The 144179-nt window shown below is 44.4% G+C and overlaps 1 protein-coding gene and 1 non-coding gene across 3 annotated transcripts; one reads left to right on the forward strand and one right to left on the reverse strand.

Annotated features, from left to right (window-relative positions):
• Positions 1 to 4476: 4476 nt before the first annotated feature.
• On the reverse strand, positions 4477 to 4547 carry trnag-gcc (transfer RNA glycine (anticodon GCC)). Its single transcript has one exon. It is a non-coding gene; the product is annotated as a tRNA-Gly (tRNA).
• A 13311-nt stretch (positions 4548 to 17858) lies between these two features.
• Positions 17859 to 86890, forward strand: ppp1r3ab (protein phosphatase 1, regulatory subunit 3Ab). Of its 2 annotated transcripts, XM_078219888.1 has the most exons (5): positions 17861 to 20557; positions 69646 to 69704; positions 69795 to 69916; positions 82171 to 82374; positions 82795 to 86890. In XM_078219888.1, exons 1-5 carry the CDS (start codon positions 19767 to 19769, stop codon positions 85270 to 85272), a joined length of 3654 nt encoding a protein of 1217 aa, XP_078076014.1. In that variant the 5' UTR covers positions 17861 to 19766; the 3' UTR covers positions 85273 to 86890. The 2 variants fall into 2 exon arrangements, with proteins under 2 accessions (XP_078076013.1, XP_078076014.1); XM_078219887.1 differs by having other exon boundaries at positions 17859 to 20557; positions 82171 to 86890.
• The last annotated feature ends 57289 nt before the right edge of the window (positions 86891 to 144179 follow it).

A 144179-nucleotide genomic window follows, 5' to 3' on the forward strand; every position in this document is an offset into this window, starting at 1 on the left:
AAAAAGAAGACCAATGGTGTTAATGAGGATGGTGGTGATAAGAACGGTTGGTGCATTGAAGATGGGAAGGATGGTTGTGATTAAATACTTTTCAGTCAGTTGCTCTTTAAGAGTGTTGGTAGCCTGGGGGTGGGGGCACTAATGTTTGATGCTGCTTTTCCTTCTCCTCCACGTCTTCCAGGTGATGGTAAGGGCTGGTCCCTCTGTACAGTGGCCATGCAGCACTAAATAATAAGTTCCGAAACATGGTTAGGGCTGTAGTGTAGAGCTCCCCTTGAATGGCCCACGCATCAGAAGTGTTGCTCAATTACATTTCTGGTGGTGATCTGACTCTCATTGGAGGCCAGCTCTCTGTGACCAGGCTCCTGACAGGAGTCATGAGCAATGTCCGGAGGGGATATCTCTTGTTACCAAGTAGCCAACCCTTGACCTGATTGCCTGTTGGAATAAAGACAGCGCAGAGGACGAGTGCAGTATGAATAAATCGTGGTCGCTGCTAGGAAACCAGGCAATGATGTGCACGATGTTATACCTGTGGTCACAAACACATTGCACATTCAGGGAACAGTATAATTTTCTATTGATAAAGATTCTGGGCTGGTGGTAGGGAACATACAGGATAATATGGGGATACATCATTTCACTTTGGAGACTGGGGAAGCCTGCAAAAAAATATTCTTTCATTTTACATTATCCTGTCCATGAGAGTTGTGGGCCGGAGTTTTACCGCCACGTCTATCCCGGAATCGGGGTGGGCGCGGCTCACAGAACAGCATTCTCCATTGGCCTCGGGCGAATTGAGAGCATAATTGAATCAACCACGCTTTATGAACGCATCCTGGTCATTTCAGTAGGTGGAACATGGTGAATCAGGTTTTCATCAAACTTGACATACTCTATTATTTACTTTTGCTCTGTGCTACTTCGCTTTTCTGCGATCATTTATTTATCAAGTCAGTCATGTGATATATGACAGGTGCTGGAGTGTGGCGACTCGGGGATTTTCACAGTAACTTCATTGCAGTGTTAATGTAAGCCTACTTGTGACTAATAAAAAAAAACTTTAACTTTATATTGACTTATTTAGAGTAAGCACACCATCATAGCAAATGGTTCCGAGATTTATTTCACACATGAATATTGACGTCTACATCAATTTTCTTTAACACGTTCGTTACCTTTAATTTCTTCATTTTGTTAGAGGGCGCTCTCTGATCATTAATACATTTCAGCGATGATTCTCAACTGGTGCTAGAAGATAATTGTACAAAGTGATTTAGTTTTCTATGATTTCTGCACTGTTCCTTCCCCTCTCTGAGATCTTAGCGATTCTTACTTTGTCACAAATAAAGTTTTCATAACTAAATTATCAGCAAGTTCCAGTAGATATGGTAGAGTTTAACAGGATTAAACAAACAGTTCAATGTGCTCCTGTGACAGATAGATGCTTTCACAGAGCCAGCACCATGTCAGCATTCTTGCAATCTGCTTCTTTTAATTATTTATCTGTTGCCCTGAGTCATGACTACTTATCTATGTTTCACTATCTCTTAATATCTTTCTTCAAAGAAGACCAATAATTGTTTCTGAGCCAACACACCTGATGAGATCTACATACTAATGACTCCACTTCAGACCCGCAAAATGCATCAGTTAAAGTAATTTAAACATGGCTACATGAAAGGAACTCTCAACATGTTACACCTCTTCTCTCTCTCTCTCAACAGAGCTGTAGAAAGGAAGCATCAATAATTTGCATTACTGTTGAGTCTAAAGAAACCCTTTGCCAATGATGTAATGAAATGTATTTAAATAAAGACAAGTGTCAACTGAAAGAATATCAAAGATAAATTATTGCATTATAATGCCATCTCAATTCCTGTCTTAGCATTTCTGTTACTAGATGATTAGAATGCAGATGATTAGAATACTAGATGATTAGAATCCCAAGGCAGGGTAACTTTAGATACCAACACATATACCAGGAGGATTGTTTTTAAAACAAAGAACAAAGAAAAGTACAGCACAGGAACAGGCCCTTTGGCCCTCCGAGCCTGTGCCAATCATGATGCCCAAACTAAACCAAAAAAGAACCTCCTGCCCTTACTCGGTCTGTATCCCTATTCATGTACCCATCTAGATGCCTTTTAAATATTGCTAATCTGCCTGCTTCCACCACCTCCTCTGGCAGCATGTTCCAGACACCCACCACTCTCTGCGTGAAAAACATCCACCACACATCTCCCTTAAACTTTCTCCCTCTCACCTTGAATCTGTGCCCCCTTGTAATTGACACTTCCACCCTTGGAAATAGCCTCTGATAATCCATCCTGCCTATGCCTCTCATAATTTTGTCGACCTCTATCAGGTCTCTCCTCAGCCTCTGTCTTTCCAGTGAAAACAATCCTAGTTTATTCAACCTCTCCTCATCGCCAACACCCTTGAGACCAGCCAACATTCTAGTGAACCTTCTTTGCACTCTCTACAAAGCTTCCACGTCATTCTGGTAGTGTGGTGACCAGAACTGCATGCAATACCCCAAGTGCGGCCAAACCAAGGTTTTATATAGCTGCAAAATGATTTCCCAACTCTTGTACTCAATGCCCTGGCTGATGAAGGCAAGCATGCTAAGGCGTCAACCATAGCTCAGCATTCTCACTTCTGAGTTAGAAAGGTGTGAGTTCAAGCGCCATTCTAGTGCTTTGAGCAAGTAATCTAGATTGACACTCTGTTGTGGGGTATCGAGGTGAACAGTACTTTCAAGAAAACTCAGACAATACAAGACTCACAAAGTCACTGTTTCTCTGTATAAAGACACAACTTTGTTAAACCAGCAGCCATCAGGAGATCATCAAAGGGTTAAGTAGCTCTGGCATAGAGCAACAGACCCTCTCCAATGAATCTAACAATTCAATCGACAAACAGATCAGTTATAGATTTTTCTTATCAATTATTTCCGCCCTACAATAACTTTAAATTAATCATCTTCAAGATACACAAATCAACAATAATACCTGTCAAATACTCTGGCCAATTGCATTCCACTCCTCAACATAATGGTATTTTATGAGTCCTTGAAATCCAGAAGCTAACTCCTGTCATGGCTGACCCCCAAACCCTGGTTGCCTAGAAACCTAAGACGCTCAACCCAGAGTTCAAATTCACGTTCTCATGGGTTCCCTTAAAGTTCCCTGTCTTACCAAACAAACTCGTGACACCACATTTGGGCACCAGTCCATCTCGTCAGGATTGTGAATAAGCCCTATTCATCTTACGTGATTAAGTGTTCTAACTGTTCTCCCATCCTAAACTTCAGCTGATAAGACTTGCATATTTCCAATGTTCAAATATTCTCTTGAAATATAGCTTTGCCCTAATGACATTTACCATGATGCCTTGTGGTCAAATGCTTTGACCAAAGTGAACAATATTCCTTAAAATCAATAATAATACATTTAATATATCAGCATTTATGTTTTACAATCATAGTCACATATTTGAATCAATCACTGCATCTCATATGTGTAAATTGCTTCTTGTTAGCTTATTTTAAAGTCATTTAACTGAATACTGCTAGTTCTGTCAGCGCCTTAATGTGTACTGATTTTAAAAATCTCACTGCTTTTTGATCAGTTGATCTGATTTGATTTATTGCCACCTGTATCTGTATTGTTTCTTGCACGCTATTCAGACAAAAAATACAGCTCATGAAGTACATAGTGGAAAAGGAAATGGATAGGGTGCAGAATATAGTGTTGCAGCTACAGGGAGGGTGAAGAGAAAGATCAACTTAATATATGATAGGACCGTTCTAAAATCTGATGACAGCAAGGAAGAAGCTGTTCTTGAGTCTGTGGGTACGTGTTTCAGACTTTTATTTTATCTTAATAAAATCTTGGACCAGACTTTTCACACATAGGTGTGAATTATGTTCTTACCTCTTCACTTTGAACTCACCTCTTCCACAGTTTCAACATGCATTTCTATACACCTTTGTTTAACACCTTAGTCACTTAGGTCAACATTAGTTTTCCTGCTGCTAAGCTAATTCGCATCCCAAAAATACTTTTAAACAGATGCGCCCTTCAAGGTTTCCCTTTTATTCAATTCTTTATTTTCATAGAATCATAGAATCCCTACAGTGCAGAAGGAAGCCATTCAGCCCATCGAGCATGCACCAAAAACAATCCCACCCAGGCCCTATCTCCGTAACCCCACCTATTTACCCTGCTAATCCCCCTAACCTATACATCTTGGGGCACTAAGGGGCAATTTAGCACAGCCAATCAACCTAACCCATACATCTTTGGACTGTGGGAGGAAACCGGAGCACCCTGGAGGAAAGCCACACAGATGCGGGGAGAATGTGCAAACTCCACACAGACAGTGACCCAAGCTGGGAATCGAACCCGGGTCCCTGGCGCTGTGGGGCAGCAGTGCTGACCACTGTGCCACCATGCTGCCCAAAATTGAGACTGCATTGGCCGGGAATCAAACCTGGGCCTCCCGCGTGGCAGGCGAGAATTCTACCACTGAACCACCAATGCAACTGATCCCGATTTTATTTTTTAATCTTGATTTTACTCAATTCTTGAATCCTCCTTTTTACTCCAGTATCTTGACAATCTGTCTACTCTGCACCAGAAGAGTACAGGCACCCTACATTTGTGAACTTGGATCTGAAATGGCACACGTACTGCCAGTGTTACTTCACTGAATTTTGTGGCCTTGGCATTCTTTACAAAACATATCCCAGAGTACTGTATTGTGGAAACCATTGCATCGTGTTGATACTTCGCCATGAGTCACAATTGTTTAATTCTCATTTCACCAGAATAAGAAAACATTTTATTTAATTCTGTTAAGAAGTTGTGATAAAATGAAAATTAAGGAATCTAATGAATAGGAATTGGTTAGGGAGACAGAGGGCTGAGGTTTATTGAAATGTGAATTAGCCTGGCAAAACTGTAAACTGATATTTACCCAAGCAAAGTGGACTACAAAAGGACATAGAATTAAAGTATAGATGGTAAAAGTTTAAAAGAGTCAATTTCAAATTTACATTCCAAATAGGTGAAGTCATGTAAGAAATGTCATTAAGAGGAATCTCTAAGATAAGTAATTCAAACAAGAAAAGATCAAAAGAAAAAGCAGCATATCAGTGGCAAGGTTCATCCTATAAAATGAGGTGAGTTGAGCTGAGGTGAGCTGAGCTGGGCGAGTCCCAAGATCAAAGCCACACACAGCGGGAAACTGTGCTCACTCCAAACAAGCAACTGCCAATTGTTGCTATTCTAAACCAGAAGCAATTCCCAAAAGAGATTTAGGTGCTGAGTCTGGTAACTATTGCTGGATTTTGCTTATGGGAACTTGTTTGGAAAGATTTATTTCTGAGCTGAGGAAAATAGAGGGGTTTGGATCTGGGTCAATTGAATGATATTGTGTGCAGCCATTATTGTAGTTAAGTGTATGTTTTTAGTTGCCTTTCTTGCTATGTGTTTTACTGTTAAACAAACATCTATTTTGATTAATTAATACAACAAGACTGGAACCATCCTCACTGGTCTTTATATTTTTCCTCACATTATTCCAATTTGAAAAATAAGTTAAGAACCGGTATTCCAAGCTTTCCTTCTGGGATTTGGAATACCCTAGTATTTAACATCAGCAGGGTTCTTAATTCACTAACATACCTAGGAATATAGATGCAAACACAAGTCTAACCATACTAGTTCTTTACAATAATGCTAGTAACCAAGTTTTTGTTTTAATAGTAGGCTTTCAAATATGTAAAGTATATGCATTTAAATATTTGATTAGGTGAATAATTAAATTATTGCAGGTAATGATGTAGCATTACATGATGTAGCAGCCATCGTAGTTAGTCAATGAGCAGCATATATAGCAGAAATAGAAGATGAACCTTCCACTAAAGATCAGTGTTCAACATCCAAGCCTGCCTTCTCCTTCAACAGCACCTTTTATTCCTTCAACAGCGCCTTCCAAACCCACAACCATTCCCACATAGAAAGACATGGCTAACAGATGCATGGGAATCGCACCTCCTGAAAGTTCCCCTCCAAGACATACGCCATATATAGCTCCTTCACTGTTATGTGTCAAAATCCTGGAACTCCCTTCCTAACAGCACTATGGGGATTTCTACAACACATGGGCTGCAGCAGTTAAATAAAATCTCACCACGTCCTTCTCAATTAGGAATGGGCAAAAATGTTGGGTCTACTAGCAATGTTGACAGCCTTTAAACAAACAAAAAAGCTGGAAAGAGATAATACAGCTTTTTTTATTGAAATAATGATGAAACTGTCAATATTTTCTATCAATACGCTATGAAACAACAAGTACTGCACAACAAGTACTCCTACTTGAGTACTGCTGGGGGGGACAGCCTGCCTGGGGGAAGCAGCAGTGGCCGTGTCTCCGCAGTGGAGTCCAGCCCTGTAACCCAGAGGGCTAAGGAAAAGAGGAGGAAGGCGGTATTAATCGGGGACTCGATGGTGAAGGGGACAGACAGGCGTTTCTGCGGAGGTAGGCGAGATTCTCGCATGGTGGTCTGCCTCCCTGGGGCCGGGATCCAGGATGTCGCTAGTCGCGTCCCGGAAATCCTGAGGTGGGAGGGAGAGGAGCCTGAGGTAGCGGTACATATTGGTACCGCTGATGTGGGTAGGAAGGGAGAAGGGGTCATGAAAAGGGAGTACAGGGAATTAGGGAGACAGCTGAGAAAGAGGAAAGCAAAGGTAGTAATCTCAGGATTACTGCCTGTGCGACGGGAAGGTGAGGGCAGGAATGGAGTGAGGTGGAGGATGAATGTGTGGCTGAGGGACTGGTGCAGGGGGCAGGGATTCAGGTTCCTGGACCATTGGGACCTCTTTAGGGGCAGGGGTGATCTGTATACAAAAAACGGGTGGAACTTGAATCACACGGGGACCAATATCCTGGCCGGTAGGTTGGCTAAGGCTACTGGGGAGAATTTAAACTAGATAGGTTGGGGGGAGGGGAGCTAGAAGAGTTGACTAGGATCAAGGAACTAATTGATGGGGGGGAGGATGCGGGGTAAGGGGAAGTACAAAATTAATGGTAGAGGAGAGGGTGCAAGTGAATGAAGGCGGTAATTTAGATAAGGGAGTAGAGGGAGAGGGTGTTCGCGACTCATCAAAGCGGGTCCAGATAAAAGCTGGAATAAGGACACTTTGCCTGAATGCACGAAGCATTCGGAACAAGGTAAATGAGTTGATGGTGCAAATCAGCACAAGTGGGTACGATCTGGTGGCCATTACAGAAACGTGGCTGAAAGGTGACCAGGACTGGGAGATGAATATCCAGGGGTATCAGGCGTTTAGGAAGAATAGACAGGAAGGAAAAGGTGGTGGGGTCGCGCTATTAATAAGAGATAATATCAGGGTAGTACTGAGGGATGACATAGGCTCTGAGGAACAAAACGTGGAATCATTATGGGTAGAGATGAGGAATAGTAGAGGGAGAAAGACACTAGTAGGTGTGGTATATAGGCCCCCAAATAATAATGTTGAGGTAGGGAGGGCTATAAACAAGCAGATAAGGGATGCGTGTAAAAACGGAACGGCAATAATCATGGGGGACTTCAACATGCACATTGACTGGCAGACTCAAGTCGGTAAGGGTGGAATGGAGGAAGAGTTCTTAGAATGCTGTCGGGATAGTTTCCTTGAACAGCATGTTACGGAACCGACGAGGGAACGAGCTATTTTGGATCTGGTATTGTGTAACGAGGTAGGTAGAATTAAGGATCTTATTGTGAAGGACCCTCTTGGGTCTAGTGACCACAATATGGTCGAATTTCTGATTCAGATGGAAGAGGAGAAAGTTTGGTCCCAAACCAGTGTCCTCTGTTTGAACAGAGGGAAATATGATAGGATGAGGGATGAATTGGCTAAGGTAGACTGGGAGAGCAGGCTGGCAGGTAGGATAGCTGAGGAACAGTGGAGGATTTTTAAGGAGATCCTTTTCAGTTCTCAGCAAAAATATATTCCAGCAAAAAACAAGGATTGTAAGAAAAGGGAGAACCAGCCGTGGATAACGAAGGAAATAAAGGAGAGTATTAAAATAAAAACAGCTGCGTACAGAGTGGCCAAAAATAGTGGAGAAACAAGTGATTGGGAAAAATTTAAGAAACAACAAAGAGAGACTAAGAAAGCGATAAAGAAAGGAAGGATAGACTATGAAGCTAGGCTAGCAATTAATATAAAAAATGATAGTAAAAGTTTTTATAAATATATAAAAAGGAATAGAGTGGCTAGAGTGAATGTTGGACCCTTGGAGGACGAGAGGGGGGAGTTAATAGTGGGAAATGAGGATATGGCTGAGTCTTTAAATAAGTTTTTTGTGTCGGTCTTCACGGTGGAGGACACAAATAGTTTGCCAAATATTAACGATAGAGGGTTGGCAGCAGGAGAAATACTTAATACAATTAATGTTACCAGAGAGGCAGTGCTGGGTAGACTAATGGGACTGAAGGTGGACAAGTCCCCGGGTCCGGATGGAATGCATCCCAGGGTATTGAAAGAAATGTCAGAGGTAATAGTGGATGCGTTAGTGATTATTTATCAAAACTCGTTGCATTCTGGGGTAGTGCCGGTTGATTGGAAAACGGCTAATGTTACGCCGCTGTTTAAAAAAGGAAGGAGACAAAAGGCGGGTAACTATAGGCCGGTCAGCTTAACGTCTGTAGTAGGGAAAATGCTGGAATCCATTATTAAAGAGGAGATAGCAGGGCATCTGGATAGAAATGGTTCGATCAATCAGACGCAGCATGGATTCATGAGGGGAAAGTCGTGCTTGACGAACATTTTGGATTTTTATGAAGATGTGACTAGGGCGGTTGATGGAGGAGAACCGGTGGATGCGGTGTTTTTGGATTTCCAAAAGGCGTTTGATAAGGTGCCCCATAAAAGGCTGCTGAAGAAGATTAGGGCACACGGAGTTGGGGGTAGTGTGTTAAAGTGGATTGGGGACTGGCTATCCGACAGGAAGCAAAGAGCCAGAATAAATGGGTGTTTTTCCGGTCGGAGGAAGGTAACTAGTGGCGTGCCGCAGGGATCGGTACTCGGGCCGCAACTGTTTACCATTTATATAGATGATCTGGAGGAGGGGACGGAGTGTAGGGTAACGAAATTTGCAGACGACACAAAGATAAGTGGAAAAGTGAATCGTGTGGAGGACGGAGAAGATCTGCAGAGAGATTTGGACAGGCTGAGTGAGTGGGCGAGGATATGGCAAATGGAGTATAACGTTGAGAAATGCGAGGTTATACACTTTGGAGGAAATAATAACAAATGGGATTATTATCTCAATGGAAACAAATTAAAACATGCTACCGTGCAAAGGGACCTGGGGGTCCTTGTGCATGAGACGCAAAAGCCCAGTCTGCAGGTACAACAGGTGATCAAGAAGGCAAATGGGATGTTGGCCTATATTGCGAAGGGGATAGAATATAAAAGCAGGGATGTCTTGATGCACCTGTACAGGGCATTGGTGAGGCCGCAGCTGGAATACTGTGTGCAGTATTGGTCCCCTTATATGAGGAAGGATATATTGGCATTGGAGGGAGTGCAGAGAAGGTTCACCAGGTTGATACCGGAGATGAGGGGTTTGGATTATGAGGAGAGGCTGAGGAGATTGGGTTTGTACTCGTTGGAGTTTAGAAGGATGAGGGGGGATCTTATGGAGACTTATAAGATAATGCGGGGGCTGGATAGGGTGGAGGCGGAGAGATTCTTTCCACGTAGTAAGGAAGATAAAACTAGAGGACACAGCCTCAAAATAAAGGGGGGTCGGTTTAAGACAGAGTTGAGGAGGAACTTCTTCTCCCAGAGGGTGGTGAATCTCTGGAATTCTCTGCCCACTGAGGTGGTGGAGGCTACCTCGCTGAATATGTTTAAAGCGCGGATGGATGGATTCCTGATCGGTAAGGGAATTAAGGGTTATGGGGATCAGGCGGGTAAGTGGTACTGATCCACGTCAGATCAGCCATGATCTTATTGAATGGCGGGGCAGGCTCGAGGGGCTAGATGGCCTACTCCTGCTCCTATTTCTTATGTTCTTATGTTCTTATGAAACTGAGAACAAATTCTGCCATATGCAAATACATAGTTAACTACAAAAGTCCAAAAGTCGCTGTCATTGATTTCCTGCATTTCCACAGGGTCTGCTACTATAGTCTCTGCAAACAGCAATATTTAGAAATCACAGAAATGATGAAAATGTCCTTCTTTATTCTTGTGATATCACTCTTTAAAGCCCCCTAAACAGTTACAGCTTGTTAATGAGATGTAACTGGATTTTTAATGTTATTTTCTCCATCTTCAGTTTTCTACCCAAAGGCAGGTCTGACCTACAGCACCATGACCTCCACCATGGCTGGGAAAAGGAGGCAGGTCCTAAAACCACCGCAGGAGAAATGGGGATTGAACTCTGAACTGTTGGCACCAATCTGTCAGCACATCGGCTGCCCAGCCAATCCAGGGGGACCAACTGTCCTGGATTTTATCAGACCATCCTGTAATTAATATAATGTAAATCCTGTGTCCTGAGTCATTTGACACTGTTTGTCCCACATGTTTGAATCCTCATTTTGGAGACTGCATCTGACTCTTGACTTCCTGTTTTCCTGAGTTGATTTGCGCACATGTACAGCACCTTCGCATAATCTACTCCCCTTGGTGACCCCAGACTGGAGAGCATCCACTGACCCGCCAACTGTCTGGACAAAAACAGCCTTGAAATCCCCCCACCCACCCCCAGGTTTCCCAATCTGGACAGTACTCACCATCCCCCTGCTCGCCCTAGTCTGCAGCACACCCACAGTATGGATAACAGCCCCATCCTCCAACATCCACCCATGGTCCTATGTTTCGCCATGCCAATGTCTCTTACATTTTTCCCCAAAAGTTGGTCACCCTGAGCAAACTGGCCACCCAAGAACATAGAACAGTACAGCACAGAACAGGCCCTTCGACCCACGATGTTGTGCCGAGCTTTGTCTGAAACCCAGATCAAGCTATTTCCTCCCTATCATCCCGAAGTACTCCATGTGCCTATCCAATAGCTTCTTAAATGTTCCTAAAGTTTCTGACCCCACTATCCCTGCAGGCAGTCCATTCCACACCCCAACCACTCTCTGAGTAAAAAACCTACCTCGGACATCCTTCCTATATCTCCCACCATGAACCCTATAGCTATGCCCCCTAGTTACCGCTCCATTCACCCGAGGAAATAGTCTTTGAACGTTCACTCTATCTATCCCCCTCATCATCTTATAAACCTCTATCAAGTTTCCTCTCAACCTCCTCCGCTCGAAAGAGAAAAGCCCAAGTTCCCTCAACCTTTCCTCATAAGACCTACCCTCCAAACCAGGCAGCATCCTGGTAAATCTCCTTTGCACTCTTTCCAGTGTCTCCACATCCTTCTTGTAGTGAGGTGACCAGAACTGCACACAATATTCCAAATGTGGTCTCACCAAGGTCCTGTACAGTTGCAGCATAACCCCACGGCTCTTAAACTCAAACCCCCTGTTAATGAACGCCAACACACTATAGGCCTTCTTCACGGCTCTATCCACTTGAGTGGCAACCTTCAGAGATCTATGGATATGAACCCCAAGATCTCTCTGTTCCTCCACATTCTTCAGAACCCTACCTTTGACCCTGTAATCCACATTTAAATTTGTCCTACCAAAATGAATCACCTTGCATTTGTCAGGGTTAAACTCCATTTGCCATTTTTCAGCCCAGCTCTGCATCCTATCTATATCTCTTTGCAGCCTACAGCAGCCCTCCACCTCATCCACTACTCCACCAACCTTGGTGTCATCCGCAAATTTACTGATCCACCCTTCAGCCCCCTCCTCCAAGTCATTTATAAAAATTACAAATAGCAGAGGACCAAGCACTGATCCCTGTGGCACTCCGCTGGTAACCGGTTTCCAGTCCGAAAATTTTCCATCCACCACCACCCTCTGTCTTCTGTAAGATAGCCAGTTACCTATCCAATCGGCCAAACTTCCCTCTATCCCACACATCCTTACTTTCTTCATAAGCCGACCGTGGGGGACTTTATCAAACACCTTACTAAAATCCATGTCTCTGACATCAACTGCACTATCTTCATCTACACACTTAGTTACCTCCTCAAAAAATTCTATCAAATTTGTGAGGCAAGACTTGCCCTTCACAAATCCGTGCTGACTATCCCGGATTAAGCTGCATCTTTCTAAATGGTCGTAAATCCTATCCCTAAGGACCTTTTCCATCAACTTACCGACCACCGAAGTAAGACTAACTGGCCTATAATTACCAGGGTCATTTCTATTCCCTTTCTTAAACAGAGGAACCACATTCGCCAGTCTCCAGTCCTCTGGCACCACCCCCGTGGACAGTGAGGACGCAAAGATCAAAGCCAAAAGCTCTGCTATCTCATCCCTTGCCTCCCAAAGAATCCTAGGATATATTTCATCAGGCCCAGGGGACTTATCAACTTTCAGTTTATTCAAAATTGCTAGTACATCTTCCCTCCGAACATCTACTTCCTCCAGCCTATCAGCCTGTGACACCCTCTCTTCCTCAAAAACATGGCCCCTCTCCTTGGTGAACACCGAAGAAAAGTATTCATTCATCACCTCTCCTATCTCTTCTGACTCCATGCACAAATTCCCACTGCCGTCCTTGACCGGCCCCAGCCTCACCCTGGTCATTCTTTTATTCCTCACATAAGAGTAAAAAGCCTTGGGGTTTTCCTTGATCCGACCCGCCAAGGACTTCTCATGCCCCCTCCTAGCTCTCCTAAGCTCCTTTTTCAGCTCATTTCTTGCTAACTTGTGACCCTCTATCGAGCCAACTGAACCTTGTTTTCTCAACCTAACATACGCTTCCTTCTTCCTCTTGACAAGACATTCCACCTCTTTTGTGAACCATGGTTCCCTCACTCGGCCATTTCCTCCCTGCCTGGCAGGGACATACCTATCAAGGACACGCAGTATTTGTTCCTTGAAAAAGTTCCACTTATCATTAGTGCCTTTGCCTGACAATTTCTGTTCCCATCCTATGCTTCCTAATTCCCGCCTGATTGCATCATAATTACCTCTCCCCCAATTGTAAACTATGCCCTGCCGTATGGCCCTCTCCCTCTCCATTGCAATAACAAATGACACCGAATTGTGGTCACAATCTCCAAAGTGCTCTCCCACAACCAAATCCAACACTTGGCCCGGTTCATTTCCCATTACCAAAGCCAATGTGGCCCCACCTCTTGTCGGCTTATCCACATATTGTGTCAGGAACCCCTCCTGCACACACTGCACAAAAACTGCCCCATCCGAACTATTCGACCTATAAAGGTTCCAATCAATATTTGGAAGGTTAAAGTCCCCCATGACAACTACCCTGTGACCTCCACACCTATCCATAATCTGCTTAGCAATTTCTTGCTCCACATCTCTATTACTATTTGGGGGCCTATAGTAAACTCCTAACAACGTGACCGCTCCTTTCCTATTCCTAACCTCAGCCCATATTACCTCTGTAGGCAGATCCCCTTCGAAATGCCTTTCCGCAGCCGTTACACTCTCCTTGATTAACAGTGCCACTCCTCCACCTCTTTTACCAGCTACCCTACACTTACTGAAACATCTATACCCCGGAACTTCCAACAACCATTCCTGTCCTTGTTCTACCCATGTCTCCGTAATGGCCACAACATCGTAGTCCCAAGTGCCAATCCACGCCCCAAGTTCACCTACCTTATTTCGGATGCTCCTTGCATTGAAGTAGACACACTTCAACTCACCTTCTTGTCTGCTGGTACCCACCTTTGACCATGATACCCAGGTTCAGAAGTCCAGGTTGTTGTCGCAACATGCACACATGTTGTAGTTTGGAGACATGAATAGCGACGGTAGAGATCCAACATTCTTTCCATCACATTGCTGACCAGAAATCTCTCCCGCTCTTACTGCCTGCCATTGATGAATGTTGGAAGGATTTACAAGTTGATACTCAATATCTGGCTGAATTATGAGCACACATTCCTTGGACATTATGTTCTAGAGTGAGACTTGAACCCAGGGCTTCTGGCTCAAAGGCAGGGTCATTCCTTTTAATGATATACAAAATAATAATTACTGCTGAACACACACACCCCGCCCCCCCCCCACCCCTGGAAAATTAATTTTATATTTGCGCATTGTCAATGTTTTCCATTATGATAAAAATACAGTTTTCCAATATAATAAAACCATTTTTTAAATGTTAGTCATTGATATTTCAGCTTCTAAAGTGTTTGTTCCAAACTTTGGTTCACTACCTCTAAAATTTCTAATACCTGAAAGATAGTATAGTTTATTTCCTGATTTGCTGTCTGTGAGAATTTTTCTATGTGATTGGCTGCTCAACCATCACTGTTGCTGTATGCCTGGCGATCCTATTGACTTGTTGACTGATTCAAATTAATGTTTGGCATTTGAAAATCTGTGCCATAGAAATTGCTAAAGCTTTGAGGCCAACTTTCTTCAAGGTCAACAGCAAGCACCATCGTTTTGCTGTTTTGCCACTTACCACATAACCTGGGCCATTAAGATCAACACATTTATTTAAATTCCATATTGGTTTAAGCTGGCTTTGTTGGTATTTATTGAAGAAGTGTGCAACAATGCTAAACTTGATAAAATCAATTTCTGTATGGTAAGGTTTCAAAAAAACACTTGGGATGGTGGCATAGTGGTTAGCAGTGCTGCCTCACAGCGCCAGGGACCCAGGTTCAATTCTGGCCTTGGGTCACTGTCTGTGTGGAGTTTGCATGTTCTCCCTGTGCCTGCGTGGGTTTCCCCTGGGTGCTCCCATTTTCTCCCACAGTCCAAAGATGTGCAGGTTAGGTCGGTTGGCCATGTTAAACTGCCCCTTAGTGTGCCAAGATATGTAGGTTAGGGGGATTAGCAGGGTAAATACGTGGAGTTGTCAGGATAGGGGCTGGGTAGATTGCTCAGAGAACCGGTGCAGACTCTTCTTTTTCCCAGGTCAGAAATGACAAACACAAGGGGTCACAAGTTCAAGGTAAGGGGGGCAAGGTTCAATACAGATATGCGGGGGACGTATTTTATACAGAGGGTGGTGGGAGCCTGGAATGCACTACCAAGCAAGGTGGTTGAGGCAGACACGCTCGGATCATTTAAGACTTATCTAGATAGCCACATGAACAGACTGGGAATAGAGGGATACAAACGGATGGCCTAGTTAGGAACACATGATCGGTGCAGGGTTGGAGGGCCGAAGGGCCTGTTCTTGTGCTGTATTGTTCTTTGTTCTTTGACTCATTGAGCTGAACAGCCTCCTTCTGTACTGTAGAGATTCTATGATTCTATGAAAAGATTACAATGTGAGAAATGTTGAGTGGCTCCAAACATGGAAACGTAGAACTGGAGGAGGCCATTTAGCTTCTTGAGCTTGTTCTGCCACTCAATGAGATCACAGCTTAGCTGGCTTTACTGCATATCTACCAATATCTTTTGGAAAATAAAAATCCACCAATTTCAGATTTAAAATTTACCATTAATCTAGCATCGTTGCTATTTGCAAAAAAAGAGTTTTTAACTTTTATCACCTTTTGTGTGTAGAAATGTTTCCTAATTTCACTCCTGAAAGGTCTCGTTCTAATGTTTTGACTATAACCCCTAGTCCTGAACTCTCCAACCAGCAAGACTAGTTTCTCTCTATCTACTCAATCTGTTTCCCTTAATGTCTTTAATGTTTCCCTTAATGTCTTTAAAATTTTGATCAAATAACTCATTATTCTTCTAAATTGCAGAGAATGCAACCATAGTTTGTGTAATCTCTCTTTATGATTTATCCCTTGGAGCCCAGGTATCATTCTGTAAATTTATACTGCATTTCCTCCAAAGCCAACATATTCTTCCTAAGATGAGGTGTCAGGAACTATTCACAGTGTAAAGATATTTATTGATTGGTTATGACTTCACGCTCTTTAAAACTCTCTTGTGCGTGCAGGAACTGAACAGTTGATTTGTTTTAATTCATTTGATTTAGTTATAATTACTTCAAATTACATTTCATTTACTTTGTAGTTTGCAGTTGCCAGTTTAAGTAACAATTTGAACATTGGGTGCTGAGACAGCATTGCATTATATCACTGTGGTATCTTGCTAATCTGTTAACTGGCCTTTATAAAGTTGTTGCAAATGTTAAGTTGAAAACAATTGCACTGTTATGGAATGCAGCTGTGGCATGGGGGTTAGCACTATGTACTTGCAACAAAATAGTTGGATTTGAATTTGTACCCAGAATTCTTCAAACATTGAACTCATGGACACTGTAAGGTGATAACAAGAAGAGGTGGGATGGAATATTTCAGAGAGAATGATCTATGATTACCGTCACACAAATCCCAGTTGCTATTGCTGGAACACTGACAACGGTTTTGAACTGATCAGTTGTTTGTTGTCTCTCTCAGTCAGGATATGATGGTAAATGGGCAAGATATTTAAAAGGGAAAAGAAAATGTGTAGAATAATTTGATAATTAAAAACTGTAGTAACGGAGTGTCCTTTCCTGTCAGGGTTGTGTTACAAAAACGGTCAATCTTTCCATACCAGTCTCTCGTGAATCTTTGTAAACAGATGAACAAGTGCAAATTAACTTGAGCAACTTAGTGCAATCATTGAATTCCGCATGTCACTTACAAACTGACCCATGAATGATTTCAGATATAAATAGTTACCATAAAAATACATGAAACTAATGAATGCAATCAATTTACATGAAGTATTTTATTGGATAGAAAAATTGTTTATTTTCTGTTCCAGATATTTGTTTTAAAAACGTTTTTTTTGTCTCACGATTTCTCAAAATACAATAATGTCTGGAGATCAGGTCATCGAGTTCTGTACTAAAATGAATAGTTAATTTTAGCCAAAGAAGCTGGATAAACAAATGACTGCAGGGTTGCTGGAATTAAGCATTCTGACAAATGTGGGGGACAATATTCCTCCAGGGACTAATTGTTTGACTTGTCCAGATGTCCAATATTTTGTGTTTTCTGCAGTAACTATGTATCTGTGTCATTTTCAGTGTGGGCTGATGAAATATTGCCTTGGCATTTCTGAATCAAAATAATTAATTATTTGTATAGATGTTTTGTAGTATGGGAATATTCGAGTGACAAAACCTGACTTAAAAAGGCACAGTAAATACAAAAGTGAAGTACAATAACTAAAGCCAGTAAATGTTACTAGATCTTTTCTTCATAGAATCTCTACAGTGCAGAAGGAGGCCATTCAGCCCATTGTATCTGCACTGACTCTCCAACAGAGCATCTTACCCAGACCCAATTCCTGTAACCTCGCATATGTACACTGCTAATCCCCCTAACCTATACACCTAGGGACACTAAGAGGCAATTTTGCATGGCCAATCCACCTAACCTGCTCATCTTTGGAGTGTGGGAGGAAACCGGAGCACCCAGAGCAAACCCACGCAGACCATAGAATCTATAGAATCCCTACAGCGCAGAAGGAGGCCATTCAGCCCATCGAGTCTGCACCGACCACAATCCCATCCAGGCCCTATTCCCGAAACCCACATATGTACCCTGCTAACGCCCAACACTAAGGGGCAATTTAGCATGGCCAATCAGCCTAGCCTGCACATCTTTGGACTATGGGAGGAAACCGGAGCACCCAAAGAAAACCCACACAGTCACAGGGAGAACGTGCAAACTCGGCACAGACAGTGACCTAAGCCGTGAATCGAACCCGGATCTCTGGCGCTGTGAGGTCATGATGTGGAGATGCCGGCGTTGGACTGGGGTAAACACAGTAAGAAGTCTCACAACACCAGGTTAAAGTCCAACAGGTTTATTTGGTAGCAAAAGCTGTGAGGCAGCAGTGCTAACCACTGTGCCACTGTACTGTTCTAGTGGAGTAACAGCAAGAAGGTCATGATGATGGAGACATAGCATAGGCACCAGCTCACTGGAGGGAAAAGTCATGCATGGGTTGTGTAATGGAGGACAAGATGGGGACTTTGATGCTGTAACCGACAGAAGAAGGCAGATGGGTGTGCACAAGAAAATGGTAGGTCCATTGGGGAGCCTGCCAGGAAAGATGTGATCAATGTCCAGGTTGACTGAGGTGTTCAGTGTCAACTTAGCATAGAGCTTTGTGCAGAACTGGGAGCTCATACCTTCCAGCAAGCAGTGGTGGCCAACTCCCTTCACACACTTGTGGATCCAACCATGATGGCAGGATCTGATGGTCGATGTTGCAGCTTCCGTTGCAGAAGTAACAGCAGCTACCCAATTTCTGAGTCCTGTAGTGGAAACTCAGACTGCTGTCATCATGGCTTGGGGATTACAGTTTGTATAATATTGATGCAAACCTAAAATCTCAGCACACTGATTGTAAAGGTGCAGTGTAAATGGAAACCTTTCTCTCACATTACTCAGCAATAACATTTTTGAAACACTTAATTTCCTTATTATTTAGTTGAAGCATTGCCACAACTTATGTCCCTGCAATTGGGATTAATGCAGACCCAATTCTGATCATACATCAGCAACCATAGACTCCCTACAGTGCAGAAGGAGGCCATTCGACCCATCGAGTCAGTATCGACTCTCTGATAGAGTATCTTATCCAGGCCCTCTCCCCATAACCCCACACATTCACCATGGCCAATCTATCTAACCAATGCATTTTGGGACACAAAGGGGCAATTTAGCAGGACCAATCCACCTAACTTGCACTCTTTGGAGTGTGGGAGGAAATTGGAGCACCCAGAGGAAACCCACACAGACACGGGGCTAGTGTGCAAACTCCACACACACACACACACACTAAGCCAAGGCTGGAATCGAACCCAGGTCCTTGGTGCTGTGAGGCAGCAATGGTGAGCACTGTACCACCATGCCGCCTCGTAGCGGTTAACTCTGTTTCTTACTCCACAGATGCTGTCTGACCTGCTCAGCATTTCCAGTTTTTTTTTTGTTTTGCTTTTACTTATTTGAGTCCTAATTCATGTCAATACATGTAATCGACAAAAACATTTCAAAAAGGATTTGTCTGAATTGAGAATTGCTTACTTCCCCATTAACCGGTGGCACAGTGGTTAGCACTGCTGCCTCACAGGCCAGGGACCTAGGTTCGATCCTCGGCTTGGGTCACTGTCTGTGTGGAGTCTGCACCTTCTCCCCATGTCTGTGTGGGTTTCCTCCATGTACTCCAGTTTCCTCCCACAGTCTGAAAGATATGCTGTTTAAGTGTGTTGGCCATGCTAAATTCTCCCTCAGTGTACCCGAACAGGTGCCAGAGTGTGCCAACTAGGGGATTTTCACAATAACTTCATTGCAGCATTAATGTAAACCTACTTGTAACTAATAAATAAACTTTACTTCAAAGTGGCAAAACAATTATTAAGTCCTAATTTCCTGACTCGCTTTACTTCACTGCTTTTGTGTTATCTGGGAAACGTGGTCTGACCCAGCTCCCTGCACTGTGTGGAGCCAGAACACAACATTGATGTTAGCAGGAGCGAATCTGGGCGAAGGCAGACGAGCATAGTTTACAAGTCAGTGGCGCTATTAATAGGCCTGAGTTCTCTTACAATGTCAACTGTAACCAAAGACCTTGTGCTAAAGCCCGTCTGTCTGAAATATCTGCAGCCACTAGTTGAGAGGTCTTGCTTCGGTAAACTTTCCACACACTAATGGAGTCGGCGGAGAAAGTCCCAAACCAACATTTTGCGGTCAGTTTGCTGGGTCTGCCCGCTGAAGATGATGTGTTCGCTGAGGATGAAGACTCGAATGAAATTTTGATAAAGCCAAAATCCTCCCCGCTCCCGCGGAGACGGAGCTCTTCTTCAGACGAGGGGTCTGAGCCTCCCCTCACTCCCAATCGAAAAGTGTCCTTTGCTGATGCGTTTGGCCTGGAACTGGTGTCTGTCAGGGAATATGACAAATGGGATATGCTTACTGGTGGGGCTCTGGGCAGTGAACCGCAGGGTGAGCGGCCACTCCTGGAAGAATGTCTCCTATTGCCACTTTTTGAGTTACCATCCACCCACGAGGACTTGATGCAGAAACTTTACGCCCAGAAAGTGGAACTGGAATCAACGGAGTTTCCCCCGGGCACAACCTGCATGAAAGGGGTCATTCGCGCGTTGAACATATCGTACGAAAAGCTGGTGTACATCCGGATGACATTAAACAACTGGAGCAGTTACTATGACATTCTGGCCGATTATGTGGCCGATTCCTGTGACGGTGAAACTGACCAGTTCAGGTTTAAGATCTCACTCGTCCCCCCTTACCTTAAAAACGGAGCCAAAGTCGAATTTGCCATTCGATATGAAACTCCGGGCGCTGTTTACTGGGCAAACAACCAACACAAAAATTACGTGATTTCATGTCACAAGAAAGACGACCCGAACGCGAGCGACAAATCTCTGGAAGAACTGGACGATCGAAACTTAAAAAGCTGCCTCAAGACTTCATCTAGGTGAGCAGTCCCGAGCGGGCACTGGCAAAGTTTTTACAATGTTTCACCTCCTTTACAATCCCTGGCATTGCATTCCTGATGTGGAGATGCCTGATGTGGACATTGCATTCCTGATGTGGAGATGCCTGATGTGGACATTGCATTCCTGGTCAGGAACTCCAAGGTTAATCGCGTTCACTATATTCAGTGCCAAACTTGTCGATAATAGGTGTACAATTCCCCTGTAATCACCATCTTCTTTCTATCTCTTTGCCACGAACGCTGCTTTCTGTAGTGTTTCTGGTTGGGGGGAGGGGGGGGGGTGCACAGATAATGCAGATGAAACCAAATGAATTATTTCTTCAATATGCAACAATAGGCACTGTATATATCTTACTTCCTGTATTGTGACAGCAACCCCTTACTGCGATAGCATTCATATGATGAAAAATGATGTGGAGATGCCAGCGTTGGATTGGGGTGGGCACAGTAAGAAGTCTCACAACATCAGGTTAAAGTTCAACAGGTTTATTTGGGATCAGCATTGCTCCTTTAATGTCATAAGCAAATATCAGAGTAACGCTCACCTGATGAAGGAACAGCGCTCCAAAAGCTTGTGATTCCAAATAAACCTGTTGGACTTTGACCTGGTGTGAGACTTCTTATGATGACAAATGTCCTCAGTTCTTATTTCATTCGGGTCTTATCCTTTTTTTAAATCCAGATCACACCATCTCTCTAATGTTAGTGACTTTGGGGTGGCACGGTGGCACAGTGGTTAGCACTGCTGCCTCACAACGCCAGGCACCCGGGTTCAGTTCTCAGCTTGGGTCACTGTCTGCACTGTCTTGGGTGCGGAGTCTGCACGTTCTCCCCGTGTCTACGTGGGTTTCCTCCAGGTACTCCGGTTTCCTCCCACAGTCCAAAAGTCGTGCTGTTTAGGTGCATTGGCCGTGCTACATTCTTCCTCAGTGTACCTGAGCAGGTGCCGGAGTGTGGCTACTGGGGGATTTTCACCGTAACTTCATTGCAGTGTTAATGTAAGCCTACTTGTGATGAATAAATAAACTTTAACTTAACTTTAACTTTTCTCTCAGGTAAATATACCACGTGGTGTGTCACTGACCTAAGATCATAGAAACCCTACAGTGCAGAAGGAGGCCATTCGGCCCATCGAGTCTGCCCCGACCACAATTCCACCCAGGCCCTACCCCATATCCCTACATATTTTACCCGCTAATCCCTCTAATTTACGCATCCCAGGACACTAAGGGGCAATTTTAGCATGGCCAATCAACCTAACCCTCACATCTTTGGACTGGATGACTGGAGGAAGTCCACACTTAGCCTTTGGTTAAGTCTGTGGCTGTGTTATTTAACTCAATGTTGATGGCAGTGTGACAGTATTAAAACTGAATTGAGTTGGCAGAAATTCTGCCTTTGGTCACTGTCAGTAAGTAATTCTGCCAGGCATGAATCCAAACAGAAATTTTGGCACAGAATGTTTGGGCTTCGCCATTGTATCCAAATCCAGTCATAATCTATGTTCAACCAACATCACGAAAAACAGGTTGACTGGGTCAATGATCTCATTTGCAGGTTTGTAGGATCTCACTGTGCACAGATTAGAATCTGCTCCATGCCTCCAACATTGACCGCCCTTCAAAAGTAATTCACTGATTGTGAAGTGATTTGGGCAATTCTAGCAATGTGAAAGATTCCTCCCTAACAGCACTGTGGGTGTTCTTACAATGTGGAGATGCCAGCGTTGGACTGGGGTAAACACAGTAAGAAGTTTAACAACACCAGGTTAAAGTCCAACAGGTTTATTTGGTAGCAAAAGCCACACAAGCTTTCGGAGCCTGAAGACCCTTCTTCAGGTGAGTGGGAATTCTGTTCACAAACAGGGCATCTAAAGACACAAACTCAATTTACATGAATAATGGTTGGAATGCGAATGCTTACAGCTAATCAAGTCTTTAAGATACAAACAATTTACATTATTCATGTAAATTGAGTCTGTGTCTTTATATGCCCACTCACCTGAAGAAGGGGCTTGGAGTTCAGAAAACTTGTGTGGCTTTTGCTACCAAATAAACCTGTTGGACTTTAACCTGATGTTGTTAAACTTCTTACGGTGTTCCTACAACACATGGACTGCAGCAGTTCAAGAAGGCAGCTCACCACTATCTTCTCAAGAGGTGGGCAACATATGCTGGTCTAGCCAGTAATGCCCACATCCCATGAACAAACTTTTTAAAAGATCAATACAGTTCATTATTTCTTCCTTTCAGAATGGAAGTTATAGAGAATAAAATTGTAAGGACAATTGGTAATAATAGGTTCACAGTGTGTTCAAGGCAGCACAGTTGTTAGCACTGCTGCCTCACAGCTCCAGGGACCCAGGTTCAATTCCGGCCTTGTGTGACTGTGCAGAGTGTGTACATCCTCTTGGTGTCTGTGTCAGTTTCCTCCTGGGGTGCTCCGGTTTCCTTCCACAGTCCAAAGACATGCGAGTTAGTTGATTGGCCATGCTAAATTGCCCCTTAGTGTGCCAAGATGTGCAGGTTAGATGGATTAGCCATGGTAAATGTTTGGGGTCATGATGTGGAGATGCCGGCGTTGGACTAGGGTAAACACAGTAAGAAGTCTCACAACACCAGGTTAAAGTCCAATGGGTTTATTTGGTAGCAAAAGCCACTAGCTTTCGGAGCGCTGCCCTTCATCAGGTAAGTGGGAGTTCTGTTCACAAACAGGGCATATAAAGACACAAACTCAATTTACAAAATAATGGTTGGAATGCGAGTCTTTACAGGTAATCAAGTCTTAAAGGTACAGACAATGTGAGTGGAGAGAGGGTTAAACATAGGTTAAAGAGATGTGTATTGTCTCCAACCAGGACAGTTAGTGAGATTTTGCCACCTCAGGCAAGTCGAGGGGGTTACAGATAGTGCGACAATTACCCAAGATCCCGGTTGAGGGCATCCTCATGTGTGCGGAACTTGGCTATCAGTCTCTGCTCAGTGACTCTGCGCTGTTGTGTGTCATGAAGGCCGCCTTGGAGAACACTTACCCGAAGATCAGACGCCGAATGCCCGTGACCGCTGAAGAGTTCCCCAACAGGAAGAGAACACTCTTGCCTGGTGATTGTCGAGTTGTGTTCATTCATCCGTTGTCGTAGCGTCTGCATGGTCTCCCCAATGTACCACGCCTCGGGACATCCTTTCCTGCAGTGTATCAGGTAGACAACGTTGGCCGAGTTGCAAGAGTATGTACTGTGTACCTGGTGGATGGTGTTCTCATGTGAGATTATGGCATCCGTGTCGATGATCCGGCACGTTTTGCAGAGGTTGCTGTGGCAGGGTTGTGTGGTGTCGTGGTCACTGTTCTCCTGAAGGCTGGGTAGTTTGCTGCGGACAATGGTCTGTTTGAGGTTGTGCGGTTGTTTGAAGGCAAGAAATGGGGGTGTGGGGATGACCTTGGCGAGGTGTTCGTCTTCATCAATGACATGTTGAAGGCTCCGGAGAAGATGTTGTAGCTTCTCCGCTCTGGGGAAGTACTGGACGTCGAAGGGTACTCTGTCCGCCGTGTCCCATGTTTGTCTTCTGAGGAGGTTGGTGCGGTTTTTCGCTGTGGCACGTCGGAACTGTCGATTGATGAGTCGAGCGCTATATCCTGTTCTTATGAGGGCATCTTTCAGCGTCTGGAGGTGTCTGTTGCAATCCTCTTCATCTGAGCAGATCCTGTGTATATGGAGAGCTTGTCCGTAGGGGATGGCTTCTTTAACATGTTTAGGGTGGAAGCTGGAGAAGTGGAGCATTGTGAGGTTATGCGTGGGCTTGCGGTACAGTGAAGTGCTGAGGTGATCGTCCTTGATGGAGATGGTGTGTCCAAGAATGCAACCGATTCTGGAGAGTAGTCCATGGTGAGTCTGATGGTGGGATGGAACTTGTTGATGTCATCATATAGTTGTTTCAGTAATTGTTGATCATGAGTCCAAAGGAAGAAAATGTCATCGATGTATCTAGTGTATAGCATCGGTTGAAGGTCCTGTGCGGTGAAGAGGTCTTGTTCGAACCTGTGCATGAAGATGTTGGCATATTGAAGTGCGAATTTGGTCCCATGGCTGTTCCGTGTGTCTGGATGAAGAACTGGTTGTTGAAGGCGAAGACATTGTGGTCCAGGATGAAGCGGATGAGATGTAAAATTGCATCTGGAGACTGGCAGTTGTCGGCGTTGAGTATTGAGGCAGTTGCAGCAATGCCATCGTCGTGGGGGATGCTGGTGTAGAGTGCCGAGACATCCATTGTGACGAGGAGTGCTCCTGGTTCAACTGCTCCATGTTTTTGTTTTACAACTGCTCCATTCTCCATGTCCCAGCTTTTGTTGTGACACTGTGGACTTCCTACAGAGACTCAGCACACATGGAGCAGTTGAACCAGGAGCACTCCTCATCACAATGGATGTCTCGGCACGCTACACCAGCATCCCCCACGACAATGGCATTGCTGCAACTGCCTCAATACTCAACGCCGACAACTGTCAGTCTCCAGATACAATTTTACAACTCATCCGCTTCATCCTGGACCACAATGTCTTCACCTTCAACAACCAGTTCTTCATCCAGACACACGGAACAGCCATGGGTCCAAATTCGCACCTCAATATGCCAACATCTTCATGCACAGGTTCGAACAAGACCTCTTCGCCGCACAGGACCTTCAACCGATGCTATACACTAGATACATCGATGACATTTCTTCCTTTGGACTCATGGTGAACAATGACTGAAACAACTATATGATTACATCAACAAGTTCCATCCCACCATCAGACTCACCATGGACTACTCTTCATAATTGGTTGCATTCTTGGACACACACATCTCCATCAAGGATGGTCACCTCAGCACTTCACTGTACCGCAAGCACACGGGTAACCACACGATGCTCCACTTCTCCAGCTTCCACCCTAAACACGTTAAAGAAGCCATCCCCTACGGACAAGCCCTCCATATACACAGGATCTGCTCAGATGAGGAGGATTGCAACAGACACCTCCAGATGCTGAAAGATGCCCTCATAAGAACAGGATATAGCGCTCGACTCATCGATCGACATTTCCGACGCGCCACAGCGAAAAACCGCACCGACCTCCTCAGAAGACAAACATGGGACATGGCAGACAGAGTACCCTTCGTCGTCCAGTACTTCCCCGGAGCGGAGAAGCTATGACATCTTCTCCGGAGCCTTCAACATGTCATTGATGAAGACGAACATCTTGCCAAGGCCATCCCCACACCCCCATTTCTTGCCTTCAAACAACCGCACAACCTCAAACAGACCATTGTCCGCAGCAAATTACCCAGCCTTCAGGAGAACAGTGACCACGACACCACACAACCCTGCCACAGCAACCTCTGCAAGATGTGCCGGATCATTGACGTGGATGCCATCATCTCATGTGAGAACACCATCCACCAGGTACACGGTACATACTCTTGCAACTCGGCCAACGTTGTCTACCTGATACGCTGCAGGGAAGGATGTCCCGAGGCATGGTACATTGGGGAGACCACGCAGACGCTACGACAACGGATGAATGAACACCGCTCGACAATCACCAGGCAAGAGTGCTCTCTTCCTGTTGGGGAACACTTCAGCGGTCACGGGCATTCGGCCTCTGATCTTCGGGGCAGCGTTCTCCAAGGCGGCCTTCATGACACATGACAACGCAGAGTCGCTGAGCAGAGACTGATAGCCAAGTTCCGCACACATGGGGACGGCCTCAACCGGGATCTTAGGTTCATGTCACACTATCTGTAACCCCCACAACTTGCCTGGGCTTGTAAAATCTCACTAACCGTCCTGACTGGAGACAATACACATCTCTTTAACCTGTGCTTAACCCTCTCTCCACTCACATTGTCTGTACCTTTAAGACTTGATTACCTGTAAAGACTCGCATTCCAACCATTATTTTGTAAATTGAGTTTGTGTCTTTATATGCCCTGTTTGTGAACAGAACTCCCACTCACCTGACGAAGGGGCAGCGCTCCGAAAGCTAGTGGCTTGTGCTACCAAATAAACCTGTTGGACCTTAACCTGGTGTTGTGAGATTTTTTAAAATGTTTGTGGTTACAGGGATATAGCTGGGATGTGGGTGAGATGCTCAGTCGGAGAGTTGGTGCAGACATTTTGGGCCGAATGGCCTCTTCTGCACTGTATGAATTCTATGATTCTAAGGTAGGAATTCAATTTTTGGTGTTTTCTGGCAATCACAAATTGGTTTAACTTCATTCTCAACTACATAACTGCTTTACTGAATTATTGCTTTCTAAGTTACTACCAGCCATCTATACTCTCTGCAGCACTGGATAGAGAATAGTTGCCTGCTCCAGTAATAATTCATGCTGACAAAAACTATTCATAGATTCCCTACAGTGCAGAAAGAGGCTATTCAGCCCATCAAGCCTGCACTGACAGCAATCCCACCAGGCCTTATCCCCGTAAACCCATTTATTTACCCCACAAATCTCCCTGACACTCAGGGGCAATTGAACATGGCCAATCAACCTAACCCACACATCTTTGGACTGTGAGAGGAAACCGGAGCAACCAAAGGAAACCCACACAGACACAGGGAGAACGTGCAAACTCCACACAGTCACCCGAGGCCAGAATTGAACCCAGGTCCCCGACACTGTGAGGCAGAAGTGCTAACCACATGCCACCCTTAATAAGAAAACATAAAGCCCACAATACTAATTGTACCTTTCTTTATGGTTAGTATTTTAGTTGTATTTAGGCTACTGTCTAGAGCACATGACATCAGTCAAACGACATAATCAATATACAGGATATCAAAGGTATGGATAAGATAGGAGGAGAACTGGGATAACTGGTAACCGTTGAGTTAGTCATGAGGATGTGTTCTAAGTGTTAGGCTTATTTATTTTAGAGAAGCATGGGCTTATTAGGGATATGAGGTTTTAAAATATTGGGCTTGGTATGGTTAGTTTAGTCATTTAAGATGGAGAGAGGTGTCAGGACAAGAAGTCAGACATATTAGCTAAGAGGTGGGGAGGGGTGGGGAGACTTTGGTCCAAGAACTGGGAAGAACGAGTTCCCTGCATATCCTGTAATTTTTAACTATAGTTTTCCCATCACAGCCAGTCTGATCAGGGGAATCCCAAAACACAACAAATTGGTCTAATTGTGGGGAGGGGGTGGTTGGAAGAGATTCTGGTGGGATGGGTTTTAGTTGAACGGGACACTGAGTGTGGGAGGGGGAACCAATTATGGGGAAGTGGTCCAAATGCAGGGGAGGGGGATGTTATGATCGAAGATGGCTCAATTGTGGAGAGAGGGAAGAGTGGCTGGTAATTGGGGAGGGTCCAATCGCAGGGTAGGGCTCTAATTGTAGCGGGGGGAGGGTGAAGGAACACAATTAGTTGCGGCATCCAATCATGGTGGGAGATTCCAATTGCAGAATGGGGGAGAGGGGGCAGTTTGTGGGTATCTTGTTAAGCCTGGGGAAAACACTCCTTCTCCTTCTGGCCCACAAGCAGTGCTGCAAAGACCTTATGAACTCAGCTCTGTTTGGTTTATATTGCCTCTCCCCATTGTTCCTCCCAAATGTAGCACTTCACACCTACCTGCATTAAATTTATCCTGTCTCCTGCCTATTCCACAAGACTATGTCCAATTGAAGTCAGTCACTGCCCTCCTCACAGCTCACAATACTTCAATGTTTCGTTTAACCTGAAAATTTGATATTGGGCCCTGTAACACCAAGTTTAAATAACCAATATATATATATCAGGAAACACTGGTAGTTGTTCAAATACCAAGGCATGAAAGATCCCACTGTATACCTTCCTCCATCTCTGGAACCAATTTCAGAAATATGTGTTGGGTGAAAAGTTATTACAGTGTTTTAAAAGGGAAAGTGACATATTTAAGCAAAGATAACATTTTTAGCTATAGAGGGAAAATTGCTGGTTGGTTGAGGAGTTGTAGGCTACCATTGTCTGAGAGAGATTGCCTTAGACTGTGGCAAAATTATTGTTGAAAGACATGGGGATGGTGGTGGTGGGTGGGTTGGGGGGAAGGAGGGTGCGGTTGTAGGGAATATGCAAACAGGGATTAGGAGTACTGTTTGTGTGGAGTATAAACACCAGTACAGTCTGCTTGGGCCGAATGCCAATTTCCATGTTGTAATTACTATATAATTCTGTGATTCGGACATACCTTCCCACAATTCTTCCTCAGCTGGCCATCAGCTGTTTTTTCTTTACTTATCAGATGCTAGCGTGAGTGGGGGAGGGTTATATCTGAGATATACACAGAGGAAAGGAAAAGTGTATTATGCTTTACCTGTGATCCCCAAGGTTCCAGAGCATGCAAAAATGCAATGACTGATTAAGACAAATGTTTAGTAGTGAACTTCAGGTATGTCGAAGATAAAAACTCTTTTTAAATGTAAGTAAAGGATATTTTCAATGTTTAAGGAGGTAACAAAAACATTTGGACTATTTGTAGCGGCAAAATATATTATATATTTACATACAAGAGTAAAACAAGAAAAACGATCAGTAAAGTGATAAAAGCATTTTCAGTATGACAATGTATATCTTTTCAAGCCAGGGATTTAACAGTCCAGCTCTTTGAAATTTGAAACAACTTGCTTTAATTCTTCCAACGCCTGCATTTCATCTTCACATTTTGATTGCTGTGTAACTTCTCCTGTGCAAAATTAAAATGAGAAATTTGTACATCAACATTAAAGTTACACCAGAAGTGTAATAAACAGCTGAGGCTAGTTAGTATTGTTAGTAACCAAAAGTTAGTATTGACTCAGTTAAATGTAAATAAGTGAATTTCTTTTAATAATTAAGATTTTAGGATACAATATATAAGTAATAGCATGACAAAACAAACAGGGTAGCATGCTTGTGAGGAACAAGTGAAATTTAAGGGTGGAACGTTGGCACAGTGGTTAGCACTGCTGCCTCACAGCGCCAGGGACCTGCGTTCGATTCCCGGCTTTGATCACTGTCTGTGCGGAGTTTGCACTGTTTGCGTGGGTTTCCTCCGGATATTCCAGTTTCCACCCACTGTCCGAAAGATGTGCTGGTTAGGTGCATTGGCTATGCTAAATTCTCCCTCAGTGTACCTGAACAGTGGCTGGGTGTGGCGACTAGGGGATTTTCACAATAACTTCATTGCAGTGTTAATGTAAGCCTACTTGTGACACCAATTTAAAAAAACCTCTCCACCAGTGGGGTTTTCTTTATGTCATGTTGGGGTGTATCGGAGACTAATTGATAGAGCTGGTTATTATGATTAGTAACTTCAGTACCATTATATCATGCAACTAACAGGATGGTAGAAGGTAGACTAGATTATCCATTGTCCTTCTTCATTTAACAATTGCTGTTCTAATGTTCTTAAAAAATACCTCATTGTTCAAAAAAATGCGTCATTGTTAGTTGTAGAAATAAGTGTCTTTGTGGAATGTATTAAAGATTTTTCATACAAAGCAGACTTTCAGCAGGTGTAGTGCTTTCTTCAAATCATGAGGCGGCACGGTGGCACAGTGGTTAGCACTGCTGCCTCACAGTGCCAGGGACCCAGGTTCAATTCATGGCTTGAGTCACTGTGCAGAGTTTGCACATTCTCCCCGTGTCTGCATGGGTTTCTTCCAGGTGCTCCGGTTTCCTCCCACATTCAAAGATGTGCGGGTTAGGTTGATTGGCCATGATAAGTTGACCCTAGTGTCAGGGGATTAGCAGGGTAAATATGTGGGGTTACGGAAATAGGGCCTGGATGGAATTGTGGTCAGTGTAAACTTGATGGGCTGAATGGCCTCCTTCTGCATTGTAGGGATTCTGTGATTCGATGAAAAATTCTTTCTTCTATCATATATTTTGCATCACATTGCTCTGTTATAATTTATTAGTATTTTTAGCTCTATTTCTTCGATGCATCTATGACTGACCCTTTCTGTCCATCAAATGGATTGACCTGGAAGTTCATACTAGCCAATTTACAATATATTCACACTTCTTTCATTTGATTGCTTGATATACAAATGAAATGCTCCTCAAGCAAATTTCTGTCAGTTATTTGGGTGATATGCAAATTTATTCACTGGGATTGGCTAATATCTTATCGAGCAGGAAGGTTAACCAAGCAAATTATTCAAACTGTTTAAAAAAGTTTCCAAGCCCTATCCTTTCCACTGTCACTGTTTTCTTAATTACGAACATTTATAATATCCAATATCATAACCTGGTTTTAATGGAGCCATCATAGCCTCAAAATGTCAACATCGCCAGTGCATCAAGCTCCAATTTAAAAGGACACCTGCGTGTCAAAACACCTGCGTGTTTCAGGAGCTAGGTCGTATTTAACATGGAAACTGAGGCATAATGGTGTAAATAGATCGCTTCTCGGCCTTTTGGCTAGGATCGGGTGTGTGGTCGGCACCCCATTGTCGGCCGCGCTTGGTCCAGGTCATTGGGTTACGCTGAGGCTTCATATGAAGCAATTTTTTAAAGTGGCATCTCGGCCTTTTGGCTAAGATGCAAATGAGCTCAAGTCTTGGAGGAGGAACCTCCCCCTTCTCCAATCAGCTTGGCTCATGTAGATCAAGCCCAGGACAGGGTGGTTTGGTCGCTCGCCCTGTCTTGTCAGCCTGGATCTGAAATGTCTCAACTTGTTGAGACTCTGAATTGGACTTGATTTGATTGAATTGGAAAAGTATATTTAAAAAAATAGATCCTAACAATGCTTCTCGGCCTTTTGGCTAAGATCAAGTGTAGTATGGTCGGCAGCCCATGGTCGGCCGCACTTGGTTGAGGTCATTAGGTTACACTGAAGCTTCATATGTTTCATATGAAGCTATTTTTAAAAGCGGCATCTCGGCCTTTTGGCTAAGATGCAAATGAGCTCAAGTCTTGGAGGAGGAACCTCCCCCTTCTCCAATCAGCTTGGCTCATGTAGATCGGGCCCAGGACAGGGTGGTTTGGTCGCTCGCCCTGTCTTGTCAGCCTGGATCTGAAATGTCTCAACTTGTTGAGACTCTGAATTGGATTTGATTTGATTGAATTGGAAAAGTAAAATTTTTAAAAAAATAGATCCTAACAACTTGTCAGAGCCTGAAAATAGTAGAATGGCCTTCGGCTCCCTGATGTTCAGTTGGAGGAACTTTTGATTCATCAATGTCTTGATATCAGGTCAAGTTGGTGAAGGGAGATGGTGAAGAGGTAGAGCTGGGTATAGTATTACTTTTGGTGCATAAGTGGGTGCAAGTAACAACATTGGCAATGTGGGTAAAATGAAAATTGTTTCTATAAGTTATTAAAATAAAGAATTTCTGTTTAAAGAAAGTTGGATACCATCTGAATTCTATTGGCAAACATTAATTCAAATAAGCATTTTCCTTCATAATGTAACAAATAAGATTTTTGTTTATTAACTTGACAGAATATTTGTCAAGGAACATGGAGTGTAGTCACTTTATGTGGAGAATGTGGGGTGAATTTTCCCGTTCCACCCGCCACGAGAATCGTAGCAGGTGAGGGATAGAACATAGAACATTACAGCGCAGTACAGGCCCTTCGGCCCTCGATGTTGCGCCGACCAGTGAAACCAATCTCAAGCCCATCTAACCTACACTATTCCAATATCATCCATATGTTTATCCAATGACCATTTAAATGCCCTTAATGTTGGCGAGTCCCCTACTGCTGCAGGCAGGGCATTCCACGCCCTTACTACTCTCTGAGTGAAGAACCTACCTCTGACATCTGTCCTATATCTCTTACCCCTCAATTTAAAGCTATGTCCCCTCATGCTAGCTATCACCATCTGAGGAAAAAGACTCTCACTATCCACCCTATCTAATCCTCTGATCATCTAGTATGCCTCTATGAAGTCACTTCTTAACCTTCTTCTCGCTAATGAAAACAACCTCAAGTCCCTCAGCCTTTCCTCATAAGACCTTCCCACCATACCAGGCAACATCCTAGTAAATCTCCTCTGCACCCTTTCCAATGCTTCCACATCCTTCCTATAATGCGGTGACCAGAACTGTACGCAATACTCCAAGTGCGGCCGCACCAGAGTTTTATACAGCTGCAACATGACCTCCTCGCTCCGAAACTCAATCCCGCTACCAATAAAAGCTAACACTCCGTAAACCTTCTTAACAACCCTATCAACCTGGGTGCCAACTTTCAGGGATCTATGCACATGGACACCGAGATCTCTCTGTTCATCCACACTACCAAGTATCTTACCATTAGCCCAGTACTCTGTAATCCTGTTACTCCTTCCAAAGTGAATCACCTCACACTTTTCCGCATTGAACTCCATTTGCCACCTCTCAGCCCAGCTCTGCAGCTTATCTATGTCCCTCTGTAACCTGCAACAACCTTCCGCACTGTCCACAACTCCACCGACTTCAGTGTCATCTGCAAATTTACTGACCCATCCTTCTACGCCCTCATCCAGGCCATTTATAAAAATGACAAACAGCAGTGGCCCCAAAACAGATCCTTGCGGTACACCACTAGTAACTGAACTCCCGGATGAACATTTCCCATCAACCACCACCCTCTGTCTTCTTACAGCTAGCCAATTCCTGATCCAAACCGCTAAATCACCCTCAATCCCATGCCTCCGTATCTTCTGCAATAGCTTACCGTGGGGAACCTTGTCAAACGCTTTACTGAAATCCATATACACCACATCAGCTGCTTTACCCTCATCCACCTCTTTGGTCACCTTCTCAAAGAACTCAATAAGGTTTGTGAGGCACGACCTACCCTTCACAAAACCGTGTTGACTATCCCTAATCAAATTATTCCTTTCTAAATGATTATAAATCCTATCTCTTATAATCCTTTCCAAAACTTTGCCCACCACAGAAGTAAGGTTCACTGGTCTATAATTACCAGGGTTGGCTCTACTTCCCTTCTTGAACAAGGGGACAACATTTGCTATCCTCCAGTCTTCTGACTCTATTCCTGTAGACAATGACGACATAAAGATCAAAGCCAAAGGCTCTGCAATCTCCTCCCTAGCCTCCCAGAGAATCCTGGGATAAATTCCATCTGGCCCAGGGGACTTATCTATTTTCACACTATCCAGAATTGCTAACACCTCCTCCTTATTAACCTCAATCCCGTCTCGTCCAATAGCCTGTATCTCAGTATTCTCCTCGACAACATTGTCTTTTTCCTGCGTGAATACTGACGAAAAATGTTCATTTAGTGCCTCTCCTATCTCTTCAGGCTCCACGCACAACTTCCCACTACGGTCCTTGACCGGCCCTAATCTCTCCCTCGTCATTCTTTTATTCCTGACGTACCTATAGAAAGCTTTCGGATTTTCCTTGATCCTACCTGCCAAAGATTTCTCATGTCCCCTTCTGGCTCTTCTAAGCTCTCTCTTTAGGTCCTTCCTGGCTAACTTGTAACTCTCAAGTGCCCTAACTGAGCCTTCACATCTCATCTTTACATAAGTCTCCTTCTTCCTCTTCACAAGAGATTCAACTTCTTTAGTAAACCACGGTCCCCTCACTCGACCACTTCCTCCCTGCCTGACAGGTACATACTTATCAAGGACACCCAGTAGCTGTTCCTTGAACAAGCTCCACATTTCAATTGTGCCCATCCCCTGCAGTTTCCTTCCCCAACCTATGCATCCTAAATCTCGCCTAATCGCATCATAATTTCCTTTCCCCCAGCTATAACTCTTGCCCTTCGGTATATACCTATTCCTTTCCATCGCTAAAGTAAACGTAACCGAATTGTGGATGGACCATGGAACAGTCTGTTGACCTTGGGCAGGATTTTCCAGTTTCTGGGCAAACACTGTTGGAAAATCCCACCCTATATGTTTATTTTAGAGACTTAGATGGCTTTCATTAAGTATAGAAAGATTGAATACGGTCAATATAATTTTTTGTTATCTTGTAGCTTGCATCAACTTAAAATTTGCCAATGCTGATTTAATGTTTTGTTGCATGTTTTGCATCTGGTTGGGGTTCTTCAGGGTTTGACCATTTTCTCTAAGTACGATAGCTAAGACTACAAGTCATTGTTATTTATTTATAGCTCTATATGCATCTTAGAAACTATGCAGAAGGTTGGCCTTCCCCTCCTTCTAGGTCTCTGTGTCATGTGTCATTACATCATAGTTACATCAATTCAAATAATCAGGTGCTGCTGGTAACCCTTTACATCTCCTCCCAAGTCGTTATCCCAACTATATACAGCCTCCTACATCTCACCTCAAAGTCTCAGACTTCAAAGGATTTGTTTGCCTGATCTTTATCTGATCTTTCTGAAGCGGAGGACATTCTGTACTCTCTTTTTGTTTGATATGAGTGTCCTTCTCCTGGGTGGTTGTAGAACTTTATCTTGTTTCTTGTTCCCTTTCTCCTTTTGGATCTGGATAGTAAGCCCAAGTTCCAATGGTTTCCTTTTCCAAGGATATTAATGCACTGCAGTTTCTCTTTATATTTCTCTGGCCTGTCTTGGTTGTGGAGCTCTTTCTGTTACTGTACCTTCTTTCTGTTGGTCTCTTTCTCTCTGTCTCTTTGCAGTGCCACTGATATGTCTTATGCTCTGTGCCCGAGGTTGACGTTATGTGCTGTGTCGCTGTACCTCCTCACTTTTTTAACTTTCTCATGGTTATTTGAGGTGATATGTGGTTCTAGTTTCTGTTGCAGAGCTGGAAGTTGTGTTTTCAATCCTCTTCCCATTAACAACCTCTGATGGTGAAACCCCATTTTGTAATGGTGAGGTTTGATAAACAAGAAGGGTTAAGTTGAGATTGTCATTCTTTTTCTTCAAATCTTTGATGGTTCAAACACCTCTCTTAGCTTCTCCACTTGCTTCAGGATACTGAGCTCAGCTAGTCATGTGAATTAATCTACATTCCATCACAAAGTTGCAGAGTGATTCTTTCGCATATTGTGAACCATTGTCTGACACTGCAATTTCCAGGATTGCGTTGCATAGGTTATTATCAATGAGCAAATGACTGCTTCTGCTGAGATTCTGTGCAATCTGTTCACTTCAATCCATCTACAGTAGTCATCAATGACAATAAGATATACCTAACCTTTAAAATCATATAAATACATTCCGAACTGTTCCCGCAGCCTTGATGGAAAAGTGGAGGGTGACAATGGTTATCTTGCTCTTGGCTGATCACTGCACATTTAAGGCCGTTTGAAATTAGTTTGTCAGTAGAATGAGCAATGCCTGACTTCCAGACTGATTGCTGGGCTCTTGCTTAATATTTTGCTATCCTAAGTAACCTTGCTGATTTTGTTTTGGAGAATATCAAAACATATTGTTTTTGAAATGATTATTATGTCACTAAAACCAATGATTGTGAGATGTTTCCTCTGTTCAAAGTGCTGCTGTAGTACTGGATTGTTAGGCGGATAATCTGGCGATCCTTCCTGACAGTATACCTTTATTTGGACATATTCATCATCTTGTTGCCATACTTGTTTTATCTCCTGCAGCATATTTCCAGCACCTGGTAGGTGTTTAATATTGAGTGATGTGTGTGCTTCAACCTCCTCACTGAAATTCAAATCCTCTATTTTGATTCCTTCAACTGGCATTCTTGATAGTGCATCTGGCAGTTCCCTTGAACATGCTCAGGTACTGAATCATATCTCATTAGTCTCAGTCTGAAGTACTGAATTTGAGGAGGCAGCTTTGCAATCTCCTTCATATTCAGAAGAACGGCTTACGGTCAGTTTCAATTTTGAAACAAAATCCCATCACTTAATCGGAGAACTTCATGCACACCCATGTTGCTGTCAGTTCTTCCTTCTCAATTGTTGCACATCTTCTCTCTGTGTCTGTGATTAATAAACTGGTGTACATTTAGCATCCCTTTGTACTTGGAATAAAACTGCACCCAGACCTGTGCACAATGCATTGGCCTCTACTATGATTGGCAATTCTGGATCATCATGCACTAAAAGTGAGCTAACATTTCAGGAGAAATTGAAATGAAAAGATTATTGTTCTTCTAAAAAGCTGGTCCACCACCAGCACCACTTTAACTCTGTCCCAATAATTCATTGGTTTCTGCCAAATTTGGTAGGAACTTGCCTACTTGGTTGACCATTCCGAGGAATCTCTGTGGTTCTGTAATGCACAGTAAGAAGTCTCACAACACCAGGTTAAAGTCCAACAGGTTGGACTTTAACCTGGTGTTGTGAGACTTCTTACTGTGTTTACCCCAGTCCAACGCCGGCATCTCCACATCATGGCTGCCATCGACTCTGTTATGCACTGGGTAAATTGTTATCTCTGCATGGTGCACCCTGAACATTTAATCATAGGTTTTGCAAATACATATTCCTTGCTCAATGTCAAACCTCATCCTGTAGAACTTTCAGGGCAGGACTCAATTTATGGTCATGCTTGTACCCTCATGGAGCTGTGTACGAGTATGTCATCCATATGGCATATTACTCTTTCCATGCCTTCTAGGGTTTGAGACTTTGTTCTCTGGAATATTTCTGAAGACACAGTTCCAGAGGGTAAGCTATTGAAGTGATAATCACTGAATATTGCAGTCTGGACTCTTTCTCTAGAGGTAATTGCCAAGACTGTTGTTTGCATTTAATTAGGTAAATAGGTTACTTTGTTACATTTTGGCAAGAGTCTTGCCATCAGGTGGATCTCATGTTTCACTAATTTGTTTAGTTGAGTCGAATCCATGTGGTTTTTAATTGCGCTACTTGGCTTAGGGACCGTGACCTTTCCATAACACCATTTTGTCAGTATAGTTACTAGAGGGGTAGCCCTGACCTATAGCTTGTGCCCAATCTCACCCCTGACTTTGTCCAGGAATGGGTGAGGGAACTTCCTCAGTGTGAAAGAGACAAATTGGTTTTGCATCAGCTCTTAGGGTAACATGATATTAAGTCTTCCGTTTTCCCAAACCTGTAAATAATCTTGGAAGTTCATTCCTAAATGTACCACCATTATGCACATCAGCAACTTGATCAACTTTGTAAATCAGCCTCCAATGTAAGCGTGCCTTCCTGCTTAGTAACAATGATTCTTGGTTCTGCATGATGTACAGAGGTTCAATGGTTTCTCTGTCCATGTATTTTAATTTTACCAGGTGCTTTCCTATGACTTCGAGTGTTATCTCACGTAGACTTTGACTTCGAATGTTATCTCACGTAGATTTTGGGCCTGATTTTACCATCACGTTCCGCCCGTTTTCGGGCACGAAAACTTGGTAATTTTGGGCGTGAGGCCAGTAGCGCGATCCGTGCCCGCCTTCGCGCTGGTTCCCCCTTTACCAAGGCCTGAAAATGGCCGCGATTGGGACCGTGCCCGAAATGGGCACGATGGCCATTTAAATGCATTTACATGCAATTAAATTGACTTAATGGGCTGCACGCCCAACCTTACCAGCACTTCCCCCTTTACCATCGCGTTTGCCCATCCAGATTTGGTGTGAAACAGATATGCTCTACAAAAGTCAATTTCGGGCGCTCCAGCTAGTGAGGAGGTAAGTGCCAAGCGTCAGACGGCTCTCTGCCACTCTGCTTTGAGATCGGCGGTGGGGGGGGGGGGGGGGGGGGTCTGCTGCCACTCTGCCTGAGATCAGTGAGGGGGAAGGGGAGTCTACTGCCACTCTGCCTGAGATCAGTGAGGGGGAAAGGGTGGTCTGCTGCCACCCTGCCTGTGAACAGTGAGGGGGAGGGGCCCACAATCGTTCTGGGTGGCGGAGGGGGTGGGGAGATAAAGGGGTCAGTAATGTTGTGGGGGTGGGGCAATGTCTGTGGAGGCCAGAGGGAGGCATTATCCAGCCGGGAAGCAATGTGGCAGGGGAGCAGCATTCTATCATTTTTCTGTGCATGCGCAGTTGGAAGCGTCGATCGGAGCTGCAGGATTTCGGGCACGTTAAGCCCCGTCTATGGGCCTCTGCAGCGAAATTCAGAATCGCGGATATTTTCTCAGGCAGAGTGTGTATGGGGGCGTCTGAGAATGGGTCTAAAAGTCAGATCTGAAACACTCCCAGTTTCAAGTCCGCCCAGCACTTCGAATCAAAATGGTAAAATAGGGCCCTTTATATCTGGAGGGATGATGGCTGCAATGTAGTGTATGTAAGCCACTTTACTTTGTCAGATAAGACTGAAACACCTGACAGTGTCTAATTTTTAAACTCTGGGGTGTCGACCACTTCAAGTTTCGTGCTCCAGTATTTATTACCTGCTTCATAACTTTCCTTGGAGAAGTACATTTCTTTTCGCCCTGAATAAACAATCTATTTTGTTTCCTGCGTTTAGTTTGCCTCGCAATTTGTACTGCCTTAATTAGAATTAGGTTTTCTCTTGTTTGCAAGATATCTGATAAAGCTTCATTTAGGACACAATTACTATGTGATCACGAATCAATTTGCCCCTCAATGTAGCAGCAATTTTCTGCCAACCTGTGCACATCATTAATGCACAAATCCATGCTTTTATTTTGTCTTTGTTTTCACCTGTTAAATGTTTCCCATTCTATAAGTTGATTCTTGCAAACTGCAATATGAATCAAATGCCTAGAGGACCTCATCATAAGAACTTGAAGTCTCAACGTCTCGCTATTATATCATCAGCAATAGCTCTAACTGCATAGAATAAAGTGCTGACTGTTCCTTTTGTTTCCTCTTGTGCAAACCAGAAGTGGTTCTGTACCTGGAAAACCTCTTTCTCCTGTTGTTCCAGTGCTGATCTTGTTGCGAGTCGTCAGTTCTTCGGACATGTTTCTAGCAGTGACATTGTAGATTTCATGCATGTACCATGTTCTGGACTTGTTGCTGCTTCAGTGTGTTGCTTGTTGATTTTCGTCTGTGCTTGCTGTTGTCCAGACTCCAGGTCTGTGTCTCAGCTTGCATCTGCTGCATTCACAATGCTCCAACCTTTTTGGTGAGTCTTCAGTCTGCTCCTTTCGAAGATGTGTAGGCTTTTCAGGTTTGGATTCTTTGATTGCAGTTTTTCTGGGTCTGTTACTGATGTGGAAATGCTGGCGTTGGACTGGGGTAAACACAGTAAGGAGTCTAACAACACCAGGTTAAAGTCTTTAACCTGGTGTTGTTAGACTCCTTACTCTGTTACTTACTAGCAGCTGCCACCTTGTTTCATTGTGTTTTCAGGGTCTTAATGGGGTTTGTCTACTTTCCCTCAGTATGTTACTTAAGACTGTAGTTTGTAGTATTTGCAGCTCCATGTACATCTTAGAAACTGCATAAGGTTGAACTCTTTCCTCCAGGTCATCTCTGTTACTTAATCATGTGTCAACATATCATAGTTTCATCAGGAGCTTCTGATGTGAGCTCTTTATAGATAATAGAGTATTAAACACTTTACATCCAATGTTAGCTTTAAGAATTTCTTGTTTAGAAGAAACACAGGTAAGACGCAGATTAAAATTTCCAGTTCATTGCTCCAGTGAACCAATATATCTTCAACTTCTGAAGGACACTGATGCGATGGTTATTTTTCTTGTAGAATCATAGAAACCTACAGCAGAGAAGGAGGCCATTTGGCACATTGAAATGCTTAGTCATGCATCTCCACTTTATGTCTGTAACCCTGTCAGTTCCGAGCGCTCAAATGTCTGTCATAAAATCATAGAATGCCTACAGTGCAGAAGGACGCCATTTGGCCCATCGAGCCTGCACTGACAACTATCCCAACCAGGCCCCATCCCCGTAACCCTACGTATTCACTCTGCTAATCCCCCTGACATTAAGGGACAATTTATCATGGCCATTCAACCCAATCCATATATCTTTGAAGTGTGGAAGGAAACCGGAGCAGCTGGAGGAAACCCACGCAGACATAGGGAGAATGTGCAAACTCCACACAGACAGTCACCTGAGGCCGGAATTGAACCCGGATCCTGGTGGTGTGAGGCAGCAGTGCTAACCACTGTGCCACCGTGCCGTCCAACTCCCTTTTAAAATTATCTGTGGAACCAAATTCCATCACCTTTTCCAGTCGAGTATTTTAGATCCTGACAACTGTGAGTGAAAACACATTCTGATTCCCCCACTAAAACTCTTTCCAATGATTTTGTATCTATAACCCACCCGCCAGTGGGAATATTTATTCCCTATTTATTTTTATCAATATCTCTCATCTTGAAAACCCTCTCGTGTTTTCCAGCCTCTGCACATTACTGAAATCCTTCACCCTATTTCATTAGGAGAAAAAATAGAAAGTAGGAATACACGGATCATTTTTAGGATTGACAATCTGTAACCAGCGGGATATCACAAGGATCAGTGCTTGGGCCTCAGCTATTTACAATTTATATCCATGACTTGAATGAGAGGGCCAGGTGTAACCTATCCAAGTTTGCTGACTATAAAAAGTTAAGTGGGAAAGTATGCTGACAGGAGGACGCAAAGAGGCTGCAAAAGTATATAGACAGGTTAAATGAATGGACAAGAACATGGCAGATGGAATGTCATTTGGAGAATTGTGTAGTAATCCATTTTGGAAGGAAAAATAAAAGCAGAATTTTAGGTTGGCCTTTGTTATAAAGGGATTGGGACACAGGAGTGAAGAAATCTTGTAACAGTTAGAGCCATGGTGAGACCACAGCAGGGTACTGTGTACAGTTTTGATTTCCTCACCCAAGGAAGGATAGGGTGGCAGGATGGCACAGTGGTTACCACTGCTGCCTCACCACGCCAGGGACCTGGGTTCAATTCCATTCTCGGGTGACTGCTTGTGTGGAGTTTGCACGTTCTCCTTGTGTCTACATGGCTTTCCTCCAGGTGCTCCAGTTTCTTCCCTTGGGTGAATTGGCCATGCTAAAATTGCCTTTTTTCTATGTTTCTATGTCTGAGTTCAAGAAGAAATTATATATAGCTCTTGGGATTAAAGAGATCAAGGGATATGGGGAGGGGGGATCAGGATATTGAATTCGATGATCAGCCCTGATCAAATGAATGGTGGAGCAGGCTCAAAGGGCTGACTGGGCTACTCCTGCTTCTAGTTTCTATGACATACTTACTTGTCTTCGAGGGAGTGCACAACAGTTCACCAGACTGGGATGAAGAGTTTGCCATATTTGGAAAGATTGAGTAGATTTGATCTAGAATTTGTGAGAGATGATCTCATTAAAACTAATAAAAATCTTAAAGGACTTGGTCAACAGGGTAAATTGGAGGAGGATGTTTTCCCCCAGCCTGTGAGTCAAGAACTAAAGACCACAGTGTCAGAATAAGGAGCAGTCATTTTGGACTGACATGAGGAGAAATTTCTTCATTCAATCTGTGGTTATTTGTAATTTGCTATCACAGAAAGCTGTGGAATTGCTCAGTATACTCACAACAGAGATTGATAGATTTTTGACACTAAGGGAATAAGGAGGTTGGTGCAAGAAGGTAGAGTTGAAGTACAAGATCAGCCATGACTTTCTGAGTGGTGGAGCCACATGGCTGATTCCTGCATTTTATTTTGCTTTTATCCCTGGTAACATCTTTGTAAACCTCCTCTGAATTCTTCCTGTTGCCTTTACATTTTTCCTGAAGTGAGATGCTCAGAATTGTCCACAATACTCCAACTAAGCCCGAACCAATGATTTATAAAGTTCCAGCATGACCTCGTTACTTTTATATCGTATTTCTTTATTTATAAACCCAAATACCCATATGGTTTTTAAACGACACCTTTAAGAATTGTGTATATGGTTAACAAGGTCCCTTTGCTCAAAAACATGCCATTTACAGTATGCTGACTTTTCATTTTCTTCCTCCAAAGTTCATCACGTTGTTCTCCACATTGAACTCCATCTGCCATACATTTGCCCATTTCATTTTTTTTATTCATTCGTGGGACATGGGCGTCGCTGGCTGGGCCAGCATTTATTGCCCTTCCCTAGTTGCCTGAGGGCAGTTGAGAGTCAACCACATTGGCTGTGGCTCTGGAGTCACATGTAGTCCAGACCAGGTAAGGACGGCAATTTTCCTTTCCTAAAGGACATTAGTGAACCAGATGGGTTTTTTCGACAATTGACAATGGTTTCATGGTCATCAGTAGATTCTTAATTCCAGATATTTTTTATTGAATTCAAATTCCACCATCTGCTATGGCGGGATTCGAACCCGGGTCCCCTGAACATTAGCTGCGTTTCTGGATTAATAGTCTAATGATTCTACCACTCGGCCATTGCAATTTTACATGTCATCGTGAAGCCTATAACTTTCCTCATTATAATCCATTACAGTCAAGTATTGTATTATCTGAAAACTCTAAAATGCTGCTCCTGATATCCAAGTCTAAGTTGTTTCCAAAAATTGCTGAGAGTAATGGACCCAAAACTGACCTTTAGGGAACACCACTGCAAACCTCCTCTGAAAAATATCCATCTACTAATACCCTTTGCTTCCAATCAATTGGATTTTGTTGTATCAATACCCTGATTTTCCTCTTAATTCCATGTGTTTCCATCTTCTTAATGAACCTCCTGTGTGGCACTTTGTTAAATGTGTTCCAAATATCCATTTATCGAATATCTATTAAAGAGATGCCTACTGCATCGTCATCATGAACATTCTCTGTCACCTCATCAAATAATTCAATCAAGTTAATCAAACAGAGGGATAAATGTTACAGCTGATTTTGAAGGCAGTGGGGGCACGTAAAACAAAGCTGGTTAATAAAGTAGGTGGCCAGCTCGCTGTCTTCGGGCCCACACCCAACTTGTCTCCCTTTATTACAGTAGGTGGATAAGGCGCCAGACAGCTCGCCTGTCCATAGGCCTATTGTGGCCCTCAAGTGGACAATTAACTGTGACTTTCGGGCCTCACTCTGCCCCTGGTGCAAATCTTTCCTCTGTGAGGAAAGGTTTAAAGTTTATTTATCAATGTCACAAGTAGGCTTGCATTAACACTGCAATGAAGTTACTGTGAAAATCCCTTAGTTGCCACATACCGGTGTCTATTTGGGTACACTGATGGATAATTTAGCATGGCCAATGCAACTAACCAGCACGTCTTTCGGACTATGGGAGGAAACCAGAGCACCCGGAGAAAACTCAAGCACATATGGGCAAAACATGCAGACTCTGCACAGACATTCACCGAGGCCAGAATTGAACCTGGATCCCTGGCACTGTGAGGCAGCAATGCTAACCACTGTGCCACCATGCCGCCCAGAAGCGGCATGATGGGACAGTGGTTAGCACTACTGCCTCACAGCGCCAGAGATCCAGGTTTGATTCCCGGCTTGGTCACTGTCTGTGTGGAGTTTGCATGTTCTCCCCATGTCTGCATGAGTTTCCTCCGGGTGCTCCGGTTTCCTCCTACAGTCTGAAAGACGTGCTGGTTAGATGCATTGACCCAAACAGGTGTCAGAGTGTGGCGACTCGAGACATTTCACAGTAATTTCATTGCAGTGTTAATGTAAGCCTTACTTGTGAATAAATAAACTTCAACTTAACTTTTAAGCAAGACAGGCAATCAGGCAGCTGTGACAGTGTGGGATGCTGCTCGGCAGATGTGGGGTACCTCTTTTGGAAGTGCACTCCCCTACCTTTAACAAATCTATGCTCGCTCCCCTTGATTAACTCATGCCCTCCCAAATGGAAGTTCATTCTGTCTCTGACCTTAGTTTCCAATAGCTTTTGCACCACTGATTGTTAGGCTGACTGGCTTGTAGTTTCCTTGTTTATCCCTCTTTCCTTTCTTCAATAGTGGCATAACATCAGCAAACCTCCAGTCCTCCGGCACTACTCTTGGATCCAATGTTGATTGAAAATTTGTCACCAATTCCTCTGCTACTTTTATCTTTGCTTCACTCAGCAATTTAGCACAGGGATGCATTCCATCTAGACCAGGTGAATTACCAACTTTCAGCAAAGATTGTCCTTTCAGTATGCCCTCTCTATTAGTATAACTTCCCTCTCCTCCTTTCGTGTAACCTTATCATCAGCTTCTTTTGTGAAGACAGATGCAAATTCATTTAATACCCTGCCTTCTACCTCTACATTAAGATTTCATTTTGGGCCCTTAATCGGCTCAACATTTGCCCTGGCAAATCACTTAAACATTACGGGTGTGATTTCCCATGCACCTGACACCCCACGCCATCCTGCACGACTTTTATGGCAGTGGAGGCATTCCATCATTCGCTGGTGGCAATATCTTCCAGTCCGGCTGCTGTCAACGGGTTTTCCTGTTGTTTGCACCCTCCATACTGGGGAACCCATGGCCGGGGGCCACCATCGGTAGGACTGGAAAATCCCGCCAGCAGGAACGGCTGGAAAAATTTGACGTATATATTTATATAAAAATGTTTTGGGGTTCCATTTAACATTGCCTTCTAATTATTTCTCCTAACCTCTCCTTGTCTCCTGAGTGAACTTTTTAAATTCCCTCCTGCACTTTTCATCATCTCATTGGTTATTAACTGAAACTTGCTCTTGCCATTCGTAACACGCCTCCTTTTCCCAGAAACATAGAAACATAGAAAACTACAGCACAAAACAGGCCCTTCGGCCCCACAAGTTGTGCCAAACATATCCCTACCTTTTAGGCCTACCTATAACCCTCCATCCTATTAAGTCCCATGTACTCATCCAGGAGTCTCTTAAAAGACCCTATTGAGTTTCCTGTTCTGTTTTAACTTTTATTTCGTTTTCATTTCGGGCACATTAGCTTTGGGTTGGCTGCTCTGTCTCTTTCCTTCAAAGGAAAACGCCTTGTGCCTGAATTATCTCTTTCCTGAATGCTTTCCACCGTTCTGTTACTGCTTTACCCTGACATCGCCCTTTTTCAATCTCAATCGCATTTTAAATCGCCTCTTCCAATCCTTTTCTTAAATGACTAGAAATAGTTCTTGCCCAGTTGAGCACTTTTACGTGGGACAGATCAGAAAGTATCTATAATTACTTTCAATCAGATTATGTTATGGTCACTGCAAGCTGAATGCTCTCTCACACTCCACTTCCCCGATTTGATTTCCCCAGGACCACATCCAAAACTGCGTTTCCCTTGTTGGACTGGAGACATAAAGATCAAGAAAGCTTTCCTAAACAAATATCAGAAATTATTCTCCTCGTCTCCCCATAGTATAATGCTTTTCTCACTCTATATTAGAGTAATTAAAGACTACTAATATTACCGCTCTATTTTTGTTACATGTCTTTGAAATTTGCCAACAAATTTCCTCATCCATGTCCTCACTGTTTGGAGCTCTATAAAAATAACTCCCAATGAAGTAACAGTTTCCCCCACTGTTCCTCAACACAAGTCCGGCAGATTTAGTCTTCGGAACCATTTAGTACATTCTTTTTATTTGGAACTGTAACACCATCCTCACTACAGTCCCTCCTTGTTTCTGCCTTCCCCATCATTCCTGAATACTTTGTAATGAGCAGGGATATTAAGAACCCATTCCTGATCTTCATCTCAGCCACTATTCCACATTACATCCCTGCCCACCAACCACATCCACCAAGGTGAATAGCGAAAGGTATTGCATCTTGAACGAAGAAAGTCACGAAAGTTGTCAAGCCTTATTCTCAGTTTCAGCCTCTGTAACACTAATCCTTAGCCCAAGAAGCAGCGGGAGACATTACTGCGACTCCTGACAAGGCCTTGCATATGCATTTCACCCTGAACTTTTTCTGATCTGATGCTTTAATACCTCACCCCAACATCTTCTCTGTCATTGTCTTAATTTTCATCATCACACTGTCAGCCACTGTTCATTTTAGTCCTGACCTTCCAATATCTCCCCACATCCATGATTCCAGAAATCTCCTAGGCCACATGTTTGTCCATATTTCTTTGTTCTTTTGTTTCTACATTATTCCACTGACTTGATATATTCATTGCTTTCTTTATGCTATAACATTGTCTCTCATGAAGTGGCCAGCTCCACCACAATTATACACATTCCTGCTCTGATTTTGTGCAATTTATGCCATCTCTTCCCACTCTATTTCAACATCAAGGATCTATACGGGCGGCATGGTGGCACAGTGGTTAGCACTGCTGCCTCACAGCGCCAGGGAACTGGGTTCGATTCCTGGCCTGGGTCACTGTCTGGGCGGAGTCTGCATGTTCTCCCCATGTCTGCATGGGTTTCCTCTGGGTTCTCTGGTTTCCCCCCACAGTCCAAAAGACCGTGCTGGTTAGGTGCATTAGCCATGCTAAATTCTCCCTCGGTGTACCCGAACAGGCGTCGGAGTGTGGTGACTAGGGGATTTTCACAGTAACTTCATTGCAGTGTTAATGTAAGTCTACTTGTGACTCATAAATAAACTTTACTTTATTCTCCCCACTGCCCCAACCCTGTCTCTCATCTAAATACTGTTCCTCTGATATCATCCTTAGGCACTGCATCACTTTCCACACCTAGCTGAAAATACCCAGACCTACCTCACCACTACGTCTTTTGACCCCTCTGCCAAATTGCCAGGCTGTTTGTCTTGCATCCAGTACTGGATAAGCAGAAAATCCCTCCAAGTAAATGTTAGAAATTCTGAAGCCACTGTCTTTGGTCCCCGCCAGAAATTCTGTTTCCTACCTCCATTCCTCTTCCTGTCAACTGCCTGAAGCTGAACCAGACTGTTCACAACTTGGTGCCATATCCGAGCACAAGATGAGTTTCAAATCCACATCATCACTCACACACTCTCTCTCTCAATTCCCTTCCTGCATCGAGACGTACATGAAGCACATACTTATGCCTTTTTCCATTGTTAGTTTTTCCTGGAACTCGTCACTAGCCTGTCATTGGAGGCTACAGCTCAAGAGGCACCACTCCACATTAAACCTGGCTCTCCAGGAGATTTTCCTGATCTTACTGCCTGCCATAGGTGTATTGAAGGATTTGCAGGTTGACAATCAAACCCTTTCACCATGTTATGAATGCATCTCCCACGGTCAAGTCCCGGGACTCACACCCAGAGCTACTGGCTCAGAGGCAGAACTGCTACCCAATGCACCACAAGACTTCCTACACCACTGCTAGGACTACCTATTTCCACCACTAACATTATTTGGCCTTCTCCCATCTCAGCTCATCTGCAGCTGAAACTCTCATCTATGCCTTTGTTACATCTAGACTTGACAATTCTAGTGCACTCCTATCTGGCCTCCCGTGTTCCTTTCTTCAGAAGCTTGAGGTTATCTAAACTCTGCTGGTCACCCATCAACCCTGTGCTTGCAGGTCAACACTGGCTCCCAGTTATTGACTCAATTTTAAAATTCTCATCCTTGTTTACATGTTCCTCAGTGGCCTTATCCATTCCTATCTCTGTACTCTTCTCCAGCTTTGGAATGCTCCCAGATACCTGCAATCCTCCAATGCCCTCTTGAGCGTTCACAATTTTAACCACTCCCCCATTAGTGGCCATACCTTCATCTGTCTAGGTCCTAATATCTAGAATTCCCTCCCTAAACCTTTCTACCTCTCTTCTGCTTTTTCCTCCTTTAAAGGTATTTATTGAAACCCACTTCTTAGATCACTTAGATTGTCCTTATGCGGTTCAATGACATTGTGTTTGATATTTCATCTGTGAAGCACTTTCACACTTTATATTTGTTAAAATGTTGTATAAATTCAATTTTTTTTTTAAAACATTCATACGTGGCAACCTGAAAGTCAGAAAAGCTGACATTCAAAGAAAGCTAACAACTGAAAAGACATTGGGTGGGATTCTATATTCTGGGTCAGACAGTCTCAGGTGCCCCGCCCTTATACTATTTCAGTGCCAGTCTATATTCCTTCAAACCCACACAACACTGTGATGCCACGTGCTGCCTTAATAGTCTCCAACAGACACTCTTTCCTGAAGTTGACTTAAATTAGTGGCCGAGGACAGTGAAAGGAACACCCCCAGCACAACTGCATGTAGCCAGAAGAACCTAATACAATTGGGGTATGTAGGAAAGCTTAAATCCTGCATTGATTTTTTTATCTGCTAACTTTGGCAAAGTGGAAGGGGCTCAACGTGTTTCAATCTAATGATTTGCATGGATGCAACAGTGCACTCAAGATAATGTCCTTGCTCCAAACCATTACCCTCTACTTGTTGCCACTTTGCCTGCTTGCTGCTGAGAGCATTCTGGCATGACACAGATATATGGACTGCTGCAAGAATAAAAGCAGATATTTGTGCGCAAGTACTGACATGCAAACAGCACCTTCGAAATGATACAAAATTTGAACCATTGACACTTCGGCTTCTTTTATATCAGCAGCCATTCCTTAATCAGGAAGATTGGCAAATGACCTTTTGTCAGGACTTTATTGATGCCACGCAATAAAAATTCCAACATTTCTGAGATCAAGAACTTATAACACTAGAATTAAACTCCATATCTAGAAAATGTCTCCCCCAACACATACACACACACACTGAACCATGTAAGATTGGTATATTTTGGGGCTTTAGCTTTAAATTTAGGGTAAAGGAAGGGGGCCATATGATCTGTCTGACAGTAAGGCTTGGAGGTCTGGATTGTTTTGTTGAGAAGGCACAGAAAAATTGTTGATCGGCTTTGTGTGCTACTACAATAGGTGCAGCAAGGAGAGTCTCTAGTTGAAGGGAAGCAACCCCCTACAAAGACTTTTAGATTTAGTCGGGCATGGCATAGGTGAAGAAGAATCAACGTAATCAGTTAACTGTTAGCGGTGGATTTAAGAAACTGAAAACAGAGGAAAGTTGCCTGGAGGCTGTCACTTAAAGTTATCACTCCGTGAAGTGGGGACAAGGGAATTGGAAGCTGAGAGCAACTGTGGATTGCTTGTGGAAAGGAATATAATAATGTGACTTTCCCTGTGTAATACACATTCCTTGCTCTGACTCCCATGAGCCCTTGTAGGTCCACCATGACCAACCCTCTCTCAATCAGCCATGCTCCAAACCCCTTGCAGAACCAGCACCCTACCTTCTTCCCTCTCTCCATAGTCAGCCATGTACTCATCCCTTTGCATTGCCAGCATACAATCTCAATGCATCAGTACCTCCTCTCCTATTTGTGGGTGGCATAGTGGCTAACACTGCTGGCTCACAGCGCCAGGGACCCGGGCTCAATTCCCTGCTTGGGTCACTGACTGTGTGGAGTATGCACATTCTCCCCTTGTGTGCATAGGTTTCCTCTGGGTGCTCTGGTTTCCTCCCACAATCCAAAGATGTGTGGGTTAGGTTGATTGGCCATGCTATATTGTCCCTTAATGTCAGAGGAATTATCAGGGTAAATACGTGGGGTTAAGGGGATAGGGCCTGGGTGGAATTGTTGCCAGTGCAGGTTTGATGGGCTGAATGGCCTCCTTCTGCAGTATAGTGAATCTATGATTCTATGGTCCAAAAAAGCTCCCCATGAAAGGAAATCGGTTCCTACTCAGTCCAAATGCACCTCATCTGCTACAGTCTTTAACCAATCATGGATTTGAAGGCACATACTTGTTTGTTCCAGAGTTAGTTGCAAATGTACCATTTACTCATGCTTTAATGAGCATGCATGATATGCAAATGCATTAAAAATAAGCTCCCACTGCTTGCTGTCAGGCAGCTCATCAATCTGCCTTTAATCTGCTGCAAACTAAATTCCCTACTTTCATCCCACTATCGCTAACCTGACATTCCACCTCCTGCACAATTAAGTGCATCCACCCACTTTGATTTCCACTGCCGGTTGAATATTATAGCAAACCTTGTTTCAATGCAAAAGCAATTACAAGCCATTAAGCTGCAACTATGTGTTTTTCATTGTTGCCCTCATGCTAGTAAATCTGAATTTAGTTGGGAAGGAAGTTTTCATTCTAAAACCACTGGCAAATAATCCCTTAATGTGGACCTGTTTCTTACGAAATATCTCTTAAAGATGGTCATTATTGCCGTTTGTTAAAACCAGTTCAAAGTGATTTTTCCCATTAACTAATATCTTAAATTAATTATCTTGATGTCATCATAAGCAGCCTGTTGGTAAAAAGTTATACATTTTCATTAAATAAGATTTCTCATCACTTCTAGTTACCCTGCTTCAGTTTCATTGCAAATTTAAAAATTAACTTTACCTTTAATTCGATGCATTATCATAGAAAGAAAGAAAATCATAGAAACCCTACAGTGCAGAAGGCGGCCATTCGGCCCATCGAGTCTGCACCGACCACAATCCCACCCAGGCCCTTTCGGCCCATCGAGTCTGCACCGGCCACAATCCCACCCAGGCTCTTTCCTTTAAATCTGTAATCATCACTGTCGCTCAATAAAATAACCTTTGACCCCCATCCTTGCAAAGTAGCATCCCATCTCCAAATTCCTTGAACAAGCTGTTGCCTCCCAAATGTGTTCCTAGTTTTGCTGGAACTCCCATGTTTTAATGTCTCCAATCGGGTTTCCATCCTTCTCATAGCCTGGTCAACTCTGATCAAAGTCACAAATGACTGTGCACAGTGATTAGGACTGCTGCCTCACAGTGTCAGGGACCCAGGTTCGATTCCTGGCTTGGGTCACTCTCTGTGCAAACTCCACACTTTCTCCCCGTGTCTGCGTGGGGTTTCCTCCAGGTACTCGGTTTCCTCCCACAGTCCAAAAATGTGCGAGTTAGGTTGATTGGCCATGCTAAATTGCTCCTTAGTGTCGGGAGATTAGTAGGGTAAATATGTGGGGTTATGGGGATCGGGCCTGGTTGGGATTGTTGTTGGCTCGATGGGCCGAATGGCCTCCGTCTGAACTGTAGGTGATTTATGATTCTATGATGATTCTGTGACAAAGGTAAGCTTTCCCCCTCCTCATCCTTCCCAACCTGTCTGCAGCCTTTGACATGGCTCATCACACCATCCTCCTCCAACACATCGACACCATCATCCAGCTGGCTAGGACTGCTCTCACTTGGTTCAATTCTTAGCTATTTAATCAGCGACAGGGAATCACTTGCAATGGTTTCTCTTCCTGCAAGGTTACCTCTGGTGTTTTCTGAGGATCAGTCCTTTCCCCCATCTATTCCTCACCCACATGCTGCAAATCAGCAATATTATCGAAAGGCACAGCACTCATTTTCACATGTTTATTTATTAGTGTCACAAGTAGGCTTACATTAACATTGTAATGAAGTTACTGTGAAAATCTGCGTACACTGACAACACCCAGCTGTACCTCACCACCACCTTTCTCGACTCCTTCACTGTTGCTAAAGGCCGCTTATCTGACATTTAATATTGGATGGCCAGAAATTCCCTCCTATTAACTATTGGGAGGACTGGTGCCATTGTTTTTGGTCTCTGGTCCAAACTCTGTTACCCAGCTAAAAATCCATCCCTCTCCCAACAGTCTGAGGTTAAGCCAGTCTCTTCGCAACCTTGTGTCACGTTTGATCTTGCGGTGAGCTTCTAACCTCATTCTTGCCATCACTAAAACTGCCTATTTCAACTTTGGTAGCATCACCCATCTTTACCCCGAATCGAGGCAGGCTTAGCTCGCAGAACAGCACTCTCCATTGGCTTCGGGTGGGATCTTACGAGCCTTGGGCAGTAAAATTCCAGCACCCGTCTCAGTTCAGCTGCTGCTGAAATCCTTACTCATGTCTTTGTTACCTCTAGATCACCTATTCCAATGCACTCCTGGTTAGTCTCCCACATTCGACCCTCCGTAAACTTGAAGCCATCCAAAACTCTGCTGCTCATGTCTTAACTTGCAGCACGTTCTGTTCCCCTATCATCCCTGTGTCCACTGATCTATATCAGTGAACGTGACCTTGACTTTAAAATTCTCCTCGTTTGCAAATCCCTCCGTGGCCCACTCCATAATCTCCTCCAACCCCACGTTCTCATTTATGTGTCAGAAATTTCCCATAATTTGTCAGAGTGTCGGGCTTTGACTGAAAACCGGCACGTAGCACTCCAGATTCACAGCCGAGTTTTCAGACCAGATCTTCAACCACTCTGACAAACAAAGCTCTGAGGCCGGCTGCACAGAGATTGGGTGCCATATTTAGAGGGTACCCCATCAACGTTGAGTTTAAACTCCTCCCCCCCCCCCCCCCCCCCCACCCAGCCCCATGGACATAGAGGACCACCCCCCCCCCCTTCACAGGCATTGGGTGACCACAAAGGTATCGGGAATTCTCCCTTCCCCTCCCCCACCACTGCAGCTGTATCGCTGGCCACTCTCCCCTTCACTGTCAAGTCCTCCCCATGCCCCAAGAAGCATTAGCTCTTTCCCCTTCCCCTGCACCACACATGGGAAACCTCCCCGCACAATGGGGCTTCTCAGAAGGCCCACTCTGGCACTGCCCCTGACACAGGTTGGCACTGCCAGATTGGCTCTGACAACCTATGCTGGGGGGGGGGGGGGGGAGCAGTAACTGGGCATTGCCTGGGCATGTCCCTCTCCTCCAAGTGCTATACTTACCTTGATGCCCCTGCAGGATCCCCTCAACTGAATCACATTCTTATAAATCTGTTGTAGACCTCGCCAACGTGACTATTCAATGAGGGGGATATCAAGTCGCGGAGAGGCCCATTAATAATATGAACATTTATTAAAATGTATTTAAATGAGGGGTGGGAACATTGTTCTGTCACCGGCAAGCGGTGAGGAAATCGAGAAATGAGACCTCGCCTGCGAGAATCTCATTTTCTGACTCCCGCGGGATTTTGTGCCTGCATTTCTGTTTACTCTCGTGTGGGCACAAAATTGCCTCATAATTTCTGCATTATTGATGACCATGTTTTCAGTTGCCTAAGCCTCAAGCTCTGAAACTCCCTCCACGCTCTCCTCTGCTTCTCTACTTCACTTTCCTCCTTTTAAGACACTCTTTAAAACCTACCTCTTCAACTCACAATTTAGTCATGTATTTAATATCTCCTTCTGTGGCTCAGAGTTGTTCTTCATTTAATAATGTTCCCGTGGAACGCCTTGGAAGGTTTCATTGTGTTAAAGCTGCTGTGTAAATACTCTTGTTGTTTTAGATAGTAGTTGCTGAAAAGTCATGTTCCTTTGGAAGCTCAAGTGAGGCTCAGCGTAAAATATTGATGGCATTGCAGCTAAGTATCAAATTTCATAACCTCAGTTTTCCAACGTAGATCTAAAAATGTGTTAGTCAGATTTCACAAGCTTCTTCTTTAAAAGAAAATGGCTTGTATGGAAAGTATCTCGAAACTCATCTGTCAATTTTTTTTGCAGGAATAGCTCAGATAAGCCTTGAGTTTCAATAACTAAAAGAAATCTATTTTGAGACTGAACACAAGAGCCTACTTGGAGTTCTATGATGACTGTTCTAAGTATGGGTTGCTGATACTGGATGTGCCTGTCAAATTGTGTGGGCCTAGGATTAATTTCATGGCAGATGTTTTACATGAGACTTTTGGGAAATGGGGGAGGGGAAAGGATACTTGAGGAAAGCGAGCAGTAGAAAGATGACAGAAATATTAAATAATTATTTTGCTTCTGTAATATCTCAGAGTGGCAACCACCAAGCGATGTAACTAAAGAACTATTTATTAACTATATACAGAGAATGAAAAAGATGCTACCAATAACCTTGACTCCAGACTGCCTGGGAGAGCCCACGCTCAGCCCCAGGATTCGCGTACTTTGAACTGATTGGCCAAACGGATCACATGACCCTCTGAAGCCTCTCCTCTTGAAGGGGCTGGCTGCTATGTTCCTCTCCCTTTTTAGGTCCCTTTTCCACTGTTGCAAAATAAATCATTGGGCAGGATTTTACGGCTTCGCTCGTCCCAAAACGGTAAAATCTTGCCCGACGTCAACAGATCTCTCCATGGTCCGCCCCTCACCCGCTCCAATTCCTGTGGCGGGTGGGACGGTAAAATTCCGGCCATGGACTTCATTTCGTAGATGCCATTTTGAGTGTGCATCCACTATAAATAGGAACATTTGTGCCCAAGAATGAGCCTGAAAAAAATCAATGTGGAGTCTCACCCACGGCCGGCCTGGCCACTGCCAAAGGTGAATTGGGGCTGCTGCTGGTAATGTTTGTTGTACCTGGCGTTGGTTGCACTGTTTAAGCATGCTTTCTATGCCTGTGTCTAATCCGGGCCGCCACACATAGCTGCAAGCCAACATTTTCAGCTTGGACTCCCTGGGTGGGCGCTGTGTAGTTCCTCCAATCATAATCTCTTGCCAGGCGTGGGGACAATTCCCTCATTCCTCACATAAGGACACAGTCTTTGAATTTCAATTCACCCTTCCTTGATTGAAAAGGTTTTAGTTGTTCATCATAACACAATCATGAAGAACCACATGCTTAATTCCAGACAATCTTGGATCCTTCTGAGGCCAGTATTTGAGCTGTTGTGACAACGTGGGATAGCTTTATTTTCCCTAAATATACCTAGCAGGGATTTATGATCAGTAATTACAGTGAAATGCTGCCCATGAATATAATGGTGGAATTGCTTTATCTCAAACATGATGGCCAACCTCTCTTTCTCAATCTGAGAGTATGCTTTTTCTGCATCAGTTAGGATCCTTGAAGCACAGCCAATGGGCCTTTCTAACCCGTCCTTCATTTTATGTGACAAAATAGTTCCAATTCCATAAGGAGATGCATCACAAGTGAGAATGATTTGTCCTGAAGGGTCAAAATGGACTAAAAGGCAGGACGACTACAAGGCTTGTTTCACTTGTCTGAAGACTTTGTTTTGCTGTGTCTTCCAGTATCATCTCTGGTGTGTTTTATTAATAATGCATGTAGAGTTGCCAATATTGGAATGATCCTTCTGTAGTAATTCACCAGGTGCTTCTTTATTGGCCCTAACTTTATCTTCCATTGGGTGCAACCCTTGTGCATCTACTCCAAACCCCAAGTAAGTCACATCGTTTGCCTTAAAGATGTATTTCTCTCTCTTTAATCATATTGTAGCTTTCTGGAACTTTTTAAAAACCTCATCCAGGTTGGTTAGGTGCTCTTCTCCTGTGGCTCCTATGATTAACGCATCATCCAAGTGAACAACTACCTTAAGTAAATCTTGTAATTGGTTTTTCATTGTACATTGAAAGAGTGCACAAGCTGATAAGACTGCAAATTGCAGTCTGGTGTAATGGCAAAGGCCCTTATGTGTGTTAATAGTAACAAACCCCTGGATGCATCATCCAGTTCCAGTTGCTGGTATGCGTCGGTCATGTCTAACTTAGTGTCGGTTAGACCTTCAGCAAGCTTAAGATACAGGTCCTCCATTTTAGGTATGGGATACTTGTCCAGTTTTGCCACCTGTTTAATTTGTAGTCCCCCCCATATTTGTACAGTCTTATCTGGCTTAAGCGTTGGCACAATGGGAGCTGCCCACTCAGTGCCGGATTTAGGCATAAGCTAAACAGGCTACAGCTTAGGGCCTCACAATCTGCAGGGGCCTCACAAAATTTCAGAAGGTTTACAATGAAGGGAACATTTCAGAGCAGATACCAGAAAAGAAAAAGAAAGCACCAGCTTGAAGAGCAACTCAAAAAATTACCAAAAGTTGACAGTTACTTTACTCCAGAAACAGATAAGGATCCACAAACCCAAGGTGATCAGCAAAGTCCAAAACAACCACAGCCTAGTGCCTCTGCTACTGAGACAACAGAGTCTGGAATCTCAGCTGAGGAAAACACTGGAAGTGATGCAAATGTGAGCGTGGCAGAGCCGACATCCACAGTTGAAACAACAAATTGTAGCGACCCAAGGTCCTGTTTTGATATGCACCTTTGTGAGACCTTTTGGTGTAACTTTTTAACAAGGGGCCTCCAAGCTTTATATAGCTTAGGGCCTCACCAAGTCTAAATCCGGCACTGTGTCCACTCCACGAATTGCACAGGCTTGATATTGCCCAAATCTTCTAACCGTTTAAGTTCAGTCTCCACCTTCTCATATAGTGAATAGGGCATTGCTCTGTAAAATTTTGATGTAGCCTCTGGATGCATCTAAATGTTGGCTTTCAAGTGCCGTATTTTGCCTAGTTATTCTTAAAATACCTCCTAGTATCTCAGCAGGAGGGGATGTAGGTCCCATCCATTAATATTATGGTTAGGTGCATTGGCCATGCTAAATTTCTCTCTCAGTATACCCGAACAGGCACCGGAGTGTGGCAACTACGGGATTTTCAGTCACTTTATTGCAGTGTTAATGTAAGTCTATTTGTGACACTAATAAATCAATAAATAGAATATTGAAAATTTCTAGCCAATTCAATCTCATTTCTTGAAACCAATCTTGTCCCTTCAAGCTTGGTCCTTGGCCCTCAACTACAATTAAAGGCAGTTGGGTGGAACTGTTGTCTGTAACTTACAGGTGCTGTTCTGGTTCCCAAATAGCCTCCCCATGTATGTCGCCAGCCTAGTTGCATTGTTTTTTAATCTCAAGGGTTGGACCACTCCCTGTAGGTATCGATAAGTTTGTTCTCCCACAACTGTGGCAGAGGCTCCTGTGTCTACCTCCATTTTGAGCAGACGACCATTAACCATCAGTACGATTGTGTTGGAAGCCACTTTGCCCACCTTAATATTATCCAACCTATATATAGCTGATTCTTCCTCAGAATTATTCCCTACTTTTTCTCTAGCACCAGGCAGGTCCTGTTTAGTCTCGTTCTTGCTTTTTATCTGCCCCTTTCCGCTGTGGGCATAACACACACCTTCCCTAAGCCTACACTTCTCCTGAGGGGGTGGGCTCCCCCACATCGATAGCATTCTTCACAGTTCTTGGTTTGTAGACCGGATCTCCTATATCTCTGCACTCTGTCTGGTTCTGGACTTCTTTGTTAAAATCTGCGCCCACATCCCTGGCACGACTGCCTTTAGCAGATTCCATCCAAACTTGGTGGACCTCACCGGCTTGCACACTTTGAAGTTCCACCTCACCTTTTTCTGCACTTTCCATAGCAAGGGCAATTTCTAATGCGTTCTTTAGGATTTTTTTTTTTCTGTTTCTGCCTACAGTTTCTTCTGTCTGACAGTATTATTCATCCCACACACTAGCCGGTCTCTCCACATCTCATTAAGGGCAGACTTTAATTCACACTGTGGCACAATGGGTAACACTGCTTCCTCCCACTGCGAGGGGCATTCTCCTTTGGTTTGCATGGGTTTCCTCCGGATGCTCTGGTTTACTCCCACAGTCCAAAGATGTGCGGGTTAGGTTAATTGGCCATGCTAAACTGCCCTCTTAACCAAGATGTATAGGTTAGCTGTAATAGCCATAGTAAAATATGTGGGGTAATAGAGATAGGGTGGGGATGGGGCCATTGTAAGGTACTCTGTCAGAGAGCGTCGGTGCAGACTCTAATTAGGGTTGAATGGTTCAAGAAGATTTATTTTAACTCACTGACTGCTGAATAGAAGTGCTTCCAATGACTTATACACAAGGTCTGCTCTGTCATTCTCTGTTGCAAATGGAAGTGCTCCGTTGATCCTCATTGCCAAATGTAATATCTTGGAAAGAGTGGTGGCCGCCAAGTGGAGTAACTAAAGAACTGGTTATTAACAGGAATAAGAGTGAGAAAAGTGCTCCCCATTACTTCGACTCCAGTCTCCAAACTGCTGGGAGAGGCCGCACTCAGCCCCAGGATTCGCATACTTAGGTCCAATTGGCCGAACGGGTCTCATGGCCCTCTGAAACCTCACCCCTTAAAGGGGCCCGCTACTACAGCTTGAGTATTTACCAGGCAGGTAGAGCAGTTGGACATGACATTGGATGATGAGTAATGCATTTAAAATATAATACACAATTCTGCAACTGCTTCATGATGATACGGCTGCAACTGTCTTGAGATGCTGAGTCAAATGCTTTGGTCAGGTCGCTAAGTGCAACGAAGAGTTCCTAGTGTTGTTGAATGATTGGTAGTAAGCTCTTCAATACTGCCATGCTTCAAGTAGAACTTAAAGTGTCTTTGAAGCATTTTCTTTGTTCCCCCCCCAGGAGTTGAGAAAACAGGACCTGGTGGAGTAGATGCTTTTCAGCTATCAAGGCACAATGTCCAGTCCATTGTAGTTGATTGAATTTTGCCTGAATGTTTGTGGAACTAGATTCAAGAAGAACATGAGTCTGTTTGATGAACTTCACATTTAATCTGGAGGATGTGGCAGAGGCAATGCTTATGGAATTTCTCTGGCGCTGTTATGTGTCGCTGATATACAGTTCAAGTCTCACTGCAGTCCAGGAGTGCGGTGACAACAACTGCTCAGTGCTGTAGGATTTCTGTTGACTGGTGGAGGTCTGTGTTGTCAAACATTTGCTGCCTTACTTTATAGAAAGCTTAGCTGGCTCAACTGATCCGGTGTTGGATCTCCTCATCAATGGTAACCTTTTGACAGAGGTGGCTATCAAGATATAAGGAGTCCTCATCACATGCCAGAGTCTCTCCTTCAACATATATGGCAGGTGGAATATTGAGTTGACCAGGTGTGGGTTGGTATACGAGTTTTGCTTTGGCAACTTTCAAGGTCAGGCTGAGTGTCTTGTATGCAGAATTGAAGAGATTGAAAGTGGTTTGCAAATCTGGTGCAGAGTGGGTAATGACAGTGCAGTCAATTGTAAACTATAGATTGTGTATGTTAATGATGGTCACTTTAATTTTTCCATGAAAGGAGACTAAAGGTTCATGTGTTTTCTATCTGGGTGGCATTCAATACTCACACCAGATGGCAGATGATCGTTGATGACTGATAGGCAATTCACCTCATCAATGTAATTTATCTGGATTTTTCAAAAGGTGTTAGGTAAGGTGTGCCGTAATAGACGAATGATAAATTAGAGTGCAGAGCTAGGAAGAAGTTGTAGAATGGATTGCTAGCTGGCTTCAAGACAATGCAAAGAGTGTGAGTAAAGTATTGTTAATCACAGTGACGGAGGGTTGGTGGTGGTGTTGGGGTCATTGCAATTTACAATTTACATTAACGATTTGGATTTAGGAATCAGAAATACAATTTCTATATTTACTGACGACACCAAATTATGAGGGGGGGGGGAGGTGGGTGGTGGGTAATAGATATGGAGGACTGCAATAAATTACAGGATGTTAATAACCTCGCAGAATGGGCAAATAGCTAACAAAAGTGAGAGTCTCGGTGCGGTAGAGGAAATAGGTCTCAAACTACAAACACACCAGTCACTAAAATTGCACCACAAAATTGCTGGGCATTTTTAAAAAAAACAAATCAGAAACTAAAGCTTATTTCGAGAGGGATGGAATTGAAAAGAAAGGAAGTTATGCTAAATCTGTATCAAACCTTGGTTAGACTACACTTAGAGTACCGTGGACACGTCTACAGTTCTGATCACCATATTATTAAGAAGATTTAGAAACATCAAAGAAGTTGCAAAGAGATTTACAAGGCTGATAGAATAATTGTGAGGATTTGATATCATTTCAAGAAAGGATGAACAGACTTAAGGGGGTCCTAAAGGCGATCTTTAAAATTAGGAAAGGTTTTGATAAAGTGGACACAAAAAGAGTGTTTTCTTTTGTGGGAAAGGCATTACTATCAATTTAAGATAGTCACCAAGAAATCCAATAGGAAATTCAGAAGAAACGTCTTTGCCGAAAGGGAACCAAGAATATAGAACTCACTACCACAAAGAATGGTCGAAGCAAATCGTATAGTTATACTTAAGGCGAAGCTAGAGAAGTGCATGATGGAGAAGGAAATAGAAGATTATGCCAAGAGATTGAGATGAAAAGGAGGATGCTGGATTGAAATAAAAACTTTGGCAGGGATTGTTAGGGTCGAATGTCCTATTTCTGTACCATATATTCTGTGTGATCCTATTTATGATAGATGGAAGAATTGAGAGACTTCATTGTGCTGATTTTAACACAGGGTGGGATTTGGGAAGATGGAGCTAATAGAGCACTAAATCTTCTTCCTGCTGACTTTGATGTGTCTGGGTGACTGTAACTCCTGTGCCTCTGGTTAACTGACTGCCCAAAACAAACAGGAAATGACAGTTTCCTGTCGGTGGGCATGGACGTTTGCATGGCAGCAAGCCACTGCCATCACCAAGGTGAGGTTGGCAAGTGGGTAGATCGTGAATCACAGAATCACACCATGCAAAAGCAGCCGTTCCACCCATTGAGTCACCCATTGACACATAAGAAACACCTGACCAACCTACTTAATCCCATTTACCAGGACTTGGCCCATTGCCTTGAATGTTAAGATGTGCCAAGTGCTCATCCAGGTACCCAGGCAATGCATTCCAGGCCGTCACCACTGTCTGGGTAAAAATGTTTATCTTCACATCCTCCTGCCCATCACCTTCAACTAAGGGGAACAGCTGCTTCTTATCCACCCTGTCCATGCCTCTCCTAATCTTGTACACTTCGATCAGGTCAGCCCTCAGTCTTTCCTGCTCCAAAGAAACAAGTTCCCTACAGCTTCAACATGATCTCCCTGCTTTTGTAATCTATGCCTCGATTGAAAAAGGCAAGTGTCCATATGCTTTTTCACCACCCCACTAACATGCCCTTCCGCCTTCAGAGATCTATGGACAAACACGCCAAGGTCCCTTTGTTCCTCAGAACTTCCTAGTGCCCAGACATTCATTGAATATTTTTGTGTCAAATTACTCCTTTCAAAGTGTATCACCTCACACTTTTCAGGGTGAAATTCCATCTGCCATTCATCTGCCTATTTGACTATCCTGTCTATATCTTCCTGTAGCCCAAGACACTCAACCTCACCATTAACCACCTAGCCAATCTTTGTGCAATCCGCAAACATACTCATTCTACTCCTCACATAGTCATCATTTATATAAATGATGAATAAAATGGAACTCTATGGTACGCCACTGGACACTGGCTTCCAGTCACTAAAGTAGCTTTCTGTCATCACCCTCTGTCTCCTACGTCTAAGCCAAATTGAATCCAATTTATCAAATTACCCTGTATTTCATGTGCATTTACTTTCTTTATAAGCCTCCCATGTGGGACCTTGTCAAAGGGTTTGCGGAAATCCATATGAATGACATCAACCACACTACCCTCATCTACACACTTGGTCACCTCCTCAAAAAATTCAATCAATCTTGTTAGGCATGATCTCCCTCTGACAAAGGCATGCTAACTATTCCTGATCAAACCTTGCCTCTCTAAGTGGAGATAGATTCTCTCCTTCAGAATTTTCTCCAATAGTTTCCCTACCACTGATGTGAGACTCACTGGTCTGTAGTTCCCTGGTTTATCTCTACAACCCTTCTTAAATAGTGGAACCACATTAGCTGTTCTGAAAAAGAGTTTACAGAGTGTCTTATGGAAGATAAAGAATTGGGTGAGGGGCAGGGGAGCACTGAGAGGTCCGGGCTAGATGAAGTTTCATCTTTCCTGTGGGACCCCTGGAAGCACTCCTGGCCCGACAAGGAAAGTAAAATAAAAAATAATCTAAAATGTTCCTAGATCCATTTCTGTCTTCATATGTCTTCCCTGCTCAGGCCACAATTAAAATTATAGCCATGGACAACTGGTGTTAATGGAATCTGATCCACTTAATTATAAAGATTCTACTGGTTTTAGATGGTTGTAAATTGAATACAGTAAAATTCATGGGTTTTTTTTTAGTTTATTTATTAGTGTAGGCATACATTCACACTGCAATGAAGTTACAGTGAAAATCCCCTAGTCGCCACACTCCAGCGCCTGTTCCCCAGGTACACTGAGGGAGAATTCAGCATGGCCAATGCACCTAACCAGATCATCTTTTGGACTGTGGGACGAAAATTGAGCATCTGGAGGAAACCCACGCAGACTTGGGGAGAACATGCAAACTCCACACAGACAGTGACCCAAGCCAGGAATTGAACCTGGGTCCCTGACACTCTGAGGCAGCAGTGCTAAATACTGTGCCAACTCAACTTACGATTTTATTGTCCATGTGTTTGGTTTCCACTTAGAAAGTGAGATTAAAATTAGCCCAGTGTTCCAGTATCATTAATATAGCAACATTTTAAGCCTCACATATATATGTTTTTTGCTCTAAGATATTTTAGCTATGGTGGAGAATTATCAGAAATCTGATGCCATTGTTCTTGATGAATTGGAAGATGCACCACTTTATATAAAGTAACAGTGACTGGAATTCTCTGATCTTGTAGCCCGTCCGCCACTGCCAGCGAGAATGGAAAATTTGGCGCTCAGCCAAATCTCCATTCACAGCAGGGGACCGGAGTATCCCAGCCATGGACGAAGTTGGGGAATCCCGGTCAGTGTCCGTGCTGTGAGGGATAACATGCCAAATTCTAATTTTGTTAAGTTATATTCCAGGATTTTTATTACCATTTCACAGATTAAATTTTGAATCTACAACTTTGTCTAACTCATTGAAGTTAATGGAAAAAAACATGGGAAGGTGGACAAAACATATTGTGGATTCACTAGCATCCATTTTGCATTGCTGCCCAAGATAAATTCATATCCCAGTTAAGCATGGCATTGAGGATATCCCTTGTGGAATAAATGATCATGCTTCAACTAATCAGTCCTGACTTTGTACAACTGGCAACATACTGGACAGAATTCTTGTCCTGGAATTGGAAAACTGTCATCCAGAGAACTGTCAGCTCACCACTTTGCATCATGTCGTAAACAGCCATTCAACCCGATCCTCAAAGGAATGAACAATTCCTGCATGAGCTCACCATCCAATTAAGGATGATGGATGTGCTGGAGGGCCAGTTGGAGGCTCTCCAACATGAGCCTGGAATTCTCCCATCCTGCCCACATCTGATGGCCGGCAGCAGTGGAGAATCCAGTGGGAGCGGAAACGTTGAAAACCCGCTGGCGTTTGAAACTGTATAGTATTCTCCCAATGGCAGGTTAATGGTGGATCGGTTCTCCCACTGTATGGTGGTGTGAACGCTATTTGCATCTCATGAATTCTCATCAAAACAGCTGCTCACTGGAATTTCATCAGGCCTTCTGATCTCGCGTCAGGCCTTCCAGTGAGAAATCATGCCAGCCTCAATCCCATTTGAAAATAAGTGGCATTCATGAAGCAGACCTCATTTCGCTCGAGACTCTGAGGTGAGTGCAACATAAATAGCCTAACTGCCATACGCTGCATCACTCCTGTTGTGCTGAGTACCACTCCACTGGGGCAGACCAGTTCCTGCTCAGCTGCCTGCCAAGTTGGTCTTTCTGGACAGGACTGTGCTGCAGGACTCTTGGACTTTCTACTCCAACAGACCAACATGGCGGGGGGGGGGGGGGGGGGGGGGGGTGGCTGACATTGACTAGGGGGAGCGATGTGGAAGGAGGTCTGTGCTTGGTGGGGGCGGGGGGGGCACGATAGCTGGCAGAGGTGCAAGGAGGTGGTTGAGGAACAATGGAAGGCGGGGGAAGACCAAGGGGAGGAAAACTGGACCCTGACAAGGCAACATGAAATGCTCACAAACAAGAGGGTCAAAGCTACACCAAATTGTTTACTGGAAGGGGATGCATGAGGACTCTAGATGAGGTCGGTAGAGGTCCACATGGGGCATGGGTGCCTCGCAGGTGATGGGTTTGGTGGGGAGGAGGGTGGGTGAAGGGGGGATGGTGGAATGTCCTCAACAGCAATAACTGGGTACAGAATGTCTGCAGGGATGATTGCTGGAGGATAAGGACTTCCCACTTACAGTGGTTGATGATTCCAGTGCTCCATCCTCAGACTCATGGCAAGGAGATATACAACACAACTCATGCTACCATACACACTCGTGTAGAGCAGACCATAGGACATCTCAAAATTTGATTCTGGACCGCTCAGGTGGCTCTCTGAAATGCACCCCAGACTGGGGTGATCATTCCACATGATCACAGTTTGCTGTGTCCTTCACAATCCAAAGATGGGTAGGTTAGGTGGATTGGCCATATTAAATTGCCCCTTGGAGTCTCTAGTGGTAGGGGGAGTAGCAGGGTAAATGCATGGGGTTATGGGGATAGGATGGGGAGTGGGTGGGCCTGTATAAGGTGCTCTGTCGGAGAATCAATGCAAATTTGATGGGCCGAATTACCTGCTTCTGCACTGTAGGGATTCTATGAATTTGGCTATGCAAAGAGGTGAGCCCTCCCCAGAAGGACAAGAGGATGGAGTATGTGCAACATGACAGATAGGATGGTAGTGGTGTGGAAGTGTCTGTGAGAGAATGAATCTTGATATGGACGAAAAGAAATTGGTTTAGGTTGGAGGGTCACAGTTTTTTTTTTAACTGGTCGGTGCAACATCGTGGGCCGAAGGGCCTGTTCTGCGCTGTAATGTTCTATGTTCTATGTTCTATGTTCTATGTCCACTGCTAATGCATCTATCATATCTGTGAAGAGAGTTATTGTACATGATGCCACACTGAGAGTTGATCGTGGTGGGAGCTGAGAGAGGTGAGAGAGATCTTACCCTGGCTGAGTGGATGAAATCATTCACCCACTTCCTGCGCTGCATGGTGCATCTGGCACAGTTGCCACTCACGATGACCTTCTGGGCAATGGCTTCCCAGGCCAGAGAGGTGAGGTTGGTGTGCTTTCTGGAGCCTTCATTTGTGTAGCGGACATGCTTCCAGGCTCCTTGAATTAAGACCTCGAGAGCATGGTGGTTGAATCAGGGTGCAGACTTCTTCTGAGGTTTCTGACATTTTGCCTCTGGATTCTGGACATCTTGCATGGTCTTGTGAAGACCGGTGGACTGGAGAGAGTAACATGAGTTTGCTGGGCCTGCTTTTAAGATGGCGCCTGGACCTTCGAACCCACTAGCTGACAGCAGGCAGACGAATGAGCTCCTGAACCACCAGGTGATTTGGAGAGATGCTCGTGCATAACTAGAGGCTCCAAGTACAGAATCGGCTGCAAGTTGACACCATTCAGACCAGTGGGAAGAGTGCTGCCAGGATCACCTGCCACTGCATTTCGAACAATAAATGGAGAATTCCGCTCAGAGTGGCAGTCTATCAGCATAGGTAAAGGAGAGATAGGATACGTCAAGATGGAGGTGCCCACACAGCAACTTAAAAATTCAGCTGCCAGAACATTATCATGGAGGGGGTGCCCTTACATAGGGCAGAATCATCCACAGCTGTGGCAATCTTTCCATATTGGCACCGGGGCGGGTGGTTTCTAAATATCTCTGGAAGCCTGGCTGCCCGTTCTTCTGCCGGGAAACTGCCTTCCGTCATCGGTCGTGTTTCAGCCATTACAGTGGGTCTGCCATTCCGCACTGGAGAAGGTCCTTAATAAGTCCCTTAGTTCCCTTTATAAGTTACCCATCACTACCGTGGCCCAGGTTGGACCACTTTTGAATGCTGCAGAAGGCTGCAGAGTACAAAGCAGTACTCTTGATTGAAATTTTCAATTCATTTGGGGCAACAGATGGATAGCTATTTAAGGTGAGGCAGTGGCGTAGTGGTATTGTCACCGGATTAGTAACCCAGAGACCGCAGGTAAGATCTAGGGACCTGGATTCAAATCCCACCACAGCAGATGGTGATATTTGAATTCAATAAACAATCTGGAATTTTAAAAAGTCTAATGATCACCATTGTTGATTGTCGTAAAAACCCACCTGGTTCACTTAGGGAAGGAAATCTGCCGTCCTTACCTGGTCTGGTTCACTTAGGGAAAGAAATCTGCCGTCCTTACCTGGTCTGGCCTACATGTGACTCCAGTGCAGTTGACTCTCAAATGCCTTCTGAAATGGAGGGCAGTTAGGGATCGGCAATAAATGCTGGCCCAGCCAGCAATGCCCACATCCCGTAAATGAATGTTTAAAAAAAGCTGGAGAGAAACTATTTCCTCTGATTGGAGAGATGTGGAGGACTTTGGAGGGGGTGGGAAGATCTAAAAATGAGAGCCGTGCCTTTCGGGAATCAAACTCCCTTCGACAAATGGCAATTGATGCCCGATCAATGTTCGATTTTAAAACTGAGATTGCTAAGATTTTGTGAAACAGAAAGGTAATAATGGACATGGAGATATATTGGACAGGGTTTTACGACTAGTGGGCCTGAATTATAGGGAGAGATTGGTCAGGCTCGGACTTTATTTCTTGGAACGTAGGAGAATGCGGGGTGACCTCATTGAGGTGAATAAAATCATGAGGGCCATAGATAGGATGAACACACATAGTCTTTTTCCTGAGGGAAGCGGAATTGAAAACTAGAGGGTATATGTGTAAGGTGAGAGGGGAAAGATTTAAAAGGGCCCTGAGGGGCAACTTCTTCATCAGAGGGTGGTGCGTATATGGAATGAACTGCCAGAGAAAATGGTTGAGGCAGATTCAACAGCAACATTTAAAAAGCATTTGGATAAGTACATGGATGGGAAAGGATTACAGGGATATGGGCCAAACGTAGGCAATTGGGACTAGCTGAGAGGACTCCATGATCAGCATGGCCTGGTTGGGCCGAAGAGCCTGTTTCCAGGCTGTATAGCTCTATGACTATGCCTCCATGACTCTAATTGGGAATCCATCTGTGTGGTCACGTCGGGGTACAACCCCACACAATATCCCAGCAAGTTTTCCCTGAATTGGCCAGTTAGTGGTCACTCGCTGTCCAATTAACAATTCTCGAAGCTGGAAGACCAATAAGAAGCCCTCTGGCTCAGAAAAATCTGCGGCCTGCAGTTCAGGTAAGAAAGAGAGATGGTGTCTCCATCCTGTGCTGTCATCTCAGCAACATTTGAACCTTTTAAAATTTCAAAATGGTTACAGCTGCCAGGCAACCATTGTGGAGGGAGAACCCCTTTAGAGGGCAGCCTAGCTGTGGCCACGTACCACAATGGTCTGGTGGGTACAGAGGGTCTCCAAGCCTGATTGGAGTGTTGCACTCTCGCACAGCCCAGTCTGCCAAAAAATTCAGTCAGCCTTTGTTAGTTGGCCTTAATTGGTCATTTAATTACCTTAACTAGCTGCTTGTGAGTGGGTGGCCTTAAGAACACTTTTCAACTCCAGAGTTCCGCAGCCAAATATAAGTTAACATTATTCCACGATGAATTCTGTCAACTTTATCAGGTAGGGTTTACGACCCTGAGTCCTGACCTCAGGAAAATGGCTTTGATGCAGGATGGTGTTGGCAATCCAGGTTGTCAGCACACAACATGAATCCTTGCTTGTGCCCACCTCTGTACCTGCCCTCAAATGGGGGCAGAAACTCCTCCACCAGGTAAATCACAGATCAGGCCATTTTAACACATCAACGGTAATATAAGGGAAGAAGAATAAATCTGTTCATATTATCCGGCACTGCGCGTGAATAAGTTCCTTGTAAGCAGCCTGTCTACGATCTAGGCTGATATTGTGTCTCCCCCATGATTTGGCTAATTGAAAGTCCATTATATTTTGACAAGCTGACTTTTAGGAAGCTTTATAGTTAATGCTGTCTCACCTGACACTTGGCAACAGAATGTTGAAGAGACAATTGAGACTTGAACAGTGGAAGGGGTTTAACTGAGACTCACAGAGCTGCAGATGACAAGTTTATCTCCTTGCTGGATATATTTCATGTTAATATCATCAGCATCGATTGCAGTACTCTGCTTGGTATTCATGAGAGGTGGAAATCAATTTTCAGTACTAGAGGGAGTTTGTCACATTGAACCTGGAGCCAATTAGACCTCAACTACTCGACGTATGGTTTAAACTGCACTGAGACTATCAAGCCAGGAATGTGTTTAGATTTGTGGCAAATTGTACCTTGGGTTTAAACGTATTCTTAGACATGATGATGCTATTTTCCTCTTTGTGAAGCAAAGCAGAAGCAGGACCAGAATTCTGCCTGCTGCTTTGGCCCATCGTAAATTTAACCCATTTTCCTGGATGCAAGGTCAATTGGTATGCAAGGCAGATTCTATGGTGCCACAGTGGTGAGCACTGCTGCCTCACGGCACCAGCGACCTGGGTTTGATTCCCGGCTTGGGTCACTGTCTAGGTGGAGTCTGCACGTTCTCCCCATGTCTGCGTGGGTTTCCTCCAGATACTCCGGTTTCCTCCCACAGTATGAAAGACGTGCTGGTTCGGTGCATTGGCGATGTTAAATTCTCCCTCAATGTACCCGAACAGGCGCCAGCATGTGGCGGCTAGGGGATTTTCACAGTAACTGCATTGCAGTGTTAATGTAAGCCTACTTGTGACAGTAATAAATAAACTTTAAACTTCTTGTCAGGAGCCTTGCCACCAAGAATGAGCTTGCATTGCAAGTCATAGAAACTGAGGAGGGAGGTGTGTGGGTTGGTGGCAGGGTGGAGCCGTGCTGTAATATCAAAAGTAATGGCCAGGGGAAGCAGAGCAGCCTTAAAGATAGAGAAACATAGTCACTTTATAGGCCTCATCCTCCATTGAATTGGGGCCTTACCACTCGTAAAGCTAGTCGACAGCCATTTTCTACCAAGTGGTTCTGGGGAGCAATGGGAATAATGGTAGTTGGAAGTAAAATGGACCAGGAAGCTGCGGTCTGTCCTGTTTACTGAGTTGACAAGGAAGGGGCAGTCTGCAGTGATCCTAGAGGAATGCAATATGGGTCTCCTGCATGGACAGCACAGTGGCACAATTGTTAGCACTGCTGTCTCATTGCACCAGGGACACGGGTTCAATTCCAGCCTCAGGTTACTGTGTGGAGTTTGCCCGTTCTTCCCATGTCTGCATGGGTTTTATCCGGGTGCTCCGGTTTCCTCCCACTCTCCAAAGATGTCTGGGTTAGATTGATTGGCCATGCTAAATTGACACTTAGGTAGGCTTTTCCGGCCGCGCTCGCCCCAAGGCTGGAAATTCTCACCCAAGATCAACGGACCTTGGAATGGTCTGCCCCCATCCACTATGATTCCCATGGTGGACGGGATGGGAAAATTCCACCTTTAGTGTCAGGGGGATTAGCAGGGTAATACGTGAGGTTATGGGGATAGGGCCTGGGTGGGGTTGTTGTTGGTGCAGTCCTGATGGACAGAATGACCTCCTTCTGCATATAGAAATTCTATGATACTATGTAGGATTACAGCAAGGAATCCAGATCACAACATATTTGGGAAACTCTAGTTAAATAACATCCTTAGACTGAAGCCTGCTTTGGTTCAATTTTATTCAAGACATTTTGTGATATTGTTCTTATAAATTATGTCATATGTTTTCTTTAAAGCAAAGAGATCCTGGAAACCTTCTCTGATGATGGCTCTACAATGCTACCACATAGTGAAGGTATAACTTTCTCCATTTTAAACTGCATCGACCTTTGACATAACATTGCTGCTGATGGTAAGTTACTGATATTGTTCTGGATTTACCCAGACACAGATCAACAGGCAACCAGAGAGGCCATTTTGGAAACCAACACATTTTCGCAATGGAATACGAAAAACCTGTTTGACAAGAATACAGGAGAAAGAAGTAAACAAGAATCAGACATGCAGGTATGGAATTTTCATTCATTGGTCATTGTAAATTGTGCTTTATGTTTACATTTTGACCCAGTTTGATCTTATTTGTTGTCTTCAGTTGGGATAGTTAGCAAAGGAGTATTAACTTCCTCAACGACTTCGACACTCGCCTGCAGACTTTCGCAGAGTTGGGTTGATTCCGAAACCATTAAAAAATGGTGGATGGGACCCGATTCCAGAACTCCTGCCCCTCCCCCCACTCCCGGCACCAGCTGCATTCACCAGTGCAGGAAAAGGATGCGGGTAACAAGCCCTCACCCTACACATCCGACCTGGCCAGTATCAGGGACCAGGAGTGGGGGGATAGACATCCCATAGCCCAGCACAGTTTTCGTGGAGTCCTAATTTTTGTGGAGTCGGGCCTGCTTCTCCATGTGTTGTGGTTCACAGCCCCTCAGAGGAGCCTTGATTCAGGAACATTTTGAAAGGTAAGATTAAAAGGTCTTACATATACCCCATATGCCCCTTCCATGCCATCCCATGCTACCCATGATGTGGAGATGCCGGCGTTGGACTGGGGTAAACACAGTAAGAAGTTTAACAACACCAGGTTAAAGTCCAACAGGTTTATTTGGTAGCAAAAGCCACACAAGCTTTCGAGGCTCTGAGCCCCTTCTTCAGGTGAGTGGGAATTCTGTTCACAAACAGAACTTATAAGACACAGACTCAATTTACATGAATAATGGTTGGAATGCGAATACTTACAACTAATCCAGTCTTTAAGAAACAAAACAATGGGAGTGGAGAGAGCATCAAGACAGGCTAAAAAGATGTGTATTGTCTCCAGACAAGACAGCCAGTGAAACTCTGCAGGTCCACGCAACTGTGGGAGTTACAAATAGTGTGACATAAATTCTGATTCTAGGATCGCATGATAAAGACTCAGGAGGAAAAAAGCAGAAATATTTATGTGAAATAGTGTGACATAAACCCAATATCCCGGTTGAGGCCGTCCTTGTGTGTGCGGAACCTGGCTATCAGTTTCTGCTCCGCGACTCTGCGCTGTCGTGTGTCGCGAAGGCCGCCTTGGAGAACGCTTACCCGAATATCAGAGGCCGAATGCCCGTGACCGCTGAAGTGCTCCCCAACAGGAAGAGAACAGTCTTGCCTGGTGATTGTCGAGCGGTGTTCATTCATCCGTTGTCGCAGCGTCTGCATAGTTTCCCCAATGTACCATGCCTCGGGACATCCTTTCTTGCAGCGTATCAGGTAGACAACGTTGGCCGAGTTGCAAGAGTATGTACCGTGTACCTGGTGGATGGTGTTCTCACGTGAGATGATGGCATCTGTGTCGATGATCCGGCACGTCTTGCAGAGGTTGCTGTGGCAGGGTTGTGTGGTGTCTTGGTCACTGTTCTCCTGAAGGCTGGGTAGTTTGCTGCGGACAATGGTCTGTTTGAGGTTGTGCGGTTGTTTGAAGGCAAGAAGTGGGGGTGTGGGGATGGCCTTGGCGAGATGTTCGTCTTCATCAATGACATGTTGAAGGCTCCGGAGGAGATGCCGTAGCTTCTCCGCTCCGGGGAAGTACTGGACAACGAAGGGTACTCTGTCCACTGTGTCCCGTGTTTGTCTTCTGAGGAGGTCGGTGCGGTTTTTCGCTGTGGCGCGTCGGAACTGTTGATCAATGAGTCTAGCGCCATATCCTGTTCTTATGAGGGCATCTTTCAGCGTCTGGAGGTGTCTGTTGCGATCCTCCTCATCCGAGCAGATCCTGTGTATACGGAGGGCTTGTCCGTAGGGGATGGCTTCTTTAACGTGTTTAGGGTGGAAGCTGGAGAAGTGGAGCATCGTGAGGTTATCCGTGGGCTTGCGGTACAGTGAGGTGCTGAGGTGACCGTCCTTAATGGAGATGCGCGTGTCCAAGAATGCAACCGATTCCGGAGAGTAGTCTATGGTGAGCCTGATGGTGGGATGGAACTTGTTGATGTCATCATAGAGTTGTTTCAGTGATTGTTCACCATGAGTCCAAAGGAAGAAAATGTCATCGATGTATCTAGTGTATAGCACCGGTTGAAGGTCCCGTGCGGTGAAGAAGTCTTGTTCGAACCTGTGCATGAAGATGTTGGCATATTGAGGTGCAAATTTGGTCCCCATGGCTGTTCCGTGTGTCTGGATGAAGAACTGGTTGTTGAAGGTGAAGATATTGTGGTCCAGGATGAAGCGGATGAGATGTAAAATTGCATCTGGAAACTGGCAGTTGTTGGCGCTGAGCACTGAGGCCGTTGCAGCAATGCCATCGTCATGGGGGATGCTGGTGTAGAGTGCTGAGACATCCATTGTGACGAGGAGCGCTCCTGGTTCAACTGCTCCATGTGTGCCGAGTTTCTGTAGGAAGTCCGTCGTGTCGCGACAAAAGCTGGGGGTTCTTTGTACAATGGGTTTCAGGATGCCCTCGACATAGCCGGAGAGGTTCTCGCACAGGGTCCCATTGCCCGATACGATGGGACAGCCGGGTGTGTTTGCCTTGTGTATCTTCGGGAGGCAGTAGAGATCTCCAACGCGGGGAGTACGTGGGATGAGAGCACGGAGCAAGGAGCTACCTACAGGCCATGCCACCTTCATATCTTCCATGTTCATTCGTCCAGTATGCACTATGTCCAGAACAAGTGAGACATATAACAATGGCAAGTGTTGAAATGCTGAGAAAAAACTACTTTCAGAAATCTTTGAAAAAATTGCTGTTCCTACAGTCCTATAAGAGGTGTTAATCAGACAGGGCAATTATAATGTCAGTAAGTTTTGAACACTGCACACTTCAAGTAAACATTCAGACATTGATAAAAGGCCTCAGAAAAATGAACTTCTTATAACCGCATAAAGTTGTCAATCAAGCAAAGTAAAGACTCCACTCTGTTGCCAAAATGGAACCCTGTTGAGTTTGTAAATCTTGGAACTTGGCCAAACTTTCATAATGATCAATATGTCTAACCATCTGTTACTGCTAAAACAATTTATCAGATGATCTTATTATGAATGTTTAGGTGAGTTCCAAGATTCACAAATACAGCATGGGGGTTCTTTTTTGACAAATTGTGGAGTGTTTACTCTGTTTGATTGCCATCTTTATGTTGTCATAATAAGTTATTTTTTCTGTGATCCTTTTTATCAATGTCTAACTGTTTATTTGCAGAATGTTAAGAAGTGTAAAGTGCTTAAAGCTTATGTTACTGATGCTAAAATTGCCCTATCTGATTGACACTTTTATAGATTATAGTAACAGTAGTTTTTTTTCAAATTTTTTGAATGGGTATTTTGTCTCAGTATTTTAATACTTTGTACAGAATCAATGAGCCATATAATAACATTGTTTGTATTGGATGAATGGGCAGAGAACAGCCATGGAAAGGGCAAGGTGAGTGGTGGAGGGGGTGTGAGAAGTTTAGAGCTGAAGGGCTTGGCTACTTTAAATACAAATACAACAAGTTCCAAATAACCAAGGCGGGCTTTCTAATCAACTTCCCTTCACAATTGACTGTCCCCCCCATGGCTACCAATGACTTACTTCTGGAGTTAACGAACTCAACAAGAGTGAAAATTGGACATAATGGGACATTTTAAATCAAGAGGCGTCTGCAAAGTCAAAAAATCCAGGCCTTAGTTTCTCCATAACAAAGTATAATGTTTCTTCCTCACACCTAGTCGGCAACTCATTATACCTCGAAACTTACTGATGAAATAATCGTACAGTAGCATAGATGGTAAATCCTAGCTGTAGAAGTCTTTAATTAATGAATTAACTGATGTATTCCTGAGTTGGAATCTAAGGTTAAGTGTTTCAGTTTTGAATTGAAAAGGTATATGTGAAGAGTGGATATACCTTTGTTTAAATCCATTCCAGTTAGATGCGGCAAAATCATCAGTCTCTGTCAACTGTACTGCCTGCAAGTAAAATGATTTTGATCATCTGTAACCCAATTTCTAACAAAAATGAGTCTTTTGCAGAGAACTGTGAGACATGAAGCAGGTACTCCAAGACCAATTTGCTGAATGTGGACTCCTACCGGGAGCAACATCTGGAAAATTGGTCTTTTTCAATTCAAAAAGAATTGGTTAATGCGGAAAGTAGAAGTATCAGGCTGGCACAGTAAGCATATGCTTCTCAAGCTGTTTTAAGGTTTAATGATGACACAGAATAAAGAGAATTTTGCCATGTAGATGAACCATGTTGAGGGAATGTTTGGCGCTGACACTATGTGGAACAAATTAAAATTCTCCATTCCGTAGAATCAGGATCGCTCTCTTTTATATTACAGTCCTTTACCCAAAATCATTTTCTTAAAAGTGCAGGCTGTTTTTGTTATTAGGTTTTTTAATGTAATTTTTTTTATTCATTCGTGGGATGTGGGCGTCATTGACTGGCCAGCATTTATTGCCCATCTTTTGTTGCCCAAGGGCAGTTGAGAATCAACCCCATTGCTGTGGCTCTGGAGTCACATGTAGGCCAGACCAGGTAAAGACAGCAGATTTCCTTCCCTGAAGGGCATTAGTGAACCAGATGGGCTTTTTTTCCTGACAATCGACAATGGTTTCATGATCATCAGTAGATTCTAAATTCCAGATATTTTTTATTGAATCCAAATTCCACCTCTGCCGTGGCGGGATTTGAATCAGGGTCTCCAGAACATTAGCTGAGTTTCTGGATTGATAGTCTGGCGATAATATCACGAGGCCATCACCTCCCCATGGCTTTGATCATTTATAGTGACACTTCTTCAGTTCTATGTCTGAAGGCAGGTTCGACCCACAGCACCATGACCTCCACCATGGATTTGGAAATCGAACCCCATGATGTTGGCACCAATCTTATCAGCAATAGCCATCCAGCAAACTCCTCCAACCCTACCCACCTGCCCCCTTCATCTTTGCCCACCTGCCCCCCTTCGCCCCTGCCCACCTGATTCCCACCCCCCTGCCCCATAGTGCAAGTTGCTGAGACAACATGTATTCTTACAAGCATCTTGCAGTCCAGAAGTATAAATGGTGATGGTGGAGGCTCCAATTTTCTTACCATCATGCAGCTGATCAAGAATCTCTGCCTTCCTGACCACCTGCCATTAGCATTCGTTGGAAGGATTTACAAGTTAATACTCAGTCTGTTGGCCAGCAAGTCCTGGAATGGGCCTTGAACCCAGTGCTTCTGGCTCAGGGGAGGTGACCCCACCCACTGCATCACAGGATCTCTGATTGTGACATTACACTCTTAGAAATTTGTTGAGACCTCAGATAAATCATACCAATACGTTAGAGTTTCTTCGACATATTTCTTTGGTAAAATTACCACAGTGGCAAGCATCGCTGCTTCACAGGACTGGGGACCCGGTTTCAATTCCGGCCTCAGGTCACTGTCTGTATGGTGTTTGCACATTCCCCTCCCGTGTCTACATGGGCTTCCTTCAGGTGCTCCCACACTCCAAAGATGTGAAGGTTAGGTGGATTGGCAATGGTAAATTGACCCTAGTGTCAGGGGGATTAGCAGGGTAAATATGTGGAGTTATGGGAATAGGGCCTGGGTGGGTTCGTGGTCGGTACACACTTGATGGGCCGAATAGACTCCTTCTGCACTGTAGGGATTCTGTGGATTCTACGAAAGTGGCCATTGACAGGAGCTCAATATTTTAAATAATTTACAGTCATAAATATCCAAGATTTCTACATATGGAACTTTGTGTTTGATTTTAAGGTTTCAGATGATATCTGACAATAATCAGGTTCCATTTACTTAATGTATCTTTTGAAGTACTGGTAAACAAACAAACAACTCCTTTAAAGTGGCATTTTGTTCTTGCAAATAAAACCAAAAATGTTAAAGGAAACTTACCTAATTAAAATGACATTGTCGGGAGTGATGATGCAGTCCAGCTCCTGTGGTGGAAGCCCTCAAGTGTTCTATTAACTTAATAATAGCACAGGGAATATGGAGTCAGCATTCCTGTCAATTATCATTATAAAATATAATCAAACTTTCAACTTATGGTGATCCCAATCACCTGACATGGATTGACCAGCAGCACCTTAGTAACAAAGCATCCTTTATATTTGTAATCATCTATTTGTATTTTTGGAGCCATATGGATAATCTCCTGTTTCTTGTTATGAACTGTTATTTGGCATTTGTCTGCTGAAATTGTTAAATGTTTATAGATTTTTCCTACACTCGAGTGTATTGTTTAGCTAGAAATGTTGTCATCCTTAAATCTAGATGGTTTGTTACAAGAATCTCATCAAAATTTTAACAAGCAGGTTGTAAGGCCTTCTCACGGGGTGGGGGGGTGTCTTTACTAGTCACTGCTTACCAATTAGAACAATTATCATTGATAACTACCCTCTGTTTCCTATTATCTGGTCAATTAAATCCTGGATTGCTTGAATTAAAACAAGCCTTATAATAACAGGCAATGACCCATTTGGGGCCCAGTGGGTAATAACAGCATGTGACAAGATGCAAGAAATTGCTGTGACTAATTACATTATGGTTAAAATAAACAAAGATAAAATAGAAAAGGATGAGAAGTATTTTATAATGAAACATAAAATACCTCATTTTAGTTTTTGATACACGTTCCGTGAAATGAAACTTCATCATTTTAAAATAAGGAAATAATCCTGCTAATCTTGTTATGGACTGGAACTTGGCCTAGTTTATTAACTTGAAACTTCTTAATTTGCAATGTAGAAAATTGGGGGTGGGGAATATGAAATTGCAAGTCAAGCCGCCCACAATTTAAGATGCAAAAACGGGCAACTGTATGTAAGCAGGGAGTTCAGATATTTCTAGAATCCTGACCAAAAATACTGGACGTAATTTGACATAGACTCATTTCTATTGATGCATTCTCCTATTGCAAGACAGGGCAACACACATTTATATCTTCTTCCTCTCACTGCTTACCACAGGATTGGCAAATGACTTTTACCGTGTAAGCTTTTTCCCACAATTGTATCTTGTCATGTCTAGATGGCACCTTCCATAACAAGTTGATGGATCAGCATGCCTAGATTTCACAATTAACATATACTGGGAGTAAATTGTTTCCTGAAGAATATGTAGAATGTCCATTCCTTTTAAAATAATCACTGTCATGCTATTGACTAATGTGCCTGGGTTAAAGCTACATTACCCACCTTTATTTATAAATTAAGTAACATATAGAAACTAATGGGGAGCTGGTTAGTTCTGTTGGCTGGATATAGTTTAGAATAACACCAACAACACAGGTTTAATTCCCACTCCAGGTGAGGTTGACTTGCAACCTGCCTCAGAGAGGAGAAAGTAATAATAAAGCAACATTGACGGAATCTGCCAAGAAATTAATTCAGGATGAAACATCAGCAGACAATGAGCCAAAGACCTACCTTGAGGCAAAACGCACAGGAATAGAAGCTAAAGACATAGATGTTGAACAACAAAAATAAATGCGAAAAGAGATTCAGGTGCTAACTCTTTATTTTAGAAATTGTGAGGCCTAAATGTGCTAACGCCCAAATCAGGTGCAATTCCAATGACATGTGGTAATGGTGTGCCGGAATTGAGAAGACCTAAACAAATACATTCTCGGGTCTTAAAATAATAAGTTGGGTGAGTGATGGCTCCAATCAGGCACCCCAGTGCAGCCCACTTGTCAGGGCCTCACCAATTTTGGCCTATGTTGAGGTCCACAAATAAGCCTGGGTGCAGGGAAGGCGATTGGGATGGGTTGAGGACAACAGTTAGTGCTGTCAGTTTTGTTGAGGCAACTCCACAAACACTGTATTCCTAAACGTCTTGTTGCATATTTCTGAGTAACCTCCCAAGAGTCCCCTTAAAGGTTGTTAGGCTTAAAAGACCCAGAAATACCAATCTGACCTTTTGCATTACTGCCTGAAAGGCCCTGACTAATTGAGCAGTGGCTGATGTTGGTCAGATGCAGGCCTCTGCTCTACTAAATTGATTATTGCTGAGCCCATTTTAAGCTCATAAAGTGTACACATTAATGTTAAATTTAGATCCTAGTAGACCTTGCATGAACTCATCAGCAACAAAATGTTTGGATAAAATGGTTAGGTTTATCTCCTGGTAAACTTTCATTGACAAATGTTGCATGTGACTGACCCAAATTTCAGTTGTTTTGGCCAGAACTAACACTCAAATTGTGATTTAGCCAGGTTTTTTTTCCCAAGTAAGCAAGCAAAGATTTTAATCAATCTTACACCTTGTGAGCTGAGATATTAAAGTTTGGATGTTTGCCGTGCCCCCATATCTTTCTCCCCAATGGCATTTTGCCCCATATGCCTTCCTCAATTGCTCTATTTTAAGGAGGAGCAGAATTATCCACTCCATTGTCAATTCATATTCACTTCTAGGGCGGCACGGTGGCACAGTGGTTAGCACTGCTGCCTCATAGCACCAGGGACCTAGGTTCCCGGCTTGGGTCATTGTCTGTGCGGAGTTGGCACGTTCTCCCTGTATCTCGGTGGTTTCCTCTGCGTGCACCGGTTTCCTCCCACAGTCCAAAAGATGCGTTGATTTGGTGCATTGGCCATGCTAAATTCTCCCCTGGTGTACCCAAACAGGCGCCAGAGTACGGCGACTAGGGGACTTTCACAGTAACTTCATTGCAGTGTTAATATAAGCCTACTTGTGACATTTATTGGTAATTTCTGTAAAACGGTCATTGTTTCCTCTGAATCAAACCTTGTCTACCACATTGCCTACCACAATCAACTGTTTATATACAAAACACTTAATTGTACTCATTTTGTTATAAGATGGTAAGCACTGTTTGTCAAAGGTAAGCTATTCAATGGAAAATAGAATACAGTCAAATTTCTATAACATGGTAATTTAGCATCTTCACTAGTTAGTGTCTGTGAAGGTTTGATTCCAAATAAAGATGAACACTGTGTGTTGATTAAAGGGTTTTACTCTTATGAGCCTGTCAAATAAATGGTACATCTTGGGCAAAATGACCTTTTAAATCCTCTTTTCATATTGAAATTATAAATAATATATTAGCTATGCAAATTTCTGTCTGTTTTAAATGTGACTTTCAGCTAATACTAAATAATGCAGTAAGCTTATGCTTTGTTTTCATCACATCTTTCGAATATCAGCTGCAAAACAATAGATTAACTTGGGTTTACTGAAATCACTGACTCTGATGAACATTCCAAATTTGAAAGTGTTTTAATATTTATTAATCATCAATTTATGTACCAGGAAAGCACATTTACCATTTGCACGGTAGCAGAATTCTCACCTCTGAGTCAGAATGTAGTTGGTTCAAGTACCATTCCAGGACCTGAACACTTAATCACAGCCGACACTCCAGTGCAGCACTATGGGAGTGCTTTACTGTCAGATGTGCCCTCTATGAGGTGAGACATTAAACAGTAGTCACCGCTGCCCTCATTGGTAGATATAAAAGATCCCCATGGCAGCATGTAAAGAATAGCAGGTGAGTTTTCCCATTTTTGTTGCCCTATGTTGATCCCTCATCTGATCTCACTAAAATCCATCTCATCTCATTTCTGTTTATAGAATCATAGAAACCCTACAGTGCAGAAAGAGGCCATTCAGCCCATCGAGCCTGCACCGACAACAATCCCACCCAGGCCCTATCCCTGCACGTATTTACCCTGCTAATCTCCCTGTGGGGGCAATTGAGCAAGGCCAATCAACTTAAACATCTTTGGACTGTGGGAGAAAACTAGAGCCCCCAGAGGAAACCCACGCAGACACAGAGATAACATGCAAACTCCACACAGACAGAGACCCAAGGCCAGAATTGAACCCAGGTTCCTGGAGCTGGAGGCAGCAGTGCTAACCACTGTGCCACCGTGCTGTCCTAAATGGGGCCCTGTAGTGCATAAATTAACTGCCTACATTCTGACAGTGATCAAACTTCAACAGGACTTCATTGTGGTTGCTCTGTGGTCATTAAGAGAACAACCAGAGCCATTGAATCTAAAACCAGGAAAAATCAAAATAACTTATAAATTCCTTCATACATTCCTTTATATCACACATTATAAAAAAGAGGAAGAATAAGGTTTGAAACATTAGTTTGCTCCATAGAATGTATTCATTGTGATTCAAAACCAAGAGGTTGAATTTAATCCCAGGCAGGTTTCAGCTGGGTGGGAATGCAGGTTCTCTTTTCTTGTAGAATGTTGAGCTGGGAAAGTCTACATGAAAATTGCTTCATTTAACAATTATGATAAACATTCAGTAATTTTAACATGTATCGGATTCTTTACATTATCCTGTTTGACAAGTTATAAAATCAGATTTTTCAACATGTAACAAAGAAAATGGTTTGATGATCTATGAGTTAACACTTAGCTGGATAATTTAGTTCAATTTACTTGAGAGACAGATGACTGATCAATGAACTTGATTATATACGATCATGTCTAATTGGTTATCTAATCATCTATTCAATCTTTCCACTGTTGAAATATATCTGGAGGTCAATTTTAACCCCTCCCCACCAAGCAGAAATGGGAAGATAAAAATAATTAGTTTATTTAAGCTTGCCAGCCCATTTTGTCTTGTATCCTTCTGTAGGCCAAAGGGGCACCTTATGAATCTGTACAAACAAGGATGCCATTGCATCAATGATACTTGATTGCATTTTAATTTTGGTGTGGGTGGGGTAGTCGCTGTGGCTTTCCCATCAAAAGAGACAGATTGGTAGCTGGGCTGCAGACAAAAGAGGCTCTCTCCAGATCAACTTTTATTCTGCGGAGGGATGTTTCTCTGGGCCACAGCCTGGCCTGCCCCAGACACCATTACCGCACCACCTCGTCTCCCATGACGTCATCCCGCATCGTAGTTGATCACTATCTCATTCCAACCACCTGAACTTCTCCCCTAACTACCGGCCAACTGCTGCTTTCCACCCATGACAACAAGCAGCAGATAGGTGGCATGTAGTTGATGCCAGGGTCAGTAGGTGCATTTCACACTCACTGCATTCCCACCCAACTGAAACCTGCCTGGGATTAAATTCAACCTCTTGGTTTTGAATCACAATGAATACATTCTGTGGAGCAAACTAATGTTTCAAACCTTATTCTTCCTCTTTTTTATAATGTGTGATATAAAAGAATGTATGAAGGAATTTATAAGTTATTTTGATTTTTCTTGGTGCACCTTGCCAAAATGTTCCTTTTAGATCCAATGGCCAAGTTGATTTTTTTTTCACTGAGGTGCAGTTATATTAGACATCATTGTGAGGGAACTTTCTCTTTGTGTAACTCTTCCCAGATGAAGAAGTTATTCTGTTACTAGAGGGCTAGAATACAAGAGCAGGGCTGTACTGCTGAGGCTATATAAGGCTCTGGTTAGACCCCATTTGGAGTATTGTCAGCAGTTTTGGGCCCCATACCTAAGGAGGGATGTGCGGGCCTTGGAGGGGGTCCAGAGGAAGTTCACAAGAATAACCCCAGGAAAGAAGGGTTTGTCATATGAGCAGCGGTTGAGGAGTCTGGATCTGTACTTGATGGAGTTTAAAAGGATGACGGGGGGATCTAATTGAAACTTACAGAATACTGAGAGGCCTAGATACAGTAGATGTGGAGAGGATGTTTCCACTAGTGGGAGAGACTAGAACTCGAGGACACAGCCTCAGAGTGAAGGGACACTCCTTTAAAACTGAGATGAGGAGGAATTTCTTCAACTAGAGGGTGGTGAATCTCTGGAACTCATTGCCACAGAGGGCTGTGGAGGCCAGGTCATTGAGTGTATTTAAGATAGAGATAGATAGGTTCTTGATCAATAAGGGGATCAAGGGTTAAGGGGAGAAGGCAGGAAAATGGGGATGAGAATCAAAGCAGCCAGGGTTGAATGGCGGAGCAGGCTTGATGGACGGAATGGCCTAATTCTACTCCTATATCTTATGGTCTTATCATTTAAATAACTCTTTGGATGGGTTCTGATTAATAACTTATGTCTGGTATGGACCACAGGACTATTTGTTTTATGCTGTTGGTTGTGTATTGAACATATTTTGTTTGTGACTGCACATTTAAAACTCTCAAATCTATTACTTTTCTGGGGTAGGAAGAGGCTTAAAATCGCATAGTAAGTTGATTCAGCAACGAGATTCTATTTCACGAGATTTTTATTTTCATGGTTGTCTGTGGGTGTTCACAAGTGTTAAGTGTTATTAAATGTGTGAAAATGGTTTTGATGAAGGCATAACTGTGTGCAAGTAAATTTGTTACTGACTAATTTATTTTCACAGATAAATCCTCCATGGCGCATTTCATTGGCCACCACAAGAGATCAGGAAACTAATTTAACACTTATTGAAGGATCGGACTATCAAGTTAAAGAAGAAAATGAGAAGAATGCCACTGCAGCCAGTGAATCACCAATTAGTCAACTGAATGATACAGAAGTTGAACATAACAAGTTTGCAAGTGTAAATAACTACGCAGAGAATGAGGTAAAGCAAGAGCAAGAAACTATGTGGGTTGAATTCCTATTAGACAGTAACAAAAACACTTCCAATCTGTCAACTCAGATTCACGAGGGAAGTATAAATACAACAGTACAAACAGATAGTGCTAATGATGTAGCAAGCAATGACAACATAATGACCCAATCTTCTCATTTGTTTTGGGATGAAGCACATATACTACATGAAGGCAGCCTTCTTCTCTCTCAGGAAAGGGGTGAAACTGTTGCATCACATGTAATTGATACACCAGCTAAACTTGAACTAGAATGGGATAGTTTCTCAGGAAGCAACACAGACAGTCTCATTGCTAATGATATGCAAGATAACTTGGTAATTGTTCAGGATGCTATAGATAAATGTGATAAGCTCCCTAATAATACACAAAATCCCATAAAATTTCTGCAGGAGACCGCTAAGGCTGCAAGTGGAAGTGGCGAATGTGCTTATTTAACTGGCAATACATTAACGAACAACGAATCTGAATCCATCGCTGGTTCTGCAGCACGCACCAATGCTGATGTGGAAGTTCAGTCAGATCGAGGCAATTCTTCAGTCCACAGCCCGACCTCGTCAAAGCAAGGAAAGGTTTCCGATGCAAATATAAGTGACGCACAAGAACCCCTCAAATATTACAGTAAAGCTGAGAATTTGGAGGGTTTAAAGCAAGAAAATGATTTTTCTGAGAAACCTAACTTGACAAAGAAAGAGCAAAGTGCAATTAAACGAGCTCCCAAGGTCAGTTCAAAAGAGAGATTCAGCGATCATTCAGAAATTGGAGAAGAAGTGGACATTACACTTCAAGCAAAAGAGGAAACTTCTTGTGATACGTATTCAAATAACAGAAGAATTGCAACAGACACCACAGGTGTCATAGAATTTACCCACTATATAAATATGCACAGTGCTTTAGATAAGGCAGATTATCACAATCTCGGAAAGGAGTTTGGGACTTGTCCCCAAACCACATCTAGTGAACAGCTGGAAGTTACAAATATGCCAAATATTGAGACTACAGCGATGACAACAGAAATGCCTGTGCTGCAGGGATCTTTAGAAGAAAAGTACCAAGACCCTTGTGAAATGAATAAGACTCTGACACAAATTCCTGAGATTCATTTCACAAACAAGGACATTGCTAATGAACAAAATGGAAATGAAGTAGCAGCCACACAAATTTCAGGGCAACCCATTAGTGCTCCACCGTGTGTGTTAGCCGACACAGTAGTAAAGGAAGCAATAGAAGCGGCTTTGTTTGAAATTACCAGAGATGAAGGAAGGCCTACCACATCCATATCACGAAAAGGGAAATCCATGCAGCGCTTGCCAAGTGGAGAACAATTTTCAAAGCCCATTCAGAAGGGGACCACTGCTTTCCACTTAACATCAAAACATGAGCGGCCTTTAAAAATCCATATTAATCATGAACAAAATGCAAAAGGTGATTATGTACCTGAAGCCAATGTAGCAATGGGACAAGATGTATCTGATACTCCTCAGAGAAACAGAGAAGAAGGAGCTTCGATGATAGATCTACATGCAAAGAAATCTGCATCAATTTCAGAGGATATAAAACATCCAGGTGCACCTTGTAGTTCTGGACAATCTTTAGAAGTCGCACAGAATTTGACTGATCTTCAATTGGTTGTGGAGAATCAAAGTGAAGCTAGAATTACAGCAGACATGAGGGAAGATGTTGCCAATTCAATGAAGAAGATTTCTGATCGTCAAGAAGCAGCAGAAGGGAACCTCTCTTGTGAAATTGCCGATACAGATGAGAGCATTCCAGAAAATATTCTTGAATCCGTGGAACTTAAAATAACAGAAAATGGTGAAGTTAAAGAACCACAATCAGAGATTGCAAAGCAATGGGCTATTAACCTTACTCAGCTCCCAGCAGAAAAAGCACATTACAGTGAGAATGAAAGAGACGTCGACTTTGCACAGAGTAGTAATGTTTCGGAAATGGACCTTAAACAAAATTACAGTGTGCCAGACGTTGACGAATTTATAGAGATGGGAAAAGTAGAACTTGAGGGAGAAGAAGCATTGAGCACTAAAAACATTTTGCAACACTACGGTGGAACGGATGAATCCAGATCAATGGGTTTTAGCCAGTTACATAAAGTTACTGGTACATCTCAAACAATACAGGAAGTTCTATCTGCTCCTGAGCAGATAGCGGAAGAAGACGCAGACTATGAAACCAGCAGAGGGTATGAGGCAGTTCATATGCAGGAGTGTAGGAATGAAAATGGTATGGACGGTGACAGAGAAAGAGCTGATATATTTTCTCAACCAATAGGTGCCCAGAGTCTCAAAATGGCAGAAATGTGTCATGACGCTCAACAAGGGCAAATAAATGAGAGCACAAATCAAAATGCAGTAAGGCCTAAAAATATTACAAAAATAAGCTCGACCCCATACACATCAAGAGAGAAGCAATGTAGAATTACCACTTTACCACAGAATTCTGAATCATGTAGTCGTGACAAACACTTAGGTCCAGCCATATTAATTAGCACACCCATTGAAGAGGATGAGAAAAGGGAAACAAGCAGTAATGTATCTTGTAATATGCACCCATATTCAGAAGGGTTAGAATCCGGGGAATGTAATGAGAAAATACTTGAGAATGAGCAGGCAAGTGAAGCTTGTGATAGTAACGTTAAGAGTGAGGAATCATGGTCACAGGGTGAGCCATTTGCAGATGAAATTACTTTGAAAAACACAGTATGGAAAGTTTGCTGTTTTATTTCGTTCATTGTGTTTCTAGTTACTGTTTATCATTACGACTTTATAGGGTGTTTTGCACTTTACCTGATTTCATTGTATTGGTTGTATTGTGAAGGAGAGACAAACACTGATTCCGTCAAAAAGGAGTGATGCTGGGTGTTAGCATTTTATTGAATGATGTAAGGAAAGGCAATGATTGCATTTTATGAAGAACTGAATTGGTTTTTGGAATTGTTAACCATTTGAGTACTGAAATAGCCGTTGTTTTTCAGAATGCGTACGTTGTTTGTTTCCCGCATTAACAAAATGATCACCTACATTTCTACCAATATTAAAAGGTAGAATTAATCACATTTTCACGACATGTAATGTTTTATAATTCATAACATTCTCGGAATAAACCAAAACAATTATAACCTTGTTTTGTGATATTAATCAAGAATAAATCAATATTGCAAGTCCTCAAAATGTTTAACAGTGAACAGTAACAACAATACTAGCAAAATGCCTTTTTCATAAAAGAGTTTTTTTTTAAAGTGCCTAGGAGTGAAAACTTTACAGAAAATTGACCTCATAGCCTATTGTCTTTGTATAAAGTAATGTGATTGACATTTACTTTTTAAAGAAACTTGGCTTAAAAATTTCCTAATATGACCATTTTTCTCTCACTTGAGTGCAGTTCAGACAATAATTTCAGACCAAATTTTTTGTGCTGTCCTAAATTTGTGTTATTAGCTAGCCCAACAATTACTGAATATTTCAAGTCATATAACTTTGCCTGTTATATAGTCTGAGTGGAAATCTGATTTGGTTTTCTAAGTGGCTGATGGCATTAAAGTTGTTACGAATTATTTAAAAACGCATCTTTTGTTTCCTGTTCCTGATATCTATACATTGTGTCTTCCAGTTAACATTTAGAGCTGCCTTTGTGCCTGGTGCTACTGAATTGGCTTTCAGTTGTTTGTAGAGATATGAAGTAGAAGATATCCTGGGGGAGGAGGAGAAGCAGGTCATAAATACAGTATTTTTCCACGTGGATAGATAGGTTCAGGAGTGGAACGGTGATAAAAGATTAGCCCTACCTCACAGCGCCAGGGACCTGTGGCCAGGGACCTGTGTTCAATTCCCGACTTGGGTCACTGTGCGGAGTCTACACATTCTCCCTGTGTCTGTGTGGGTTTCCTCCGGGTGCGCTGGTTACCTCCCACAGTCCGAAAGACGTGCTGGTTAGGTGCATTGGCCATGCTAAATTCTGCCTCAGTGTACCCAAACAGGCGCCAGAGTGTGGCAACTAGGGGATTTTCACAGTAACTTCGTTGTAGCGTTAGGGTAAACCGACTGGTGGCACTAATAAATACATTTTAAGTGCACCTTCAAAAATGTCCCCATTAAGGGAAAGTGTTTGGGACAGTGTGATTTTGCTTGCTGAGACATGTTTCTCATTTGTTTAGCCTCCTCACAGAATTAGAAATTTTCTTCATCCAGGAGAAGTTAGTCATAACTTTCTCTGTCTTTAAGACGTTTGAGTTATTGGCTGCTGTACTTTGCTGTATACAAGGTGTTATTTGGAGGTACTCCTTTTAGTTTTACTTTCCTCTTCGCAGATTGTCTAAGCCTTGTCTGCACCCTGTAGAGAAGGTTTGTCTGGTGCTATGTAGTATTTTTCTTCACTGTATCTTCTGTATAATTTTGTTAATAAATGTAGTTTTTGCTGCACCATCAGCAACTGTTTCCTTAGGCTCTATAAAATTCAATTTTTCATCATCGTCACCATTTCAGTTCTGTCCTTAATGCTTTCCCACATTTTTGCTCCTAGTATTTAAACATTTGTGAATGATATAGAGCATGGTGTCAAGCATTATTACCTTTGCTAATAACATGGGAGAGATAGTGGTAATGTCAACTGAGGCCCAAGCTAGTGTTCTGGGGGTGCAGGTTCAAATCCCACCACTGCATTTGGTGGAATTCAAATCCAATGAATGAAATCTGGAATTGAATAATGGCGAACATGAACACTATCGTCGGTTGTTGTAAAAACCCATCTAGTCCATTAATGAGGTCTGGCTTACATGTCATTCTAGACCCTCAGCTTAACTGCCCTCAGAAATGGCCTCAGTTCAAGGACAAGGGCAGAACGGTGGCACAGTGTTTAGCACCGTTGCCTCACAGAGCCAGGGACCAGGGTTAAATTCTGGCCTTGGGTGACTGTCTGTGTGGAGTTTGCACATTCTCTCTGTGCCTCCGTGGGTTTCCTCCGGGTGCTCCAATTTCCTCCCACACTCCAAAGATGTGCGGGTTAGGTGGATTGGCCATGCTAAATTGCCCCTCAATGTTAGGGATTAGAAAAGTAAATACATGAGGGATAGGGCCTAGGTGGGATTGTTGTCAGTGCAGGCTCAATGGGCCAAATGGCCTTCTTCTGCACTGTAGAGATTCTACGATGATTCCATGACAATTAAGGATGGGCAACAAATGCTGGCTTTGTTAGTGATTTCCACATCCCATGAAAGAATACATTTTTTATAAGTTCATGTGAGCAGATAAAGCAAGAAATGATTAGAAAGTTCAGCACTTTCCTCTTATTTAGTTTCATCCACTGCAAAGGTGATAAATTGATCGTGTTTTTTGGAAAGGACTTCTGCATCCTCTTTACCTTATGCAGCAGTGCCCATCAAATTGAGTGATGTTGCTAATGTCATCAGTTTGTGCCTGGAATGTTCTGAAAGCATAGAAATTCAGCACCACAGTGACCTTTCTAAACAATATGTCCTGATGTTACAACAAACAACTCTGTCAAAGTCTCTTTGGTGAAGGAGAGCTGCCAGCCACACTGACTCTCACTAAAACTGAGCTAGGAAATTTGGTTAAGGAGATTTTGCACGGCTGCATGCTCCTATCCTTCTGCCAGATGCACATCTCGGCTCTCATCATTTCTGTTATGCCCGAATAAACGATCAAATTGGTGCGGTAATAACGAGCTGCTTTTATTTCCAGACTCTTCGGAATATTACGTCAAAGAATAACAAAGTAATACAACAGAAGACAATGGTGTGTAATTACTGCAATGTGATTACTTGGAACAGGGAGCCATTGGCGAGTACTGCACATATCCCTGCTCCGCCCAGAGTTACAAGATGAAAATAATTACCTCCAAGATTGAGCTTGGTTGACAGCTACAAGACATGAAGTAAAGACGTTGGCCAGAGTTCTCCGATAGCCACTGCTGCCAGCGAGAACAGGGAATATGGCGCTCAGCCAAATCTCCGTTCACAGCAGCGGGACCGGAGAATCCCAGCCGCGGGCGAGGCAGGAGAATTCCGTCCATTCAGTGACTATAACATGATAAAATAAAACTAAAGACTAGAATTTTACCATCCAGTCCGCCACAGGAATTGGAGCAGGTGAGGGGCGGACCATGGAAAGGCCCATTGACCTCGAGTGGGATTTTACGGTTTTGGGATGAGCGAGGCCATAAAATCCCGCCCATAGTGTTCTCCTGGAACTACACAGTTATGCCAAACCATAATGAAACCATCATAACTATCCATGTTCAGATGATATAGAGCTTTCGTTAACTTTTGACGATACCTTCAACTAGAACTTACAATGTGTAAGCTGAGGGATAATAACAGGCAGAGTAATATGTAGCTTTTATACGTCTGACACCACGGTTGGAATTTTAAAGGGTACCAAGCTATGGTAATGGTCCTGTCTGTAAGACATTAATCATCCACCCCACATCTGCCAGTTGCGGGAGATCCAACACGATATTATATGAAGCAGGCAATTAACTACCTGCTGTGGGGGCTCCTGTCCCTTTAAGAGATGAGGTCCTGCCCCAAGAGCTGTCAGCCAATTGGATGGCCAGAAGGTCTTCAGTCCCAGCATCTCTACAGGGAGCAGTGGTCACTGCTGGGACCGCAATCAGGCATCAGCAGCCGCAATGGAGGAGGCCCTGGAACCGATGCTGGTCGGGGACTTTCAGGTAGGCCCTGGTGTGTGGGAGGGCAGTGCCATTCATTAGGGCAGGGATTTGGTGATATGGGATGGTGGATCAAGAGGGTCTCTCCTCCTAGGCCACAAGGACGGGTGGTCTGATCACATTGCAAATGAGCAGTGGGAAAAGGTCCTAAGTGGCCATTTAAAGGACCTCAATCAGCCTCAGGTACAAGGTCCTTCTGTTACCTTCTCCACTGATAGTGATGGCAAGAAGGCGATGGACATGCCATTCCATTCCACCCAATTCTTCACCACTCCTCCACCCCAACCCCGACCGATCTGCCAGCGCACTCTCTTGGATACCATAACATCCTGGCCAATTTTTCAAATTCCATTATTACATGATGTAATTTTGGTAGAGGAGAAAGGAGTTTGGCACAAATGTCACTCCTGCTGGTAAAATAAATCCCAACATTTCATGACCAGTTCTCTTAAAGGGGAAGATTTGCCTTTTGCATTTGCCTTTCTCACCCAGTGGGATTTATGAAACTTTGCTCTAATCAATACAGATGACCAACTTTCCAAAGCATAAAACTCATTTTGGGGCGATTTAAATGCAATGGAAAAAATAACAGTAATCTTACCTAGTAACTTCACAATAGATCAATGTCACTTCGATAGGTTCATGTTAAATTAGCAAGGATCATTGCACCTTAGTTTATGTAAAGTAATATGTGAAATCTATATGAAGAAAATTTAACCAAAATTATAATGCCATGTGACTAGCATTACTCCATTGTATAATCTTCCTATTTGATAATTTTGTTGGGTTAAAATACTGTACACAAAGTAAAGCAAACAAAGACATTGTTAGCTCTTAGTAATTCATGAAATTGGTGCCTAATGTGGATTTTTAAATCTGTTTTCTGAAGGGCACTGTATGTATGGGAGTAGTATCAATACACTTTATAGCTCCAGATTGATGTCATATGATTGCCAAGGCATTATTCAATATAAACACCACGAGTACAGGTGACTGAAACATTATTAAGTGGCTTCAACGGCCACTGGTTAAGAGGCTATATTCTTTCTTTCTTCTGAACTGTTAAGGTGTCAATCGATTATGGTGCTAACCAGTTACACAGAGAAAATTACATGCAAATAAAGATATGTATTTATTGTTCCTTAACACTTCATTACGGCTACGAGATATGCTTTACCATGAACACATGGAAAAGTTCAAGTAAAGGATTATGGATCAATCTGTATTCAAAACACAGGGAGGATTTATCAACTGGGCAAAACGGGCTGTGACAGCATAATACTATTTTGACAATTTCACATTAATGTTTCACATGTTGTTGCATTGCCTCTCTCTAACTATTTGTTTGGGACAGAGAAGCAATTAACACTCGCTTAAAAAAAACTGATTCTAATTAAACTTAAAGGAGAATCTCAAGCCCAGGAACGGAGGCAGCAGTGGATTCACTGCAAGGAAATGTTGCACGTACTCTGATATAATATATAGACCCAGAAGATCAATTGTTGCTCTGAACTGAAAGAGAACCTGGAGGACATTTTTGCACAGACAAGGAGCTGTGCTTGATTTATACGAGGATTTATTTGCAACAACATTGAGAAGGTGAGTTTGTCATTGCTACTCTTGCGTTAGTTTCTTTGAAAGTGACCACAGTACCCAACTTTTCAGCCACTGGCTTGTTATAGGCACTCACTGGGGATTTTGCAAGCATCAGCTAGTCTGTCAGGTGTAACACCATTAGTCAAGTCATGGTTACATTGATCAGTCAGGCTGATCATCAGTTTTTCTTCTGCTTGACCTCAGAGGAGCAAAAGCAACTCAAAAAGCAATTACATCCATTTTAGATTTTTACAGGATGCTCAGTGCAATAGATTAAACTGTAAGAAACTTCCCTGAATGAATTCCAGGATACATAAGGGACTCACTCAATGCATCAACAATTGGTTTTCAGTGCTGAATGACACATTGCTTGTGCATTCGATTTGGATTCTGTCACATTCCTAATTCAGGATTAGAATCATAGGTTGTTTCAGCTGCCTTGGAGCATAAAATAATTTCTAAGGGAGATCTTGCAGCACAACATTTTCACCTCTGAGCCATAAGCTCCAGGTTCAAGTCCCACTCCAGGACTTGATGGGTAAGGAAGTTCCGTTCATAACGTGACCAAAACAGGTATCAACTTGTAAATCTTAATAACATATAGCAACGGCAGGTAGTAAGTGCAGGAGAGATTCCTGGTCATAGAATCCTCGCAGTGCAGAAGGAGGTCATTCAGCCCATTGAGTCTGCATCGACCACAATCCCACCCAGGCCCTATTCCCGTAACTCCACATATTTACCCTGCTAATCCCCCTGACACGAGGGTCAATTTAGCACGGCCAATCAACCTAACCTGCACATCTTTGGAGTGTGGGAGGAAACCGGAGCACCCGGAGGAAACCCACGCAGACACAGGGATAATGTACAAACTCTACACAGGCATTGACCCGAGGCTGGAATCGAACCCGGGTTCCTGGCGCTGTGAGGCAGCAGTGCTAACCACTGTGCTACCCCATGGTCAGCCATGTGATAGAAAAAAATTGAAGCCTCTACCATCACTATCCATAGCTACAACCTGCTTGTAAAAGTGTTATATTGTCACAGCAATCTGACTCATTGGGAGGCTGGTTGGTTCAGTTGGCTGGACAACTGGTTGGATCAGATTGGTGCCAATAGCATGGGGTTCGATTCCCGTACTCGATGAGGTGGATTCGGTATCTGCCTCCCTGGTGGAGTTTTTAAAGTTTATTTATTAGTGTCACATATGACATATTAACACTGAAATGAAGTTACTGTGAAAATCCGCTTGTAGTGCTGTGGGTCAGACCTTCCTTCAGGAAGAAGAAGTGGGTAATGTTGCTATGGCCTGAAATGCTGGTTTATTAATTCTAACCACCAGCTAAAAACTTACAATTTCAGTCCGTGTACCAATCTAGTGGCATCGAGATTCACAGTGCTGGGGGCATCATGGGTATTTTGGGCCAAGACACTGATTGACATTTTGCATGTTTCCCAGGTGTAAAATGGGAGCCGAACATTCCAATTTAGTGCATGGGAGATATAAAGACAATCCATGAGGAAATCCACTGCTGCTATGCTGGCAAAGGCAGGAAAAGTGACATATAGGACTGCGCCTGAAACAGACTGCTCTTCTAGAATTGGTCTGCCTGGTGACACAGTGGCCGAAACTTGAAATTGATTTTTCTGATGAGTTGTTTGGGGCACCCAGCAAGTGTTTGCAACTCACCGTTCTCATACCAATGAGGTTCAATATCGGGTCTGTCTCGGGCCTACCCATTCCAGAGCAAGAATTGGCACATTAGTGACTGAGTGCATGTGGATCACTGGAGCAGCCATCAGTCAAATGACTTTGCCTGTAATCTCGCAATTTTGATAAAGGGGTCATTTCTCCATTGATCATAGAATAATAGAATCCTACAGTGCAGAAGGAGGCCATTCGGCCCTTCGAGAACGCACCAACCACAATCCCACCCAGGCCCTATCCCCATAACCCCATGCATTTACCCTAGCTAGCCCCCCTGACTCTAAGGGGCAATTTAGCATGATCAATCCATCTAACCTGCACAGCTTTGGACTGTGGGAGGAAACCGGAACATCCGCAGGAAATCCACGCAGACACAGGGAGAATGTGCAGACTCTGCACAGTCACCCAAACCGGGAATCAAACCTGGGTCCCTTTCACTGTGAGGCAGCAGTGCTAACCACTGTGCCACCGTGCCGTCCTAACTTGCTTGAAAGCTGATGGATTTTCTTGGCTCCTCGTCACTGCATTTTCAAAGTTGCATCTTGCTATTCAAATATGCACTCACTTCCCTGATGAGGACTTTTGTATCAATATTCATGTAGATCCCGTCTTAAATACTGAATAAATCAACTTTCCTTCACTACCAAACAGTCTAGTCTCTCTCTAACTAGAAGAGGAAGTGGATTCTTCACCTGTGTCCCTCTGCTCATTGCCTTATGCGGGTAGGTCAGTGCTTGCATTTCAAAATGCTCACCTCTGTTTTCAAATCTATTCATGATCTCGTCCCTTCCTAGCCCTGTAATTTCCTCCAATCCCACAACTCTCCAAGATATCTGAACTCCTCTAATTATGGCCTCTTGAAACATCCCTGATTTCAATTACTCCACTATTGGTGCCATGTCTTCAGCTGCTAATGCCCCAAGCTCTGGAATTCTGTCCTTAAACCTCTACCCCTCTCTAACTGGCTTTCAACCTTTTGAGATACCCCTTTAAAACTTGTCTCTTTGACCAAGTTTTTGGCCATCTGCCCTAATATCTAAATTTAATGCAGCTCAGTTTCAACTTCTGCATTTTAATGATCCTGTGAAGCACTTTGGAGCATTTGATTACTTCAGAGGTGTTATATGAATACAAGTTGTTATCTCTGGATCTAACAATTTGACACCAGATGTCTAAATTTGCCCAGAGGTCAATGCTTCTTAGTTCAATATCCAATATTCTCATTGCTATAGCCTATTATCCTACGGTGATACACTCCAGTGCCTGTTCGGGTACACTGAGGGAGAATTTAGCATGGCCAATGCACCTAACCAGCACGTTTTTCAGACTGTGGTCATGCCTCACAAATTTGGTTGAGTTCTTTGAGGAGGTGACAAAAACGATTGATGAGGGAAGGGCCGTGGATGTAGTCTATATGGATTTTAGTAAAGTGTTTGACAAGGTCCCTCATGGCAGGCTGGTGCAAAAGGTTAAATCTCACGGGATAAAAGGTGAGCTAGCTAGATGGGTGGAGAACTGGCTTAGCCATAGAAGACAGAGGGTAGCAGTGGAGGGGTCTTTTTCCGGTTGGAGGTCTGTGACGAGTGGTGTTCCGCAGGGCTCTGTGCTGGGACCTCTGCTGTTTGTGATATATATAAATGATTTGGAGGAAGATGTAGCTGGTGTGATCAGTAAGTTTGCGGACGACACGAAGATTGCTGGAGTTGCGGATAGTGATGAACATTGTCAGAGAATATAGCAGGATATAGATAGGCTGGAACATTGGGCGGAGAAATGGCAGATGGAATTTAATCCAGATAAATGCGAAGTGATGCATTTCGGTAGATCTAATGTAAGGGGGAGCTATACAATAAATGGCAGAACCATCAGGAGTATAGACACACAAAGGGACCTGGGTGTACAAGTCCACAGATCCTTAAAGGTGGCAGCACAGGTGGAGAGGGTGGTGAAGAAGGCATATGGCACGCTTGCCTTTATTGGACGGGGCATAGAATATAAAAGTTGGCATACGACGGTGACCCAAGCCAGGAATCGAACCTGGGTCCCTGGCGTTGTGAGGCAGCAGTACTAACTACTGTACCACAGAACCGCCCTTAAGACTGGGGAACAAGTTTGGTCTTAAGGTATAGGAGTGTGAAGTACAAAGCTGGAGTCCAGAAGGTATTGAAGGAGCAGTTTCAAGCATTTTCATCATAAACCCTCATTTTATTTCAGAAATTGCTGTGGGACTTTGCCTTAAAAAAATGCTCTCTGGAGCCATAGTTCAGCATTGGGAGTTAAGCATGAGAAGGTTATGGATAGGAAAGTGTCAATTGTTCTGGTGGAGAGTGGAGAATGGAGCACTGGAGCAGAAAGCAGATGCTGGAGAACTCAGGACAGGACTCAGTTGGAAGGTGGGGTAGGAAGTGAGGTGGGGGTTGGGGTGGGGGGTTTGTCACACAGATCATAGAACATAGAACAGTACAGCACAGAACAGGCCCTTCAGCCCACGATGTTGTGCTGAGCTTTATCTGAAACCTTTATCTGAGATCAGGTATAAACTCCCAGACTGGGTGTAGACCTGGAGTATTAGCAATGGCCAATGCAGGTGAGAATGATCCTGGCTTTGAGAATGAGAATTGTTTGGTCTTTCATCACTGTGGAGGGGGAATCCTTTGACTTGACTAAGCCAGAGGAGAAATGTGTGGTTGAATACACTGGTAGAATCTAGCAGTAAGGAAAGAGTGAGCCTGCTGGTACTTTAGGGAGTGGTGAGGAGGGTTCAGGTCAAGCATCAATGGTCTGTCAGTTTCTAAAAGGTCTTTGTAAATACTAAATTCAGTATTTTGTTCCTGGTACCTCATAGAATCATACAACGCAGAAGAGGCCCTTTGGCCCATCAAGTCCACACAGACACATTAGAAACACTTGAACTCCCACCTAATCCCATCTGCCAGCACTTGGCCCATAGCCCTGAATGATATGATATGCCAAGTGCTCATCCCGATACCTTTTAAAGGATGTGCGGCAATCTGCCTCTATCACCCTCCTGTTGGACTTTACCTGTTGGACTTTAACCTGGTGTTGTGAGACTTCTTACTCTATCACCCTCCACCAGGCAGCACATTCCAGACCATCACCACCCTCTGGGTAAAAAAGATCTTCCTCACATCCCCCCTAAACCTCCTGCCCCTCACCTTGAACCTATGTGCCCTCGTGACTGACCCTTCAACTAAGGGGATAAGCTGCTCCTTATCCACTCCGTCCATGTCTCTCATAATCCTTTACACCTCGATCAGGTTCCCCCTCAATCTTCTCTGCTCCAACGAAAACAACCCAAGCCTATGCAACTGCTCTTCATAACTTAAATGTTCCACCCCAGGCAGCATCCTGCAGAATCTCCTCTGCACCCCCTCCAGTGCAATCACATCCTTCATATAATGTGGCGACCAGAACTGCACATAGTACTCCAATTGTGGCCTCACCAAAGTTCTATACAACTCCAACATGACTTCCCTGCTTTTAATCTGTGCCTCAATTGATAAAGGCAAGTGTCCCATATGCCTTTTTCACCACTCCACTAACCATCATGTGCAGTGGAATTCCCCGGCTGTGCTGGTCTAAAAGCCGGAAATTCCCACCCGCCTGCCAATGGGGTTTCGCATTGTCCACAACCCGCCCGCTAAAATTCCAATGGTGGGCAGGATGGGAGAATTCCGGCCATTGTCTGACTTTCTCTCTTCCTGTCCCTCGTGGAGACACGTGCGCGCACGCGCACACTCACACGCACACACACACACATATCAACCAAATACAAAGCCTTTTAGTCAATTGAAGCATTATAAATTTGTTTTCAAACTCTTCTTCAATTAATATTGAATGAAATGATATCTTAGCAACTGAAGAGAGGCATTCGATATATTGGGTGAACTAAATGTTGCTGGTGCATCCTGGAAAATCGTGCACATTGCTGATGTTCGGACTATGTGAATCTGTGTTCAGCTTATATAACCAGGAAAACTTACTATTCCAGGGAAACTTATCAGTGAAGATTTTTCTCTTTCATGCCTACATGTAAAGAGTTGCCTGGCCAACTCATGGATGTAAAAGTGGGTGTACTCAGCACTGGGTGTGCAATCCAATGCTAATTCTCTCTATGCTACACCCAGCTGGTTATGATGAATGAACATAGCCCAATCCATCACGCAAATCAGCCTCCCATCTAATGACTTCATCTACACTTCCCGCTGCCTCAGAAAAGCAGCCAGTATTATCAAGGACCCCATGCACCCTGGACATACTCTCTGCCATCTTCTTCCATCGGGAAAAAGATACAAAATTCTGAGGTCATGTACCAACCAACTCAAGAACAGCTTCTTCCCTGCTGTCATCAGACATTTGAATGGACCTCCCTTATATTAAGTTGATCTTTCTCTATACCCTAGCTGTGACTGGAACACTATATTCTGCTCCCCCTCCTTTCCTTCTCCCCTATGCACTCTATGAACGGTATGCTTTGTCTGTATAGTGCGCAAGAAACAATACTTTTCACTGTAAACCAGTACATGTGACAATAATAAATCAAATCAAATCAAATAATTCCAAAAGAGTAAAATCTGTGACATCAACTCCATCGTTAATCTTTTTGGAGAGACCAGGATTTAGTCCTTCAAACAAAAACTTTATTAAATGTCTGATAATTAGTGCAATTTAAAAAATTAAGTTATGGGATGTGGACATTGCTGGCTAGATTAGCATTTATTGCCCATTCCTATTTGTCCTTCAGAAGAGGGTGGAGAGCTGCCTTCCTGGACCACTGCAGTTCCTGAGGTGTAGGTACACCCACAGTGCTATTAGGGTGCATCAGTTTTGGGGAGTCAGGAGATGAGTACTCGCTGCAGGATTCCTAGCCTGTGACCTGCTCTGGTAGCCACAGTATTTATATGACTGGTCCAGTTCAGTTTCTTTAATACATCATGTTATTAGTAAAATTAATTTCCTGATACTTTTTTAAAAATAACCCTACTTGGACAGGATAAATATCTATTACCTTGATCAATTGATGGTCAAATTTCTTTTTCAGTTTTTTTCTCTGTGTGGTCAATAAGGATGTTTGATTTTTAACAATCCTTAGTAGTTCCACATTGGCAGTTTTCTAGCTCCTTCTGGCATTGTGGCACAGTGGTTAGCACTGCTGCCTCACAGCTCTAGGGACCTGGGTTCGATTCCTGGCTTGGGTCAGTCTGTGTGGAATTTGCATGTCCTCCCCATGTCTGTGTGGGTTTCCTCTGGGTGCTCCGGTTTCCTCCCACAGTCCAAAGGTGTGCGGGTTAGGTGTATTGGCCATGCTAAATTGACCCTAGTGTCAGGGGATTGGCAGAGTAAGTATGTGCGGTTGCAGCAATAGGGCCTGGGTGGGATTGTAATTGGTGCAGACTTGATGGGCCGAATGGCCTCCTTCCACACTGGAGGGATTCTATGATTCCCTACTTTTGGTTTGCCCCTCGCCTCTTAAATTTTTTTCCCCATCCTTTCATGACATTTAGGTGTAACCAGCTAGGCCAGCATTAATTGCCATTTAAATGATGGCGGTGAACTGTCTTCATGAACCGCTGCAGTCCATGTGGTTCTGTCTGTATAGTGCAGATTTTTATTGAATTAAAATTCCACCATCTGCCATGAGGATTTCCCTGGGTCACTGGATTACTAGTTCAGTGACAATACCACCATGTCTCCCCTCCCATTGCCTTTATTGCCATTGGTCCTTTCAGTCTGTAGAGGTTGTGTGTTCAGAAGGTGTTGTGAAGGTGACTTGGTGAATTCCTCCAGTCCATATTGGATATGGCACACATTGCTGCCGTTATGTATCGATGGTGGAGGCACTGAATGTTTCAAGTTGATTGATGGGATGCTGATCAAGCAACTGCTTTTTCCTGGATCGTATTGAGTTTCTAGAATGTTGTTGGATAGTCGGGTAGTTGCCAATGTTACAGCTGTACTGGAACAGCTTCACTGGGGATGTGGCTAGTTCTGATGTGCAAGTCTTCAGTACTATTGTCAGGTTGTGGTCAGGCCCCTGAGCCTTTTCAGTAGTCAGCACCTTCAGCCATTCCTCGATTTCCTGTGAAGTGAATCGAATTGGTTGAAAATTGGCATCTCTGATACTCTGGACTTCTGAAGCAGGCCAAGCTGGACAATCCATTCAGCACTTCTGGCTGAAGGTGATTGAAAATGCTTCAGCCTTGCCTTTGGCACTGATGTGCTGGTCTCCCCCATCATTCAGGATGGGGGTATTTGTGGAGCCTCCTCCTCCTATTAGTTGTTTAGTTGTCCAGCACCATTCACGACTGGATGTGACAGGACTGAACAGCTTTGATCTGATTCTTTGGTTATGGGGTTGCTTAGCTTTGTCTGTCGCATGATGTAGCTTCACCAGGTTGACACTTCAGATTTAGGCATGTCTAGCGCTGCTCCTGGCTTGCCCTCCTGCACTCTTCATTGACTCTGGGTTGGTTTCTTGGCCTGATGGTAATGGTAGAGTGGAAGATATGTCAGACCATGAGGTTACAGATTGTGGCTGAATAGAATTTTGCTGCTGCTGATGGTCCATTGTGCCTCATAGATGCCCAGTTTTGAGCCTGAATTTATCCCATTTATCCCACAGTAGTTGTGCCACAAAACATAACACAGGGTATGTCCAGTGTGAAGACAGGACTTCATTCCACAAGGATTCCTACCTATATTGTCATGGACAGATGCATATTTGACAGATACGCGTGTTGAGAATGAGGTCCAGTTGGTTATTCCCTCTTGTTGGTTCCTTCAACACCTTCAACAGGTCCAGTCTAACAGCTATGTCCTTTGGAGCCTGGCCAGCTCAGTATGATGCAAATGAACCACTCTTGTTGAGAGTGATTCTAATTCATTTTTATGGTTTTGGAATGTGGCAACACTGTAGAACGTATTATCCATCCCTAGTTAGTCTGAGGGAATGAAAAGGCAATCATGTGGTGTGGGGATACCCTCACATAAAGGCCAGACTAATTAGGGTGGCAGGCAATGTACCCCTTTAAAACGCCACATGTACATGGCAGTGCCAAAGAATTTAAAGCGGCTGCCCGCTCAAAGAAATCATCCATTGGTAACAGCTGACAGCTTCACGAGGTGCAATTCTCTCATGTTTTGGCAGAGTTGGACAGAAGGTGAGAAAAAAAGGGGATGTATTGTTAGCGGCTGATTTTAAAAAAGGTTAAGGGGGAAGTCCCATAATGTCACAATGTTGGGCAGGAGGGGAGGTGATCAACTTAGTTTTTATGGGCATCCCAATAAAAAAAACAAAGAAACAGAGCATCCCCTCCCCCACACCATCCCTGTAATCCCACACATTGCAGGAGTGATCTCTTCCTGTCGGGGATCACTTCAGCAGTCACGGGCATTCAGCCTCTGATCTTCGGGTAAGCGTTCTCCAAGTTGGCCTTCACGACACACGACAACGCAGAATCGCTAAGCAGAAACTGATAGCCAACTTCCACATAAATGAGGACGGCCTCAACCAGGACCTTGGGTTCATGTCACACTATCTGTAACCCCCACGACTTGCCTGGGCTTGCAAAATCTCACTAACTGTCTGATGCGCGTTATCACACACGAGGCTTGAGATGCTCAGGAAATAAAGGCTTTTATTTGCTGTAACAACGAAGCTACTAATTATATACACGATCCCAGACTGAGGGGTCCCAGACAGAGCAGAGACCTTTATACCTCTCCCAGGAGGCGGAGCCCGACTGGGATGTACCACAATAACTATAATACAAGGTGTAACAGCCCAACCCTAACCCCAACAGCAACAAGTAGAACAACCCATCCCTAACCCCAACAGCAACATATATACATACTTGTAGTACTGGCCAGACCCTGGCTCAGTACAACTAGTGGGAACCAACGATGGTTCACCACATTCACCCCTCCTTTGAAGACAAAGGCCGGCGGGGTACAAAAAAACAGAATAATTTGTCATCAGTCTATAAGTTCAGACGGTCAGGGGGATTGCACCGTCGTTGTGACCTCCTCAATACCGGCGATGACACCGGAGTAGGCACTCGCGGTGGCGTTCTCCCCAAGGCGATGTCCAACTGTTCCTCCACAGTCTCACGGGCCGGTTGACCCCGAGGTGATGGTAATCCATGGAGTTCCGACACGCCCTGAAGTGGCGACCATCCTCTGGACTCAGGCAAGCCGTACACGGGAGTAAAAGGGTTAAGTAATGGTCCCGATGCTGCCCGCGCCGTGTCCGGAGGGGAAACAAGAGTTATGGGGTTTGTAACAGGGGGTATGGGAGCGACAGGGGTTTCTACGTCCCCTGCTGGCGCTAGGTCTCGGATCGAGACCGTGTCCTCTCGCCCGTCAGGGTATGCCACATAGGCATACTGAGGGTTGGCGTGGAGGAGATGGACCTGTTCGACCAACGGGTCGGACTTGCGGGCCCTTACATGTCGCCGCAGGAGGACAGGTCCAGAGTACGTCAACCAAGACGGTAATGAGGTCCCAGAGGAAGACTTCCGAGGGAATGAAAACAGCCTCTCATGGGGAGTAGCATTGGTTGCCGTACACAGGAGTGAGCGTATGGAATGGAGCGCATCAGGGAGCACCTCTTGCCAACGGGAGACTGGAAGGCTTTTTGACTTCAACGCCAGTAAGACAGCCTTCCAGACTGTAGCATTCTCACGTTCCACCTGTCCGTTACCCCCAGGGTTGTAGCTCGTGGTTCTACTAGAGGCAATCCCGTATGAGAGCAGGTATTGCCTCAAGTCATCGCTCATGAACGACGAGCCCCTGTCGCTGTGAATGTAGCTGGGGTACCCGAACAGGGTAAAAAGATCACGGAATGCCTTGATAACCGTGGCAGCGGATGTATCAGAGCAGGGAATAACAAAAGGGAATCTCGAGTACTCATCAATGATGTTGAGGAAGTACACATTCCGATCTGTTGAGGGAAGGGGGCCCTTAAAATCGACACTCAGTCTTTCGAAGGGACGAGTGGCCTTGACTAATTGTGCCCGGTCAGGTCGGTAAAAGTGCGGTTTGCATTCCGCGCATACCCGACAGCTTCTTGTTATGGACCTGACATCCTCCACCGAGTAGGGCAGATTTCGGGCTTTTATAAAGTGGTAGAGCTGAGTGACCCCAGGATGGCATAGGTCATTATGGAGAGCCTGCAAACGGTCCTCCTGTATACTAGCGCATGTTCCACGCGAGAGGGCATCCGAGGGCTCATTGAGTTTCCCTGGACGATACATGATGTCATAGTTATAGGTGGAGAGTTCAATTCTCCACCGCAAGATCTTGTCGTTCTTGATCTTGCCCCTCAGCGTGTTATTAAACATGAACGCCACGGACCGCTGGTCCGTGATCAGGGTGAACCGTTTTCCCGCCAAGTAATGGCGCCAGTGCCTGACGGCCTCCACAATGGCCTGGGCCTCCTTTTCCACCGCTGAATGCCGAATTTCGGGGCTTTGGAGGGTGCGGGAAAAAAAGGCGACGGGCCTGCCCGCCTGGTTAAGTGTGGCGACCAGGGCGAAATCAGATGCATCGCTCTCCACCTGAAAGGGGATGGACTCATCAACAGCGTGCATCGTAGCTTTCGCGATGTCGGCTTTTAGCTTATCAAAGGCCAATCGGGCCTCTGGTGTTAGGGAAAAAGTAGTGGACTTGATGAGTGGACGGGCTTTGTCCGCGTAATTGGGAACCCACTGTGCATAACAAGAGAAGAAGCCTAAGCATCTTCTCAGTGCTTTTGCACTAGTGGGCAGGGGAAGTTCAAAGAGGGGACGCATACGGTCTGGATCAGGGCCAATGACCCCGTTTTCCTCCACGTATCCGAGGATGGCTAAACGGCGCGTACGAAACACACACTTCTCCCTGTTGTAGGTCAGGTTCAGGCGAGATGCAGTGCATAGGAAATTCAGGAGATTTGTGTCGTGGTCCTGCTGGTCATGGCCGCAGATGGTGACGTTATCCAGGTACGGGAAGGTAGCCCGCAGCCCGTTCTGGTCCACCATTCGGTCCATAGCACGCTGGAAGACCGAGACCCCATTGGTGACACCAAAGGGAACCCTGAGAAAGTGATACAAGCGACCATCCACCTCAAAAGTCATGTATTGTCGGTCCTCTGGGCGAATGGGGAGTTGGTGGTAGGCAGACTTGAGGTCTATGGTGGAGAACACCCAGTACTGCGCAATCTGATTGACCATGTCAGATATGCGCGGGAGGGGATACGCATCCAGCTGTGTGTATCTATTAATGGTCTGACTATAGTCAATGACCATCCGGGGTTTGTTCCCACTCTTGACCACCACGACCTGCGCTCTCCACGGACTAGCGCTAGGTTGTATGATCCTTTCCTTGAGGAGCCGCTGAACTTCAGATCGAATGAAGATCCGATCCTCAGCGCTGTAACGCCTACTCTTAGTCGCAATGGGCTTGCAGCCTGGCACAAGATTCTGGAACAGGGAGGGTGTGGTAATCTTCAGCGTCGAGTGGCGTTGGGCAATTTGGAGGCTGCTGTTCTCCCACTGAAAGCGAAGGGAGTGGCCCACCATACTGTAGGGTTACACTCCTCAAGTGGACCATGAAGTTTAGTCTGAGAAGTATTGGCGCGCAAAGGTGCGGCAACACCAGGAGCTTGAAACGCTCGTAAACTGTGCCTTGCACCGTTAAAGTTACCACGCAACTCCCTAGCATGGTGACAGACCGGGACCTTGATGCCATAGAAATTGTCTGTTTGACAGGTTGAATCCGGAGTCCACACCGCTTCACAGCGTCTGGGTGGATAAAACTCTCAGTGCTCCCGCTGTCAAACAGACAATAAATCAAGTGGTCGTTTACCTGAATGTCCATCATAGACTTGTCAAGTCTATGAGGCTTGGCCTGGCCAAGATGATCGACGCCACCGTTGGTTCATGAGCGCCACTGCAGGCGGCTGAGATTGACGAGGATGACCCCTGCTGGTCATTCGTGGTCGATGCCGACCAACATGGCCGCTCCCATAGGTCGCACGTGGGTGATGGCGCCAAACTCAGCGACCCCTGGTGGTCACACATCTCCGACTCCGTCGACCGTAATGGCGTCGTCCTGGCCTCGCACGTGGACGAAACCCTCGACGATGCCGACGACGAAGAACCGGGCTCCGAGGAATCGCAGGCTGCACTGCTGTTCCGAGAAGCAGATTTAGATCGGCACACTTTCGAATAGTGCTCCTTCTTACCGCAGGCGGAGCACAACACAGCTTTAGCGGGACACCGTTGCCGAGTATGCTTCGCTCCCCCACAGAAGTAACACCGCGGGCCGCCCGGAGCTGCTGCCGTCGTCTGGCCCGAGTGTGAGCACGCCATCACGCAGCTTTTCGAACCCGAGGGACGAGGAGGGATCAGCGACTGCTCCTGCCAAATTGTCTCCACGTGGTCTTCAGGATACAATACTAGGCTTTTGGAGGCCGTCTCCAACATATCCGCTAGCTCTATTGCCTTGGTGAGGTCAAGGTTACCTTTCTCCAGTAGTCTGAGTCGGATGTAAGATGATCCGATTCCCGCCACAAACGCATCTCGAGCGAGGTCGTTCATATTCTGATCTGCCGACACTGCTTTGCAGTTACAGCCCCTGGCTAGCTGTAGGAGCTCGTTCGCGTATTCTTCCGTCGTTTCGCCGGACTGCCGTCGTCGAGTGGCTAAGAGGTATCGAGCATGCATTTCGTTGGGCGGTTTAATATAACGCTTCTTAAGAAGCTCGAGGGCCTTTGTGTAGTCGGTGGCCGCACAGATCGCGAGGTAGACGGTGTCGCTTACCCTCGCATGGAGGACCCGGAGTCTGTCATCATCTGTGGTGACCACTGTGGAGGCTGCCAGGTCGTCCTCAAAACATTTCAACCAGTGGTCGAAGGTGTTAGAGGCGCCCGCCGCACGTGGATCCAGTGTAAGGCGTTCAGGCTTCAGTATCTGCTCCATACTCTCTATATCGTTTTTTTTCCCGACGAGAGTTTACTTACAGCAAATAAAATTGATGCGCGTTATCACACATGAGGCTTGAGATGCTCAGGAAATAAAGGCTTTTATTTGCTGTAACAACGAAGCTACTAATTATATACACGATCCCAGACTGAGGGGTCCCAGACAGAGCAGAGACCTTTCTACCTCTCCCAGGAGGCGGAGCCCGACTGGGATGTACCACAATAACTATAATACAAGGTGTAACAGCCCAACCCTAACCCCAACAGCAACAAGTAGAACAACCCATCCCTAACCCCAACAGCAACATATATACATACTTGTAGTACTGGCCAGACCCTGGCTCAGTACAACTAGTGGGAACCAACGATGGTTCACCACACTGTCCTGGCTGGAGACAATACACATCTCTTTAACCTGTGCTTAACCCTCTCTCCACTCACATTGTCTGTACCTTTAAGACTTAATTACCTGTAAAGGCTCGCATTCCAACCATTATCTTGTAAACTGAGTTTGTGTCTATATGTGCCCTGTTTGTGAACAGAACTCCTCATTCACCTGAAGAAGAAGTGACACTCCGAAAGCTTGTGCTACCAATTAAACCTATTGGACTTTAACCTGGTGTTGTGAGACTACTTACTGTGCTTACCCCAGTCCAACGTTGGCATCTCCACATCATCCCACACATCTCCCATGGCTAATCCACCTAACCTGACATGAAAGTTGGTGGGGTTGTGGATAATCTGGAGGGATGTCAGAAGTTACAGAGGGACATTGATAGGATGCAAGACTGGGCGGAGAAGTGGCAGATGGACTTCAACCCAGATAAATGCGTAGTGGTCCATTTTGGCAGGTCAAATGGGATGAACATAGAACATAGAACATAGAACATTTCAGCGCAGTACAGGCCCTTCGGCCCTCGATGTTGCGCCGACCAGTGGTACCAATCTAAAGCCCCTCTAATCTACACTATTCCAATATCATCCATATGTTTATCCAATAACCACTTGAACGCTCTCAACATTGACGAGTCCACCACTGCTGCAGGCAGGGCATTCCACCTGAAGGAGTACAATATAAAGGGAAAGACTCTTAGTACTGTAGAGGATCAGAAGGACCTTGGGGTCTCCATAGGACTCTAAAATCGGCCCCGCAGGTGGAGGAGGTGGTTAAGAAGGCGTATGGTGTGCTGGCCTTTATCAATCGAGGGATTGAGTTTAGGAGTCCGGGGATAATGATGCAGCTATATAAGACCCTCGTCAGACCCCATTTGGAGTACTGTGCTCAGTTCTGGTCGCCTCATTACAGGGAGGATGTGGAAAAGATTGAAAGGGTGCAGAGGAGATTTACAAGGGTGTTGCCTGGATTGAGTGGCATGCCTTATGAGGATAGGCTGAGGGAGCTCGGTCTTTTCTCCTTGGAGAGACGTAAGATGAGAGGAGACCTAATAGAGGTATATAAGATGTTGAGAGGCATAGATCGGGTGGACTCTCAGAGGCTTTTTCCTAGGGTGGAAATGTCTGCTATGAGAGGACACAGGTTTAAGGTGCTGGGGGGTAGGTACAGGGGAGATGTTAGGGGGAAGTTTTTCACACAGAGGGTGGTGGGCGAGTGGAATCGGCTGCCGTCAGTGGTGGTGGAGGCAAACTCAATAGGGTCTTTTAAGAGACTCCTGGATGAGTACATGGGACTTAATAGGATGGAGGGTTATCGGTAGGCCTAAAAGGTAGGGATATGTTCAGCACAACTTGTGGGGCTGAAGGGCCTGTTTTGTGCTGTAGTTTTTCTATGTTTCTATATATCTTTAGACGCTAAGGAAAATTTAGCATGGCCAATCCACCTAACCTGCGCATCTTTGGACTGTGAGAGGCAACTCATGTAGACAAAGGGAGAACATGCAAGCTCCACACAGAGGGTCACCCGAAGCCAGAATCTAACCCGGTTCCCTGGTGCTATCAGGCAGCAGGGCTAACCACTGTGCCACCGTGCCGTGGGTGTAAGCCAGTCCTTTTCCACTATCTACTTACCAGGGTGGAAATTTAACTCATGTCCACTCTGAATTACTACTTCAGCACCACATGCACAATGCTGCAATACCCCGGGTACTTTAAGCTAACAGAAAGAAAGTGTGACAGTAGAATATAATGGCAAAAGTCTGACTGCAAAAGTCTGATATTTAGAAGTGTGGCACACAGGACATTCAAGCTCAACACATTTTAAAACTATATAAGCCTTGTGAAAAACGTATTTGGAACCAAGAACCATAATTTTAGATAACTAACAGAGACCCATTTAGGCTATCATTAGGTTTTGTCTTTAAGGACCTGCCAAAAATGCAACCTTTCCTTTCATTGCATGAATTCTAAACAGTTTGGTGATAATTTCATAGAAAAATATATAAATAAAAGATAAAGTAGGTTATTTAAATGAATATGGGAAATTCAAATGATACATACAGGGATTCAGATTTAATCCCAAAGTGTCTCATTATATAGTTGCAAATACAGCAATTTTAAAAAAAAGATGAACCTCTTCTCAGAACAGTCAACTACGTGACTTTTACTGACACACTCTTCTTTTGCTTACATAAATTGAGCTTTCAAAACAAATTAAATACAAAAATAAATGAATTGATCACAAAATTATTTGAAGGGGAATGATACAGTCCTAGTTCTCCTGAAACTGGCTGAAGGAGTGCTGCATGGCCGGCGATGTTGTCTTTTCAATGCGACATCTCTGAAAATGTATAAGACTCCTTGGCACTATTTGAAGGAGTACAGATGAGCTTTTTATATTATTTCAGTTATATTTGTGCCTGGTAGCTGTCATTTTGTTTTGCGTTTGAAGTCATTTCCCTTAATAAAATAATTAATTGACTGAAAAGCACTTTTGGACATCCTTAAAATAGAGCTTAGTTTTCTTGGATTCATCTGTAGAACATAGCTAACACCGCTGGAGTCCCATATCTTTCACAACTTTTAGCATATGTCAGAAACAGGAAACAACTCAACTTTGCCTAAATTGGAGCTAGGTTCCCAAGATGATTAGACACTGTTGAATAGCAATTAGAAGTGTGTTTGATAAATGATTGGTTACAAAATGTGGACATATCTTGGCCTCAGACAGCCATATGCAGATCATCTTGCTCATTTTTAATGAGTACAGTGCAGATTCAAAAGAATGTTACCAAGGCTCTAAGGATTAGATTATGAGGAGAGATTATCTACGTAAACTAGATTTTGCATTCCCTGGAATATTGATTAAGGTTTGATTTGATTTACGTTTTAGAATTTTGAGAGGAATTCATGGGATAGATACTGGCGGGGGAGTATTGGACAGGGAGATGTCAGACAGACAATTTAGGAAACACTTCTTCATGCAAAGAGTTGTAGGAGTGTTGAACCTTGTCTCACACAAAGCTGGCTGGATTAATAATTTTAAATCTGCAATCAATAGCTTTTTGCTAGCTAAGGAGACAAGATGGGGTACATGAGCATAAGATACAGATCAACTATAATCTCATTGCATGCTGGAGCAGATTTGAGGGGCTTAATGGCCTTCTCTTGTTTCTATGTTCCATTTTGAATGCTTTACCTTGGCAATGGCCTGATTTTTCCGGCCATTCGTGCGAGCAGGATTCTCTGGTCCCGCTGCAGTTAATGGAGATACAGCTGAGCACCAAACTCTGTGCACTTGGTGGCGGAGCGTGAAAATTCCAGCCATCTACTTTCATTTTAGGAGACAGACATAATTCAATGGTAATGTGAAATGCTGTTCCGCTGATAACGTTCTTGTGTGTGGTTATTAACTATTTAAATGTTGGAACAGGAAGTGCCAGTCGAAAAATGCCCTTTACAAAATTAGTATGAAGGGAGATGAGAACATGCATACCACTGCTTAAAGAATACCTGTCTGTCAAGTGAGCTTCTAATCACAATTTGAGCTGCTCTGGCATTCTCATATGGTAAAGGATGATTGGAGGACGGGTTATCCTGAGTTGCATTTTAAGGGGACAAGACTTTAAACTAGCCCATCAAACCCACTGTGATGTGAACTGATTTTCTTGAATTTGAGTTTCCAGAATGCAGAATGGGTTGCCAATGAGATTACCACCAAGAGGGAGCTTGCCACTCCCAGGGCTAGAATTGTGGTGATACATTAGTGGAACTATTGCTGAACCACAGGAGGTGGCGAAACAGGAGGCAGAAGAGTCCTAATGAAAATTTGAAGTAAAGTTTTTGTTGGTGTTGACTGAAGCCTGCTGAGGGAATTGTTTGGAGGGAAAGGGGGCCATTACTCATCCTTTTCCTCCATCTTGAAAATTCAGAGCCTTACCACCACTACCCTAAGGAATGCTGGCTCTCAGGAATGGTGCCAGCAATGGTGGGCAAGAAAGAAATGGGCTGAGAATGCAGACTAAGCCTCCTTACCAGTGAAGAAGAGATGGGCACAGCAATCCTAGTGGGGGTGTGGGTAGCGAAAATAAAGTTAGGGTGAAAGGCAGTACGAAATCACCCTGGCTAGTTTTCTCCTTTAATTTTGTATTGGGGTCCTGCCCGATTTCAGACAGAATTGTGGAGGAAATTTCAGTCCGTTACATGTCCGCTTGAACAGCCATTTGCAGGGCAGCATTGACAAGGACATCTAAGTAGGTTAACAAGGAAATAGAGCTTGGTGCAGGAAGGCACAAAGAAAAAAGAAAAGTGAAAAATAATTTAGGAAACAATAATAGAGTGCCATGGTGCTGGTAATTGGTTGGGAGATAAGAAACCGGGAGTAGGAATAAAGGGTTTATTCTCTGATTGGTGGGATGTGACAAGTGGAGTTCCCTGGGGATCTGTACTTGGACCTCAGCTATTCACCACATATATATTAATGTGAGAAGGAAATGGCAATGCTCTTGATATCATGCAGATTAACATATTTCTACCTTGCATATAGGTTAATCAATTCATCCATGCACTGTCCTGTTTTAAAATCAGAATGTTTCTGATTCTCTCCCTCTCTTATATGCACTTTGGAAATGTTTGCTTGCCACATTGCATTCATAATGTAATCATGTGTTCACCCCTTTCACATGCTACGCTTGATTATTTTAAAACCATTTATTGCCTCATTAGTAGGAACGATCACATATTTCTATATTAGGTAATCATTTTTAAAAATTTTAAATAAATTAACAAAATCTGGTTATAACATAGATTATGATAATCGTTATCGTACGGACTGTAATTTTGCAGAAAGGTTGGAAACCTGCTCAACGTCATCCAGGTCAAAGCAGCCTGTTTGTTCTTCACCCCATCTACCACCATAAGTTCATAAGATATAGGAGCAGAATTAGGCCATTCGGCCCATCGAGTCCGTTCTGCCATTCCATCATGGCTGATATGCTCCTCATCCGCATTTAACTACCTTCCCCCATAACCCTTCAACCCATTACCAATTAAAAATCTGTCTAACTCCTCCTTAAGTTTACTCACTGTCCCAGCATCCACCGCAACCCTTTGGGAGAAGTAGTTTCTCCTCAAATCTGTTTTAAATTTGCTACCCCTTATCCTAAGACTATGAGCTCTCTTTCTAGAATGCCCCACTAGCGAAAGCATCTGCTCCACGTCTACTTTATCCATATCTTTTATCATCTTGTATACCTCAATTTGATCTCCCCTCATTCTTCTAAATTCCGGACTTAAACTGTTCAGTCTCTCTTCATACGACAAACCCCTCATCTCTGGAATCAATCTAGTCAACCTACAAACCCCTCGTCTCTGAAATCAATCTAGTGAACCTAAGTCTTTACTCCTTCGCCACTGGCACACTGAGGCAGCGGTGTGTACCATAGAAACTAGAAGCAGGAGCAGGCCAGTCAGCCCCTCGAGCCTGCTGCGCCATTCATTTTGATCAGGGCTGATCATCAAATTCAATATCCTAATCCCCCCTTCCCTCTATATTCCTTGATCCCTTTAGCTCCAAGAGCTATAATACCACAATACAAGATGGCCTGCACCAAGCCTCCTTTGACAGCACCTTCCAAACCCTGTGACCTCTTACATTGGGAAGGACAAGGGTAGCGGAAGCATGGGAAAAACTGCAGGTTCCCCGTCAAGCCACGCAATGACCTGACTCCGAACTGCGTCTCCGTTCATTTACTATCATTGGGCCAAACTCTGTGACCCCCTCCATTGCCTCCCTAACAGCACTGTGGGTGTTCCTACATCATGTGGATTGCAGCAGTTCAAGAAGGAATCTCACCACCACCTTCTCAAGGGCAGTCAGGGGTGTCTAACAAATGTGGACCTAACCAGCAACCCTCACGTCCCACGAAAGAATAAAAGAGAGTCTGAAATTCTGTGTGTGTACAATGTTCAGAATAACCCATGTCTTTTTTTCTGTAAGGCTGCTAGAGCTGCAAAGGCTGAACACTATGCACTGCAGTAAACTGTTGTTACAAATATTTCCGACAGAATTAAAATAACTTTCCACAAATTGCAACCCTCCCATATGTTGGATGTTTGGATATTTCCCAGTTGAGAAAATCCATTTTCCTAACTATAAATGGTTGTGTCGCCCCACTGGAATGTTTTGGCTGAATTCTAACCAATAAAAAGAAAATGTCAAAAAGCTAATTATATAAACAGAACCGAACTGCAGGATTATGCAGAGTGCGAGGGCGTAGCTTGTAGTTCACTATTTTCCACATAGTGGGTTTCTGATATTATCTGTGATGCTAACAGAAGTCCTGATTGGAGGCAAAGTACTTCTCCACAGGAAGAAAGGGAACATTTACTCTGTGCCTCTTTCAGCACAGTCACAAACCAGCATTGGTTGGCAATCGCATTCGCAGAAAAGTGATATAGAGGAGAATCTTACCAAGATTTCTCTAAGTGTCAGGCGCAGATAGAAAACTGGCATGAAGCAGTCCAGCTGTACAGACCAGTCTTCTCTCCAGATGAGTGAGTGTAGTTTACACTCTGGCAGGGTCGGGCCTCACAGAGCCCACAAGACCGACTCCACTGAGATCGGGGCCGGTCAAAGCAAAAAGTTAACTTCCCCCACCACAGAGGTATCAGGGTTTCTCTGCCATCATCACCAGTATTCCCAACTCTCCCCACCCACAACGATCACAGAATTCCCATTCCCCCCGCCCACAACGACCAGCAGCATTCCCATCCCCCCTGCCCACAATGACCAGCAGCATTCCCATCCCCTCTGCCCACAACGACCAGCAGGATTCCCATCCCACCCCCCCCCCACCCACCCCTCCCCCCCACCCCCGCCACAATCATCGCCATCATTACCATTCCACCCACACAATCATCACCAACGTTCCCATCCTCCCTCCCACAATCATTGCTGGCATTCCCAATCCCCTCAACAAGGACCAGCAGCATTCCCAATCCCCCCCAAAATGACCAGCAATATTCCCAACCCACCACAATCATCGTCATCATTCCCATCCCCCACCCCACAATCATCACCGGAATTCCCATTCCCCCCTCCACAATCATTGCTGGCATTCCCATTACCCTCCACCACACGTAAATGAACGCCCCTCTGCTCCCATGGGACTCTACAAGAGCCTGCCCCGGCACAGGTCCTCTGCCATGGGGCACTGCCAGGGCAGTGACCATCAATGTCTCTCTCCCTTCAGGGATCATACTTACCTCTGTAGCCCCGGAGAGATCCCTCGATTGTCTCCCGTTTGGCCTAACTGGTTGTGAATCTCAGCAATGTGATGTCAAGTTGGTGAGGTGTTAGTACTTAGTGATGGGGGGATAATGTGGTGGGGGGGCCTGGTTATACTATTTAAATACATTAAAATTTATTTACGTGAGTATCCCACCCTTTGTGGACACGAACCCTGTGACGTTACTGGTGAGCGGTGGGGAAAAATCGGCAAATGCGATCTCTCCGGAGAGAATGGTGTTTCCTGATTCTCTCTGCATTTTGTGCCCACGCCCGCAATCCCACGTACGGAGAGTGCGGGCTCAAAATCCACTCCATAATCATTTTCTTTTAAATGGGAGTGGGCTATATTTCAAAAGTGAGTGGCCACAAAATCTTTCAAAAATGGAAACATCTTTTCGGTACGGCCTACAGAGATCACCCTACAGATGGCTGGTTAGGCCTCCCAATGTCAGCAGAAAGTGGCGTTGGTATACACCAATCATTTTCCATTCATTCCTCATGAAAAGTGGCAAGCAAGATCCTACAGCAAGTGTAGGGCCACAATTTGCATATTTTACAGCCTCTCTCACATTTGGGCGAGGGTGTGGGTCTGTGATAAGTCCAGGTGCACACAAAATCTTTTAATGGTCTGTCAGCTTGGTTCAGGTGAAACATGGGGCAGGACTTTTCCTTTGGGGTCAGGACCCTGGAATTACTCCTCAGAGGCCCGTGTGGCTTCACCAGATTCCCTTTATTTACCAACTCTATTCCACTTCTAGAGCGCTCCAGGTACATAGTCAGAATCCGGAGTGCCAGTGGACCTGACACTCCCATGTTTATATACAGGCGAGGCTCCCTGATTGGGCAGGCAATCATTACCTCGATCAGGGAGCTCATACTCCAAGTGGCCAACATCATGGGCCTCATTGAAGTCATTACAGACCCTGTTGATTCAAATGGAAGTCTTGAGTCACTCACCACGTTGGGAACAGTAACCCGACAACACGTTTTGTGGGATTGTGCAATCCATCCAATTAAGGATGGCAGGTGGGCTTTCAAAGCTGGAGGGCTAATTGGAGACCCTATTCCAGGTCCTCCTGTCTGGAAGGAGCTGCAACCTGTCATTGGAAGTAAGGGAGAGGCATATTTGGATTTTAAAATGGCCACAACCATCTGACCACCACTGTGGAGAGAAACCCCTCCTGAAAGTAACCTGCACCCACAGCTGTTGCCAGGTAGGCTGCAGGTGAGGTGGAGAGGGTGGCGTCACAGTGATCCTGGAGGTCTGACCCCCTTGGTCTTTGCCATGTGACCCCCTCCAGGCATCTGCTCCCAATACCTCAGGGGTCCTCAGCCGACTGGGAAAATCTAGTTGGCCTCTAATCAATTGCCCAATGACCTTAATTGACTAAACAAGCTACCTGTTGCTTGCAAGTGGGTAGCAATTCCTCGCCCAATCTCCAGGAAAATTGCCAGGAGTCAGGACCATGACAAGGAGCCAGCATTTTGGGCAGTCTAGGTAATTCACCCCTCTCTGCCTCTCTACCCCCCTGCCCCACCACCAACCCTGTCTCCACAAGGCCGGAAAATCCAGCCGGACATGTCAAATTGCCGAGGGTCTGACTCATCGTGGCTAATGGGCCAGAGATCAGACGGAAGGCCTAAATTTTGTCAGTTTGATGTGGAATAAACTGTAACTTTCCACTTACTGGTTCATCTGACAGCAAAACATATCTTTAATGATTGCAATCGGTCATATTTTAAACAAAACCTTTGTAAGTTCTGTGTTTTAAAACGTACATCTTAAACGTTACGCAATCCTAATTTCCTTCCATTAAAAAAAATTGTAATGTTTTAAAAATCTTAAAACCCACAAGTCCCTATTGGATTTGAAACAACTAAGATGTGACGAAAAATCAAGAATAATTCAAGATTTAACTCAAAATAGCCAGATATGGGTAACTTAAGCTTACAATTCTTCTCAATACTCATCCCCAGTGTTGAAAAAAAGGTCACCAACCTTTGTTTCTCACCATGGATAAAGTGATTACTGTCAGTGCCTCAGTATATTCTTCTCTGTTTTGCTTGGGCCCTCAAAGTTTCCTGTCCTCATTTCTCTCAATCTAATGACAACCATTTAGCAGCCGTGACTCTTTCCTCAGAGTCAGAAGCAAACATTCCAAGGGGTGGAATGTTCCGGCCGCGCTCACCCCCAAGACCGGAAAATCCCGCCCGAGGTCAAAGGACCTTTGCACGGGAATCGTAGCGGGCGGGACAGGAAAATTCTGTCCCAAAACTTAAGCACCTAATCTAAAATGATGTTTCAGTGCAGTGTTGAGGGGATGCTACATTGTCAGGAGTGCACTGCCTTTCAGATGAGATATTAAACTATGTTGGAAAAAAATATTTGCATAGCATTGCTTCACATTACATTGCTCTCTTGGAGGTAGACAATGCTATTACTCACTACCTATATGGCCTGTGTGGGTTTCTTCAATGATATCAAAGGGAAATTCTGCAGGCAGTACAGGCGAGGCAAGTAGAAACCTGCAGGGCAGTCTACCCCCAGGGATTTGATATAAATCATATATCTGCAAACATATTTCTCTACCAGTCTCTCCATCATTTTACCTGTTCAGTTGAGTGTAATATTCCAAGGACTTTTTTGGAGAAATTCAATGAGTTCTCCTAATGTCATGGCTGTTCAGCTCACTGTGACATCTTCATAAAATTCAGTGCAGAAGGAGCCCATTCAGCCTATCAAGCCTACACCCAGGCCCTAATCCCTTAATCCCATGTATTTACCCTGCTGGTCCAACTGACACTAAGGGTCAATTTAGCATGGTGAATAACCCAATCTGCACATCTTTGGATCTTTGGACTATGGGAGGAAACTGGAGCACCCGGAGGAAACCCACACAAATATGGGCAGAATGTGCAAACTCCCGACAGACTGTCATCCAAGGCCGGAACGGAACCCGGGTCCCTGGCGTTGTGAGGCAGCAGTGCAAATGTTGCTGTGTGCAAAGAAGCTGCATTTTTTCTCGCAACGTCACAGTGACTGTATCTCAAAAATAATTTATCGACTGCGAAGCATGTTAGGACTTCCTGAGGGTCTGAATGGTGCTATATAAATGCAAGCAATTACTTGCTTACAAACCAACAATTTTACTTGAAATTAAAATAAAACCAGCCATTCCATGTAATTTGACCATTCTCTTTTTTCGGAACAAGGCAACGGAGTAGTATTGCATGATTGTAAGAAATCATGACGGGTGAGATCAGTTTTAGATTCAGTGTGGATGCAGCATATTAATTGTATATTAATCATTTTCTTGCAGGCCACAACCTTCTGGCTATCGTGAGACCTTTTTTCTAATTTAAATTGACTGTATTTTTGTTGCAAGCTGGGTTGGATCTAGTTACAATTGTTTTACACTCGCCACATGCAGTAGTGATAACTAATCCTACTGAGAAAGGCGGCAAAAAGCAACCGAGCCCTTGTTTGGGTTTCTGCCGTTTTAAAAGCAAATTTATTCAATCCTATCTGTAATGTCAAGCTCTCAAAATGGTAGAACTCTAAAATAACAACACCCTCAGATCAGGAGCAGAACCCTCTATGGAATAGACCTTTTCCCTTAATGAAGCACTCAGTAACATAACACAGTGTTGTTCCTTTTTCTCTGTTGCTACCATTTTCTACAGCCTCTCCGTTGCCATAGAGACGAATAAATGGCTTTCCATCTAACCCAGGCCAAATCCAAACTATTAACACTGCTCCTACCTTGTCTGGCTAAATAGGGACATCCTCACTTGATATAAATCCTGGATTGAAATTTACCACTGACAAGAAAAAGAAATGTGAGCCAAAACTTAACAAAGCTGAGATTTAAGTCCGCTCTTCTAACTTGCCCAGTTTGAATGCTTATTCAGATTTTATGGACCATTACAACGATTTTTTTTTGCAAAATGCAAAAATGTCTCATAAAAAACAACAGAACTTGCCGACACTGCGGTTTAATCCCATGACAAATTCTAACTGTTGGTTAAGGAGAATGAACATACATTTATATAACACCTTTCAGCCTCACAATATCAAAGTATTTGTTTTCATGAAGGGAAACAAAATGGTTCCAGGCCAGTAAAAGTTCACTGAAGATTCGATCTTTGACTTGGTATATTTATTCTGTAGCCTAGCACTGTAACCCCAAGAATGCAAATTTGCAACCTTAATTTGCTTAGCTTCTTTACTTTCTTGCTGCGAGATTATTTCATAAATGCATCGCAATTAATTTGCCATACCGGTGTGAATCTATATTGGCATCAGCATATACAAGATTAATATAAAAAGATATTGAAAGTGAAGGTTGATAGACTGGTTGACTTGAAGTTGATTTGCCTGCTGTAAATGACATAAATGCAAGTTGGTATCTTTGTGGAAAAGCAGTGAGTTGATTTACTTGTTCAGTTGAGAGCACGGTCCCCTTTTAAAGTTAAATTTTCCCAGTCTCTGCAACTCGTATTATTCCTGGCTGGGAGAGTAGGTACGAAATCTTTTAGACTTTTGTCAGTACTATTCTGAAGTTGGCCAAGAGCTCGTGCATAAGAAGTGTTTTCTTTTTCCAATTCCCTTGTGTTCTGCAAAGAAATCCATCACTTTTGCTCACTGTCTTTCTATGGTGACTTTATTGAGTTCAGTAATTCATTGTCCTCATGGTTTCGTGCTCAAACAGACATCCCAGCACTTCATGAAGCAGAATGCCAAGGCTCCAAAGCATTGTACCATGAGGAAATATACATATAGTTTAAACTGACATCAATTCAATAGGAATAATTAGCCAGGAGACGCAGTTAAATGGAGATCTGGAATAACTTAAGGATGGTCTTCCCAGTGCCAGTCCAGTGGGCTTTGAGAATTTCACAAAGGACCCCCTAACTATAGTTAGGGAAAATGAGAGAGTCATAGATAAAAGTTATAGTCAGGTAGTGACACCAGGGTCTCGGAAGGAAGACACGTGGGTCACGGTTAGGAGGGGTAATAGTCAGAAGGGTGATGTGCCAGAAAGCACCCCAGTGGCAGTCTCCCATAAGAGAAAGGGATGGGCAACAGATGGGAGAAGGGAAGGGAGTGAGCAGTCTGTGGAGGGATCCCCTGTGGTTGTCCCCCTCCACAATAGGTATATTGTTTTGGATTCTGTGGAGGGGGATGACCCTCCAGGGGTAAGCCACGAGGACCAGATCGCCTCCACGGAGACAGGCTCTGGGGTCCGGAAGGGAAAGAAGGGATTTAGGAGAGCGATAGTTGTGGGGGACGCAATAGTTAGAGGCACGGACAGGCGCTTCTGTGGGACTGAACGAGAATCCAGGATGGTAGTCTGCCTCCCTGGTGCCGGGGTACTGGATGTCTCCGAGAGGGTAGGAAGCATATTTAAAAAGGAAGGTAGTCAAACGGATGTGATTGTACACATTGGGGGAAATGATGTAGGTAGGAAGAGCAGGGGGGTCATACGAGAGAAATTCAGGGAGTTGGGTGCTAGGCTAAAAAGTAAGACCTCCAGTGTAGCAATCTCTGGACTGCTCCCGGTGCCTAGTGCAAGTGAGGCTCGGAACAGGGAGATTCTACAGTTGAACGCGTGGCTAAAGGACTGGTGCAAGAGGGAGGGTTTTAAATTCATAGATAACTGGGAAATCTTCAAGTCAGGATGGCAACTGTACAGAAAGGATGGGTTACACCTTAACTGGAAGGGAGCAAATATCCTGGCTGGGAGTTTTGCTCGAGTGTTTCGGCAGGATTTAAACTAGTGTGGCAGGGGGGTGGGGAACAAAACAGGAGGTCAGTAAATACTGAGGCTGGGGTCGAGCTGGGGGCCAGGGCAAGGCTAGCTAAGAAGAGGAGCACTCTGGAGGAGGAGGACCTGACTGGGCCTGGAGGTCTGGAGTGCATCTGCTTCAATGCGAGGAGTGTAACGGGTAAAACAGACGAACTTAGGGCCTTAATGCTTGTGCGGAATTTGGATGTGGTTGCGGTGACGGAAACTTGGTTAAAAGAAGGATAGGACTGGCAGCTGAATATTCCGGGGTATCAGTGTTTTAGGCGAGACAGAGGAGGGGCTAAAAAAGGTGGGGGAGTAGCGATATTAGTTAAGGAGCATATTACCGCGGTGCAGAGGGTAGACAACTTAGAGGGGTCATGTACTGAGTCGCTGTGGGTGGAACTCAGAAACAGGAAGGGTGCAGTCACTATGCTGGGGGTGTACTACAGACCACCCAACAGCCCACGGGAAGTGGAGGAAAGGATATGTCAGGAGATTCTGGATAGGTGCAGAAAAAATAGGGTTGTTGTAGTGGGGGACTTTAATTTCCCTGGCACAGACTGGAAAGTGCTTAGAGCTGGGGGACCGGACGGGGAGGAATTTGTAAAATGCGTACTGGAAGGTTCTTTGGAACAGTATGTAGATAGCCCGACTAGAGAGGGGGCTATACTGGACCTAGTTCTGGGAAATGAGCCCGGTCAGGTCGTCAAAGTTTCGGTAGGGGAACATGTGGCAAATAGTGACCACAACTCTGTTAACTTTAGGATAGTAATGGACAAGGATGAGTGCTGTCCTACGGGCAGGGTGCTAAATTGGGGGAAGGCTGACTATAGCCGGATTAGGCAGGAATTGGTGGATGTTGATTGGGAGAGGATGTTCGAGGGTAAGTCCGCGTCTGGCATGTGGGAGTCTTTTAAGGAACTATTGATAAGGCTGCAGGATAGGCATGTGCCTGTAAAAAGGAAAGATAGGAAAGGTAGGATTCGAGAGCCGTGGATAACCAGGGAAATTGAGGATCTGATTAAAATGAAAAGGGAGGCGTACGTTAAGTCCAGGCAACTGAAAACAGATGGAGCTCTGGAGGAATACAGAGAGAGTAGGAAAGATCTCAAACGGGGAGTTAGAAGGGCAAAAAGAGGGCACGAGATGTTCTTGGCAGGCAGGATTAAGGAGAATCCTAAGGCATTCTATTCATACGTTAGGAACAAAAGAGTTGTCAGGGAGAAAATCGGACCTCTCAGGGACAAAGGAGGGGAATTATGCTTAGAACCCAAGGGAATAGGGGAGATCCTAAATGAATACTTTGCATCGGTATTCACGAAGGAGAGGGGCGTGTTAACCGGGAGTGTCTCGGAGGGAGGTGTTGACCCGTTAGAGAAAATCTCCATTACGAGAGAGGAAGTGTTAGGTTTTTTAGGGAACATTAAAACTGACAAAGCCCCAGGGCCTGATGGCATCTATCCTCGACTGCTCAGGGAGACGAGAGAGGAAATTGCTGGGCCTCTGACGGAAATCTTTGTCGCTTCTTTGGACACGGGTGAGGTCCCTGAGGATTGGAGGATAGCGAATGTGGTCCCGTTGTTTAAGAAGGGTAGCAGGGATAACCCAGGAAATTATAGGCCGGTGAGCTTGACGTCCGTGGTAGGGAAGTTGTTGGAGAGGATTCTTAGAGACAGGATGTATGTGCATTTAGAACGGAACAATCTCATTAGTGACAGACAGCATGGTTTTGTAAGAGGGAGGTCGTGCCTTACAAATTTGGTGGAGTTTTTTGAGGAAGTGACAAAAACGGTTGATGAAGGAAGGGCCGTGGATGTCGTCTATATGGATTTCAGTAAGGCATTTGACAAAGTCCCACATGGCAGGTTGGTTAAGAAGGTTAAGGCTCATGGGATACAAGGAGAAGTGGCTCGATGGGTGGAGAACTGGCTTGGCCATAGGAGACAGAGGGTAGTGGTCGAAGGGTCTTTTTCCGGCTGGAGGTCTGTGACCAGTGGTGTTCCGCAGGGCTCTGTACTGGGACCTCTGCTATTTGTGATATATATAAATGATTTGGAAGAAGGTGTAACTGGTGTAATCAGCAAGTTTGCGGATGACACAAAGATGGCTGGAATTGCGGATAGCGAAGAGCATTGTCGGGCAATACAGCAGGATATAGATAGGCTGGAAAATTGGGCGGAGAGGTGGCAGATGGAATTTAATCCGGATAAATGCGAAGTGATGCATTTTGGAAGAAATAATGTAGGGAGGAGTTATGCAATAAATGGCAGAGTCATCAGGAGTATAGAAACACAGAGGGACCTAGGTGTGCAAGTCCACAAATCCTTGAAGGTGGCAACACAGGTGGAGAAGGTGGTGAAGAAGGCATATGGTATGCTTGCCTTTATAGGACGGGGTATAGAGTATAAAAGCTGGAGTCTGATGATGCAGCTGTATAGAACGCTGGTTAGGCCGCATTTGGAGTACTGCGTCCAGTTCTGGTCGCCGCACTACCAGAAGGACGTGGAGGCATTGGAGAGAGTGCAGAGAAGGTTTACCAGGATGTTGCCTGGTATGGAGGGTCTTAGCTATGAGGAGAGATTGGGTAGACTGGGGTTGTTCTCCTTGGAAAGACGGAGAATGAGGGGAGATCTAATAGAGGTATACAAGATTATGAAGGGTATAGATAGGGTGAACGGTGGGAAGCTTTTTCCCAGGTCGGAGGTGACGATCACGAGGGGTCACGGGCTCAAGCTGAGAGGGGCGAAGTATAACTCAGACATCAGAGGGACGTTTTTTACACAGAGGGTGGTGGGGGCCTGGAATGCGCTGCCAAGTAGGGTGGTGGAGGCAGGCACGCTGACATCGTTTAAGACTTACCTGGATAGTCACATGAGCAGCCTGGGAATGGAGGGATACAAACGATTGGTCTAGTTGGACCAAGGAGCGGCACAGGCTTGGAGGGCCGAAGGGCCTGTTTCCTGTGCTGTACTGTTCTTTGTTCTTTGTTCTTTGTTCTTTGTAATGCTTTATAAGCTGAGTTAATGAAAATACAAGAAGTGACAAAATATTGAAAGGTTTATCTCTGAATTTTAATACCAAGTGTTTCAGTAAGTTTCTAACATTTTGGAGATTACATTGACAGTGATGCAATAACCCAAGTTCCTTTTCAGTGTCATAGAATAGAATTACTGAATCACTGGGGGCAAATAGAATCACTCCCTGTCTGTGAGAATAGCGGGGTGTGCTCGAAAGCCAGAGAGTGCAATTCGCGTGGTGAGTTTCCAACTTCTGATCTTACTGGCCCCTCGCTGGTGGATTGGGGCAAAGCACGCTGCAGGACTGCAAAAAGCTCATTGCAATACGTTAATATGTCATTAAGGAGCAGTCTCTCCAAGACTTGCCCCCCCCCCCCCATACCAGATATTCAGCGAGCGTGGGACTGGCGGCACACCAGTGCCATTTACAATAGGTAGGCCTAGACATGAACCTGTCATGGGTGTCCCCCCAGGGTCATAAGGGTAAGCATGGCGCCTGGGGAGAGGGGCCGTTGGGGGAGGGGTGGTGGAAGTAGGTGCCGGTTCAGATTGCGTAGCGTGGTGGGGGGAGGGGAGGTTGAAGGGGCTGACGATCGGAGTGGGGGAGGGGAGAAAGGGCTGATGATCGAGGAGGTGGGTGCAGGAGTGCCGACTCCGATCGGGGAGGGGGGGGGGGGGCCTTGAGATCTCCTTGTTGGGCGGGGGGGGGGGGGTTATTTTGGTTCTGATTGGGGCGCTCTTTAAAGATGGCGCCCCGATCCCTGAGCAGTGGGATTTTGACGGCTCTGTCCCCTGTGTGATGCTGTGAAACACGGCCTCTTGATTTTTTTTGTCAGAGTGTCGTAAGATCTGGGGAGCAAACCAACAGGTTTCTCTGGAGAGAAACACCCAACTTTCTCACCGGAAACAAACTCTTGCCATTTTTTGGGAAAATTTCACCCAAAGAATTGGTATAGCACAGAAGGAGGCTTTTCGGTCCATCATGTCCATGCTGGCTCTCCTAAGGAATAATTCATGTACTGCAACTCCCCTACCCTCTGAGGGTGACAACAAAATACCAGATATGGGGATTGAGGCAGGGTAGTTTTAAATAAGGGAAGAGCGACAAATGACAACTGATGTTTTTTATATTCTCCCTGCTTGAGGGTTCAAAGATATGGTCAGTGAAGTGTGTGTGTGTGTGTCTGTGTGTGTGTCTGTATGTGTTTGTGTGTGTCTGTGTTTGTCTGATGATGGGGGAGGCTGAAGGGCAACAAATGCTCACTATGAGGACATCAATCAATCTTACCTCATTGCATAATACCAGGTCTAGTATGGCTTGCCCTCTGGCTGGTTCCAGAATGTTCTGCTCGAAGAAAATGCCTTGAAAATATTCTATGAATTCCTCATCCACGCTACCTTTTCCAAACTGATTTTTCCAATCTATTTGTAGATTAAAATCCCCATTGATTATTGTGGTACCATTCTGACAAGCTCCCATCACCTCTTTTATACTCTCTTTTACCGTGTAGTTACAATTAGTGGGCCTGTACACCACTCCCACTTCTTGCCTTTATCATTTATCTCAACCCAAACTACTTCTACATTTTGGTTTCCTGAACTTGGGTCAATCCTTTCTAATGTGTTAATACCATCATTAACTACCAGAGGCACTCCTCCACCTGTTCTTAACTTGCTATCTTTCCTAAAAGTCGCATATCCTTCAATATTCAGGTCCCAATCTATGTCATCCTGTAGTTATGTCTCTGTAATGGCAATCAGATCGTACTTACTGATTTCTGTTTGCAAAATCATCAGTGTATCTGTTTTGTATTGAATGCTACTTGCATTCAGATACAGAGCCTTACGTTTTGTCCTTTTATTATTTTTGTAGCATCTAACCTTATCTGCTGATTTACTCTTAGATTTGTACTCTGTCCTTTCCTGTCATGGTCTGATATTAGGTACTAATATTTCCCATATTAGCACCTTTCACTCTTGTCTCTACTCTTTGGCACACCACATCTTCCTAAATTATACCACTATATAGTTTAAAATTTTCTCTACTTCCCTAGTTATGCAGCTCACTAGAACACCAGCCCCAGCATGGTTCAGGTGTAGACTGTCCCAACAGTACAGATTCTCCTTTAAGAGTTGCTAAATGCAGTTTAAGACAAGAGTAAGGGGGGCACAAGATGTGAAATCTATTTTGCATGGTTTTCTGCTTTGTGAGGCTGAGCTTTCAATGAAGTGATTATACAGTCACAAGACATGTAATATCAGCAGGAGTAGCTGTGACCTTCTCAGTTGCTTGATATAAGGCAACTTCCATCTGTGATTGTCTATCAAGTGCCAAGTAAGTTCCAGTTAGGTCAAGCATAATTCACACAGCGGTGATAAGCAAAATACACGGGGGAGGCAGTGGCATAGTGGTAATGTCGCTGGGCTAGTAATGCAGAGGTCCAGGCTAATTCTCTGGGGTTCGACCAAAACAGCTGTTGAAATTTAAATCCAATTATAAATCTGGAATTTATAAGCTAGTCTCAGTAATGATAATCATTGTTGATTGTCATTAAAAACTCATCTGGTTCACCAATGTTCTTCAGGGAAGGAAATCTGCCAACTTTACTTGGCCTGACCTACATATGACTCCAGATTCATAGAACCATAGAACCATAGAAAATTACAGCTCAGAAACAGGCCTTTTGGCCCTTCTTGTCTGTGCCGAACCATTTTATGCCTAGTCCCACTGACCTGCACTTGGACCATATCCCTCCACACCCCTCTCATCCATGAACCTGTCCAAGTTTTTCTTAAATGTTAAAAGTGACCCCGCATTTACCACTTTATCCGGCAGCTCATTCCACACTCCCACCACTCTCTGCGTGAAGAAGCCCCCCTAATATTCCCTTTAAACTTTTCTCCTTTCACCCTTAACCCATGCCCTCTGGTTTTTTTCTCCCCTAGCCTCAGCGGAAAAAGCCTGCTTGCATTCACTCTATCTATACCCATCAAAATCTTATACACCTCTATCAAATCTCCCCTCAATCTTCTACGCTCCAGGGAATAAAGTCCCAACCTATTCAATCTCTCTCTGTAACTCAGCTTCTCAAGTCCCGGCAACATCCTTGTGAACCTTCTCTGCACTCTTTCAATCTTATTTACATCCTTCCTGTAACTAGGTGACCAAAACTGTACATAATACTCCAAATTCGGCCTCACCAATGCCTTATATAACCTTACCATAACACTCCAACTTTTATACTCGATACTCCGATTTATAAAGGCCAATGTACCAAAGGCACTCTTTACGACCCTATCCACCTGTGACGTCACTTTTAGGGAACTCTGTACCTGTATTCCCAGATCCCTCTGTTCAACTGCACTCTTTAGAGTCCTACCATTTACCCTGTACGTTCTCCTTTGGTTTGTCCTTCCAAAGTGCAATATCTCACACTTGGGAATGCTTTTGGCTCTGAATAGCCCTCTGAAATGGCCAAACACACCATTCCGTTGTATCAAGCTGCCATGGAAAAGTTAATAAGGAATGCAACCAGAAGGACTACCTGGCATCAACCATGACACTGGAAGTGACAGCGGCACCCTCAGCCACGTTGACCATGCAAAGGCCTTCTCAATAACATTTGGAAGCTTCTGCCAAAATTAAAGAACTGTCCCATGGACAAGTCAAGCAAAAACCTGATGTAATCATATTCATGGAATCATACCTTCCAAGCGATGTCCCAGACACCACCATCACAATTTCCCAGTATGTCCTGTCTCAGCAGCAGGACAGAACTACCAGATGTGTCAGTGCCATTGTGAGACAGAGGGAGTTGCCCAGGGATCCTTCAACATTGACTCCAGACCCCATGAAATCTTACAGCATCAGGTCAAACTTTAACAAAAATACATCTCCTGATTACCACCTTGACTACACTCCCCCCACCATTACCCTGTCCATCGGCCCTCAGTTGATTAATCAATTCTCCTCCATGTTGAACACCACTTGGAAGAAGTACTCAGGATGGCAAAATGTATTCTATGTGGGGATGTTTCCACGTCCATCACAAAGAGTGGATCAGTGGCAATATTACAGTGGCAATATTACTATTACTTGACCGAGCTGGCCAAGTCCTACAGAAGACAATTGCTAGACTGGGTCTGCAGCAGGTGGTGAGGGAACCAACAAGAGGAAAAGACCTACTTAATCTCATCCTCACTGATCTACTTGTCACAGATGCATCTATCTGTGACATTAATGGTAAGAATGACCACCGCACAGGCCTTGTGGAAATAAAGTCCCACCTTAACATTGAGGATACTCTCCATTGTGTGCTGTGGCATTGCCTCCGTGCTAAATGGGATAGATTTCAAACAGATCTAGGAATTCAAAACCTGGCAACCATGAGGCACCCTGGGGCAACAGCAGCAGCAGAATTGTACTCAACCATAATCCGTAACCTCATGGCCCGGCATATCCCCCGTTCCACCATTACCACCAAGCTGGGGGATCAACTCTGCTTCAATGAAGATTGTAGGAGGACATGCCAGGAACAGCGCCAGGTATTTCTAAAAATGAAGCGTCAACCTGGTGAAGCGACAGCGCAGGTGTACTTGCATGCCAAACAGTGAAAGCAGCATGGAAGAAAGAGAGTTAAGCGATCCCGCAACCAATTGATTAGATCTAAACTCTGCAGTCCTGTCACAACCAGTCATGACTGGTGGGGGACAATTAAACAGCCAACTGCAGGAGAAGACTCCACAAATATCTCCATCCTCAGTAATGTGGGATCCCAGCACCTCAGTGCAGAAGACAAGGATGAAGTATTTGCAACTATCTTCAGCCAAAAGTACGAGTTGATGATCCAACTTGGTCTCCTCTTGAAGTCCATTGTTGCTAATTTTCAGCCAATTCAATTCGCTCCACCATTCCTCAGGTGCTGAAGTGCTGAAGCTTTCCCTGTCCATATACAACAAATCTGGGACTACATTCAGGCTTTAGCTCATAAGTCGCAAGTAACATTTACATCACTTAAGTGCCAGGCAATATCCATCTTCAAATGAGGGGACCTAACTGTCCCCCCTTGACATTCAATGGCATTGCCAGCAATTAATCCCCCACTATCAGCGTCCTGTGGTTTACAGTTGACCAGAAACTGAACTGGACTAGCCATACAAATACTCTGGCTACAAGAACAGTAAGAAGTCTCACAACACCAGGTTAAAGTCCAACAGGTTTATTTGGTAGCAAATACCATAAGCTTTCGGAGCACTGCTCCTTCGTCAGATGGAGTGGAAATGTGCTCTCAAACAGTGCACAGACACAGAAATCAAGTTACAGAATACTAATTAGAATGCGAATCTCTACAGCCAGCCAGGTCTTAAAGGTACAGACAATGTGGGTGGAGGGAGCATTCAACACAGGTTAAAGAGATGTGTATTGTCTCCAGACAGAACAGCTAGTGAGATTCTACAAGCCCAGGAGGCAAGCTGTGGGGGTTACTGATAATGTGACATAAATACAACATCCCGGTTTAGGCCGTCCTCATGTGTGCGGAACTTGGCTATCAGTTTCTGCTCAGCGACTCTGCGCTGTCATGTGTCATGAAGGCCGCCTTGGAAAACGCTTACCTGAAGATCCAAGGCTGAATGCCCGTGACCGCTGAAGTGCTCCCCCACAGGAAGAGAACAGTCTTGCCTGGTGATTGTCGAGCGGTGTTCATTCATCCGTTGTCGTAGCGTCTGCATGGTTTCCCCAATGTACCATGCCTCGGGACATCCTTTCCTGCAGCGTATCAGGTAGACAACGTTGGCCGAGTTGCAAGAGTAGGTACCGTGTACCTAGTAGATGGTGTTCTCACGTGAGATGATGGCATCCGTGTCGATGATCCGGCACGTCTTGCAGAGGTTGCTGTGGCAGGGTTGTGTGGTGTCGTGGTCACTGTTCTCCTGAAGGCTGGGTAGTTTGCTGCGGACAATGGTCTGTTTGAGGTTGCGTGGTTGTTTGAAGGCAAGAAGTGGGGGTGTGGGGATGGCCTTGGCGAGATGTTCGTCTTCATCAATGACATGTTGAAAGCTCCAGAGGAGATGCCGTAGCTTCTCCGCTCCGGGGAAGTACTGGACGACGAAGGGTACTCTGTCCACCGTGTCCTGTGTTTGTCTTCTGAGGAGGTCGGTGCGGTTTTTCAAGAACAGGTCAGAGGTTGGGAAATCTGTGATGAGAAACTCACCTTCTGACTCCTCAAAGCCAGTCTATGATCAACAATGCTCAAGTCAGGGGTGTGATGGAAAATTGTCCACTTACCTGGATGAGTGCAGCTCCAACAACACTCAAGAAGTTTGACACCATCCAGGACAAAGCAGTCTGCCTGATTAGCACCCCATCTGCAAACATTCACTCCTTCTACCACTGACGCACAGGAGCATCAGTGTGTACCATCAATAAAATGCACAGTAGCAACTCAGCAAGGCTTCTCTCCAAACAGCGCCTTTCAAATAAAAACAGAAAAAGCTGGCAAGACTCAACAGGTCTCACAGCATCTGTGGAGAGAGAAGCAGAGTTAATGTTTCGAGTCCGTATGACTCTTCTTCAGAGTACCTTCCAAACTCTTGATCTCTCCAGCCTAGAAGGATGATGGCAGCAGATGCATGGGAACACCACCACCTACCTGCAAGTTCTTCTTTCTAATTTGGAAATATATCGCTGTTCCTGAATCAAAATCCTGGAACTACCTCCTGAACAGAACCGTGGGTGTACCTACACCACATGGACTGCTGCAGTTCAAGAAAGCAGTTCACCACCACCTTCTTAAGGGAAATCAGGGAATGACTACTCTGATGGGACGGTGGGGGTGCAGGGGATGAGGGGTGGGGGTGGGGAGTGCAGGTGATGTCACTGAGCTGGAAGCCTTGCTGTTGTGTCAACAGGTGGCATCATGGAGCTGCCAAGGGGGTCATTTGAGGTGCAAAATTCTCACAGGATGCCAACAGCTGTGCAAGATAATCCCACATTTGGTCTTCCTGAAGAAACCCCTCAACCCACACCGCCCGGCAAAATGCTACTATTTGCTAAAGTCATTCCTTTTACTGTCAACTTCAAAAGGCAGAGGCCAAAAAAATTCAGCTTCTTAGCATCTGCTTTTGGTACTATGAGTGCTGTTTTGGCTCCAAAATGCCAGCTGTAACACACTTGCACTCCCCTGCTGTGAACCACACTGGATGCCAATTTGGTGAGGGCGTTAGTGCGCATGCAGGAAGTGGGCACTGGAAGTTTGCAGTGTGGGCAGATCATGGCATCAATAAATGTCAACTCTGCCATTTTTTAATGTTTATTTATTAGTGTCACAAGTAGGCTTACATTAACACTGCAACGAAGTTACTGTGAAAATCCCTCAGTTGCCACACTCTGGCACTTGTTCAGGTACACTGAGGGAGAATTTAGCACGTCCAATTCACCTAACCAGTATGTCTTTCGGACTGTGGGAGGAAACTGGAGCACCCGGAGGAAACCCACACAGACACGGGGAGAACGTGCAAACTCCACACAGACAGTGTCCCAAGCCGGGAATGAAATCCAGGTCCTTGGCGCGTGAGGCAGCAGTGCTAACCACTGTGCCACCATGCTGCCCTAGAGTTTTAGAGTTTACATAGAATCATAGAAGATAAGAGCAGAAGGAGGCTATTTGGCCCTTCGAGCTTGCTCCGTCATTAATTACTATCATGGCTGATTGTCCAGCTCAATAGCCTAATCCTGCTTTTTCCCCAAACCTTTGGCACATACACAGCTGGACTGGGAAGGACCCACAACCAGGGCCATTTAAAGGGAAAATTAACTACTTGTGGGTGAATTGCTGATTTATTTAGATTAGGTACTGCTGCAATCGTAGAAGTGTTTGGTCCTTCATTGAGCTGTTTAAAGTAACTAAAATCTGCAAGGAGTGGTGTGACACAGTGTGTGAGATTAGAAGTTCCCTGGCAGAGAAAAGGAAAGAACAGAAGGAAACTCTTAGGAGCTAAGAATCATTTTGGACTGCTTCCGGGAGAACCAAATGTCTATTTAAAGGACAGTGTCATATATATGCCTGTGAAGTGTGTGTTCTGAGTTGTGCTCAGAATAAAAAGGAGAAAGTTCTGTTCCATGTATCACAAAACCACAGAATTTTATGGCGCAGAAGAAGGCCATTCGGCCCATCCTAACTGCACCAGCTCTTCAAACCAGCATTAGTGGTTTGGTGCCATTCTCCCTCCTTTTCCCCTTATCCCTCTACATTGTTTATATTCAAGTAATCATCTAAAGCCCTCTTGAATTGCTCAATTGGACCTGTCTCCACCAAACTTCCAGGCAGTGCATTTCAGACCCAGACTCATTGTGTGAAAGTGTTTTTTCTCACATCACATTTACTTCTGTTGCAGATCACTTTAAATCTGTGTCCTTTCATTCCTGATCCGTTGATGAACAGGAACAGTTTCTCCCTATCCACTCTGTCCAACCCCCACATGATTTTGAAAATCTCTATCAAATTTCCTCTTGGCCTTCTTCTCTCCAGGGAGAACAGCCCCAACCTCTCCAATTTACCATAATAATTGAAGCTTCTCATCCCTGGAACCATTCTTGTGAACCTCTTCTGCATTCTCTCCAATGCATTCACATCCTTCCTATAGTGTGGCACCCAGAACTGTACACAATATTCCAGCTGAGGTCTAACTAGTGTTTTCTATAAGTTCAGCATAACTTCCTTGCTCATGTACTTTATTCCACTGTTAGTAAAGACCCGAATATCATATGCTTTACTAACTGCGCTCTCCATCTGTCCTGCCACCTTCATTGATCTATGCACATACTCACCCAGGCCCCTCTGTTCCTGCATCCCCTTAAGAATTCTACCCATTATTTTATTTTGTCTCTCCATGTTCTTCCTATCAAAATGCATCACCTTACATTTCTCTGCATTGAACCTCATCTGCCACCTATCTGTCCACTCCACCAACTTGCCTATGTCCTTTTGAAGTTCTACAATGTCCTCCTCACAGTTTACAATACTTCCAAATATATCTTGCCTACAAAGATGTTTCATCAGAAATGCTCCTAGCCTTTTGTTACAGTAAAAGTCTTAAAATGTGAAATCTGTCAAGTTATATCCTTCAACTATTAAGTCGAAGTTTCAATCGTAATCAGTCTTCACAGATCACAATTGCAACATCCATTTCAGGCTGTAAAGTACATATAACAATGTTGAAATTGGCACCTGTATGTGTGTGTCAGATGTAATTAATGGAGAAAATCTATGTGCAGGACAGCATGGAATTAGAGGTGCGATTAAGAGTGAGGACCTATTGACTTAAAAATGTGCAGCTAGACTGAGTGGCAGGTACAGACAAAGGAATGCAGTGAAGCATATGTGATGTGTGAACATGCATATAATTATTTACCATTTATATAGACGATCTGGAGGAGGGGACTGAGAGTAGGGTAACAAAGTTTGCAGACGACACAAAGATATGTGGAAAAGTGAATTGTGTGGAGGGCGTAGGAGGTCTGCAGAGAGATTTGGACATGCTGAGTGAGTGGGCGAGGATCTGGCAGATGGAGTATAACGTTGACAAATGCAAGGTTATTCACTTTGGAGGAAATAATAGCAAATTGGATTATTATCTAAATGGAAAAAAATTACAACATGCTGCTGTGCAAAGGGATCAAGAAGGCAAATGGGATGTTGGCCTATATCGCAAGGGGGATAGAATATAAAAGCAGAGATGTCTTGCTGCATCTGTACAGGGCATTGGTGAGGCTGCAGCTGGAATACTGTGTGCAGTATTGGTCCCCTTATTTGCAGAAGGATATATTGGCCTTGGAGGGAGTGCAGAGAAGGTTCACCAGGTTGATACCAGAGATGAGGGGTGTTGATTATGAGGAGAGACTGAGCAGATTGGGTTTGTACTCGTTGGAATTTAGAAGGCTGAGGGGGGATCTTATAGAGACCTATAAGATAATGAAGGGGCTGGATAGGGTAGAGGTGGAGAGATTCTTTCCACTTAGAAAGGAAGCTAGAACTAGAGGGCACAACCTCAAAATAAAGGGGGTCAGTTTAGGACAGAGTTGAGGAGGAACTCCTTCTCTTAGAGGGTGGTGAATCTCTGGAATTCTCTGCCCACTGAAGTGGTGGAGGCTACCTCGTTGAATATGTTTAAATCACGGATAGATGGATTCCTGATCGGTGAGGGAAATTGGGGGTTATAGGGATCAGCCGGGTAAGTGGAACTGATCCACTTCAGATCAGCCATGATCTTATTGAATGGCGGGGCAGGCTCGAGGGGCTAGATGGCCTACTCCTGCTCCTATTTATTATGTTCTTATGTAATTGGGAGGATACTTGGACATTACTTGACATTAGTAAAACAAAGGTGCAAATTGGTCTAACACCCAAGTTTCTCCCAAAGCGGAAATGTCAGGCCATCATATCTTTTTATTGAACATAAATAATGTACCATGTAAAAGAAAGTGAGTAAAAAGAATGCAAGATGGAAGACAAATGGACTGCTAAATGTTTCCCACGTGGTGTACCTTTTTTGGGACCTTTATTGCCCAATCTTAGTTGACCTGATAAGTTGCCTTCTCCTTCAACCTCTGCAATCCATGTATTGATGCATTTCCCCAAGACTGTTGGACAGGAAACTTGAAGAACTTTGGTGCATTGAGCATATTTTTAACCAAGTTGGGATTGTATGTGATATATAAGTGATGGCATTGCCATATGACATTGCTGCACTTCACCTTATTGGTGGTGAAAGCTCCAGCTTTGGAAACATTGTCAAATTAACACATTGGGTGTGATCTTACCTGCCGTTCATGCTACACTCCCGCTGCAGTGAGGTCAGAGAAGTTAGCGACCAGCCAAATCTCCGTTCACTGCAGCGGGATGGGAAAATCCCACTGATGAGAACGGTGATAAGATTCCAGCCATTGAGTTCGATGACAGTGGGGTGGCATGGTGGTACAGTGGTTAGCACTGTGCCTAACAGCGAGAGGGCCCTGGGTTCGATTTCTGGCTTGGTCACTGTCTGTGTGGAGTTTGCATGTTCTCCCCGTGTCTGTGTGGGTTTCCTCCGATTTCCTCCCACATTCTGAAAGACGTGCTGGTTAGCTGCATTGACCCGAACAGGCGCCGGACTGTGGCAACTGGGGGAGTTTCACAGTAACTTCATTGCAGTGTTAATGTAAGCCTTATTCATGACTAATAAATTAAACTTTAACTTTAAATGGCACGTACAGCAATCACAGTGCAGTAGCAATAGATAGGATGGATATTAAGACTAATTATTTTGGAGCACAGTGTTCAGTAGTATGCTGTACCACAGAAAGAATTGGAGTGCCAGGAGGGACTCATTTGAACAGAGGTGGTCGTCGTCATGTGCTTATGGAGGTCCATCATTGGAGGAGATCAAAAATGTGACAGCAAGTTCAGATGCAAGACTGGAGCAAGACTGATTAAGGAGACAAGGCCAAAGGTGAAACTAGAGCAAGGACGCACAGCAGAGTAATTGTTATTGAGTGACCTCCCCATCCTGACTTGGATGTATTTATCTGTGCTTCATTTCCACCGAACCAATCTTGAAATTACCTTTTACGCACTATCACCGGACCAAATCAGGTGCACAAGGATTGCCGCTACCGCTATCATGCTTTACCAGCATCCCAAACCCAATTTAAAAAGTAAGGGTGACTCCACTATCCATAGCTCTGTTTATAATTAGATCAATAAGTTTGTGGTTCTGTTTTTACTATAGAGGATTACAGGGTTTTCATCAGTGTTTTGAGGATTGTATCCCAGAGCTCCCACTGATCCACCCTGCCAGACAGTACAGATCAATAATAGAAACTGGCAGCTTCCTGATCTGTGAAACTCGGCACTGTGTCATATTGTGTCCTTATCCTATCCTTCAGTGGGGGGTATTCTCTCTTTTTTAGAATGCTGATTTACTCGTACAAAAAAAGGATAAAGTTCAAATATCTACTGTCAAGACTAAGTTAATACCAAATCAATGTGTTACGTTACTCAGATTCTCAATTAAGTGGCACAAAAATATAAGGCTGTAATCTTGCTGCCTTTGGCACTGTCGCTTTACCTTCACGGGACATGTGAACTCTATGATCTTAATCCATTTGCGCTGTTGGAGACTCCTGCAGATGCTTATGATGCAGCCACTTGCTGCAGCTGTGAAAATCCTTCACACACTGCTGAGGAGATATTGGGACATGCGCTTCTACACATTTGTCAACAACTCTTTAAAGTTGCAGGGTGGCAGAGTGGCAGAGTGGTTAGCACTGCTGCCTCACAGCGTCAGGGACCCGGGTTTGACTCCTGGCTTGGGTCACTGTCTGTGCGGAGTGTGCACATTCTCCCCCTGTCTGCATGGGTTTCCTCCAGGTGCTCTGGTTTCCTCCCACAGTCTGAAAGACGTGCTGGTTAGGTACATTGGCCATAATAAATTCTCCCTCAATGTACTCAAACAGGCGCTGCAGTGTGGCAACTAGAGGACTTTTACAGTATGGCACATGGTTGGCATGACATTTGGCAATTTTCAGAAAAGGTAAGTATTTTAGAGAATCTTTTGATGACAAAGAACAAAGAAAAGTACAGCACAGGAACAGGCCGCTCAGCCCTCCAAACCTGTGCCAATCATGATGCCCCAATTAAACTACAAAAAAAAACATTCTGCCCTTACTCGGTCCATATTTCCTCCTTATTCATGTACCCATGCCTCTTAAATGTTGCTAATGTGCCTGCTTCCACCACCTCCTCTGGGAGTGCATTTCAGGCACCCACCAATCTCTGTGTGAAAAACCTCCTCCGCACATCTCCCTTATACTTTCCATCCCTCACCTTGAACCTGTGCCCCCTTGTAATTGACACTTCCGCCCTGGGAAAAATCCACCCCGTCTATGCCTCTCATAGTTTTGTAGACCTCTATCAGGTCTCTCCTCAGCCTCTGTCTTTCCAGTGAAAACAATCCCAGTTTATTCAACCTCTCCTCTTAGTCAACACCCTCGAGACTAGGCAGCATCCTAGTGAACCTTCTTCGCACTCTCTCCAAAGCTTCCACATCTTTCAGGTGGTGTGGCAACTAGAACTGCAGGCAATACTGCAAATGTGGCCTAACCAAGGTTTTATATCGCTGCAACATGATTTCCCAACTCTTGTACTCAATGCCCCAGCCATTGAAGGCAATCACCTTGGTCACCTGTGTTGACACTTTTAGGGAACTATGGACCTGCACACTCATATACGGAACAGAGATTCCTGAGATAGATTGTCTGCAACGTTTCATACTGTAAACTAACCAATATTCTTGTGGTGGACCTCAGTTGTGCCTTTGTCCTATATGGACCACCGTTGTGTGTGTTTGTCATACCTGGACACATCCCCTTCCAGTTTGGTTCCTCCCCTCAGCACCTAGTATAAAGGTGGCTGTCTCCTCCCCCTTGTTCAGTCCAGGTCGGTTAATTGTTGGGATCTGCTCCTGATTCTGTTGTGAATAAAAGCCTACACTTATATTGGCATATCGGTAGTCTTTCGCCTTATTGATAGCGCATCAATTCTGTAAACAATAATAATATGGAATAAATCTCATCATCCTTATTCCAATAGGAACTCGAGAACTGAAGAAGTAGGAGCTGGAATCAATCATTTGGCACTTCACACTTGCTCCATCGGTCAACGAGATTGCGGCTTATCTTGCCCGCACCTCCGTCTTCCTGACTTATCCCCATATCCCTTAATACCTGAGGTCACCTCTTTTAAAGAATTGCTTCAACTTATGAAACATTCTTGCCCCTGCAAACAATTTGTCACTTCACGTGGACATGTTAGTAAAATTTCCTTTTAACAAGTAGAAGCTAAAGAATTAAATCTAGAAACATGCAAAAAAACGTTTTAAGAGATTGGCCAGTTAAAGTCATGATACACCTCTTTACCTCCAAATGATCATAAACATCCAACCTCAGAGCTATATTTTGTGTAATGCCTTAAATAAATAGATTCAGTGACTGGTTCATCTCTTTGTGTGTGATGTGTCTCACAGGAGTGAGTTATTTCATAGCAGTCCTTTTTTAACTCTGAGCTATTTTAAACTGGCGTTCTATGTTCCACTTAATCAGGAGTTTTTTGACTTCAGATTCCTGTATACCTTAAATCAGCTGCTCCATCAGCAAAGATTTTTTGAAGTGTGTCACCACGGAGTGTCACTAATTAAGTAAAGGTTCACAAGGAGGTTAAGGTATCGACTAGATTGTAAAAAATAGAACAAAGAAACTTGGATAGAAGGCCTTCCCGGAATGGAATTCAGTTCTGACAATGTTTATTGTAGATTTTTTTTTAAATGGTGGACTATTGAGGTGGCGGCAACCAAGGGTTGGGAATATGATTGCACCTGTAAGCGGTCATTGGAGAAACCAGTGCTGTCAGCTGAGTGTTATGCTGGAGTGCAGCAGGCACTATTCATTGGCTGCACACCAATGGGAGGACTGGGAAGTTAGGCTTCACTGACACCATAAAGGCAGTAAGAAGTTTAACAACACCAGGTTAAAGTCCAACAGGTTTATTTGGTAGCAAAAGCCACACAAGCTTTCGGAGCTCTAAGCCCCTTCTTCAGGTGAGTGGGAATTCTGTTCACAAACAGAGCTTATAAAGACACAGACTCAATTTACATGAATCATGGTTGGAATGCGAATACTTACAACTAATCAAGTCTTTAAGAAACAAAACAAAACAAAACGTTGTCTACCTGATACGCTGCAAGAAAGGATGTCCCGAGGCATGGTACATTGGGGAAACTATGCAGACGCTGCGACAACGGATGAATGAACACCGCTCGACAATCACCAGGCAAGACTGTTCTCTTCCTGTTGGGGAGCACTTCAGCAGTCACGGGCATTCGGCCTCTGATATTCGGGTAAGCGTTCTCCAAGGCGGCCTTCGCGACACACGACAGCGCAGAGTCGCTGAGCAGAAACTGATAGCCAAGTTCCGCACACACGAGGACGGCCTCAACCGGGATATTGGGTTCATGTCACACTATTTGTAACTCCCACAGTTGCGTGGACCTGCAGAGTTTCACTGGCTGTCTTGTCTGGAGACAATACACATCTTTTTAGCCTGTCTTGATGCTCTCTCCACTCACATTGTTTTGTTTCTTAAAGACTTGATTAGTTGTAAGTATTCGCATTCCAACCATTATTCATGTAAATTGAGTCTGTGTCTTTATAAGCTCTGTTTGTGAACAGAATTCCCACTCACCTGAAGAAGGGGCTTAGAGCTCCGAAAGCTTGTGTGGCTTTTGCTACCAAATAAACCTGTTGGACTTTAACCTGGTGTTGTTAAACTTCTTACTGTGTTTACCCCAGTCCAACGCCGGCATCTCCACATCATGACTACCATAAAGGCAGCCAACATCTCCTCACAGAGAGATGTAGAGTGCCTGCACATAGCAGGTAATGCTCACGAAGAAAGAAACGGCTGAGGTCAGTGGCTGTCCTTCAATTTGAGGATGATGTGTCTATTCAGGAACACGGGTTTTTGGCTCTCTCCCTATCTGCGGGGGTGGGGGGGGGGGGGTGCAGCGGGTGAGAAGAGGCTATTTTTAAGAGATTGCTCAGTCACAAATGCAGTTGCCCAAGGACAGTTCTGCCCCAGCACTGGTGTCCAATGACCTTTATACATCTGCCGCCTATGTGCCAATTCTTGACTCGGGTCTCCCAGGTTCACAGCTCACTCCCCATTGCCAATCCTCCATCATCACATGACTTGGCAGGTGGCCCATGGTAGAAGTCTGAATGTGACTTTGTTTAATATGGGCACCGTGGGGTGCCACCATTGTCCACATGATCTTGATGGGTTGGTGGTATTCGGTGATATTCTAAACCACCAAAAACCAGGACCATTTTGCAGCCTTCTTCCACCTTTGGAGCTGATGAAATAAGCAGTCCTCTTTTGCCTGTTCTGCATAAAGGATTTCTTGGAGCACCACCCCCCAAACTGGTTCAACCAGGAACAAGGACTTACTCAACTCAACAATCAATGGATCGTTAGAATGCACAAGCCTCTCCACTGCATCAAAATAACAAACTATGAGGAAGAAATGACTGCAAGACCTGTAGATTGGGACCCCACAAACTCTGGTGCTACTTTGGAGTCTCTGGCCCAGGCTGTCAGCATGTGAAGGAAATTCTATGTCCCACACTTCCATCCCCCCCCCTATGGGCCAGATATTCCTCCAGGTAACATCTCTGCCCACAGTAAGTCTAACAGTACTTCAAGTCAGGGTGTGAGGTCTGAGAGAAATCTGGAGACCGAGAACATTGGGGCAGGTCCTGCAGGTTGTCAGTCTGGGAAAGAGTTTGGGAATACTCCAATGGAGCTTGTGATTTACAGCATTGGGAAAGGTGCTGTTAGATAAGACATTGGAAAAGGGCACTCGGGTGGCCCTATACCTGGAATTGTTCCATAAAGGTTGACAACAAGATACTGTAACTATGTCCAAGGATGAAGGGAATTCCCTTTGCTGGGGTTTCCACTTCCCTGGATCATCAAGGAACCAGCTTAAGAATGAAAGCTTCTACACGAAGGGATGAAGAATAGATCACAGAATTCCTATAGTGGCCTATCGAGTCTGCACCGACCACAATCCAACCCGATTCCCTTAACCCCACATATTTACCCTGCTAATCCCCCTGACACAAGGGTCAATTTATCATGATCAATCAACCCAACTCGCACATCTTTGGAGTGTGGGAGGAAACTGGGGCACCCGGAGGAACTCATGAAGACACGCGGAGAATGTGCAAACTTCACACAGACAGCAACCCAAGACCTGAATTGAACCCGGGCCCCTGGTGCTGTGAGGCAGCAGTGCTAACCACTGTGCCACCGTGCCGCCCAGAAATTATCTCCAGAAGAGTTTGGATTGGGGGGGGGGGGAATAATGTTGGAATAGTGTCCAGGCCAGGAAAGGAATCTGTTGCTTTGCAGGTGGAGACTTTGTTCCTAGCCTGCAAACCGAGATCTCCAGTTTGAGTCAGGGTCAATGAGGTATGTGCTTGATCTGGTTAGATGTCCCTCAACCAACCATATATTTGGTCTCCCTGAAGGTTAAGGGCATGGAAATTCCTGACTGAGGAAATCTCCCCTTTCTAGTCCCACTCCTTCCTACAATGATGGCTTAATAATGACAGGGGTAGGCACTCTCTATCCCCCTCAAACTCGTCCAGTAAGTTAAACAGAATGTCATGGTGTGGCATATCCGGGTCCTGCCCTTTTTTTCCTATCCTTCCAATGGATTCCTGCCAACATTAGTGAAAGAGCTGCTAATTTTTGACACCATTATTCTTTACTAGCTAATATATGTCACCATATAATAAACTTCCTTGTGCCATCGAGATCATATGTTTGAAGAGATGCATCTGTGGACAGCTGATGCAAATTGAAGTCATGTAGTGAGAGCAAACATGAGCAAAGCTAATTTTAGTTGGTGATGACATGTTAGACATGCAAAGCTTTATCAGCAAACTGTGAGGCTGATTGAAGGCCAGCCGGTGAGTTGGTAAGTTACCGAAGTGTTTTTCTGTACAGCTCAGAACTGGGTAAGAAGGGAGCAGACGATACAGATCAAAGGTTTCTATTTACTAATTCAAATTAGTAACCTAAGCATTAAGTTCTCAGTTATGTTTAACAGGAAAGGATAGCATTTGTACCTAGCTTGCAAAATTAAATCAGCCAAATATTAGGTTGCATTACTGCAGGAATATTAAAACACACTTAAAATATTCCCTGATGGTACTGGATATTTCTGTACAGAAGTTGACACTAAATTCATGTTTTCTGAGATGCACTGTATTTTGGATTGTTCTATTTGGACCTCATCACAATAAAAATGATTATGTTCTTGACATCTAGGCCCAGATATTAATGAAGATGGTTATTGATCCCAAAGAAACAAAGAAAAGTTCAGCACAGGGACAGGCCCTTCAGCCCTCCAAGCCCGTGCTGATCATGATGCCCCAACCAAAAAAAACCTTCTGCCCTTACTCAGTCCATATCCCTCTATTCCCTCCCTATTCATGTACCCATCCAGATGCCTCTTAAATGTTGCTAATGTGCCTGCTTCCACCACCTCCTCTGGCAGCGCGTTCCAGGCACCCACCACTCTCTGTGTAAAAAACTTCCCCCACCCATCTCCCTTAAAACTTTCCCTCTTTCCCCCTCTCCGATCCAGCAGGGTGGGAGGAATTTGAATTGTCTGGATGAAAGTCTTGATTAGCTCCTTAAATTGCTTTCTGCACACATCTAAGACTGGGTCCCAATGTTCTTGCTGCTCATCTCCTCAGCTACGACCAACCATACCTTCGCACTGGGAACGGCAGGTTTCTTCCTTCCCACTGTCAGTGAAAAATATATGCCTCCCGCTCCTGAATACACTTAGTAATGGTTCCAGCGAGGTTAGGTGACTCCCTAACGGGAGGACAGCACATCGGAATCTGTGATCAAAACTGAATTGAAGAAAATGAAGAGTAAATTTTGATTTTTATTTTGTATATCTCTATGTTGTGCAGTGTACACAGCCTTTCCGTTTAAAAGGGCAATGTGCAATTGGAATTTGCGGGAACCTGGAGGTATTCTGATGGATGGACAAGGGAAGCACTGGGATTTGATAATGCCTTAAATCTGCTTTTTCTAATAGAAAGATCTGCCGCACTATGAATGTATCCTGACAGTTCTTAGGGAATTTGGTGCACGCCTACATGTACTATTTCTTTGCATACCAGCTGAGCACTGATGAAATTATATCCCTTGCTATTGGTAAGATCTACTGGTTGCCGTGGTTGTGTCCAGATTGTCACGTGGGTACAATCGATAGCATCCTGTGTCTTTGGGAATTCAGCCTGAGCAGTGACCGCAAGCTCCTGCTTCTTCTGGATATTGCAGGGGTTGTTGACCTAGCTCATAGCCATGGCAAACAACCCATCCATCGCCCGCATTACACATGTACACTGCAGACTGTGAGACTCTAAAGATATCTCTGACAGCACACTGAATGGAACCAGAGGGGAAAAAGAAATTGAGAGCAGAACTAACAGAGGAAAACCAGCTGCTCGAAGAGAGCTGGAGCGAAGGCTCCTCTGCAAGAGGTCAGCATCCATTCAAGAACTCCAGGGAGCAATTCTCCTACATCAACCTAATCACAAAACTTTGTATGTGCAACGTCTCCACTTTGTTAAGAAGGTGCTCACTAAATCTACCACCTTTTGCAGGCAGACTTGCAGCATCAAAGTAGGGTGAACAGCATTGCTATTGGTTGTAAATATAACCATGGTGATGAATTTCTTCACATTGGGCTCCTTCCACTCTAGGGCGGGCATGGTGGCACAGTGGTGAGCACTGCTGCCTCTCAGCACTAGGGACCTGGGTTCAATTCCAGCCTCGGGTCACTATCTGTGTGGAGACTGCACGTTCTCCCCGTGTCCGTGTGGGAGTTTCCTCTGGGTGCTCTGGTTTCCTCCCACAGTTCAAAGATGTGCAGGTTAGGCTGATTGGCCATGTTAAAGTACCGCTCAGTGTCACTGGGATTAGCAGGGTGAACACGTGGAGTTAGGGGGATAAGATCTGGGTGGGATTGTTGTTGCTGCAGGTTCAATGGGCTGAATGACCTCCCTCTGCACTGTAGGAATTCTATGATTCTAGAGCAGGGGGCATCTGCAACATCTCTTAATTTGCCATCCACTGCTGTATAAGGGAAGATACTTTCACTCAAGAGAAGGGAATACGTTTTATTCACTCTTTCCAGGGGGAAAGAGAAAGAGTGAGCTTGTGGCTTCACCAATTGGGCAGGATTCCCCATGGTGCAGGGTGTCATTGATCGGACACACGCAGCTTGGGCACTGCACCTAAATTCAGAGATGTATCACAAGCCCAAAGAGCTCCTCTCCCAGGTATCCCAGCAATAGCCACGTTTGCCTCAATTTTGCACCAGTCCACTGTCGCAACAGCATTTCAGCAAATATGAGAAAGCAGAGGGCAGTTACTGGGTGACAAGATCTTTCTGCTTCATGATTCTGGTGTGCAACCCATGTACACATGACCTTCATGCATGTGACTAGAACCACACTGCCACACAAAATATCATCAGACAGGGCGGCACGGTAGCACAGTGGTTAGCACTGCTGCTTCACAGCTCCTGGGACCTGGGTTCGATTCCCGGCTTGGGTCACTGTCTGTGTGGTATTTGCACGTTATCCCCATGATTGCGTGGGTTTCCTTTGGTTTCCTCCCACAGTCCAAAGATGTGCAAGTTAGGTGAATTGGCCATGCTAAATTGTCCTTTAGTGTCCCTGGATGCATTGGTTAGAAGGATTAGCGGGGTGGCTGTGTGGGGTTGCGGGGATAAGGCCTAGTTGGGATTGTTGTCAGTGCAGACTCGATGGGCCAAATGGCCTCCTTCTGCACTGTAGGGATTCTATAGTAAATGTCCACTCACCAACACTCCCACGCCTTACCTTCCTCTGTTGTGGAGCAGTACAGCATCTTCTTGGCCACAATGTAAATGGCACCACAAGATAAACATTCCAAAGCAACTTTATCAAGTTTTAAAGTTTAAAGTTTATTTATTAGCCATAAGTAAGACTTACATTAACACTGCAATGAAGTTACTGTGAAATTTTACTGTTCCCTGACCTCTTGGCTGTTGCAGTCCCCTCCTCTCTTTAAATCTCTTGGTTCCCACCTCATCCACTCGCAACTTCACCCCCCAAATCCTCACAGTGAGAAACAACTCTGGAGATGAGCAGCAACACGCAGCAGGAGGCAACCCGTGAACTGCACAGATACCGAGCGGGAGGGTCAGGAAGTGGCAGAGGCCATGGGCCAGTGGGATGGCACTGAGTGGGAAGGTCAGGGAGTGGCAGAGGCTATGGGCTGGAGGGTTGGCAGTAAGAGGAATGGACAAGTAGCAGAACAGGCTGTAGGCCACAGGGTTGGCAGCGAGAGGGAGGCTCAGGGAATGGAACAGAGTGCGGACTGGAGGGTCGGCATTGAGAGGGAGAATCAGGGAGCAGAGAGTATAGAGAGAGTGTGTCCCCCGCAGCGTCCCCCTCTCCCCCCCAAAACATATCCCCATCCCAACACCCCAATTGAAGCAATGTTCCCAAATCCATTGCTGAGGTGGAGGTTCTTCCCACACCACTGACAAAAGCTATTCCTCTCAAACTCTGGGGCAGTTTATCGTCCTCACATAGGCACTATTCTCCACCTGCTGTCAAGGCAGTGTTGCACTCTCCTATTTTCCTGCTGCCTCATTCTCTCTTCTGCACCTTGGTCCAGTGAATTCCCACACCCTGCCCTTTTAAAATGTCTAACGTTTATTTATTAGTCAGAAGTAGGCTTGCATTAACACTGCAATGAAGTTAATGTGAAAATCCGCCAGTCGCCACACTCCGGCACCTGTTTGGGTACACTGAGGGAGAATTTAGCATGGCCAATGTACCTAACCTGTCTTTCGGGCTGTGGGAGGAAACCAGAGCACCCGGAGGAACCCCACACAGGCACGAGAACATGCAAACTCCACACAGACAGTGACTCAAGCCGAGAATCGAACTCGGGTCCCTGGCGCTGTGAGGCAGCAGAGCTAACTGCTTACTGGAGGTTCCCTGACACTGTGAAACCCTTCTCACAGTGCTGTATGACTTGAGACTGGCTAATGTCAGGGAAAATTGCCTACTTATATAGTTATATCCATTTTTATGGGGTTTGATGAATATATATATTTAATTTTCATGTTATTGGAATGCATACTTTGAATAGCTCAAGCTGAATAATTAAAGAAACAATGAACTTCATTGCACTGTTAGGGTCACTGCCAACTCCCAGCCAGTTCCTCACCTCTTTTACTCAACATTTGGTGTTCAATTTTCTTCCCGATATGTTAAGAAAGCTGGGCTTTCGCACTGGTTTGAATCAATTCCTAAAAGAATATTGATGTGTACCTTGCTCCTTGAAGGATTTCAAAGACTGAAATGCATGAACCTTGAAATATTTGATGCTTCGTTTTAAATATGCAATGCCTATTGATGATTTCTCCCTCTACAACCCACTTCAATCACTACAGGAGGTGCCGAATTCTCAAAGTTAATATCCCAAGGGCCCGGCTTTAATACTAAAATAGCCACAACTTGTACTTTAAAAATAAACTTCTAGATGTTTCATTATACTGACAATTTTCCTTCTTCCTTCTCCAGCAGGGTAAGTGCACCAAGGTATGTGTCATCCTTGTCCTCATTACAGTGTTGCATTTACCACTGCAGATTTTCTTCGAAGCGCCTCGTAACTTAAAGAAAGCAGCTTGAATCTGGTGCACAATATTCAGCAGAAGTTTTTTGCAACACAAAAAAAATGAGCAGGGATCGTTCACAAAACCTGCGCTGGGGAACGAATTTCCAAAATCCAGTGATTACCTGCTTCAGTGCACCCACATGGGACAGAGGCATGTACTAAATGTACCGAACGTGTACAGAACATCACACGGGCAGGTAACATCCAGAGACACCAATGCAGGAGAGAGGTGTGTACTGAATGTGAGAGGAGTTTCACAGTATCAGGATGCTTCCATTGGCACTGGCGGACCCACACAGGAGAGAGGCCTTATACATGTACTGAATAGTGTTATCCCTGGAGTCACCAGCCGACCCACACAGGAGACAGGGAGTACAAATGTACTGAATGTGAGAAGGGTTTAACAGTGTCAGGGAACCTCCAGTAACCAGAAATCCAGACAGCAAAATAAAATAAAGTTTATTTATTAGTCACAAGTAGGCTTACATTCACACTACAATGAAGCTACTGTGAAAATCCCCTAGTCGCCATACTCCAGCACCTGCTCGGATACACTGAGGGAGAATTTAGCATGGCCAATGCACCTAACCAGCATGTCTTTCGGACCGTGGGAGGAAACCGGAGCAAACCCATGCAGTCATGGGGAGAATGCACAGACTCCTCACAGACAGTGACCCAAGCCAGGAATCCAACCTGGGTCCCTGGCACTGTGAGGCAGCAGTGCTAACCACTGTGCCACAGTGCCTATGGCAACCGATGACCTATGGTCATCTGGGACTGTGGTGACTTTACCTTACTTTAATGCTGTCTCAAATTGAATATGGCCATTTCAGGAAGACTCTTAGCAATCCCTCCCTGAGGCTCCAGTAGAGACACATTATAACTGGCAATATGGTCAAATCTTTATCTAAGGAACTGAAATGTGCCCACACTCACCTCCTGT

This window comes from Mustelus asterias, chromosome 9 (genome assembly GCF_964213995.1).
Source record: "Mustelus asterias chromosome 9, sMusAst1.hap1.1, whole genome shotgun sequence".
NCBI lineage: Eukaryota > Metazoa > Chordata > Chondrichthyes > Carcharhiniformes > Triakidae > Mustelus > Mustelus asterias.

Coding starts and splice junctions, on each gene's coding strand:
- ppp1r3ab (XM_078219887.1), top strand. CDS start 19,767: ATGGAGTCGGCGGAGAAAGTCCCAAACCAACATTTTGCGGTCAGTTTG. Junction 20,558..69,645: donor TGCCTCAAGACTTCATCTAG/GTGAGCAGTCCC, acceptor TTTTCTTTAAAG/CAAAGAGATCCTGGAAACCT. Junction 69,917..82,170: donor AACAAGAATCAGACATGCAG/GTATGGAATTTT, acceptor TTATTTTCACAG/ATAAATCCTCCATGGCGCAT.